The sequence below is a fragment of the Cibotium barometz genome, chromosome 52, assembly GCF_041138505.1.
Source record: "Cibotium barometz isolate CiBa-2024 chromosome 52, ASM4113850v1, whole genome shotgun sequence".
NCBI lineage: Eukaryota > Viridiplantae > Streptophyta > Polypodiopsida > Cyatheales > Cibotiaceae > Cibotium > Cibotium barometz.
The window spans coordinates 36904892-37049070 of record NC_141097.1 but is presented as its reverse complement, the minus strand read 5'-3'; positions in this window follow the sequence as shown (position 1 = coordinate 37049070).

Below are 144179 nucleotides of genomic sequence, written 5' to 3'. Positions count from 1 at the left end.
GGCCATTGTTGCCTCGCTCGCGAAAACCTTACACAATGACCTAGCATGGCAAAGAGGAATGACTACAATTGCCACCAACCAGGTCACCGACATGTTAATGCCCTCTTCTACCCAAGGCTGTTAACCTTTCAAAATTACCTCCTCTAAACTTTCCCAAGAACCCACAAATTGATCCTAGGAGAAGATCTGCTTCCATTCAACAACCCGGTCAAGTAAGAAATGGAGTCCACAGCCCCAAAGGTGGGTATCATTGAAGAGGTTGTGGAAGAGGAAGAGTTGCTATGATCCAAGCTAAAGAAAAAACCCTTGAAGATGAAGAGGAGGATAGAGCCTAGGTTCATGTTGAAAGAGCACCAAGGTGAAAATAAACAATTTTCAGTGATCCAGACACCAGCATCATATCATGGTAAACATTTTAAATTGTTGATTGATTATAGAAGTACTCATTCATTTCCTTCACCAAAGTGCATCAGACAATTAGGTCTTAATAAAAACCATCCAAGAAAATGGCATCGAGCTAGCTAGTGGCAAGGAAGTAATTTACCAATATACCATAGGAGATCTAGAGTTTGATAAAACCCATCCATGAAAATGGCATCGAGCTAGATAATGACAAGGAAGTACTTTCCCAATATACCATAGGAGATATAGAGTTTGATCTTATTGGCAAACTAACGAGTTGCTATTTCCATATGATGCCCCTGGATATTCATTTCTTGGAATGGATTGGCTAAAAGAATAAAAGCCCACCATCAACTGTGAGAATGGAGAAATCTCATTTAAGGATGCCAAAAATGAAGAAGTAGTGGCTTCAGGGAGGACTGGTAGACCCAGCTTACAGCTAGTCAAGGGCAGTAAGTTACTAATGGGTATCAGGAAGAATCAAAGGATGTTTGTTGTAAAACTCAACAAGGTAGAGAAAGATACTATAGGGAGTAAACCTGACTGGATATAAGACTACAAAGATCTCTTCCCAAAGGAACTTACCTAGATGCCCACAAAGGGAAATTTACCATGAGATTGAGCTTATTCACGGAGCACAACCTGTGGCAAAAAGGGTATATAAAATGTTAGTTCCAGAGTCAATAGAACTCAAGGAATAACTTTGACCGATGTTAGAGAAAACGTTCATCAAATCAAGTGTATTGCCTTGGGGAGCTTCGGTCCTATTTCAAAAGAAGAAGGATGGAACCTTACGATTATGCATTGACTATAGGGGTCTAAATTAACTCACTCTAAAAAATAAGTATTCAATCCCTAAGATTGTCAAACTTTTAGATCGATTTCACGAAGACCAAGTCTTCACCAAGATTGATTTAAAGTCTGGTTATTATCAGATTAGATTCAAGGAGGAGGGAAGACACCCCAAAGATAACATTCAACTCCATATATGGGCATTGTGAATACACCGTGATGATGACATTTGGGTTGACTAATTCCCCAGCAACTTGCAATAGGCTCATGCAAGATATATTCAAGAAGCAGCTAGATAAATTACCTTGGTGTTCTTTGACTCACAAAATTTTGGTCTCAGAGTACTAGGAAGGGCATATCTTGTATACATGCTCCAAATACCTAGAGTCTCATAACCTCTGTGCTGGAAAAAAGGAAGGCCCAAAGATAATTCGCTACATTGGCATTGCCTAGGAAATCTATAGACACCTGCACTAGCTTGATATTGTCAAGGGATTTGACCAACCCTTGCATTGGCACAACAATTGGAGCACGGATCCCTATCCTTCTGAGTTGGGTCAGGACTCAAAGGATTGTAATGACGCAACAACCTTTAGATTAGGTCTAGGACCATGGTCATGGGATCAGGTATAAAAGGGGCTCATGGGTTGTCATTTGTACCTTTTATGAACTTTTATGATCTTTGGACATTATCTCTCTTGGACATTTGTATGTCCTTGGAGCCTTTGGCTAGCATAGGCTTATAGAAGGATATTTCCATCCTCTCGCTGCTGCTGAGAGGTTAACTCACTTAGGCATCATGGCTCTTTGTATGAGATTATCTCCTTAATCTTGCATTAATTAATGTGGTGATTATCCCATATCTCAGCTTTATTATCACTTCATTCCAATCGGTACTAGAGCTCTTGGCTCGATTTGAGCAAATTTCTATAGAATGCAAGAGTTCTTGATTTTCTTGAAAACTTTGTTACATGAATGAAGTGCTTCAAGCTGATTATACATGGATTAGTGGTGGGCATGAAGATCATGGAGCTTGGCCACAAGATTTGATGTCATTTTGGGAGAAATTGCATCAATTTTGGAGAAATTTTGATGACCGAGCACATTTTGGATCAAAATTTGATTAGGACAGGCAAAGTTTCGAGGTGTGGACTTGCAAAAAAAAAAACATCTTTCTCCCCCTCACTTATAAATGGAAGATTGGTGTAGATGGAGACTTGGAGCAACCATGAAGTTGTTGAAATATACAAGTGAATAGGGTGTGTGTGGGAACAAGCTCTTGGATAGAGGCTGTAAAAGAGGAGATGTAATTGTGAAAGCACCTGTGAAAAGGTGAGAAGAATCTACTGGGAGAGAATAATGGGTAGCATGAGGGAATTTAGGAGTGTGGAGATATTCTGGGAGATAATCAGGGAAAAGAGAAGAGGTGGAGAGAATCAGGCAAAAGGTGGAGATATTCAGGGAGTGAATCATGGAGAAATCAAGGGGATTTGATGCTTGATGTAAACTCTATAAATTGAGGCATAGCCCTAATGAGAATTTGCTGGTTTTTGAGTATCCATGCCTACATTAATCTATCTGCTAATTATTCACTAATTATGTCTTAATCATTTCTTAATCACTTTGTTAATCATGTTGATTCTAGTGTTTGATCCACCATAGCTCATCATTATGCTCAAATTTCAACATGGTATCAGAGCCATGCCTAGAATCAACCAGATTTATGAGCCCATTAGTGAATTAATTAGGATTAGTAAAATAATTAGCAAAAAAATCAGTTTTTAGTAAGCTTTCACTCTTCCCCTTCACCCCCAGCCAGTGGAGGGTCTCTAGCATCTAGCACACATCAAATTAGGGCAAAAGCTTCTAGCCATAGCTAGCTAAGCTCCTTAGCTTCAAGCCTATGCAAAAAACGTAGCAAACTGCCAGCGCGTTTGGGAGAATTCGCCGTTTCTGCAGGCGCCGTTTTTCTGAGGTATTTTTGCCATTGCTACTTGCTCCAAACAAATTACTTCAATTCCCTTTAGCACAAGGGGTAATCAAGCATGCTCTACAAGCTGGTGAAGTCAGAATTGAGTTTCATCAAGTCTACAGTGAGATCCAAGCTCTTCATCAAATCTGCAGGTGACTTTGGTAAAACAGAGATTAAGCTTTCATTATTTGGTCAAATCTTGTGTTTCTTGGCTTAATCCTCTACTAGACTCATTGCTATTGATGCCTTTGAAAGCATTTGAGCTCATTTGAAGTGGAAGGCACCAGATCTGGACTCCCCACATACTCTGTTTTCTGCACATAAAACATAGCATTAATTTGCTAATCAGTGATTAATCAGTGCTAATCACTGTACTTTGGTGCAATTGAGGGTTCAAATTAACCATTAGGTATCTTATACAGATCCCTATAACTTCAGATTGAAAATCGGAGTTGGTTTGATACTCCAACCATCCCGTACAAATTGGTTACCCTTAATTTAGTGTAATTTCTGGAAAAATTGTGCTGATAAAATTGTGAAAATCATCATTTTGTATTTAACCCTTGGTTAATGCCTGTAAATCTCACTCAAATTCACGATTATTCACAGCCAGAATTGCATTTGGAATGTGCATGAGAATGAATGCTATACGCATTATGTATTGGGCACATTTTATCAGTGTAAAAATGGGAACAGACATTGCCCTTGTCCAGATTAAGGCAAGAGGTAAGACCTCCCGCATAAATTTGGGTTTGCATTGCATAATGATACAAAATAAACATAAAAAGCCCAAAGGAATTGTCAGCAAAACATTGAAACATGTTGCTCACATGGAGCAAAATGACCTGACGGACAAGCTCATGGCCCCAGCCATGAAAGAAGAAGAATATCTCTTCCCAAGAAGAGGATCCACACCGAGAAGAAGACCTGAAGGAAGACATGGACACGAGAAGAGAAGCTGCCACAAGAAGAGAAGCTGCCCCGAGAAGAGAAGCTGCCCCGAGAAGACTGAAAGAAGAGACGGACGCGTGGAGAGATGCTGCCACGACAAGAAGACTGAAGAGAAGAGAAGATGTGAGGCTCCAAAGAGTGAGGAGCCATGTGAAAATCTCTGAGAGAGAGAGAGAGAGAGAGCCCACAACCCAATGTAACCTGCCCCAATAAAGTAAAACCACCTCTGAGCCACCGATGATGTAGGCCACGTGGTAGTTGTATGTGTGAGCACTTTAGTCAAGGTCGCGGGCACTTATAGTAGCCTTGGACACATAGAGAGAGAGAGAGTGTCAAGGACTATGGAGTTTAGGGACTTGAGGCACTGATCGCGGACTGTCAAGTAAGAAAGAAACTTGATACAGGGTCTAGGTGTGCTGAGATAACTTGAGGGGAGGAGTAGACACTGGTCGCGGACTGCCGAGTAATGGGTGGCAAACTTGGTATAGGGTCTAGGTGTGCTAGGATTATTCACTTGAGGGGAGGTGTTGAAATATACAAGTGAATAGGGTGTGTGTGGGAACAAGCTCTTGGATAGAGGCTGTAAAAGAGGAGATGTAATTGTGAAAGCACCTGTGAAAAGGTGAGAAGAATCTACTGGGAGAGAATAATGGGTAGCATGAGGGAATTTAGGAGTGTGGAGATATTCTGGGAGATAATCAGGGAAAAGAGAAGAGGTGGAGAGAATCAGGCAAAAGGTGGAGATATTCAGGGAGTGAATCATGGAGAAATCAAGGGGATTTGATGCTTGATGTAAACTCTATAAATTGAGGCATAGCCCTAATGAGAATTTGCTGGTTTTTGAGTATCCATGCCTACATTAATCTATCTGCTAATTATTCACTAATTACGTCTTAATCATTTCTTAATCACTTTGTTAATCATGTTGATTCTAGTGTTTGATCCACCATAGCTCATCATTATGCTCAAATTTCAACATGGTATCAGAGCCATGCCTAGAATCAACCAGATTTATGAGCCCATTAGTGAATTAATTAGGATTAGTAAAATAATTAGCAAAAAAATCAGTTTTTAGTAAGCTTTCACTCTTCCCCTTCACCCCCAGCCAGTGGAGGGTCTCTAGCATCTAGCACACATCAAATTAGGGCAAAAGCTTCTAGCCATAGCTAGCTAAGCTCCTTAGCTTCAAGCCTATGCAAAAAACGTAGCAAACTGCCAGCGCGTTTGGGAGAATTCGCCGTTTCTACAGGCGCCGTTTTTCTGAGGTATTTTTGCCATTGCTACTTGCTCCAAACAAATTACTTCAATTCCCTTTAGCACAAGGGGTAATCAAGCATGCTCTACAAGCTGGTGAAGTCAGAATTGAGTTTCATCAAGTCTACAGTGAGATCCAAGCTCTTCATCAAATCTGCAGGTGACTTTGGTAAAACAGAGATTAAGCTTTCATTATTTGGTCAAATCTTGTGTTTCTTGGCTTAATCCTCTACTAGACTCATTGCTATTGATGCCTTTGAAAGCATTTGAGCTCATTTGAAGTGGAAGGCACCAGATCTGGACTCCCCACATACTCTGTTTTCTGCACATAAAACAGAGCATTAATTTGCTAATCAGTGATTAATCAGTGCTAATCACTGTACTTTGGTGCAATTGAGGGTTCAAATTAACCATTAGGTATCTGATACAGATCCCTATAACTTCAGATTGAAAATCGGAGTTGGTTTGATACTCCAACCATCCCGTACAAATTGGTTACCCTTAATTTAGTGTAATTTCTGGAAAAATTGTGCTGATAAAATTGTGAAAATCATCATTTTGTATTTAACCCTTGGTTAATGCCTGTAAATCTCACTCAAATTCACGATTATTCACAGCCAGAATTGCATTTGGAATGTGCATGAGAATGAATGCTATACGCATTATGTATTGGGCACATTTTATCAGTGTAAAAATGGGAACAGACACTGCCCTTGTCCAGATTAAGGCAAGAGGTAAGACCTCCCGCATAAATTTGGGTTTGCATTGCATAATGATACAAAATAAACATAAAAAGCCCAAAGGAATTGTCAGCAAAACATTGAAACATGTTGCTCACATGGAGCAAAATGACCTGACGGACAAGCTCATGGCCCCAGCCATGAAAGAAGAAGAATATCTCTTCCCAAGAAGAGGATCCACACCGAGAAGAAGACCTGAAGGAAGACATGGACACGAGAAGAGAAGCTGCCACAAGAAGAGAAGCTGCCCCGAGAAGAGAAGCTGCCCCGAGAAGACTGAAAGAAGAGACGGACGCGTGGAGAGATGCTGCCACGACAAGAAGACTGAAGAGAAGAGAAGATGTGAGGCTCCAAAGAGTGAGGAGCCATGTGAAAATCTCTGAGAGAGAGAGAGAGAGAGAGCCCACAACCCAATGTAACCTGCCCCAATAAAGTAAAACCACCTCTGAGCCACCGATGATGTAGGCCACGTGGTAGTTGTATGTGTGAGCACTTTAGTCAAGGTCGCGGGCACTTATAGTAGCCTTGGACACATAGAGAGAGAGAGAGTGTCAAGGACTATGGAGTTTAGGGACTTGAGGCTATGATCGCGGACTGTCAAGTAAGAAAGAAACTTGATACAGGGTCTAGGTGTGCTGAGATAACTTGAGGGGAGGAGTAGACACTGGTCGCAGACTGCCGAGTAATGGGTGGCAAACTTGGTATAGGGTCTAGGTGTGCTAGGATTATTCACTTGAGGGGAGGTGTTGAAATATACAAGTGAATAGGGTGTGTGTGGGAACAAGCTCTTGGATAGAGGCTGTAAAAGAGGAGATGTAATTGTGAAAGCACCTGTGAAAAGGTGAGAAGAATCTACTGGGAGAGAATAATGGGTAGCATGAGGGAATTTAGGAGTGTGGAGATATTCTGGGAGATAATCAGGGAAAAGAGAAGAGGTGGAGAGAATCAGGCAAAAGGTGGAGATATTCAGGGAGTGAATCATGGAGAAATCAAGGGGATTTGATGCTTGATGTAAACTCTATAAATTGAGGCATAGCCCTAATGAGAATTTGCTGGTTTTTGAGTATCCATGCCTACATTAATCTATCTGCTAATTATTCACTAATTACGTCTTAATCATTTCTTAATCACTTTGTTAATCATGTTGATTCTAGTGTTTGATCCACCATAGCTCATCATTATGCTCAAATTTCAACAGAAGTAACATGGTGGTTAAATAAGCATTGGGAGACTTAGCAGGTTGTAGAAGGCACAACTGAGAGGATAACGAAGATAAATCTGTGTGAATGGGATCTGCTAGCCATTGTCACCTATTAATGGAGGCATTTGCAAACCCTAAACCAACTCTCTGTTAGCATTAAGCATTTGGGAGGGAAATTATACTATGGATCTTCACAAGAGAAGGGTGAACGGTTGATGCTAACAAGAGATTGAAGCTCAAAAACGACCGTCGGCTTTGGTGTTTTCTCCAACCCTAATCACGATTTTTTTTTTTGCATTAACCATTTCATCATACCTTCTTGAGCTTGAATTTTGCTTATCTCATGCTTTCTTACAAGATTTGAGAAATTTCTTGAGATCTAGGATTTCTCACCAAATTAGGGTTTTTGGGGGATTTTTGCCAAAATTGATTCCATAATCTTCTTCCTTATGCTTCCTCCTACTCACTCATGCATTGGTTAACTCTCAAACCATGGGATTAGGGTTTCTTGACCTTTTTTTTCCAATTTGGGGGTTTTTCCAAAATTAGGGTTTGCTCTTACAATTTCATAAGATTGGCATTGTTTTGCCCCTTGTGTAGTGTTCTCTTGTCTTACGTGCTCTCTTGAAGATCGTTTCTACCATGTGTGGGTGGAACAATAGAGAGCAGATGGAAGGGAACATGGGTACGTCAAAGAGTAGTGACAAGCACAACATACCCTGTGTAGTGTTCTCTTGTCCTACGTGCTCTCTTGAAGATTGTTTCTACCATGTGTGGGTGGAACCATAGAGAGAAGATGGAAGGGAACATGAGCACTTGAGAGGGTAGTGTGAGTTGGTGGCCGAAATGCCTACAAACTATTGGTGGCCGTAATGCCTATAAACTATGTGTAGCAGAAATGCTTATGGAACACCAGGCTATCTATGCCTGCGCGAGTGATTGTTTTATCTTGTTACTTGAGCCCACCTCTCATCCAAAGTGTGTGGTCAGAGTACCAACACGGAGTGCAAGTGGTAAAGTGGACATGATACCTGGTTGGCAAGGGACTTATGTGTACGCCAAGGGTCATGTGGATTGGCATTAATTTGGGATTTCTTACCAAAATTAGAGTCTCCACCTAAAATTTTTGAGGTCCAAGGTGTAACTTCTTTTCCCCACGTTCTCCTCTATCCATACATGCCACCCTTGCTACATTCTTGAAGGGAAATTAGGGTTTCTTGGAAACTTTGTTGTTTTTGGGAAATTTTTGCAAATCAGGGTTTATGGCATTCATTTTCTAAAATTTATCATTGCCAATAGCCTTCTACACTATCTCAATACCCCATTCTACTAGCGCATAAGCAAACTTTGAAGATCTTGAAACTTTGTTTCTTCATAAAGCATGTGTTTTAAGCTCCTATGAACCCTTTCCCTCCCTTATGTTCAAGAATTTCAATCCATTTCATGGGGAAATAAAGGTTTTATCAAAATTAAGGTTTTGGAATGATTGGGATTGAACTCTCTTCATAAGTGTGTCAATCATGCTTTCTCATACCATAATTCACCCTTATATCCACAAACTTCATTGTATCACACACTAATTAGGGTTTCTCAAAAATCAAGGTTTCTTGAGTGCATTCGGTGCTGCATTGATTCCTTGCATTACACTCTCACCCTAATGTGGCGATTGAGTTTGGTGGTGTGTGGCAATATGGGAGATTGATCTTGTGGAAAGAATACTGTAAATCGTCACTTGGCATGAGTCATGCTGAGATTTGGACTGTAAGCTCCTGTACATTGCTCTCTTTACATTTCTAGCATTTCCATTATGCAGTCTCAATTCAAATAAGCACTAGTATATCTAGCATGTGGAGCGGGTACCCTTGGCATTGGTTGAGAGGCCAAGGGGGAGCATGCTTGAACTCTCCTTGTCCTAAGTGCTTTTGGAAAAGTAGCACAAGGAGGGAGATTATGTACATGGTGATCAAGACATGGCCTCAACCCTTGCCATTGGATTCCAAACTTTGGTAAGGGGGTGAGAAAGCTTGGCTAGGAAACTGGCAAAGTAAAATCTCTTCATTGACTTGCTACATCAAATCAAATCAGCAATAGTTATATGTATACAAGTGGGAATGAATTGAAATGCAATTGACAAATCAATGGGGTTTTATAAGGAGGCATAGTTGGCACTATTGGGCACATTGATATTAGATATAGTGATTGAGATTGGCTCATAAATGCACTAAGGTCATGCCAAAATTTTTCCAAAGTCTAGTCAAAATGCCTTGGATGGATGCGATTTGGATGCATTATGATGCTTTAGATATGCCGGGATGCATACATGCAGTGGTTTGCAAGTTGGTTGCTTACATGTTAACAATTTGACATAATCTATAGTTTTTAGAAAAGTGTGATTCGATCTAGGAGATTTTGGACTAAACCTGAATTGAATATTAGGATTTATTCCACACCATTAAGGATTCCCATAGAGCCCTCAACTACCCCGTTTTGTTTTCAAGTTAATGAGCTATGCCCGTTTCTCTACCGCATACCATGTTTGGACAAAATTTGAGCCAAGTCTCAGATCATAAATTTGACTTCACCATTGCGTTCTCCACTAGCCAAATACCTTAACCACCAAGATTTAACTCATTTGGAGCATTGGAGTACAAGCGGTGCACCAAGCTATCACTATTTGACTGTAGGAAAAAGTCAAAACAATGTCATTTAGAGGGTTGATTAAACCAAAATTAACATCATACCCCTTATCCTAACACCTTCCCATAGAGTCCTAGAACACCGAAATCTGACATCCTATCACAAAATTGCCAGAACAACCTATTATGGCTGCCGATATAAAGCCAAAAGGTAGACCTAGAAAGCTATCATTAGCAATGGTGGAGGATATGGAAGGGGAGGAATTGATGGAACACGACACTATGGACACAATGGAAGAGCTTGAAGAGCAAATTCTTTGGGAATCACTCTAAAAATTCCTCTTAATCCATGGGTCAAACTTCAAAGGGAGTTGAAGAGGATGCTAAGGTGGGTAGTGCCCATAAGAGCACCTCTATAAGTTCGCAAGCCATTTCAAATGACAATTGCTCGTGAGTAAACTTGATTTTAAGCCACTCATGGTAGATAGATTGGATATCATTAACCAAACCTTGACTTCAAAGTTTGAATCTATGACTACCAAGATGGAAGCTATTGAAGATCAATCAGTTGGGTCAATCCATGAATCAACACAATGAAGAAGCTATTGAGGGTAGAATTGGTGGGATTCAAATCTATGCCTTAGATCTTACCAACCAACCTCCCGAGTTTTTCCTAGGGATAAACAATCTCTGAGAAAGTATTATAAATAAGCATATGCAATCTTGTTCACAAAATGTAAAAAAAGTGAACATTATCTTTTGCACCTCTTTAGTTTTCCTCAAATTTGGCGCTAATGCATGCTCTCGTTTTTTTTTTCATGGCAACAAGATGACGAAGCTGAAAGGAAATTCCTACTTAAGCAGTTGAAACCCTCTTCCTTCTCAAGAGAAGGAAAATATGTTGTTAAATATGCACAGAGACATGTATAGAGTCCATGACCGACGATTTCTCTCTTGTTTGGTGCTAATAAAGCCAACCAATCTATGGTGGCGTGTTTTTGACTAATCGATGATGCTAAGCTATGGTGGAAGGAGTGGTGTAGAGAAAAGGATGTCCAAGAAAGCTCTATCACCTATAGGAACAAAGCAAGGGAGCTATTAAGGAGAGGTACTTGCCTTTAGACTTTAAACCCTAAAAAGATAAATGAGTTTTATAGCCTGACCCCAAAGAACTCCTCAGTGGATGCTTACTACTCCCAATTTGTTAGGCCCAAGAAGTATGCTCCAACTATGACCTTGGCTCAATCCATTAGCCAATTTGTACAAGGTTTTAACCCCTCTCCTCAACCATCGTCTAGAATCCATGCAGTCGACTAGCTTTTAGGATGTGATTTCTTGAGCTAGACTTTTAGAAGATGAGTTGAAGGATAGAAATAGCAACAACTTTAGGAAAAGACCTTACCTTGAATCGTCCAATGCAGGGTGACCTTCTGGATTGCCCTTCAATCAACTGTCGTTTAGTGGTCAAATTTCATGGCCATTGTTGCCTCGCTCGCGAAAACCTTACACAATGACCTAGCATGGCAAAGAGGAATGACTACAATTGCCACCAACCAGGTCACCGACATGTTAATGCCCTCTTCTACCCAAGGCTGTTAACCTTTCAAAATTACCTCCTCTAAACTTTCCCAAGAACCCACAAATTGATCCTAGGAGAAGATCTGCTTCCATTCAACAACCCGGTCAAGTAAGAAATGGAGTCCACAGCCCCAAAGGTGGGTATCATTGAAGAGGTTGTGGAAGAGGAAGAGTTGCTATGATCCAAGCTAAAGAAAAAACCCTTGAAGATGAAGAGGAGGATAGAGCCTAGGTTCATGTTGAAAGAGCACCAAGGTGAAAATAAACAATTTTCAGTGATCCAGACACCAGCATCATATCATGGTAAACATTTTAAATTGTTGATTGATTATAGAAGTACTCATTCATTTCCTTCACCAAAGTGCATCAGACAATTAGGTCTTAATAAAAACCATCCAAGAAAATGGCATCGAGCTAGCTAGTGGCAAGGAAGTAATTTACCAATATACCATAGGAGATCTAGAGTTTGATAAAACCCATCCATGAAAATGGCATCGAGCTAGATAATGACAAGGAAGTACTTTCCCAATATACCATAGGAGATATAGAGTTTGATCTTATTGGCAAACTAACGAGTTGCTATTTCCATATGATGCCCCTGGATATTCATTTCTTGGAATGGATTGGCTAAAAGAATAAAAGCCCACCATCAACTGTGAGAATGGAGAAATCTCATTTAAGGATGCCAAAAATGAAGAAGTAGTGGCTTCAGGGAGGACTGGTAGACCCAGCTTACAGCTAGTCAAGGGCAGTAAGTTACTAATGGGTATCAGGAAGAATCAAAGGATGTTTGTTGTAAAACTCAACAAGGTAGAGAAAGATACTATAGGGAGTAAACCTGACTGGATATAAGACTACAAAGATCTCTTCCCAAAGGAACTTACCTAGATGCCCACAAAGGGAAATTTACCATGAGATTGAGCTTATTCACGGAGCACAACCTGTGGCAAAAAGGGTATATAAAATGTTAGTTCCAGAGTCAATAGAACTCAAGGAATAACTTTGACCGATGTTAGAGAAAACGTTCATCAAATCAAGTGTATTGCCTTGGGGAGCTTCGGTCCTATTTCAAAAGAAGAAGGATGGAACCTTACGATTATGCATTGACTATAGGGGTCTAAATTAACTCACTCTAAAAAATAAGTATTCAATCCCTAAGATTGTCAAACTTTTAGATCGATTTCACGAAGACCAAGTCTTCACCAAGATTGATTTAAAGTCTGGTTATTATCAGATTAGATTCAAGGAGGAGGGAAGACACCCCAAAGATAACATTCAACTCCATATATGGGCATTGTGAATACACCGTGATGATGACATTTGGGTTGACTAATTCCCCAGCAACTTGCAATAGGCTCATGCAAGATATATTCAAGAAGCAGCTAGATAAATTACCTTGGTGTTCTTTGACTCACAAAATTTTGGTCTCAGAGTACTAGGAAGGGCATATCTTGTATACATGCTCCAAATACCTAGAGTCTCATAACCTCTGTGCTGGAAAAAAGGAAGGCCCAAAGATAATTCGCTACATTGGCATTGCCTAGGAAATCTATAGACACCTGCACTAGCTTGATATTGTCAAGGGATTTGACCAACCCTTGCATTGGCACAACAATTGGAGCACGGATCCCTATCCTTCTGAGTTGGGTCAGGACTCAAAGGATTGTAATGACGCAACAACCTTTAGATTAGGTCTAGGACCATGGTCATGGGATCAGGTATAAAAGGGGCTCATGGGTTGTCATTTGTACCTTTTATGAACTTTTATGATCTTTGGACATTATCTCTCTTGGACATTTGTATGTCCTTGGAGCCTTTGGCTAGCATAGGCTTATAGAAGGATATTTCCATCCTCTCGCTGCTGCTGAGAGGTTAACTCACTTAGGCATCATGGCTCTTTGTATGAGATTATCTCCTTAATCTTGCATTAATTAATGTGGTGATTATCCCATATCTCAGCTTTATTATCACTTCATTCCAATCGGTACTAGAGCTCTTGGCTCGATTTGAGCAAATTTCTATAGAATGCAAGAGTTCTTGATTTTCTTGAAAACTTTGTTACATGAATGAAGTGCTTCAAGCTGATTATACATGGATTAGTGGTGGGCATGAAGATCATGGAGCTTGGCCACAAGATTTGATGTCATTTTGGGAGAAATTGCATCAATTTTGGAGAAATTTTGATGACCGAGCACATTTTGGATCAAAATTTGATTAGGACAGGCAAAGTTTCGAGGTGTGGACTTGCAAAAAAAAAAACATCTTTCTCCCCCTCACTTATAAATGGAAGATTGGTGTAGATGGAGACTTGGAGCAACCATGAAGTTGTTGAAATATACAAGTGAATAGGGTGTGTGTGGGAACAAGCTCTTGGATAGAGGCTGTAAAAGAGGAGATGTAATTGTGAAAGCACCTGTGAAAAGGTGAGAAGAATCTACTGGGAGAGAATAATGGGTAGCATGAGGGAATTTAGGAGTGTGGAGATATTCTGGGAGATAATCAGGGAAAAGAGAAGAGGTGGAGAGAATCAGGCAAAAGGTGGAGATATTCAGGGAGTGAATCATGGAGAAATCAAGGGGATTTGATGCTTGATGTAAACTCTATAAATTGAGGCATAGCCCTAATGAGAATTTGCTGGTTTTTGAGTATCCATGCCTACATTAATCTATCTGCTAATTATTCACTAATTATGTCTTAATCATTTCTTAATCACTTTGTTAATCATGTTGATTCTAGTGTTTGATCCACCATAGCTCATCATTATGCTCAAATTTCAACATGGTATCAGAGCCATGCCTAGAATCAACCAGATTTATGAGCCCATTAGTGAATTAATTAGGATTAGTAAAATAATTAGCAAAAAAATCAGTTTTTAGTAAGCTTTCACTCTTCCCCTTCACCCCCAGCCAGTGGAGGGTCTCTAGCATCTAGCACACATCAAATTAGGGCAAAAGCTTCTAGCCATAGCTAGCTAAGCTCCTTAGCTTCAAGCCTATGCAAAAAACGTAGCAAACTGCCAGCGCGTTTGGGAGAATTCGCCGTTTCTGCAGGCGCCGTTTTTCTGAGGTATTTTTGCCATTGCTACTTGCTCCAAACAAATTACTTCAATTCCCTTTAGCACAAGGGGTAATCAAGCATGCTCTACAAGCTGGTGAAGTCAGAATTGAGTTTCATCAAGTCTACAGTGAGATCCAAGCTCTTCATCAAATCTGCAGGTGACTTTGGTAAAACAGAGATTAAGCTTTCATTATTTGGTCAAATCTTGTGTTTCTTGGCTTAATCCTCTACTAGACTCATTGCTATTGATGCCTTTGAAAGCATTTGAGCTCATTTGAAGTGGAAGGCACCAGATCTGGACTCCCCACATACTCTGTTTTCTGCACATAAAACATAGCATTAATTTGCTAATCAGTGATTAATCAGTGCTAATCACTGTACTTTGGTGCAATTGAGGGTTCAAATTAACCATTAGGTATCTTATACAGATCCCTATAACTTCAGATTGAAAATCGGAGTTGGTTTGATACTCCAACCATCCCGTACAAATTGGTTACCCTTAATTTAGTGTAATTTCTGGAAAAATTGTGCTGATAAAATTGTGAAAATCATCATTTTGTATTTAACCCTTGGTTAATGCCTGTAAATCTCACTCAAATTCACGATTATTCACAGCCAGAATTGCATTTGGAATGTGCATGAGAATGAATGCTATACGCATTATGTATTGGGCACATTTTATCAGTGTAAAAATGGGAACAGACATTGCCCTTGTCCAGATTAAGGCAAGAGGTAAGACCTCCCGCATAAATTTGGGTTTGCATTGCATAATGATACAAAATAAACATAAAAAGCCCAAAGGAATTGTCAGCAAAACATTGAAACATGTTGCTCACATGGAGCAAAATGACCTGACGGACAAGCTCATGGCCCCAGCCATGAAAGAAGAAGAATATCTCTTCCCAAGAAGAGGATCCACACCGAGAAGAAGACCTGAAGGAAGACATGGACACGAGAAGAGAAGCTGCCACAAGAAGAGAAGCTGCCCCGAGAAGAGAAGCTGCCCCGAGAAGACTGAAAGAAGAGACGGACGCGTGGAGAGATGCTGCCACGACAAGAAGACTGAAGAGAAGAGAAGATGTGAGGCTCCAAAGAGTGAGGAGCCATGTGAAAATCTCTGAGAGAGAGAGAGAGAGAGAGCCCACAACCCAATGTAACCTGCCCCAATAAAGTAAAACCACCTCTGAGCCACCGATGATGTAGGCCACGTGGTAGTTGTATGTGTGAGCACTTTAGTCAAGGTCGCGGGCACTTATAGTAGCCTTGGACACATAGAGAGAGAGAGAGTGTCAAGGACTATGGAGTTTAGGGACTTGAGGCACTGATCGCGGACTGTCAAGTAAGAAAGAAACTTGATACAGGGTCTAGGTGTGCTGAGATAACTTGAGGGGAGGAGTAGACACTGGTCGCGGACTGCCGAGTAATGGGTGGCAAACTTGGTATAGGGTCTAGGTGTGCTAGGATTATTCACTTGAGGGGAGGTGTTGAAATATACAAGTGAATAGGGTGTGTGTGGGAACAAGCTCTTGGATAGAGGCTGTAAAAGAGGAGATGTAATTGTGAAAGCACCTGTGAAAAGGTGAGAAGAATCTACTGGGAGAGAATAATGGGTAGCATGAGGGAATTTAGGAGTGTGGAGATATTCTGGGAGATAATCAGGGAAAAGAGAAGAGGTGGAGAGAATCAGGCAAAAGGTGGAGATATTCAGGGAGTGAATCATGGAGAAATCAAGGGGATTTGATGCTTGATGTAAACTCTATAAATTGAGGCATAGCCCTAATGAGAATTTGCTGGTTTTTGAGTATCCATGCCTACATTAATCTATCTGCTAATTATTCACTAATTACATCTTAATCATTTCTTAATCACTTTGTTAATCATGTTGATTCTAGTGTTTGATCCACCATAGCTCATCATTATGCTCAAATTTCAACAGAAGTAACATGGTGGTTAAATAAGCATTGGGAGACTTAGCAGGTTGTAGAAGGCACAACTGAGAGGATAACGAAGATAAATCTGTGTGAATGGGATCTGCTAGCCATTGTCACCTATTAATGGAGGCATTTGCAAACCCTAAACCAACTCTCTGTTAGCATTAAGCATTTGGGAGGGAAATTATACTATGGATCTTCGCAAGAGAAGGGTGAACGGTTGATGCTAACAAGAGATTGAAGCTCAAAAACGACCGTCGGCTTTGGTGTTTTCTCCAACCCTAATCACGATTTTTTTTTTTGCATTAACCATTTCATCATACCTTCTTGAGCTTGAATTTTGCTTATCTCATGCTTTCTTACGAGATTTGAGAAATTTCTTGAGATCTAGGATTTCTCACCAAATTAGGGTTTTTGGGGGATTTTTGCCAAAATTGATTCCATAATCTTCTTCCTTATGCTTCCTCCTACTCACTCATGCATTGGTTAACTCTCAAACCATGGGATTAGGGTTTCTTGACCTTTTTTTTCCAATTTGGGGGTTTTTCCAAAATTAGGGTTTGCTCTTACAATTTCATAAGATTGGCATTGTTTTGCCCCTTGTGTAGTGTTCTCTTGTCTTACGTGCTCTCTTGAAGATCGTTTCTACCATGTGTGGGTGGAACAATAGAGAGCAGATGGAAGGGAACATGGGTACGTCAAAGAGTAGTGACAAGCACAACATACCCTGTGTAGTGTTCTCTTGTCCTACGTGCTCTCTTGAAGATTGTTTCTACCATGTGTGGGTGGAACCATAGAGAGAAGATGGAAGGGAACATGAGCACTTGAGAGGGTAGTGTGAGTTGGTGGCCGAAATGCCTACAAACTATTGGTGGCCGAAATGCCTATAAACTATGTGTAGCAGAAATGCTTATGGAACACCAGGCTATCTATGCCTGCGCGAGTGATTGTTTTATCTTGTTACTTGAGCCCACCTCTCATCCAAAGTGTGTGGTCAGAGTACCAACACGGAGTGCAAGTGGTAAAGTGGACATGATACCTGGTTGGCAAGGGACTTATGTGTACGCCAAGGGTCATGTGGATTGGCATTAATTTGGGATTTCTTACCAAAATTAGAGTCTCCACCTAAAATTTTTGAGGTCCAAGGTGTAACTTCTTTTCCCCACGTTCTCCTCTATCCATACATGCCACCCTTGCTACATTCTTGAAGGGAAATTAGGGTTTCTTGGAAACTTTGTTGTTTTTGGGAAATTTTTGCAAATCAGGGTTTATGGCATTCATTTTCTAAAATTTATCATTGCCAATAGCCTTCTACACTATCTCAATACCCCATTCTACTAGCGCATAAGCAAACTTTGAAGATCTTGAAACTTTGTTTCTTCATAAAGCATGTGTTTTAAGCTCCTATGAACCCTTTCCCTCCCTTATGTTCAAGAATTTCAATCCATTTCATGGGGAAATAAAGGTTTTATCAAAATTAAGGTTTTGGAATGATTGGGATTGAACTCTCTTCATAAGTGTGTCAATCATGCTTTCTCATACCATAATTCACCCTTATATCCACAAACTTCATTGTATCACACACTAATTAGGGTTTCTCAAAAATCAAGGTTTCTTGAGTGCATTCGGTGCTGCATTGATTCCTTGCATTACACTCTCACCCTAATGTGGCGATTGAGTTTGGTGGTGTGTGGCAATATGGGAGATTGATCTTGTGGAAAGAATACTGTAAATCGTCACTTGGCATGAGTCATGCTAAGATTTGGACTGTAAGCTCCTATACATTACTCTCTTTACATTTCTAGCATTTCCATTGTGCAGTCTCAATTCAAATAAGCACTAGTATATCTAGCATGTGGAGCGGGTACCCTTGGCATTGGTTGAGAGGCCAAGGGGGAGCATGCTTGAACTCTCCTTGTCCTAAGTGCTTTTGGAAAAGTAGCACAAGGAGGGAGATTATGTACATGGTGATCAAGACATGGCCTCAACCCTTGCCATTGGATTCCAAACTTTGGTAAGGGGGTGAGAAAGCTTGGCTAGGAAACTGGCAAAGTAAAATCTCTTCATTGACTTGCTACATCAAATCAAATCAGCAATAGTTATATGTATACAAGTGGGAATGAATTGAAATGCAATTGACAAATCAATGGGGTTTCAAATGACAATTGCTCGTGAGTAAACTTGATTTTAAGCCACTCATGGTAGATAGATTGGATATCATTAACCAAACCTTGACTTCAAAGTTTGAATCTATGACTACCAAGATGGAAGCTATTGAAGATCAATCAGTTGGGTCAATCCATGAATCAACACAATGAAGAAGCTATTGAGGGTAGAATTGGTGGGATTCAAATCTATGCCTTAGATCTTACCAACCAACCTCCCGAGTTTTTCCTAGGGATAAACAATCTCTGAGAAAGTATTATAAATAAGCATATGCAATCTTGTTCACAAAATGTAAAAAAAGTGAACATTATCTTTTGCACCTCTTTAGTTTTCCTCAAATTTGGCGCTAATGCATGCTCTCGTTTTTTTTTCATGGCAACAAGATGACGAAGCTGAAAGGAAATTCCTACTTAAGCAGTTGAAACCCTCTTCCTTCTCAAGAGAAGGAAAATATGTTGTTAAATATGCACAGAGGCATGTATAGAGTCCATGACCGACGATTTCTCTCTTGTTTGGTGCTAATAAAGCCAACCAATCTATGGTGGCGTGTTTTTGACTAATCGATGATGCTAAGCTATGGTGGAAGGAGTGGTGTAGAGAAAAGGATGTCCAAGAAAGCTCTATCACCTATAGGAACAAAGCAAGGGAGCTATTAAGGAGAGGTACTTGCCTTTAGACTTTAAACCCTAAAAAGATAAATGAGTTTTATAGCCTGACCCCAAAGAACTCCTCAGTGGATGCTTACTACTCCCAATTTGTTAGGCCCAAGAAGTATGCTCCAACTATGACCTTGGCTCAATCCATTAGCCAATTTGTACAAGGTTTTAACCCCTCTCCTCAACCATCGTCTAGAATCCATGCAGTCGACTAGCTTTTAGGATGTGATTTCTTGAGCTAGACTTTTAGAAGATGAGTTGAAGGATAGAAATAGCAACAACTTTAGGAAAAGACCTTACCTTGAATCGTCCAATGCAGGGTGACCTTCTGGATTGCCCTTCAATCAACTGCCGTTTAGTGGTCAAATTTCATGGCCATTGTTGCCTTGCTCGCGAAAACCTTACACAATGACCTAGCATGGCAAAGAGGAATGACTACAATTGCCACCAACCAGGTCACCGACATGTTAATGCCCTCTTCTACCCAAGGCTGTTAACCTTTCAAAATTACCTCCTCTAAACTTTCCCAAGAACCCACAAACTGATCCTAGGAGAAGATCTGCTTCCATTCAACAACCCGGTCAAGTAAGAAATGGAGTCCACAGCCCCAAAGGTGGGTATCATTGAAGAGGTTGTGGAAGAGGAAGAGTTTCTATGATCCAAGCTAAAGAAAAAACCCTTGAAGATGAAGAGGAGGATAGAGCCTAGGTTCATGTTGAAAGAGCACCAAGGTGAAAATAAACAATTTTCAGTGATCCAGACACCAGCATCATATCATGGTAAACATTTTAAATTGTTGATTGATTATAGAAGTACTCATTCATTTCCTTCACCAAAGTGCATCAGACAATTAGGTCTTAATAAAAACCATCCAAGAAAATGGCATCGAGCTAGCTAGTGGCAAGGAAGTAATTTACCAATATACCATAGGAGATCTAGAGTTTGATAAAACCCATCCATGAAAATGGCATCGAGCTAGATAATGACAAGGAAGTACTTTCCCAATATACCATAGGAGATATAGAGTTTGATCTTATTGGCAAACTAACGAGTTGCTATTTCCATATGATGCCCCTGGATATTCATTTCTTGGAATGGATTGGCTAAAAGAATAAAAGCCCACCATCAACTGTGAGAGTGGAGAAATCTCATTTAAGGATGCCAAAAATGAAGAAGTAGTGGCTTCAGGGAGGACTGGTAGACCCAGCTTACAGCTAGTCAAGGGCAGTAAGTTACTAATGGGTATCAGGAAGAATCAAAGGATGTTTGTTGTAAAACTCAACAAGGTAGAGAAAGATACTATAGGGAGTAAACCTGACTGGATATAAGACTACAAAGATCTCTTCCCAAAGGAACTTACCTAGATGCCCACAAAGGGAAATTTACCATGAGATTGAGCTTATTCACGGAGCACAACCTGTGGCAAAAAGGGTATATAAAATGTTAGTTCCAGAGTCAATAGAACTCAAGGAATAACTTTGACCGATGTTAGAGAAAACGTTCATCAAATCAAGTGTATTGCCTTGGGGAGCTTCGGTCCTATTTCAAAAGAAGAAGGATGGAACCTTACGATTATGCATTGACTATAGGGGTCTAAATTAACTCACTCTAAAAAATAAGTATTCAATCCCTAAGATTGTCAAACTTTTAGATCGATTTCACGAAGACCAAGTCTTCACCAAGATTGATTTAAAGTCTGGTTATTATCAGATTAGATTCAAGGAGGAGGGAAGACACCCCAAAGATAACATTCAACTCCATATATGGGCATTGTGAATACACCGTGATGATGACATTTGGGTTGACTAATTCCCCAGCAACTTGCAATAGGCTCATGCAAGATATATTCAAGAAGCAGCTAGATAAATTACCTTGGTGTTCTTTGACTCACAAAATTTTGGTCTCAGAGTACTAGGAAGGGCATATCTTGTATACATGCTCCAAATACCTAGAGTCTCATAACCTCTGTGCTGGAAAAAAGGAAGGCCCAAAGATAATTCTCTACATTGGCATTGCCTAGGAAATCTATAGACACCTGCACTAGCTTGATATTGTCAAGGGATTTGACCAACCCTTGCATTGGCACAACAATTGGAGCACGGATCCCTATCCTTCTGAGTTGGGTCAGGACTCAAAGGATTGTAATGACGCAACAACCTTTAGATTAGGTCTAGGACCATGGTCATGGGATCAGGTATAAAAGGGGCTCATGGGTTGTCATTTGTACCTTTTATGAACTTTTATGATCTTTGGACATTATCTCTCTTGGACATTTGTATGTCCTTGGAGCCTTTGGCTAGCATAGGCTTATAGAAGGATATTTCCATCCTCTCGCTGCTGCTGAGAGGTTAACTCACTTAGGCATCATGGCTCTTTGTATGAGATTATCTCCTTAATCTTGCATTAATTAATGTGGTGATTATCCCATATCTCAGCTTTATTATCACTTCATTCCAATCGGTACTAGAGCTCTTGGCTCGATTTGAGCAAATTTCTATAGAATGCAAGAGTTCTTGATTTTCTTGAAAACTTTGTTACATGAATGAAGTGCTTCAAGCTGATTATACATGGATTAGTGGTGGGCATGAAGATCATGGAGCTTGGCCACAAGATTTGATGTCATTTTGGGAGAAATTGCATCAATTTTGGAGAAATTTTGATGACCGAGCACATTTTGGATCAAAATTTGATTAGGACAGGCAAAGTTTCGAGGTGTGGACTTGCAAAAAAAAAAACATCTTTCTCCCCCTCACTTATAAATGGAAGATTGGTGTAGATGGAGACTTGGAGCAACCATGAAGTTGTTGAAATATACAAGTGAATAGGGTGTGTGTGGGAACAAGCTCTTGGATAGAGGCTGTAAAAGAGGAGATGTAATTGTGAAAGCACCTGTGAAAAGGTGAGAAGAATCTACTGGGAGAGAATAATGGGTAGCATGAGGGAATTTAGGAGTGTGGAGATATTCTGGGAGATAATCAGGGAAAAGAGAAGAGGTGGAGAGAATCAGGCAAAAGGTGGAGATATTCAGGGAGTGAATCATGGAGAAATCAAGGGGATTTGATGCTTGATGTAAACTCTATAAATTGAGGCATAGCCCTAATGAGAATTTGCTGGTTTTTGAGTATCCATGCCTACATTAATCTATCTGCTAATTATTCACTAATTACGTCTTAATCATTTCTTAATCACTTTGTTAATCATGTTGATTCTAGTGTTTGATCCACCATAGCTCATCATTATGCTCAAATTTCAACATGGTATCAGAGCCATGCCTAGAATCAACCAGATTTATGAGCCCATTAGTGAATTAATCAGGATTAGTAAAATAATTAGCAAAAAAATCAGTTTTTAGTAAGCTTTCACTCTTCCCCTTCACCCCCAGCCAGTGGAGGGTCTCTAGCATCTAGCACACATCAAATTAGGGCAAAAGCTTCTAGCCATAGCTAGCTAAGCTCCTTAGCTTCAAGCCTATGCAAAAAACGTAGCAAACTGCCAGCGCGTTTGGGAGAATTCGCCGTTTCTGCAGGCGCCGTTTTTCTGAGGTATTTTTGCCATTGCTACTTGCTCCAAACAAATTACTTCAATTCCCTTTAGCACAAGGGGTAATCAAGCATGCTCTACAAGCTGGTGAAGTCAGAATTGAGTTTCATCAAGTCTACAGTGAGATCCAAGCTCTTCATCAAATCTGCAGGTGACTTTGGTAAAACAGAGATTAAGCTTTCATTATTTGGTCAAATCTTGTGTTTCTTGGCTTAATCCTCTACTAGACTCATTGCTATTGATGCCTTTGAAAGCATTTGAGCTCATTTGAAGTGGAAGGCACCAGATCTGGACTCCCCACATACTCTGTTTTCTGCACATAAAACAGAGCATTAATTTGCTAATCAGTGATTAATCAGTGCTAATCACTGTACTTTGGTGCAATTGAGGGTTCAAATTAACCATTAGGTATCTTATACAGATCCCTATAACTTCAGATTGAAAATCGGAGTTGGTTTGATACTCCAACCATCCCGTACAAATTGGTTACCCTTAATTTAGTGTAATTTCTGGAAAAATTGTGCTGATAAAATTGTGAAAATCATCATTTTGTATTTAACCCTTGGTTAATGCCTGTAAATCTCACTCAAATTCACGATTATTCACAGCCAGAATTGCATTTGGAATGTGCATGAGAATGAATGCTATACGCATTATGTATTGGGCACATTTTATCAGTGTAAAAATGGGAACAGACACTGCCCTTGTCCAGATTAAGGCAAGAGGTAAGACCTCCCGCATAAATTTGGGTTTGCATTGCATAATGATACAAAATAAACATAAAAAGCCCAAAGGAATTGTCAGCAAAACATTGAAACATGTTGCTCACATGGAGCAAAATGACCTGACGGACAAGCTCATGGCCCCAGCCATGAAAGAAGAAGAATATCTCTTCCCAAGAAGAGGATCCACACCGAGAAGAAGACCTGAAGGAAGACATGGACACGAGAAGAGAAGCTGCCACAAGAAGAGAAGCTGCCCCGAGAAGAGAAGCTGCCCCGAGAAGACTGAAAGAAGAGACGGACGCGTGGAGAGATGCTGCCACGACAAGAAGACTGAAGAGAAGAGAAGATGTGAGGCTCCAAAGAGTGAGGAGCCATGTGAAAATCTCTGAGAGAGAGAGAGAGAGAGAGCCCACAACCCAATGTAACCTGCCCCAATAAAGTAAAACCACCTCTGAGCCACCGATGATGTAGGCCACGTGGTAGTTGTATGTGTGAGCACTTTAGTCAAGGTCGCGGGCACTTATAGTAGCCTTGGACACATAGAGAGAGAGAGAGTGTCAAGGACTATGGAGTTTAGGGACTTGAGGCACTGATCGCGGACTGTCAAGTAAGAAAGAAACTTGATACAGGGTCTAGGTGTGCTGAGATAACTTGAGGGGAGGAGTAGACACTGGTCGCGGACTGCCGAGTAATGGGTGGCAAACTTGGTATAGGGTCTAGGTGTGCTAGGATTATTCACTTGAGGGGAGGTGTTGAAATATACAAGTGAATAGGGTGTGTGTGGGAACAAGCTCTTGGATAGAGGCTGTAAAAGAGGAGATGTAATTGTGAAAGCACCTGTGAAAAGGTGAGAAGAATCTACTGGGAGAGAATAATGGGTAGCATGAGGGAATTTAGGAGTGTGGAGATATTCTGGGAGATAATCAGGGAAAAGAGAAGAGGTGGAGAGAATCAGGCAAAAGGTGGAGATATTCAGGGAGTGAATCATGGAGAAATCAAGGGGATTTGATGCTTGATGTAAACTCTATAAATTGAGGCATAGCCCTAATGAGAATTTGCTGGTTTTTGAGTATCCATGCCTACATTAATCTATCTGCTAATTATTCACTAATTACATCTTAATCATTTCTTAATCACTTTGTTAATCATGTTGATTCTAGTGTTTGATCCACCATAGCTCATCATTATGCTCAAATTTCAACAGAAGTAACATGGTGGTTAAATAAGCATTGGGAGACTTAGCAGGTTGTAGAAGGCACAACTGAGAGGATAACGAAGATAAATCTGTGTGAATGGGATCTGCTAGCCATTGTCACCTATTAATGGAGGCATTTGCAAACCCTAAACCAACTCTCTGTTAGCATTAAGCATTTGGGAGGGAAATTATACTATGGATCTTCGCAAGAGAAGGGTGAACGGTTGATGCTAACAAGAGATTGAAGCTCAAAAACGACCGTCGGCTTTGGTGTTTTCTCCAACCCTAATCACGATTTTTTTTTTTGCATTAACCATTTCATCATACCTTCTTGAGCTTGAATTTTGCTTATCTCATGCTTTCTTACGAGATTTGAGAAATTTCTTGAGATCTAGGATTTCTCACCAAATTAGGGTTTTTGGGGGATTTTTGCCAAAATTGATTCCATAATCTTCTTCCTTATGCTTCCTCCTACTCACTCATGCATTGGTTAACTCTCAAACCATGGGATTAGGGTTTCTTGACCTTTTTTTTCCAATTTGGGGGTTTTTCCAAAATTAGGGTTTGCTCTTACAATTTCATAAGATTGGCATTGTTTTGCCCCTTGTGTAGTGTTCTCTTGTCTTACGTGCTCTCTTGAAGATCGTTTCTACCATGTGTGGGTGGAACAATAGAGAGCAGATGGAAGGGAACATGGGTACGTCAAAGAGTAGTGACAAGCACAACATACCCTGTGTAGTGTTCTCTTGTCCTACGTGCTCTCTTGAAGATTGTTTCTACCATGTGTGGGTGGAACCATAGAGAGAAGATGGAAGGGAACATGAGCACTTGAGAGGGTAGTGTGAGTTGGTGGCCGAAATGCCTACAAACTATTGGTGGCCGAAATGCCTATAAACTATGTGTAGCAGAAATGCTTATGGAACACCAGGCTATCTATGCCTGCGCGAGTGATTGTTTTATCTTGTTACTTGAGCCCACCTCTCATCCAAAGTGTGTGGTCAGAGTACCAACACGGAGTGCAAGTGGTAAAGTGGACATGATACCTGGTTGGCAAGGGACTTATGTGTACGCCAAGGGTCATGTGGATTGGCATTAATTTGGGATTTCTTACCAAAATTAGAGTCTCCACCTAAAATTTTTGAGGTCCAAGGTGTAACTTCTTTTCCCCACGTTCTCCTCTATCCATACATGCCACCCTTGCTACATTCTTGAAGGGAAATTAGGGTTTCTTGGAAACTTTGTTGTTTTTGGGAAATTTTTGCAAATCAGGGTTTATGGCATTCATTTTCTAAAATTTATCATTGCCAATAGCCTTCTACACTATCTCAATACCCCATTCTACTAGCGCATAAGCAAACTTTGAAGATCTTGAAACTTTGTTTCTTCATAAAGCATGTGTTTTAAGCTCCTATGAACCCTTTCCCTCCCTTATGTTCAAGAATTTCAATCCATTTCATGGGGAAATAAAGGTTTTATCAAAATTAAGGTTTTGGAATGATTGGGATTGAACTCTCTTCATAAGTGTGTCAATCATGCTTTCTCATACCATAATTCACCCTTATATCCACAAACTTCATTGTATCACACACTAATTAGGGTTTCTCAAAAATCAAGGTTTCTTGAGTGCATTCGGTGCTGCATTGATTCCTTGCATTACACTCTCACCCTAATGTGGCGATTGAGTTTGGTGGTGTGTGGCAATATGGGAGATTGATCTTGTGGAAAGAATACTGTAAATCGTCACTTGGCATGAGTCATGCTAAGATTTGGACTGTAAGCTCCTATACATTACTCTCTTTACATTTCTAGCATTTCCATTGTGCAGTCTCAATTCAAATAAGCACTAGTATATCTAGCATGTGGAGCGGGTACCCTTGGCATTGGTTGAGAGGCCAAGGGGGAGCATGCTTGAACTCTCCTTGTCCTAAGTGCTTTTGGAAAAGTAGCACAAGGAGGGAGATTATGTACATGGTGATCAAGACATGGCCTCAACCCTTGCCATTGGATTCCAAACTTTGGTAAGGGGGTGAGAAAGCTTGGCTAGGAAACTGGCAAAGTAAAATCTCTTCATTGACTTGCTACATCAAATCAAATCAGCAATAGTTATATGTATACAAGTGGGAATGAATTGAAATGCAATTGACAAATCAATGGGGTTTCAAATGACAATTGCTCGTGAGTAAACTTGATTTTAAGCCACTCATGGTAGATAGATTGGATATCATTAACCAAACCTTGACTTCAAAGTTTGAATCTATGACTACCAAGATGGAAGCTATTGAAGATCAATCAGTTGGGTCAATCCATGAATCAACACAATGAAGAAGCTATTGAGGGTAGAATTGGTGGGATTCAAATCTATGCCTTAGATCTTACCAACCAACCTCCCGAGTTTTTCCTAGGGATAAACAATCTCTGAGAAAGTATTATAAATAAGCATATGCAATCTTGTTCACAAAATGTAAAAAAAGTGAACATTATCTTTTGCACCTCTTTAGTTTTCCTCAAATTTGGCGCTAATGCATGCTCTCGTTTTTTTTTCATGGCAACAAGATGACGAAGCTGAAAGGAAATTCCTACTTAAGCAGTTGAAACCCTCTTCCTTCTCAAGAGAAGGAAAATATGTTGTTAAATATGCACAGAGGCATGTATAGAGTCCATGACCGACGATTTCTCTCTTGTTTGGTGCTAATAAAGCCAACCAATCTATGGTGGCGTGTTTTTGACTAATCGATGATGCTAAGCTATGGTGGAAGGAGTGGTGTAGAGAAAAGGATGTCCAAGAAAGCTCTATCACCTATAGGAACAAAGCAAGGGAGCTATTAAGGAGAGGTACTTGCCTTTAGACTTTAAACCCTAAAAAGATAAATGAGTTTTATAGCCTGACCCCAAAGAACTCCTCAGTGGATGCTTACTACTCCCAATTTGTTAGGCCCAAGAAGTATGCTCCAACTATGACCTTGGCTCAATCCATTAGCCAATTTGTACAAGGTTTTAACCCCTCTCCTCAACCATCGTCTAGAATCCATGCAGTCGACTAGCTTTTAGGATGTGATTTCTTGAGCTAGACTTTTAGAAGATGAGTTGAAGGATAGAAATAGCAACAACTTTAGGAAAAGACCTTACCTTGAATCGTCCAATGCAGGGTGACCTTCTGGATTGCCCTTCAATCAACTGCCGTTTAGTGGTCAAATTTCATGGCCATTGTTGCCTCGCTCGCGAAAACCTTACACAATGACCTAGCATGGCAAAGAGGAATGACTACAATTGCCACCAACCAGGTCACCGACATGTTAATGCCCTCTTCTACCCAAGGCTGTTAACCTTTCAAAATTACCTCCTCTAAACTTTCCCAAGAACCCACAAACTGATCCTAGGAGAAGATCTGCTTCCATTCAACAACCCGGTCAAGTAAGAAATGGAGTCCACAGCCCCAAAGGTGGGTATCATTGAAGAGGTTGTGGAAGAGGAAGAGTTTCTATGATCCAAGCTAAAGAAAAAACCCTTGAAGATGAAGAGGAGGATAGAGCCTAGGTTCATGTTGAAAGAGCACCAAGGTGAAAATAAACAATTTTCAGTGATCCAGACACCAGCATCATATCATGGTAAACATTTTAAATTGTTGATTGATTATAGAAGTACTCATTCATTTCCTTCACCAAAGTGCATCAGACAATTAGGTCTTAATAAAAACCATCCAAGAAAATGGCATCGAGCTAGCTAGTGGCAAGGAAGTAATTTACCAATATACCATAGGAGATCTAGAGTTTGATAAAACCCATCCATGAAAATGGCATCGAGCTAGATAATGACAAGGAAGTACTTTCCCAATATACCATAGGAGATATAGAGTTTGATCTTATTGGCAAACTAACGAGTTGCTATTTCCATATGATGCCCCTGGATATTCATTTCTTGGAATGGATTGGCTAAAAGAATAAAAGCCCACCATCAACTGTGAGAGTGGAGAAATCTCATTTAAGGATGCCAAAAATGAAGAAGTAGTGGCTTCAGGGAGGACTGGTAGACCCAGCTTACAGCTAGTCAAGGGCAGTAAGTTACTAATGGGTATCAGGAAGAATCAAAGGATGTTTGTTGTAAAACTCAACAAGGTAGAGAAAGATACTATAGGGAGTAAACCTGACTGGATATAAGACTACAAAGATCTCTTCCCAAAGGAACTTACCTAGATGCCCACAAAGGGAAATTTACCATGAGATTGAGCTTATTCACGGAGCACAACCTGTGGCAAAAAGGGTATATAAAATGTTAGTTCCAGAGTCAATAGAACTCAAGGAATAACTTTGACCGATGTTAGAGAAAACGTTCATCAAATCAAGTGTATTGCCTTGGGGAGCTTCGGTCCTATTTCAAAAGAAGAAGGATGGAACCTTACGATTATGCATTGACTATAGGGGTCTAAATTAACTCACTCTAAAAAATAAGTATTCAATCCCTAAGATTGTCAAACTTTTAGATCGATTTCACGAAGACCAAGTCTTCACCAAGATTGATTTAAAGTCTGGTTATTATCAGATTAGATTCAAGGAGGAGGGAAGACACCCCAAAGATAACATTCAACTCCATATATGGGCATTGTGAATACACCGTGATGATGACATTTGGGTTGACTAATTCCCCAGCAACTTGCAATAGGCTCATGCAAGATATATTCAAGAAGCAGCTAGATAAATTACCTTGGTGTTCTTTGACTCACAAAATTTTGGTCTCAGAGTACTAGGAAGGGCATATCTTGTATACATGCTCCAAATACCTAGAGTCTCATAACCTCTGTGCTGGAAAAAAGGAAGGCCCAAAGATAATTCTCTACATTGGCATTGCCTAGGAAATCTATAGACACCTGCACTAGCTTGATATTGTCAAGGGATTTGACCAACCCTTGCATTGGCACAACAATTGGAGCACGGATCCCTATCCTTCTGAGTTGGGTCAGGACTCAAAGGATTGTAATGACGCAACAACCTTTAGATTAGGTCTAGGACCATGGTCATGGGATCAGGTATAAAAGGGGCTCATGGGTTGTCATTTGTACCTTTTATGAACTTTTATGATCTTTGGACATTATCTCTCTTGGACATTTGTATGTCCTTGGAGCCTTTGGCTAGCATAGGCTTATAGAAGGATATTTCCATCCTCTCGCTGCTGCTGAGAGGTTAACTCACTTAGGCATCATGGCTCTTTGTATGAGATTATCTCCTTAATCTTGCATTAATTAATGTGGTGATTATCCCATATCTCAGCTTTATTATCACTTCATTCCAATCGGTACTAGAGCTCTTGGCTCGATTTGAGCAAATTTCTATAGAATGCAAGAGTTCTTGATTTTCTTGAAAACTTTGTTACATGAATGAAGTGCTTCAAGCTGATTATACATGGATTAGTGGTGGGCATGAAGATCATGGAGCTTGGCCACAAGATTTGATGTCATTTTGGGAGAAATTGCATCAATTTTGGAGAAATTTTGATGACCGAGCACATTTTGGATCAAAATTTGATTAGGACAGGCAAAGTTTCGAGGTGTGGACTTGCAAAAAAAAAAACATCTTTCTCCCCCTCACTTATAAATGGAAGATTGGTGTAGATGGAGACTTGGAGCAACCATGAAGTTGTTGAAATATACAAGTGAATAGGGTGTGTGTGGGAACAAGCTCTTGGATAGAGGCTGTAAAAGAGGAGATGTAATTGTGAAAGCACCTGTGAAAAGGTGAGAAGAATCTACTGGGAGAGAATAATGGGTAGCATGAGGGAATTTAGGAGTGTGGAGATATTCTGGGAGATAATCAGGGAAAAGAGAAGAGGTGGAGAGAATCAGGCAAAAGGTGGAGATATTCAGGGAGTGAATCATGGAGAAATCAAGGGGATTTGATGCTTGATGTAAACTCTATAAATTGAGGCATAGCCCTAATGAGAATTTGCTGGTTTTTGAGTATCCATGCCTACATTAATCTATCTGCTAATTATTCACTAATTACGTCTTAATCATTTCTTAATCACTTTGTTAATCATGTTGATTCTAGTGTTTGATCCACCATAGCTCATCATTATGCTCAAATTTCAACATGGTATCAGAGCCATGCCTAGAATCAACCAGATTTATGAGCCCATTAGTGAATTAATTAGGATTAGTAAAATAATTAGCAAAAAAATCAGTTTTTAGTAAGCTTTCACTCTTCCCCTTCACCCCCAGCCAGTGGAGGGTCTCTAGCATCTAGCACACATCAAATTAGGGCAAAAGCTTCTAGCCATAGCTAGCTAAGCTCCTTAGCTTCAAGCCTATGCAAAAAACGTAGCAAACTGCCAGCGCGTTTGGGAGAATTCGCCGTTTCTGCAGGCGCCGTTTTTCTGAGGTATTTTTGCCATTGCTACTTGCTCCAAACAAATTACTTCAATTCCCTTTAGCACAAGGGGTAATCAAGCATGCTCTACAAGCTGGTGAAGTCAGAATTGAGTTTCATCAAGTCTACAGTGAGATCCAAGCTCTTCATCAAATCTGCAGGTGACTTTGGTAAAACAGAGATTAAGCTTTCATTATTTGGTCAAATCTTGTGTTTCTTGGCTTAATCCTCTACTAGACTCATTGCTATTGATGCCTTTGAAAGCATTTGAGCTCATTTGAAGTGGAAGGCACCAGATCTGGACTCCCCACATACTCTGTTTTCTGCACATAAAACAGAGCATTAATTTGCTAATCAGTGATTAATCAGTGCTAATCACTGTACTTTGGTGCAATTGAGGGTTCAAATTAACCATTAGGTATCTGATACAGATCCCTATAACTTCAGATTGAAAATCGGAGTTGGTTTGATACTCCAACCATCCCGTACAAATTGGTTACCCTTAATTTAGTGTAATTTCTGGAAAAATTGTGCTGATAAAATTGTGAAAATCATCATTTTGTATTTAACCCTTGGTTAATGCCTGTAAATCTCACTCAAATTCACGATTATTCACAGCCAGAATTGCATTTGGAATGTGCATGAGAATGAATGCTATACGCATTATGTATTGGGCACATTTTATCAGTGTAAAAATGGGAACAGACACTGCCCTTGTCCAGATTAAGGCAAGAGGTAAGACCTCCCGCATAAATTTGGGTTTGCATTGCATAATGATACAAAATAAACATAAAAAGCCCAAAGGAATTGTCAGCAAAACATTGAAACATGTTGCTCACATGGAGCAAAATGACCTGACGGACAAGCTCATGGCCCCAGCCATGAAAGAAGAAGAATATCTCTTCCCAAGAAGAGGATCCACACCGAGAAGAAGACCTGAAGGAAGACATGGACACGAGAAGAGAAGCTGCCACAAGAAGAGAAGCTGCCCCGAGAAGAGAAGCTGCCCCGAGAAGACTGAAAGAAGAGACGGACGCGTGGAGAGATGCTGCCACGACAAGAAGACTGAAGAGAAGAGAAGATGTGAGGCTCCAAAGAGTGAGGAGCCATGTGAAAATCTCTGAGAGAGAGAGAGAGAGAGAGCCCACAACCCAATGTAACCTGCCCCAATAAAGTAAAACCACCTCTGAGCCACCGATGATGTAGGCCACGTGGTAGTTGTATGTGTGAGCACTTTAGTCAAGGTCGCGGGCACTTATAGTAGCCTTGGACACATAGAGAGAGAGAGAGTGTCAAGGACTATGGAGTTTAGGGACTTGAGGCTATGATCGCGGACTGTCAAGTAAGAAAGAAACTTGATACAGGGTCTAGGTGTGCTGAGATAACTTGAGGGGAGGAGTAGACACTGGTCGCAGACTGCCGAGTAATGGGTGGCAAACTTGGTATAGGGTCTAGGTGTGCTAGGATTATTCACTTGAGGGGAGGTGTTGAAATATACAAGTGAATAGGGTGTGTGTGGGAACAAGCTCTTGGATAGAGGCTGTAAAAGAGGAGATGTAATTGTGAAAGCACCTGTGAAAAGGTGAGAAGAATCTACTGGGAGAGAATAATGGGTAGCATGAGGGAATTTAGGAGTGTGGAGATATTCTGGGAGATAATCAGGGAAAAGAGAAGAGGTGGAGAGAATCAGGCAAAAGGTGGAGATATTCAGGGAGTGAATCATGGAGAAATCAAGGGGATTTGATGCTTGATGTAAACTCTATAAATTGAGGCATAGCCCTAATGAGAATTTGCTGGTTTTTGAGTATCCATGCCTACATTAATCTATCTGCTAATTATTCACTAATTACATCTTAATCATTTCTTAATCACTTTGTTAATCATGTTGATTCTAGTGTTTGATCCACCATAGCTCATCATTATGCTCAAATTTCAACAGAAGTAACATGGTGGTTAAATAAGCATTGGGAGACTTAGCAGGTTGTAGAAGGCACAACTGAGAGGATAACGAAGATAAATCTGTGTGAATGGGATCTGCTAGCCATTGTCACCTATTAATGGAGGCATTTGCAAACCCTAAACCAACTCTCTGTTAGCATTAAGCATTTGGGAGGGAAATTATACTATGGATCTTCGCAAGAGAAGGGTGAACGGTTGATGCTAACAAGAGATTGAAGCTCAAAAACGACCGTCGGCTTTGGTGTTTTCTCCAACCCTAATCACGATTTTTTTTTTTGCATTAACCATTTCATCATACCTTCTTGAGCTTGAATTTTGCTTATCTCATGCTTTCTTACGAGATTTGAGAAATTTCTTGAGATCTAGGATTTCTCACCAAATTAGGGTTTTTGGGGGATTTTTGCCAAAATTGATTCCATAATCTTCTTCCTTATGCTTCCTCCTACTCACTCATGCATTGGTTAACTCTCAAACCATGGGATTAGGGTTTCTTGACCTTTTTTTTCCAATTTGGGGGTTTTTCCAAAATTAGGGTTTGCTCTTACAATTTCATAAGATTGGCATTGTTTTGCCCCTTGTGTAGTGTTCTCTTGTCTTACGTGCTCTCTTGAAGATCGTTTCTACCATGTGTGGGTGGAACAATAGAGAGCAGATGGAAGGGAACATGGGTACGTCAAAGAGTAGTGACAAGCACAACATACCCTGTGTAGTGTTCTCTTGTCCTACGTGCTCTCTTGAAGATTGTTTCTACCATGTGTGGGTGGAACCATAGAGAGAAGATGGAAGGGAACATGAGCACTTGAGAGGGTAGTGTGAGTTGGTGGCCGAAATGCCTACAAACTATTGGTGGCCGAAATGCCTATAAACTATGTGTAGCAGAAATGCTTATGGAACACCAGGCTATCTATGCCTGCGCGAGTGATTGTTTTATCTTGTTACTTGAGCCCACCTCTCATCCAAAGTGTGTGGTCAGAGTACCAACACGGAGTGCAAGTGGTAAAGTGGACATGATACCTGGTTGGCAAGGGACTTATGTGTACGCCAAGGGTCATGTGGATTGGCATTAATTTGGGATTTCTTACCAAAATTAGAGTCTCCACCTAAAATTTTTGAGGTCCAAGGTGTAACTTCTTTTCCCCACGTTCTCCTCTATCCATACATGCCACCCTTGCTACATTCTTGAAGGGAAATTAGGGTTTCTTGGAAACTTTGTTGTTTTTGGGAAATTTTTGCAAATCAGGGTTTATGGCATTCATTTTCTAAAATTTATCATTGCCAATAGCCTTCTACACTATCTCAATACCCCATTCTACTAGCGCATAAGCAAACTTTGAAGATCTTGAAACTTTGTTTCTTCATAAAGCATGTGTTTTAAGCTCCTATGAACCCTTTCCCTCCCTTATGTTCAAGAATTTCAATCCATTTCATGGGGAAATAAAGGTTTTATCAAAATTAAGGTTTTGGAATGATTGGGATTGAACTCTCTTCATAAGTGTGTCAATCATGCTTTCTCATACCATAATTCACCCTTATATCCACAAACTTCATTGTATCACACACTAATTAGGGTTTCTCAAAAATCAAGGTTTCTTGAGTGCATTCGGTGCTGCATTGATTCCTTGCATTACACTCTCACCCTAATGTGGCGATTGAGTTTGGTGGTGTGTGGCAATATGGGAGATTGATCTTGTGGAAAGAATACTGTAAATCGTCACTTGGCATGAGTCATGCTAAGATTTGGACTGTAAGCTCCTATACATTACTCTCTTTACATTTCTAGCATTTCCATTGTGCAGTCTCAATTCAAATAAGCACTAGTATATCTAGCATGTGGAGCGGGTACCCTTGGCATTGGTTGAGAGGCCAAGGGGGAGCATGCTTGAACTCTCCTTGTCCTAAGTGCTTTTGGAAAAGTAGCACAAGGAGGGAGATTATGTACATGGTGATCAAGACATGGCCTCAACCCTTGCCATTGGATTCCAAACTTTGGTAAGGGGGTGAGAAAGCTTGGCTAGGAAACTGGCAAAGTAAAATCTCTTCATTGACTTGCTACATCAAATCAAATCAGCAATAGTTATATGTATACAAGTGGGAATGAATTGAAATGCAATTGACAAATCAATGGGGTTTCAAATGACAATTGCTCGTGAGTAAACTTGATTTTAAGCCACTCATGGTAGATAGATTGGATATCATTAACCAAACCTTGACTTCAAAGTTTGAATCTATGACTACCAAGATGGAAGCTATTGAAGATCAATCAGTTGGGTCAATCCATGAATCAACACAATGAAGAAGCTATTGAGGGTAGAATTGGTGGGATTCAAATCTATGCCTTAGATCTTACCAACCAACCTCCCGAGTTTTTCCTAGGGATAAACAATCTCTGAGAAAGTATTATAAATAAGCATATGCAATCTTGTTCACAAAATGTAAAAAAAGTGAACATTATCTTTTGCACCTCTTTAGTTTTCCTCAAATTTGGCGCTAATGCATGCTCTCGTTTTTTTTTCATGGCAACAAGATGACGAAGCTGAAAGGAAATTCCTACTTAAGCAGTTGAAACCCTCTTCCTTCTCAAGAGAAGGAAAATATGTTGTTAAATATGCACAGAGGCATGTATAGAGTCCATGACCGACGATTTCTCTCTTGTTTGGTGCTAATAAAGCCAACCAATCTATGGTGGCGTGTTTTTGACTAATCGATGATGCTAAGCTATGGTGGAAGGAGTGGTGTAGAGAAAAGGATGTCCAAGAAAGCTCTATCACCTATAGGAACAAAGCAAGGGAGCTATTAAGGAGAGGTACTTGCCTTTAGACTTTAAACCCTAAAAAGATAAATGAGTTTTATAGCCTGACCCCAAAGAACTCCTCAGTGGATGCTTACTACTCCCAATTTGTTAGGCCCAAGAAGTATGCTCCAACTATGACCTTGGCTCAATCCATTAGCCAATTTGTACAAGGTTTTAACCCCTCTCCTCAACCATCGTCTAGAATCCATGCAGTCGACTAGCTTTTAGGATGTGATTTCTTGAGCTAGACTTTTAGAAGATGAGTTGAAGGATAGAAATAGCAACAACTTTAGGAAAAGACCTTACCTTGAATCGTCCAATGCAGGGTGACCTTCTGGATTGCCCTTCAATCAACTGCCGTTTAGTGGTCAAATTTCATGGCCATTGTTGCCTCGCTCGCGAAAACCTTACACAATGACCTAGCATGGCAAAGAGGAATGACTACAATTGCCACCAACCAGGTCACCGACATGTTAATGCCCTCTTCTACCCAAGGCTGTTAACCTTTCAAAATTACCTCCTCTAAACTTTCCCAAGAACCCACAAACTGATCCTAGGAAAAGATCTGCTTCCATTCAACAACCCGATCAAGTAAGAAATGGAGTCCACAGCCCCAAAGGTGGGTATCATTGAAGAGGTTGTGGAAGAGGAAGAGTTGCTATGATCCAAGCTAAAGAAAAAACCCTTGAAGATGAAGAGGAGGATAGAGCCTAGGTTCATGTTGAAAGAGTACCAAGGTGAAAATAAACAATTTTCAGTGATCCAGACACCAGCATCATATCATGGTAAACATTTTAAATTGTTGATTGATTATAGAAGTACTCATTCATTTCCTTCACCAAAGTGCATCAGACAATTAGGTCTTAATAAAAACCATCCAAGAAAATGGCATCGAGCTAGCTAGTGGCAAGGAAGTAATTTACCAATATACCATAGGAGATCTAGAGTTTGATAAAACCCATCCATGAAAATGGCATCGAGCTAGATAATGACAAGGAAGTACTTTCCCAATATACCATAGGAGATATAGAGTTTGATCTTATTGGCAAACTAACGAGTTGCTATTTCCATATGATGCCCCTGGATATTCATTTCTTGGAATGGATTGGCTAAAAGAATAAAAGCCCACCATCAACTATGAGAATGGAGAAATCTCATTTAAGGATGCCAAAAATGAAGAAGTAGTGGCTTCAGGGAGGACTGGTAGACCCAGCTTACAGCTAGTCAAGGGCAGTAAGTTACTAATGGGTATCAGGAAGAATCAAAGGATGTTTGTTGTAAAACTCAACAAGGTAGAGAAAGATACTATAGGGAGTAAACCTGACTGGATATAAGACTACAAAGATCTCTTCCCAAAGGAACTTACCTAGATGCCCACAAAGGGAAATTTACCATGAGATTGAGCTTATTCACGGAGCACAACCTGTGGCAAAAAGGGTATATAAAATGTTAGTTCCAGAGTCAATAGAACTCAAGGAATAACTTTGACCGATGTTAGAGAAAACGTTCATCAAATCAAGTGTATTGCCTTGGGGAGCTTCGGTCCTATTTCAAAAGAAGAAGGATGGAACCTTACGATTATGCATTGACTATAGGGGTCTAAATTAACTCACTCTAAAAAATAAGTATTCAATCCCTAAGATTGACAAACTTTTAGATCGATTTCACGAAGACCAAGTCTTCACCAAGATTGATTTAAAGTCTGGTTATTATCAGATTAGATTCAAGGAGGAGGGAAGACACCCCAAAGATAACATTCAACTCCATATATGGGCATTGTGAATACACCGTGATGATGACATTTGGGTTGACTAATTCCCCAGCAACTTGCAATAGGCTCGTGCAAGATATATTCAAGAAGCAGCTAGATAAATTACCTTGGTGTTCTTTGACTCACAAAATTTTGGTCTCAGATTACTAGGAAGGGCATATCTTGTATACATGCTCCAAATACCTAGAGTCTCATAACCTCTGTGCTGGAAAAAAGGAAGGCCCAAAGATAATTCTCTACATTGGCATTGCCTAGGAAATCTATAGACACCTGCACTAGCTTGATATTGTCAAGGGATTTGACCAACCCTTGCATTGGCACAACAATTGGAGCACGGATCCCTATCCTTCTGAGTTGGGTCAGGACTCAAAGGATTGTAATGACGCAACAACCTTTAGATTAGGTCTAGGACCATGGTCATGGGATCAGGTATAAAAGGGGCTCATGGGTTGTCATTTGTACCTTTTATGAACTTTTATGATCTTTGGACATTATCTCTCTTGGACATTTGTATGTCCTTGGAGCCTTTGGCTAGCATAGGCTTATAGAAGGATATTTCCATCCTCTCGCTGCTGCTGAGAGGTTAACTCACTTAGGCATCATGGCTCTTTGTATGAGATTATCTCCTTAATCTTGCATTAATTAATGTGGTGATTATCCCATATCTCAGCTTTATTATCACTTCATTCCAATCGGTACTAGAGCTCTTGGCTCGATTTGAGCAAATTTCTATAGAATGCAAGAGTTCTTGATTTTCTTGAAAACTTTGTTACATGAATGAAGTGCTTCAAGCTGATTATACATGGATTAGTGGTGGGCATGAAGATCATGGAGCTTGGCCACAAGATTTGATGTCATTTTGGGAGAAATTGCATCAATTTTGGAGAAATTTTGATGACCGAGCACATTTTGGATCAAAATTTGATTAGGACAGGCAAAGTTTCGAGGTGTGGACTTGCAAAAAAAAAAACATCTTTCTCCCCCTCACTTATAAATGGAAGATTGGTGTAGATGGAGACTTGGAGCAACCATGAAGTTGTTGAAATATACAAGTGAATAGGGTGTGTGTGGGAACAAGCTCTTGGATAGAGGCTGTAAAAGAGGAGATGTAGTTGTGAAAGCACCTGTGAAAAGGTGAGAAGAATCTACTGGGAGAGAATAATGGGTAGCATGAGGGAATTTAGGAGTGTGGAGATATTCTGGGAGATAATCAGGGAAAAGAGAAGAGGTGGAGAGAATCAGGCAAAAGGTGGAGATATTCAGGGAGTGAATCATGGAGAAATCAAGGGGATTTGATGCTTGATGTAAACTCTATAAATTGAGGCATAGCCCTAATGAGAATTTGCTGGTTTTTGAGTATCCATGCCTACATTAATCTATCTGCTAATTATTCACTAATTATGTCTTAATCATTTCTTAATCACTTTGTTAATCATGTTGATTCTAGTGTTTGATCCACCATAGCTCATCATTATGCTCAAATTTCAACATGATATCAGAGCCATGCCTAGAATCAACCAGATTTATGAGCCCATTAGTGAATTAATCAGGATTAGTAAAATAATTAGCAAAAAAATCAGTTTTTAGTAAGCTTTCACTCTTCCCCTTCACCCCCAGCCAGTGGAGGGTCTCTAGCATCTAGCACACATCAAATTAGGGCAAAAGCTTCTAGCCATAGCTAGCTAAGCTCCTTAGCTTCAAGCCTATGCAAAAAACGTAGCAAACCGCCAGCGCGTTTGGGAGAATTCGCCGTTTCTGCAGGCGCCGTTTTTCTGAGGTATTTTTGCCATTGCTACTTGCTCCAAACAAATTACTTCAATTCCCTTTAGCACAAGGGGTAATCAAGCATGCTCTACAAGCTGGTGAAGTCAGAATTGAGTTTCATCAAGTCTACAGTGAGATCCAAGCTCTTCATCAAATCTGCAGGTGACTTTGGTAAAACAGAGATTAGCTTTCATTATTTGGTCAAATCTTGTGTTTCTTGGCTTAATCCTCTACTAGACTCATTGCTATTGATGCCTTTGAAAGCATTTGAGCTCATTTGAAGTGGAAGGCACCAGATCTGGACTCCCCACATACTCTGTTTTCTGCACATAAAACAGAGCATTAATTTGCTAATCAGTGATTAATCAGTGCTAATCACTGTACTTTGGTGCAATTGAGGGTTCAAATTAACCATTAGGTATCTGATACAGATCCCTATAACTTCAGATTGAAAATCGGAGTTGGTTTGATACTCCAACCATCCCGTACAAATTGGTTACCCTTAATTTAGTGTAATTTCTGGAAAAATTGTGTTGATAAAATTGTGAAAATCATCATTTTGTATTTAACCCTTGGTTAATGCCTGTAAATCTCACTCAAATTCACGATTATTCACAGCCAGAATTGCATTTGGAATGTGCATGAGAATGAATGCTATACGCATTATGTATTGGGCACATTTTATCAGTGTAAAAATGGGAACAGACACTGCCCTTGTCCAGATTAAGGCAAGAGGTAAGACCTCCCGCATAAATTTGGGTTTGCATTGCATAATGATACAAAATAAACATAAAAAGCCCAAAGGAATTGTCAGCAAAACATTGAAACATGTTGCTCACATGGAGCAAAATGACCTGACGGACAAGCTCATGGCCCCAGCCATGAAAGAAGAAGAATATCTCTTCCCAAGAAGAGGATCCACACCGAGAAGAAGACCTGAAGGAAGACATGGACACGAGAAGAGAAGCTGCCACAAGAAGAGAAGCTGCCCCGAGAAGAGAAGCTGCCCCGAGAAGACTGAAAGAAGAGACGGACGCGTGGAGAGATGCTGCCACGACAAGAAGACTGAAGAGAAGAGAAGATGTGAGGCTCCAAAGAGTGAGGAGCCATGTGAAAATCTCTGAGAGAGAGAGAGAGAGAGAGCCCACAACCCAATGTAACCTGCCCCAATAAAGTAAAACCACCTCTGAGCCACCGATGATGTAGGCCACGTGGTAGTTGTATGTGTGAGCACTTTAGTCAAGGTCGCGGGCACTTATAGTAGCCTTGGACACATAGAGAGAGAGAGAGTGTCAAGGACTATGGAGTTTAGGGACTTGAGGCACTGATCGCGGACTGTCAAGTAAGAAAGAAACTTGATACAGGGTCTAGGTGTGCTGAGATAACTTGAGGGGAGGAGTAGACACTGGTCGCGGACTGCCGAGTAATGGGTGGCAAACTTGGTATAGGGTCTAGGTGTGCTAGGATTATTCACTTGAGGGGAGGTGTTGAAATATACAAGTGAATAGGGTGTGTGTGGGAACAAGCTCTTGGATAGAGGCTGTAAAAGAGGAGATGTAATTGTGAAAGCACCTGTGAAAAGGTGAGAAGAATCTACTGGGAGAGAATAATGGGTAGCATGAGGGAATTTAGGAGTGTGGAGATATTCTGGGAGATAATCAGGGAAAAGAGAAGAGGTGGAGAGAATCAGGCAAAAGGTGGAGATATTCAGGGAGTGAATCATGGAGAAATCAAGGGGATTTGATGCTTGATGTAAACTCTATAAATTGAGGCATAGCCCTAATGAGAATTTGCTGGTTTTTGAGTATCCATGCCTACATTAATCTATCTGCTAATTATTCACTAATTACGTCTTAATCATTTCTTAATCACTTTGTTAATCATGTTGATTCTAGTGTTTGATCCACCATAGCTCATCATTATGCTCAAATTTCAACAGAAGTAACATGGTGGTTAAATAAGCATTGGGAGACTTAGCAGGTTGTAGAAGGCACAACTGAGAGGATAACGAAGATAAATCTGTGTGAATGGGATCTGCTAGCCATTGTCACCTATTAATGGAGGCATTTGCAAACCCTAAACCAACTCTCTGTTAGCATTAAGCATTTGGGAGGGAAATTATACTATGGATCTTCGCAAGAGAAGGGTGAACGGTTGATGCTAACAAGAAATTGAAGCTCAAAAACGACCGTCGGCTTTGGTGTTTTCTCCAACCCTAATCACGATTTTTTTTTTTGCATTAACCATTTCATCATACCTTCTTGAGCTTGAATTTTGCTTATCTCATGCTTTCTTACGAGATTTGAGAAATTTCTTGAGATCTAGGATTTCTCACCAAATTAGGGTTTTTGGGGGATTTTTGCCAAAATTGATTCCATAATCTTCTTCCTTATGCTTCCTCCTACTCACTCATGCATTGGTTAACTCTCAAACCATGGGATTAGGGTTTCTTGACCTTTTTTTTCCAATTTGGGGGTTTTTCCAAAATTAGGGTTTGCTCTTACAATTTCATAAGATTGGCATTGTTTTGCCCCTTGTGTAGTGTTCTCTTGTCTTACGTGCTCTCTTGAAGATCGTTTCTACCATGTGTGGGTGGAACAATAGAGAGCAGATGGAAGGGAACATGGGTACGTCAAAGAGTAGTGACAAGCACAACATACCCTGTGTAGTGTTCTCTTGTCCTACGTGCTCTCTTGAAGATTGTTTCTACCATGTGTGGGTGGAACCATAGAGAGAAGATGGAAGGGAACATGAGCACTTGAGAGGGTAGTGTGAGTTGGTGGCCGAAATGCCTACAAACTATTGGTGGCCGAAATGCCTATAAACTATGTGTAGCAGAAATGCTTATGGAACACCAGGCTATCTATGCCTGCGCGAGTGATTGTTTTATCTTGTTACTTGAGCCCACCTCTCATCCAAAGTGTGTGGTCAGAGTACCAACACGGAGTGCAAGTGGTAAAGTGGACATGATACCTGGTTGGCAAGGGACTTATGTGTACGCCAAGGGTCATGTGGATTGGCATTAATTTGGGATTTCTTACCAAAATTAGAGTCTCCACCTAAAATTTTTGAGGTCCAAGGTGTAACTTCTTTTCCCCACGTTCTCCTCTATCCATACATGCCACCCTTGCTACATTCTTGAAGGGAAATTAGGGTTTCTTGGAAACTTTGTTGTTTTTGGGAAATTTTTGCAAATCAGGGTTTATGGCATTCATTTTCTAAAATTTATCATTGCCAATAGCCTTCTACACTATCTCAATACCCCATTCTACTAGCGCATAAGCAAACTTTGAAGATCTTGAAACTTTGTTTCTTCATAAAGCATGTGTTTTAAGCTCCTATGAACCCTTTCCCTCCCTTATGTTCAAGAATTTCAATCCATTTCATGGGGAAATAAAGGTTTTATCAAAATTAAGGTTTTGGAATGATTGGGATGAACTCTCTTCATAAGTGTGTCAATCATGCTTTCTCATACCATAATTCACCCTTATATCCACAAACTTCATTGTATCACACACTAATTAGGGTTTCTCAAAAATCAAGGTTTCTTGAGTGCATTCGGTGCTGCATTGATTCCTTGCATTACACTCTCACCCTAATGTGGCGATTGAGTTTGGTGGTGTGTGGCAATATGGGAGATTGATCTTGTGGAAAGAATACTGTAAATCGTCACTTGGCATGAGTCATGCTAAGATTTGGACTGTAAGCTCCTGTACATTACTCTCTTTACATTTCTAGCATTTCCATTGTGCAGTCTCAATTCAAATAAGCACTAGTATATCTAGCATGTGGAGCGGGTACCCTTGGCATTGGTTGAGAGGCCAAGGGGGAGCATGCTTGAACTCTCCTTGTCCTAAGTGCTTTTGGAAAAGTAGCACAAGGAGGGAGATTATGTACATGGTGATCAAGACATGGCCTCAACCCTTGCCATTGGATTCCAAACTTTGGTAAGGGGGTGAGAAAGCTTGGCTAGGAAACTGGCAAAGTAAAATCTCTTCATTGACTTGCTACATCAAATCAAATCAGCAATAGTTATATGTATACAAGTGGGAATGAATTGAAATGCAATTGACAAATCAATGGGGTTTCAAATGACAATTGCTCGTGAGTAAACTTGATTTTAAGCCACTCATGGTAGATAGATTGGATATCATTAACCAAACCTTGACTTCAAAGTTTGAATCTATGACTACCAAGATGGAAGCTATTGAAGATCAATCAGTTGGGTCAATCCATGAATCAACACAATGAAGAAGCTATTGAGGGTAGAATTGGTGGGATTCAAATCTATGCCTTAGATCTTACCAACCAACCTCCCGAGTTTTTCCTAGGGATAAACAATCTCTGAGAAAGTATTATAAATAAGCATATGCAATCTTGTTCACAAAATGTAAAAAAAGTGAACATTATCTTTTGCACCTCTTTAGTTTTCCTCAAATTTGGCGCTAATGCATGCTCTCGTTTTTTTTTCATGGCAACAAGATGACGAAGCTGAAAGGAAATTCCTACTTAAGCAGTTGAAACCCTCTTCCTTCTCAAGAGAAGGAAAATATGTTGTTAAATATGCACAGAGGCATGTATAGAGTCCATGACCGACGATTTCTCTCTTGTTTGGTGCTAATAAAGCCAACCAATCTATGGTGGCGTGTTTTTGACTAATCGATGATGCTAAGCTATGGTGGAAGGAGTGGTGTAGAGAAAAGGATGTCCAAGAAAGCTCTATCACCTATAGGAACAAAGCAAGGGAGCTATTAAGGAGAGGTACTTGCCTTTAGACTTTAAACCCTAAAAAGATAAATGAGTTTTATAGCCTGACCCCAAAGAACTCCTCAGTGGATGCTTACTACTCCCAATTTGTTAGGCCCAAGAAGTATGCTCCAACTATGACCTTGGCTCAATCCATTAGCCAATTTGTACAAGGTTTTAACCCCTCTCCTCAACCATCGTCTAGAATCCATGCAGTCGACTAGCTTTTAGGATGTGATTTCTTGAGCTAGACTTTTAGAAGATGAGTTGAAGGATAGAAATAGCAACAACTTTAGGAAAAGACCTTACCTTGAATCGTCCAATGCAGGGTGACCTTCTGGATTGCCCTTCAATCAACTGCCGTTTAGTGGTCAAATTTCATGGCCATTGTTGCCTCGCTCGCGAAAACCTTACACAATGACCTAGCATGGCAAAGAGGAATGACTACAATTGCCACCAACCAGGTCACCGACATGTTAATGCCCTCTTCTACCCAAGGCTGTTAACCTTTCAAAATTACCTCCTCTAAACTTTCCCAAGAACCCACAAACTGATCCTAGGAGAAGATCTGCTTCCATTCAACAACCCGGTCAAGTAAGAAATGGAGTCCACAGCCCCAAAGGTGGGTATCATTGAAGAGGTTGTGGAAGAGGAAGAGTTGCTATGATCCAAGCTAAAGAAAAAACCCTTGAAGATGAAGAGGAGGATAGAGCCTAGGTTCATGTTGAAAGAGCACCAAGGTGAAAATAAACAATTTTCAGTGATCCAGACACCAGCATCATATCATGGTAAACATTTTAAATTGTTGATTGATTATAGAAGTACTCATTCATTTCCTTCACCAAAGTGCATCAGACAATTAGGTCTTAATAAAAACCATCCAAGAAAATGGCATCGAGCTAGCTAGTGGCAAGGAAGTAATTTACCAATATACCATAGGAGATCTAGAGTTTGATAAAACCCATCCATGAAAATGGCATCGAGCTAGATAATGACAAGGAAGTACTTTCCCAATATACCATAGGAGATATAGAGTTTGATCTTATTGGCAAACTAACGAGTTGCTATTTCCATATGATGCCCCTGGATATTCATTTCTTGGAATGGATTGGCTAAAAGAATAAAAGCCCACCATCAACTATGAGAATGGAGAAATCTCATTTAAGGATGCCAAAAATGAAGAAGTAGTGGCTTCAGGGAGGACTGGTAGACCCAGCTTACAGCTAGTCAAGGGCAGTAAGTTACTAATGGGTATCAGGAAGAATCAAAGGATGTTTGTTGTAAAACTCAACAAGGTAGAGAAAGATACTATAGGGAGTAAACCTGACTGGATATAAGACTACAAAGATCTCTTCCCAAAGGAACTTACCTAGATGCCCACAAAGGGAAATTTACCATGAGATTGAGCTTATTCACGGAGCACAACCTGTGGCAAAAAGGGTATATAAAATGTTAGTTCTAGAGTCAATAGAACTCAAGGAATAACTTTGACCGATGTTAGAGAAAACGTTCATCAAATCAAGTGTATTGCCTTGGGGAGCTTCGGTCCTATTTCAAAAGAAGAAGGATGGAACCTTACGATTATGCATTGACTATAGGGGTCTAAATTAACTCACTCTAAAAAATAAGTATTCAATCCCTAAGATTGTCAAACTTTTAGATCGATTTCACGAAGACCAAGTCTTCACCAAGATTGATTTAAAGTCTGGTTATTATCAGATTAGATTCAAGGAGGAGGGAAGACACCCCAAAGATAACATTCAACTCCATATATGGGCATTGTGAATACACCGTGATGATGACATTTGGGTTGACTAATTCCCCAGCAACTTGCAATAGGCTCGTGCAAGATATATTCAAGAAGCAGCTAGATAAATTACCTTGGTGTTCTTTGACTCACAAAATTTTGGTCTCAGATTACTAGGAAGGGCATATCTTGTATACATGCTCCAAATACCTAGAGTCTCATAACCTCTGTGCTGGAAAAAAGGAAGGCCCAAAGATAATTCTCTACATTGGCATTGCCTAGGAAATCTATAGACACCTGCACTAGCTTGATATTGTCAAGGGATTTGACCAACCCTTGCATTGGCACAACAATTGGAGCACGGATCCCTATCCTTCTGAGTTGGGTCAGGACTCAAAGGATTGTAATGACGCAACAACCTTTAGATTAGGTCTAGGACCATGGTCATGGGATCAGGTATAAAAGGGGCTCATGGGTTGTCATTTGTACCTTTTATGAACTTTTATGATCTTTGGACATTATCTCTCTTGGACATTTGTATGTCCTTGGAGCCTTTGGCTAGCATAGGCTTATAGAAGGATATTTCCATCCTCTCGCTGCTGCTGAGAGGTTAACTCACTTAGGCATCATGGCTCTTTGTATGAGATTATCTCCTTAATCTTGCATTAATTAATGTGGTGATTATCCCATATCTCAGCTTTATTATCACTTCATTCCAATCGGTACTAGAGCTCTTGGCTCGATTTGAGCAAATTTCTATAGAATGCAAGAGTTCTTGATTTTCTTGAAAACTTTGTTACATGAATGAAGTGCTTCAAGCTGATTATACATGGATTAGTGGTGGGCATGAAGATCATGGAGCTTGGCCACAAGATTTGATGTCATTTTGGGAGAAATTGCATCAATTTTGGAGAAATTTTGATGACCGAGCACATTTTGGATCAAAATTTGATTAGGACAGGCAAAGTTTCGAGGTGTGGACTTGCAAAAAAAAAAACATCTTTCTCCCCCTCACTTATAAATGGAAGATTGGTGTAGATGGAGACTTGGAGCAACCATGAAGTTGTTGAAATATACAAGTGAATAGGGTGTGTGTGGGAACAAGCTCTTGGATAGAGGCTGTAAAAGAGGAGATGTAGTTGTGAAAGCACCTGTGAAAAGGTGAGAAGAATCTACTGGGAGAGAATAATGGGTAGCATGAGGGAATTTAGGAGTGTGGAGATATTCTGGGAGATAATCAGGGAAAAGAGAAGAGGTGGAGAGAATCAGGCAAAAGGTGGAGATATTCAGGGAGTGAATCATGGAGAAATCAAGGGGATTTGATGCTTGATGTAAACTCTATAAATTGAGGCATAGCCCTAATGAGAATTTGCTGGTTTTTGAGTATCCATGCCTACATTAATCTATCTGCTAATTATTCACTAATTATGTCTTAATCATTTCTTAATCACTTTGTTAATCATGTTGATTCTAGTGTTTGATCCACCATAGCTCATCATTATGCTCAAATTTCAACATGGTATCAGAGCCATGCCTAGAATCAACCAGATTTATGAGCCCATTAGTGAATTAATCAGGATTAGTAAAATAATTAGCAAAAAAATCAGTTTTTAGTAAGCTTTCACTCTTCCCCTTCACCCCCAGCCAGTGGAGGGTCTCTAGCATCTAGCACACATCAAATTAGGGCAAAAGCTTCTAGCCATAGCTAGCTAAGCTCCTTAGCTTCAAGCCTATGCAAAAAACGTAGCAAACCGCCAGCGCGTTTGGGAGAATTCGCCGTTTCTGCAGGCGCCGTTTTTCTGAGGTATTTTTGCCATTGCTACTTGCTCCAAACAAATTACTTCAATTCCCTTTAGCACAAGGGGTAATCAAGCATGCTCTACAAGCTGGTGAAGTCAGAATTGAGTTTCATCAAGTCTACAGTGAGATCCAAGCTCTTCATCAAATCTGCAGGTGACTTTGGTAAAACAGAGATTAGCTTTCATTATTTGGTCAAATCTTGTGTTTCTTGGCTTAATCCTCTACTAGACTCATTGCTATTGATGCCTTTGAAAGCATTTGAGCTCATTTGAAGTGGAAGGCACCAGATCTGGACTCCCCACATACTCTGTTTTTTGCACATAAAACAGAGCATTAATTTGCTAACCAGTGATTAATCAGTGCTAATCACTGTACTTTGGTGCAATTGAGGGTTCAAATTAACCATTAGGTATCTGATACAGATCCCTATAACTTCAGATTGAAAATCGGAGTTGGTTTGATACTCCAACCATCCCGTACAAATTGGTTACCCTTAATTTAGTGTAATTTCTGGAAAAATTGTGCTGATAAAATTGTGAAAATCATCATTTTGTATTTAACCCTTGGTTAATGCCTGTAAATCTCACTCAAATTCACGATTATTCACAGCCAGAATTGCATTTGGAATGTGCATGAGAATGAATGCTATACGCATTATGTATTGGGCACATTTTATCAGTGTAAAAATGGGAACAGACACTGCCCTTGTCCAGATTAAGGCAAGAGGTAAGACCTCCCGCATAAATTTGGGTTTGCATTGCATAATGATACAAAATAAACATAAAAAGCCCAAAGGAATTGTCAGCAAAACATTGAAACATGTTGCTCACATGGAGCAAAATGACCTGACGGACAAGCTCATGGCCCCAGCCATGAAAGAAGAAGAATATCTCTTCCCAAGAAGAGGATCCACACCGAGAAGAAGACCTGAAGGAAGACATGGACACGAGAAGAGAAGCTGCCACAAGAAGAGAAGCTGCCCCGAGAAGAGAAGCTGCCCCGAGAAGACTGAAAGAAGAGACGGACGCGTGGAGAGATGCTGCCACGACAAGAAGACTGAAGAGAAGAGAAGATGTGAGGCTCCAAAGAGTGAGGAGCCATGTGAAAATCTCTGAGAGAGAGAGAGAGAGAGAGCCCACAACCCAATGTAACCTGCCCCAATAAAGTAAAACCACCTCTGAGCCACCGATGATGTAGGCCACGTGGTAGTTGTATGTGTGAGCACTTTAGTCAAGGTCGCGGGCACTTATAGTAGCCTTGGACACATAGAGAGAGAGAGAGTGTCAAGGACTATGGAGTTTAGGGACTTGAGGCACTGATCGCGGACTGTCAAGTAAGAAAGAAACTTGATACAGGGTCTAGGTGTGCTGAGATAACTTGAGGGGAGGAGTAGACACTGGTCGCGGACTGCCGAGTAATGGGTGGCAAACTTGGTATAGGGTCTAGGTGTGCTAGGATTATTCACTTGAGGGGAGGTGTTGAAATATACAAGTGAATAGGGTGTGTGTGGGAACAAGCTCTTGGATAGAGGCTGTAAAAGAGGAGATGTAATTGTGAAAGCACCTGTGAAAAGGTGAGAAGAATCTACTGGGAGAGAATAATGGGTAGCATGAGGGAATTTAGGAGTGTGGAGATATTCTGGGAGATAATCAGGGAAAAGAGAAGAGGTGGAGAGAATCAGGCAAAAGGTGGAGATATTCAGGGAGTGAATCATGGAGAAATCAAGGGGATTTGATGCTTGATGTAAACTCTATAAATTGAGGCATAGCCCTAATGAGAATTTGCTGGTTTTTGAGTATCCATGCCTACATTAATCTATCTGCTAATTATTCACTAATTACATCTTAATCATTTCTTAATCACTTTGTTAATCATGTTGATTCTAGTGTTTGATCCACCATAGCTCATCATTATGCTCAAATTTCAACAGAAGTAACATGGTGGTTAAATAAGCATTGGGAGACTTAGCAGGTTGTAGAAGGCACAACTAAGAGGATAACGAAGATAAATCTGTGTGAATGGGATCTGCTAGCCATTGTCACCTATTAATGGAGGCATTTGCAAACCCTAAACCAACTCTCTGTTAGCATTAAGCATTTGGGAGGGAAATTATACTATGGATCTTCGCAAGAGAAGGGTGAACGGTTGATGCTAACAAGAAATTGAAGCTCAAAAACGACCGTCGGCTTTGGTGTTTTCTCCAACCCTAATCACGATTTTTTTTTTGCATTAACCATTTCATCATACCTTCTTGAGCTTGAATTTTGCTTATCTCATGCTTTCTTACAAGATTTGAGAAATTTCTTGAGATCTAGGATTTCTCACCAAATTAGGGTTTTTGGGAGATTTTTGCCAAAATTGATTCCATAATCTTCTTCCTTATGCTTCCTCCTACTCACTCATGCATTGTTTAACTCTCAAACCATGGGATTAGGGTTTCTTGACCTTTTTTTTCCAATTTGGAGGTTTTTCCAAAATTAGGGTTTGCTCTTACAATTTCATAAGATTGGCATTGTTTTGCCCCTTGTGTAGTGTTCTCTTGTCTTACGTGCTCTCTTGAAGATCGTTTCTACCATGTGTGGGTGGAACAATAGAGAGCAGATGGAAGGGAACATGGGTACGTCAAAGAGTAGTGACAAGCACAACATACCCTGTGTAGTGTTCTCTTGTCCTACGTGCTCTCTTGAAGATTGTTTCTACCATGTGTGGGTGGAACCATAGAGAGAAGATGGAAGGGAACATGAGCACTTGAGAGGGTAGTGTGAGTTGGTGGCCGAAATGCCTACAAACTATTGGTGGCCGAAATGCCTATAAACTATGTGTAGCAGAAATGCTTATGGAACACCAGGCTATCTATGCCTGCGCGAGTGATTGTTTTATCTTGTTACTTGAGCCCACCTCTCATCCAAAGTGTGTGGTCAGAGTACCAACACGGAGTGCAAGTGGTAAAGTGGACATGATACCTGGTTGGCAAGGGACTTATGTGTACGCCAAGGGTCATGTGGATTGGCATTAATTTGGGATTTCTTACCAAAATTAGAGTCTCCACCTAAAATTTTTGAGGTCCAAGGTGTAACTTCTTTTCCCCACGTTCTCCTCTATCCATACATGCCACCCTTGCTACATTCTTGAAGGGAAATTAGGGTTTCTTGGAAACTTTGTTGTTTTTGGGAAATTTTTGCAAATCAGGGTTTATGGCATTCATTTTCTAAAATTTATCATTGCCAATAGCCTTCTACACTATCTCAATACCCCATTCTACTAGCGCATAAGCAAACTTTGAAGATCTTGAAACTTTGTTTCTTCATAAAGCATGTGTTTTAAGCTCCTATGAACCCTTTCCCTCCCTTATGTTCAAGAATTTCAATCCATTTCATGGGGAAATAAAGGTTTTATCAAAATTAAGGTTTTGGAATGATTGGGATTGAACTCTCTTCATAAGTGTGTCAATCATGCTTTCTCATACCATAATTCACCCTTATATCCACAAACTTCATTGTATCACACACTAATTAGGGTTTCTCAAAAATCAAGGTTTCTTGAGTGCATTCGGTGCTGCATTGATTCCTTGCATTACACTCTCACCCTAATGTGGCGATTGAGTTTGGTGGTGTGTGGCAATATGGGAGATTGATCTTGTGGAAAGAATACTGTAAATCGTCACTTGGCATGAGTCATGCTAAGATTTGGACTGTAAGCTCCTGTACATTACTCTCTTTACATTTCTAGCATTTCCATTGTGCAGTCTCAATTCAAATAAGCACTAGTATATCTAGCATGTGGAGCGGGTACCCTTGGCATTGGTTGAGAGGCCAAGGGGGAGCATGCTTGAACTCTCCTTGTCCTAAGTGCTTTTGGAAAAGTAGCACAAGGAGGGAGATTATGTACATGGTGATCAAGACATGGCCTCAACCCTTGCCATTGGATTCCAAACTTTGGTAAGGGGGTGAGAAAGCTTGGCTAAGAAACTGGCAAAGTAAAATCTCTTCATTGACTTGCTACATCGAATCAAATCAGCAATAGTTATATGTATACAAGTGGGAATGAATTGAAATGCAATTGACAAATCAATGAGGTTTTATAAGGAGGCATAGTTGGCACTATTGGGCACATTGATATTAGATATAGTGATTGAGATTGGCTCATAAATGCACTAAGGTCATGCCAAAATTTTTCCAAAGTCTAGTCAAAATGCCTTGGATGGATGCGATTTGGATGCATTATGATGCTTTAGATATGCCGGGATGCATACATGCAGTGGTTTGCAAGTTGGTTGCTTACATGTTAACAATTTGACATAATCTATAGTTTTTAGAAAAGTGTGATTCGATCTAGGAGATTTTGGACTAAACCTGAATTGAATATTAGGATTTATTCCACACCATTAAGGATTCCCATAGAGCCCTCAACTACCCCGTTTTGTTTTCAAGTTAATGAGCTATGCCCGTTTCTCTACCGCATACCATGTTTGGACAAAATTTGAGCCAAGTCTCAGATCATAAATTTGACTTCACCATTGCGTTCTCCACTAGCCAAATACCTTAACCACCAAGCTTTAACTCATTTGGAGCATTGGAGTACAAGCGGTGCACCAAGCTATCACTATTTGACTGTAGGAAAAAGTCAAAACAATGTCATTTAGAGGGTTGATTAAACCAAAATTAACATCATACCCCTTATCCTAACACCTTCCCATAGAGTCCTAGAACACCGAAATCTGACATCCTATCACAAAATTGCCAGAACAACCTATTATGGCTGCCGATATAAAGCCAAAAGGTAGACCTAGAAAGCTATCATTAGCAATGGTGGAGGATATGGAAGGGGAGGAATTGATGGAACACGACACTATGGACACAATGGAAGAGCTTGAAGAGCAAATTCTTTGGGAATCACTCTAAAAATTCCTCTTAATCCATGGGTCAAACTTCAAAGGGAGTTGAAGAGGATGCTAAGGTGGGTAGTGCCCATAAGAGCACCTCTATAAGTTCGCAAGCCATTTCAAATGACAATTGCTCGTGAGTAAACTTGATTTTAAGCCACTCATGGTAGATAGATTGGATATCATTAACCAAACCTTGACTTCAAAGTTTGAATCTATGACTACCAAGATGGAAGCTATTGAAGATCAATCAGTTGGGTCAATCCATGAATCAACACAATGAAGAAGCTATTGAGGGTAGAATTGGTGGGATTCAAATCTATGCCTTAGATCTTACCAACCAACCTCCCGAGTTTTTCCTAGGGATAAACAATCTCTGAGAAAGTATTATAAATAAGCATATGCAATCTTGTTCACAAAATGTAAAAAAAGTGAACATTATCTTTTGCACCTCTTTAGTTTTCCTCAAATTTGGCGCTAATGCATGCTCTCGTTTTTTTTTCATGGCAACAAGATGACGAAGCTGAAAGGAAATTCCTACTTAAGCAGTTGAAACCCTCTTCCTTCTCAAGAGAAGGAAAATATGTTGTTAAATATGCACAGAGGCATGTATAGAGTCCATGACCGACGATTTCTCTCTTGTTTGGTGCTAATAAAGCCAACCAATCTATGGTGGCGTGTTTTTGACTAATCGATGATGCTAAGCTATGGTGGAAGGAGTGGTGTAGAGAAAAGGATGTCCAAGAAAGCTCTATCACCTATAGGAACAAAGCAAGGGAGCTATTAAGGAGAGGTACTTGCCTTTAGACTTTAAACCCTAAAAAGATAAATGAGTTTTATAGCCTGACCCCAAAGAACTCCTCAGTGGATGCTTACTACTCCCAATTTGTTAGGCCCAAGAAGTATGCTCCAACTATGACCTTGGCTCAATCCATTAGCCAATTTGTACAAGGTTTTAACCCCTCTCCTCAACCATCGTCTAGAATCCATGCAGTCGACTAGCTTTTAGGATGTGATTTCTTGAGCTAGACTTTTAGAAGATGAGTTGAAGGATAGAAATAGCAACAACTTTAGGAAAAGACCTTACCTTGAATCGTCCAATGCAGGGTGACCTTCTGGATTGCCCTTCAATCAACTGCCGTTTAGTGGTCAAATTTCATGGCCATTGTTGCCTCGCTCGCGAAAACCTTACACAATGACCTAGCATGGCAAAGAGGAATGACTACAATTGCCACCAACCAGGTCACCGACATGTTAATGCCCTCTTCTACCCAAGGCTGTTAACCTTTCAAAATTACCTCCTCTAAACTTTCCCAAGAACCCACAAACTGATCCTAGGAGAAGATCTGCTTCCATTCAACAACCCGGTCAAGTAAGAAATGGAGTCCACAGCCCCAAAGGTGGGTATCATTGAAGAGGTTGTGGAAGAGGAAGAGTTGCTATGATCCAAGCTAAAGAAAAAACCCTTGAAGATGAAGAGGAGGATAGAGCCTAGGTTCATGTTGAAAGAGCACCAAGGTGAAAATAAACAATTTTCAGTGATCCAGACACCAGCATCATATCATGGTAAACATTTTAAATTGTTGATTGATTATAGAAGTACTCATTCATTTCCTTCACCAAAGTGCATCAGACAATTAGGTCTTAATAAAAACCATCCAAGAAAATGGCATCGAGCTAGCTAGTGGCAAGGAAGTAATTTACCAATATACCATAGGAGATCTAGAGTTTGATAAAACCCATCCATGAAAATGGCATCGAGCTAGATAATGACAAGGAAGTACTTTCCCAATATACCATAGGAGATATAGAGTTTGATCTTATTGGCAAACTAACGAGTTGCTATTTCCATATGATGCCCCTGGATATTCATTTCTTGGAATGGATTGGCTAAAAGAATAAAAGCCCACCATCAACTGTGAGAATGGAGAAATCTCATTTAAGGATGCCAAAAATGAAGAAGTAGTGGCTTCAGGGAGGACTGGTAGACCCAGCTTACAGCTAGTCAAGGGCAGTAAGTTACTAATGGGTATCAGGAAGAATCAAAGGATGTTTGTTGTAAAACTCAACAAGGTAGAGAAAGATACTATAGGGAGTAAACCTGACTGGATATAAGACTACAAAGATCTCTTCCCAAAGGAACTTACCTAGATGCCCACAAAGGGAAATTTACCATGAGATTGAGCTTATTCACGGAGCACAACCTGTGGCAAAAAGGGTATATAAAATGTTAGTTCCAGAGTCAATAGAACTCAAGGAATAACTTTGACCGATGTTAGAGAAAACGTTCATCAAATCAAGTGTATTGCCTTGGGGAGCTTCGGTCCTATTTCAAAAGAAGAAGGATGGAACCTTACGATTATGCATTGACTATAGGGGTCTAAATTAACTCACTCTAAAAAATAAGTATTCAATCCCTAAGATTGTCAAACTTTTAGATCGATTTCACGAAGACCAAGTCTTCACCAAGATTGATTTAAAGTCTGGTTATTATCAGATTAGATTCAAGGAGGAGGGAAGACACCCCAAAGATAACATTCAACTCCATATATGGGCATTGTGAATACACCGTGATGATGACATTTGGGTTGACTAATTCCCCAGCAACTTGCAATAGGCTCATGCAAGATATATTCAAGAAGCAGCTAGATAAATTACCTTGGTGTTCTTTGACTCACAAAATTTTGGTCTCAGATTACTAGGAAGGGCATATCTTGTATACATGCTCCAAATACCTAGAGTCTCATAACCTTTGTGCTGGAAAAAAGGAAGGCCCAAAGATAATTCTCTACATTGGCATTGCCTAGGAAATCTATAGACACCTGCACTAGCTTGATATTGTCAAGGGATTTGACCAACCCTTGCATTGGCACAACAATTGGAGCACGGATCCCTATCCTTCTGAGTTGGGTCAGGACTCAAAGGATTGTAATGACGCAACAACCTTTAGATTAGGTCTAGGACCATGGTCATGGGATCAGGTATAAAAGGGGCTCATGGGTTGTCATTTATACCTTTTATGAACTTTTATGATCTTTGGACATTATCTCTCTTGGACATTTGTATGTCCTTGGAGCCTTTGGCTAGCATAGGCTTATAGAAGGATATTTCCATCCTCTCGCTGCTGCTGAGAGGTTAACTCACTTAGGCATCATGGCTCTTTGTATGAGATTATCTCCTTAATCTTGCATTAATTAATGTGGTGATTATCCCATATCTCAGCTTTATTATCACTTCATTCCAATCGGTACTAGAGCTCTTGGCTCGATTTGAGCAAATTTCTATAGAATGCAAGAGTTCTTGATTTTCTTGAAAACTTTGTTACATGAATGAAGTGCTTCAAGCTGATTATACATGGATTAGTGGTGGGCATGAAGATCATGGAGCTTGGCCACAAGATTTGATGTCATTTTGGGAGAAATTGCATCAATTTTGGAGAAATTTTGATGACCGAGCACATTTTGGATCAAAATTTGATTAGGACAGGCAAAGTTTCGAGGTGTGGACTTGCAAAAAAAAAAACATCTTTCTCCCCCTCACTTATAAATGGAAGATTGGTGTAGATGGAGACTTGGAGCAACCATGAAGTTGTTGAAATATACAAGTGAATAGGGTGTGTGTGGGAACAAGCTCTTGGATAGAGGCTGTAAAAGAGGAGATGTAATTGTGAAAGCACCTGTGAAAAGGTGAGAAGAATCTACTGGGAGAGAATAATGGGTAGCATGAGGGAATTTAGGAGTGTGGAGATATTCTGGGAGATAATCAGGGAAAAGAGAAGAGGTGGAGAGAATCAGGCAAAAGGTGGAGATATTCAGGGAGTGAATCATGGAGAAATCAAGGGGATTTGATGCTTGATGTAAACTCTATAAATTGAGGCATAGCCCTAATGAGAATTTGCTGGTTTTTGAGTATCCATGCCTACATTAATCTATCTGCTAATTATTCACTAATTATGTCTTAATCATTTCTTAATCACTTTGTTAATCATGTTGATTCTAGTGTTTGATCCACCATAGCTCATCATTATGCTCAAATTTCAACATGATATCAGAGCCATGCCTAGAATCAACCAGATTTATGAGCCCATTAGTGAATTAATCAGGATTAGTAAAATAATTAGCAAAAAAATCAGTTTTTAGTAAGCTTTCACTCTTCCCCTTCACCCCCAGCCAGTGGAGGGTCTCTAGCATCTAGCACACATCAAATTAGGGCAAAAGCTTCTAGCCATAGCTAGCTAAGCTCCTTAGCTTCAAGCCTATGCAAAAAACGTAGCAAACCGCCAGCGCGTTTGGGAGAATTCGCCGTTTCTGCAGGCGCCGTTTTTCTGAGGTATTTTTGCCATTGCTACTTGCTCCAAACAAATTACTTCAATTCCCTTTAGCACAAGGGGTAATCAAGCATGCTCTACAAGCTGGTGAAGTCAGAATTGAGTTTCATCAAGTCTACAGTGAGATCCAAGCTCTTCATCAAATCTGCAGGTGACTTTGGTAAAACAGAGATTAGCTTTCATTATTTGGTCAAATCTTGTGTTTCTTGGCTTAATCCTCTACTAGACTCATTGCTATTGATGCCTTCGAAAGCATTTGAGCTCATTTGAAGTGGAAGGCACCAGATCTGGACTCCCCACATACTCTGTTTTCTGCACATAAAACAGAGCATTAATTTGCTAATCAGTGATTAATCAGTGCTAATCACTGTACTTTGGTGCAATTGAGGGTTCAAATTAACCATTAGGTATCTGATACAGATCCCTATAACTTCAGATTGAAAATCGGAGTTGGTTTGATACTCCAACCATCCCGTACAAATTGGTTACCCTTAATTTAGTGTAATTTCTGGAAAAATTGTGTTGATAAAATTGTGAAAATCATCATTTTGTATTTAACCCTTGGTTAATGCCTGTAAATCTCACTCAAATTCACGATTATTCACAGCCAGAATTGCATTTGGAATGTGCATGAGAATGAATGCTATACGCATTATGTATTGGGCACATTTTATCAGTGTAAAAATGGGAACAGACACTGCCCTTGTCCAGATTAAGGCAAGAGGTAAGACCTCCCGCATAAATTTGGGTTTGCATTGCATAATGATACAAAATAAACATAAAAAGCCCAAAGGAATTGTCAGCAAAACATTGAAACATGTTGCTCACATGGAGCAAAATGACCTGACGGACAAGCTCATGGCCCCAGCCATGAAAGAAGAAGAATATCTCTTCCCAAGAAGAGGATCCACACCGAGAAGAAGACCTGAAGGAAGACATGGACACGAGAAGAGAAGCTGCCACAAGAAGAGAAGCTGCCCCGAGAAGAGAAGCTGCCCCGAGAAGACTGAAAGAAGAGACGGACGCGTGGAGAGATGCTGCCACGACAAGAAGACTGAAGAGAAGAGAAGATGTGAGGCTCCAAAGAGTGAGGAGCCATGTGAAAATCTCTGAGAGAGAGAGAGAGAGAGAGCCCACAACCCAATGTAACCTGCCCCAATAAAGTAAAACCACCTCTGAGCCACCGATGATGTAGGCCACGTGGTAGTTGTATGTGTGAGCACTTTAGTCAAGGTCGCGGGCACTTATAGTAGCCTTGGACACATAGAGAGAGAGAGAGTGTCAAGGACTATGGAGTTTAGGGACTTGAGGCACTGATCGCGGACTGTCAAGTAAGAAAGAAACTTGATACAGGGTCTAGGTGTGCTGAGATAACTTGAGGGGAGGAGTAGACACTGGTCGCGGACTGCCGAGTAATGGGTGGCAAACTTGGTATAGGGTCTAGGTGTGCTAGGATTATTCACTTGAGGGGAGGTGTTGAAATATACAAGTGAATAGGGTGTGTGTGGGAACAAGCTCTTGGATAGAGGCTGTAAAAGAGGAGATGTAATTGTGAAAGCACCTGTGAAAAGGTGAGAAGAATCTACTGGGAGAGAATAATGGGTAGCATGAGGGAATTTAGGAGTGTGGAGATATTCTGGGAGATAATCAGGGAAAAGAGAAGAGGTGGAGAGAATCAGGCAAAAGGTGGAGATATTCACGGAGTGAATCATGGAGAAATCAAGGGGATTTGATGCTTGATGTAAACTCTATAAATTGAGGCATAGCCCTAATGAGAATTTGCTGGTTTTTGAGTATCCATGCCTACATTAATCTATCTGCTAATTATTCACTAATTACGTCTTAATCATTTCTTAATCACTTTGTTAATCATGTTGATTCTAGTGTTTGATCCACCATAGCTCATCATTATGCTCAAATTTCAACAGAAGTAACATGGTGGTTAAATAAGCATTGGGAGACTTAGCAGGTTGTAGAAGGCACAACTGAGAGGATAACGAAGATAAATCTGTGTGAATGGGATCTGCTAGCCATTGTCACCTATTAATGGAGGCATTTGCAAACCCTAAACCAACTCTCTGTTAGCATTAAGCATTTGGGAGGGAAATTATACTATGGATCTTCGCAAGAGAAGGGTGAACGGTTGATGCTAACAAGAGATTGAAGCTCAAAAACGACCGTCGGCTTTGGTGTTTTCTCCAACCCTAATCACGATTTTTTTTTTTGCATTAACCATTTCATCATACCTTCTTGAGCTTGAATTTTGCTTATCTCATGCTTTCTTACAAGATTTGAGAAATTTCTTGAGATCTAGGATTTCTCACCAAATTAGGGTTTTTGGGGGATTTTTGCCAAAATTGATTCCATAATCTTCTTCCTTATGCTTCCTCCTACTCACTCATGCATTGGTTAACTCTCAAACCATGGGATTAGGGTTTCTTGACCTTTTTTTTCCAATTTGGGGGTTTTTCCAAAATTAGGGTTTGCTCTTACAATTTCATAAGATTGGCATTGTTTTGCCCCTTGTGTAGTGTTCTCTTGTCTTACGTGCTCTCTTGAAGATCGTTTCTACCATGTGTGGGTGGAACAATAGAGAGCAGATGGAAGGGAACATGGGTACGTCAAAGAGTAGTGACAAGCACAACATACCCTGTGTAGTGTTCTCTTGTCCTACGTGCTCTCTTGAAGATTGTTTCTACCATGTGTGGGTGGAACCATAGAGAGAAGATGGAAGGGAACATGAGCACTTGAGAGGGTAGTGTGAGTTGGTGGCCGAAATGCCTACAAACTATTGGTGGCCGTAATGCCTATAAACTATGTGTAGCAGAAATGCTTATGGAACACCAGGCTATCTATGCCTGCGCGAGTGATTGTTTTATCTTGTTACTTGAGCCCACCTCTCATCCAAAGTGTGTGGTCAGAGTACCAACACGGAGTGCAAGTGGTAAAGTGGACATGATACCTGGTTGGCAAGGGACTTATGTGTACGCCAAGGGTCATGTGGATTGGCATTAATTTGGGATTTCTTACCAAAATTAGAGTCTCCACCTAAAATTTTTGAGGTCCAAGGTGTAACTTCTTTTCCCCACGTTCTCCTCTATCCATACATGCCACCCTTGCTACATTCTTGAAGGGAAATTAGGGTTTCTTGGAAACTTTGTTGTTTTTGGGAAATTTTTGCAAATCAGGGTTTATGGCATTCATTTTCTAAAATTTATCATTGCCAATAGCCTTCTACACTATCTCAATACCCCATTCTACTAGCGCATAAGCAAACTTTGAAGATCTTGAAACTTTGTTTCTTCATAAAGCATGTGTTTTAAGCTCCTATGAACCCTTTCCCTCCCTTATGTTCAAGAATTTCAATCCATTTCATGGGGAAATAAAGGTTTTATCAAAATTAAGGTTTTGGAATGATTGGGATTGAACTCTCTTCATAAGTGTGTCAATCATGCTTTCTCATACCATAATTCACCCTTATATCCACAAACTTCATTGTATCACACACTAATTAGGGTTTCTCAAAAATCAAGGTTTCTTGAGTGCATTCGGTGCTGCATTGATTCCTTGCATTACACTCTCACCCTAATGTGGCGATTGAGTTTGGTGGTGTGTGGCAATATGGGAGATTGATCTTGTGGAAAGAATACTGTAAATCGTCACTTGGCATGAGTCATGCTAAGATTTGGACTGTAAGCTCCTGTACATTACTCTCTTTACATTTCTAGCATTTCCATTGTGCAGTCTCAATTCAAATAAGCACTAGTATATCTAGCATGTGGAGCGGGTACCCTTGGCATTGGTTGAGAGGCCAAGGGGGAGCATGCTTGAACTCTCCTTGTCCTAAGTGCTTTTGGAAAAGTAGCACAAGGAGGGAGATTATGTACATGGTGATCAAGACATGGCCTCAACCCTTGCCATTGGATTCCAAACTTTGGTAAGGGGGTGAGAAAGCTTGGCTAGGAAACTGGCAAAGTAAAATCTCTTCATTGACTTGCTACATCGAATCAAATCAGCAATAGTTATATGTATACAAGTGGGAATGAATTGAAATGCAATTGACAAATCAATGAGGTTTTATAAGGAGGCATAGTTGGCACTATTGGGCACATTGATATTAGATATAGTGATTGAGATTGGCTCATAAATGCACTAAGGTCATGCCAAAATTTTTCCAAAGTCTAGTCAAAATGCCTTGGATGGATGCGATTTGGATGCATTATGATGCTTTAGATATGCCGGGATGCATACATGCAGTGGTTTGCAAGTTGGTTGCTTACATGTTAACAATTTGACATAATCTATAGTTTTTAGAAAAGTGTGATTCGATCTAGGAGATTTTGGACTAAACCTGAATTGAATATTAGGATTTATTCCACACCATTAAGGATTCCCATAGAGCCCTCAACTACCCCGTTTTGTTTTCAAGTTAATGAGCTATGCCCGTTTCTCTACCGCATACCATGTTTGGACAAAATTTGAGCCAAGTCTCAGATCATAAATTTGACTTCACCATTGCGTTCTCCACTAGCCAAATACCTTAACCACCAAGCTTTAACTCATTTGGAGCATTGGAGTACAAGCGGTGCACCAAGCTATCACTATTTGACTGTAGGAAAAAGTCAAAACAATGTCATTTAGAGGGTTGATTAAACCAAAATTAACATCATACCCCTTATCCTAACACCTTCCCATAGAGTCCTAGAACACCGAAATCTGACATCCTATCACAAAATTGCCAGAACAACCTATTATGGCTGCCGATATAAAGCCAAAAGGTAGACCTAGAAAGCTATCATTAGCAATGGTGGAGGATATGGAAGGGGAGGAATTGATGGAACACGACACTATGGACACAATGGAAGAGCTTGAAGAGCAAATTCTTTGGGAATCACTCTAAAAATTCCTCTTAATCCATGGGTCAAACTTCAAAGGGAGTTGAAGAGGATGCTAAGGTGGGTAGTGCCCATAAGAGCACCTCTATAAGTTCGCAAGCCATTTCAAATGACAATTGCTCGTGAGTAAACTTGATTTTAAGCCACTCATGGTAGATAGATTGGATATCATTAACCAAACCTTGACTTCAAAGTTTGAATCTATGACTACCAAGATGGAAGCTATTGAAGATCAATCAGTTGGGTCAATCCATGAATCAACACAATGAAGAAGCTATTGAGGGTAGAATTGGTGGGATTCAAATCTATGCCTTAGATCTTACCAACCAACCTCCCGAGTTTTTCCTAGGGATAAACAATCTCTGAGAAAGTATTATAAATAAGCATATGCAATCTTGTTCACAAAATGTAAAAAAAGTGAACATTATCTTTTGCACCTCTTTAGTTTTCCTCAAATTTGGCGCTAATGCATGCTCTCGTTTTTTTTTCATGGCAACAAGATGACGAAGCTGAAAGGAAATTCCTACTTAAGCAGTTGAAACCCTCTTCCTTCTCAAGAGAAGGAAAATATGTTGTTAAATATGCACAGAGGCATGTATAGAGTCCATGACCGACGATTTCTCTCTTGTTTGGTGCTAATAAAGCCAACCAATCTATGGTGGCGTGTTTTTGACTAATCGATGATGCTAAGCTATGGTGGAAGGAGTGGTGTAGAGAAAAGGATGTCCAAGAAAGCTCTATCACCTATAGGAACAAAGCAAGGGAGCTATTAAGGAGAGGTACTTGCCTTTAGACTTTAAACCCTAAAAAGATAAATGAGTTTTATAGCCTGACCCCAAAGAACTCCTCAGTGGATGCTTACTACTCCCAATTTGTTAGGCCCAAGAAGTATGCTCCAACTATGACCTTGGCTCAATCCATTAGCCAATTTGTACAAGGTTTTAACCCCTCTCCTCAACCATCGTCTAGAATCCATGCAGTCGACTAGCTTTTAGGATGTGATTTCTTGAGCTAGACTTTTAGAAGATGAGTTGAAGGATAGAAATAGCAACAACTTTAGGAAAAGACCTTACCTTGAATCGTCCAATGCAGGGTGACCTTCTGGATTGCCCTTCAATCAACTGCCGTTTAGTGGTCAAATTTCATGGCCATTGTTGCCTCGCTCGCGAAAACCTTACACAATGACCTAGCATGGCAAAGAGGAATGACTACAATTGCCACCAACCAGGTCACCGACATGTTAATGCCCTCTTCTACCCAAGGCTGTTAACCTTTCAAAATTACCTCCTCTAAACTTTCCCAAGAACCCACAAACTGATCCTAGGAGAAGATCTGCTTCCATTCAACAACCCGGTCAAGTAAGAAATGGAGTCCACAGCCCCAAAGGTGGGTATCATTGAAGAGGTTGTGGAAGAGGAAGAGTTGCTATGATCCAAGCTAAAGAAAAAACCCTTGAAGATGAAGAGGAGGATAGAGCCTAGGTTCATGTTGAAAGAGCACCAAGGTGAAAATAAACAATTTTCAGTGATCCAGACACCAGCATCATATCATGGTAAACATTTTAAATTGTTGATTGATTATAGAAGTACTCATTCATTTCCTTCACCAAAGTGCATCAGACAATTAGGTCTTAATAAAAACCATCCAAGAAAATGGCATCGAGCTAGCTAGTGGCAAGGAAGTAATTTACCAATATACCATAGGAGATCTAGAGTTTGATAAAACCCATCCATGAAAATGGCATCGAGCTAGATAATGACAAGGAAGTACTTTCCCAATATACCATAGGAGATATAGAGTTTTATCTTATTGGCAAACTAACGAGTTGCTATTTCCATATGATGCCCCTGGATATTCATTTCTTGGAATGGATTGGCTAAAAGAATAAAAGCCCACCATCAACTGTGAGAATGGAGAAATCTCATTTAAGGATGCCAAAAATGAAGAAGTAGTGGCTTCAGGGAGGACTGGTAGACCCAGCTTACAGCTAGTCAAGGGCAGTAAGTTACTAATGGGTATCAGGAAGAATCAAAGGATGTTTGTTGTAAAACTCAACAAGGTAGAGAAAGATACTATAGGGAGTAAACCTGACTGGATATAAGACTACAAAGATCTCTTCCCAAAGGAACTTACCTAGATGCCCACAAAGGGAAATTTACCATGAGATTGAGCTTATTCACGGAGCACAACCTGTGGCAAAAAGGGTATATAAAATGTTAGTTCCAGAGTCAATAGAACTCAAGGAATAACTTTGACCGATGTTAGAGAAAACGTTCATCAAATCAAGTGTATTGCCTTGGGGAGCTTCGGTCCTATTTCAAAAGAAGAAGGATGGAACCTTACGATTATGCATTGACTATAGGGGTCTAAATTAACTCACTCTAAAAAATAAGTATTCAATCCCTAAGATTGTCAAACTTTTAGATCGATTTCACGAAGACCAAGTCTTCACCAAGATTGATTTAAAGTCTGGTTATTATCAGATTAGATTCAAGGAGGAGGGAAGACACCCCAAAGATAACATTCAACTCCATATATGGGCATTGTGAATACACCGTGATGATGACATTTGGGTTGACTAATTCCCCAGCAACTTGCAATAGGCTCATGCAAGATATATTCAAGAAGCAGCTAGATAAATTACCTTGGTGTTCTTTGACTCACAAAATTTTGGTCTCAGATTACTAGGAAGGGCATATCTTGTATACATGCTCCAAATACCTAGAGTCTCATAACCTTTGTGCTGGAAAAAAGGAAGGCCCAAAGATAATTCTCTACATTGGCATTGCCTAGGAAATCTATAGACACCTGCACTAGCTTGATATTGTCAAGGGATTTGACCAACCCTTGCATTGGCACAACAATTGGAGCACGGATCCCTATCCTTCTGAGTTGGGTCAGGACTCAAAGGATTGTAATGACGCAACAACCTTTAGATTAGGTCTAGGACCATGGTCATGGGATCAGGTATAAAAGGGGCTCATGGGTTGTCATTTGTACCTTTTATGAACTTTTATGATCTTTGGACATTATCTCTCTTGGACATTTGTATGTCCTTGGAGCCTTTGGCTAGCATAGGCTTATAGAAGGATATTTCCATCCTCTCGCTGCTGCTGAGAGGTTAACTCACTTAGGCATCATGGCTCTTTGTATGAGATTATCTCCTTAATCTTGCATTAATTAATGTGGTGATTATCCCATATCTCAGCTTTATTATCACTTCATTCCAATCGGTACTAGAGCTCTTGGCTCGATTTGAGCAAATTTCTATAGAATGCAAGAGTTCTTGATTTTCTTGAAAACTTTGTTACATGAATGAAGTGCTTCAAGCTGATTATACATGGATTAGTGGTGGGCATGAAGATCATGGAGCTTGGCCACAAGATTTGATGTCATTTTGGGAGAAATTGCATCAATTTTGGAGAAATTTTGATGACCGAGCACATTTTGGATCAAAATTTGATTAGGACAGGCAAAGTTTCGAGGTGTGGACTTGCAAAAAAAAAAACATCTTTCTCCCCCTCACTTATAAATGGAAGATTGGTGTAGATGGAGACTTGGAGCAACCATGAAGTTGTTGAAATATACAAGTGAATAGGGTGTGTGTGGGAACAAGCTCTTGGATAGAGGCTGTAAAAGAGGAGATGTAATTGTGAAAGCACCTGTGAAAAGGTGAGAAGAATCTACTGGGAGAGAATAATGGGTAGCATGAGGGAATTTAGGAGTGTGGAGATATTCTGGGAGATAATCAGGGAAAAGAGAAGAGGTGGAGAGAATCAGGCAAAAGGTGGAGATATTCAGGGAGTGAATCATGGAGAAATCAAGGGGATTTGATGCTTGATGTAAACTCTATAAATTGAGGCATAGCCCTAATGAGAATTTGCTGGTTTTTGAGTATCCATGCCTACATTAATCTATCTGCTAATTATTCACTAATTATGTCTTAATCATTTCTTAATCACTTTGTTAATCATGTTGATTCTAGTGTTTGATCCACCATAGCTCATCATTATGCTCAAATTTCAACATGATATCAGAGCCATGCCTAGAATCAACCAGATTTATGAGCCCATTAGTGAATTAATCAGGATTAGTAAAATAATTAGCAAAAAAATCAGTTTTTAGTAAGCTTTCACTCTTCCCCTTCACCCCCAGCCAGTGGAGGGTCTCTAGCATCTAGCACACATCAAATTAGGGCAAAAGCTTCTAGCCATAGCTAGCTAAGCTCCTTAGCTTCAAGCCTATGCAAAAAACGTAGCAAACCGCCAGCGCGTTTGGGAGAATTCGCCGTTTCTGTAGGCGCCGTTTTTCTGAGGTATTTTTGCCATTGCTACTTGCTCCAAACAAATTACTTCAATTCCCTTTAGCACAAGGGGTAATCAAGCATGCTCTACAAGCTGGTGAAGTCAGAATTGAGTTTCATCAAGTCTACAGTGAGATCCAAGCTCTTCATCAAATCTGCAGGTGACTTTGGTAAAACAGAGATTAGCTTTCATTATTTGGTCAAATCTTGTGTTTCTTGGCTTAATCCTCTACTAGACTCATTGCTATTGATGCCTTTGAAAGCATTTGAGCTCATTTGAAGTGGAAGGCACCAGATCTGGACTCCCCACATACTCTGTTTTCTGCACATAAAACAGAGCATTAATTTGCTAATCAGTGATTAATCAGTGCTAATCACTGTACTTTGGTGCAATTGAGGGTTCAAATTAACCATTAGGTATCTGATACAGATCCCTATAACTTCAGATTGAAAATCGGAGTTGGTTTGATACTCCAACCATCCCGTACAAATTGGTTACCCTTAATTTAGTGTAATTTCTGGAAAAATTGTGTTGATAAAATTGTGAAAATCATCATTTTGTATTTAACCCTTGGTTAATGCCTGTAAATCTCACTCAAATTCACGATTATTCACAGCCAGAATTGCATTTGGAATGTGCATGAGAATGAATGCTATACGCATTATGTATTGGGCACATTTTATCAGTGTAAAAATGGGAACAGACACTGCCCTTGTCCAGATTAAGGCAAGAGGTAAGACCTCCCGCATAAATTTGGGTTTGCATTGCATAATGATACAAAATAAACATAAAAAGCCCAAAGGAATTGTCAGCAAAACATTGAAACATGTTGCTCACATGGAGCAAAATGACCTGACGGACAAGCTCATGGCCCCAGCCATGAAAGAAGAAGAATATCTCTTCCCAAGAAGAGGATCCACACCGAGAAGAAGACCTGAAGGAAGACATGGACACGAGAAGAGAAGCTGCCACAAGAAGAGAAGCTGCCCCGAGAAGAGAAGCTGCCCCGAGAAGACTGAAAGAAGAGACGGACGCGTGGAGAGATGCTGCCACGACAAGAAGACTGAAGAGAAGAGAAGATGTGAGGCTCCAAAGAGTGAGGAGCCATGTGAAAATCTCTGAGAGAGAGAGAGAGAGAGAGCCCACAACCCAATGTAACCTGCCCCAATAAAGTAAAACCACCTCTGAGCCACCGATGATGTAGGCCACGTGGTAGTTGTATGTGTGAGCACTTTAGTCAAGGTCGCGGGCACTTATAGTAGCCTTGGACACATAGAGAGAGAGAGAGTGTCAAGGACTATGGAGTTTAGGGACTTGAGGCACTGATCGCGGACTGTCAAGTAAGAAAGAAACTTGATACAGGGTCTAGGTGTGCTGAGATAACTTGAGGGGAGGAGTAGACACTGGTCGCGGACTGCCGAGTAATGGGTGGCAAACTTGGTATAGGGTCTAGGTGTGCTAGGATTATTCACTTGAGGGGAGGTGTTGAAATATACAAGTGAATAGGGTGTGTGTGGGAACAAGCTCTTGGATAGAGGCTGTAAAAGAGGAGATGTAATTGTGAAAGCACCTGTGAAAAGGTGAGAAGAATCTACTGGGAGAGAATAATGGGTAGCATGAGGGAATTTAGGAGTGTGGAGATATTCTGGGAGATAATCAAGGAAAAGAGAAGAGGTGGAGAGAATCAGGCAAAAGGTGGAGATATTCAGGGAGTGAATCATGGAGAAATCAAGGGGATTTGATGCTTGATGTAAACTCTATAAATTGAGGCATAGCCCTAATGAGAATTTGCTGGTTTTTGAGTATCCATGCCTACATTAATCTATCTGCTAATTATTCACTAATTACGTCTTAATCATTTCTTAATCACTTTGTTAATCATGTTGATTCTAGTGTTTGATCCACCATAGCTCATCATTATGCTCAAATTTCAACAGAAGTAACATGGTGGTTAAATAAGCATTGGGAGACTTAGCAGGTTGTAGAAGGCACAACTGAGAGGATAACGAAGATAAATCTGTGTGAATGGGATCTGCTAGCCATTGTCACCTATTAATGGAGGCATTTGCAAACCCTAAACCAACTCTCTGTTAGCATTAAGCATTTGGGAGGGAAATTATACTATGGATCTTCGCAAGAGAAGGGTGAACGGTTGATGCTAACAAGAGATTGAAGCTCAAAAACGACCGTCGGCTTTGGTGTTTTCTCCAACCCCAATCACGATTTTTTTTTTTGCATTAACCATTTCATCATACCTTCTTGAGCTTGAATTTTGCTTATCTCATGCTTTCTTACAAGATTTGAGAAATTTCTTGAGATCTAGGATTTCTCACCAAATTAGGGTTTTTGGGGGATTTTTGCCAAAATTGATTCCATAATCTTCTTCCTTATGCTTCCTCCTACTCACTCATGCATTGGTTAACTCTCAAACCATGGGATTAGGGTTTCTTGACCTTTTTTTTCCAATTTGGGGGTTTTTCCAAAATTAGGGTTTGCTCTTACAATTTCATAAGATTGGCATTGTTTTGCCCCTTGTGTAGTGTTCTCTTGTCTTACGTGCTCTCTTGAAGATCGTTTCTACCATGTGTGGGTGGAACAATAGAGAGCAGATGGAAGGGAACATGGGTACGTCAAAGAGTAGTGACAAGCACAACATACCCTGTGTAGTGTTCTCTTGTCCTACGTGCTCTCTTGAAGATTGTTTCTACCATGTGTGGGTGGAACCATAGAGAGAAGATGGAAGGGAACATGAGCACTTGAGAGGGTAGTGTGAGTTGGTGGCCGAAATGCCTACAAACTATTGGTGGCCGAAATGCCTATAAACTATGTGTAGCAGAAATGCTTATGGAACACCAGGCTATCTATGCCTGCGCGAGTGATTGTTTTATCTTGTTACTTGAGCCCACCTCTCATCCAAAGTGTGTGGTCAGAGTACCAACACGGAGTGCAAGTGGTAAAGTGGACATGATACCTGGTTGGCAAGGGACTTATGTGTACGCCAAGGGTCATGTGGATTGGCATTAATTTGGGATTTCTTACCAAAATTAGAGTCTCCACCTAAAATTTTTGAGGTCCAAGGTGTAACTTCTTTTCCCCACGTTCTCCTCTATCCATACATGCCACCCTTGCTACATTCTTGAAGGGAAATTAGGGTTTCTTGGAAACTTTGTTGTTTTTGGGAAATTTTTGCAAATCAGGGTTTATGGCATTCATTTTCTAAAATTTATCATTGCCAATAGCCTTCTACACTATCTCAATACCCCATTCTACTAGCGCATAAGCAAACTTTGAAGATCTTGAAACTTTGTTTCTTCATAAAGCATGTGTTTTAAGCTCCTATGAACCCTTTCCCTCCCTTATGTTCAAGAATTTCAATCCATTTCATGGGGAAATAAAGGTTTTATCAAAATTAAGGTTTTGGAATGATTGGGATTGAACTCTCTTCATAAGTGTGTCAATCATGCTTTCTCATACCATAATTCACCCTTATATCCACAAACTTCATTGTATCACACACTAATTAGGGTTTCTCAAAAATCAAGGTTTCTTGAGTGCATTCGGTGCTGCATTGATTCCTTGCATTACACTCTCACCCTAATGTGGCGATTGAGTTTGGTGGTGTGTGGCAATATGGGAGATTGATCTTGTGGAAAGAATACTGTAAATCGTCACTTGGCATGAGTCATGCTAAGATTTGGACTGTAAGCTCCTGTACATTACTCTCTTTACATTTCTAGCATTTCCATTGTGCAGTCTCAATTCAAATAAGCACTAGTATATCTAGCATGTGGAGCGGGTACCCTTGGCATTGGTTGAGAGGCCAAGGGGGAGCATGCTTGAACTCTCCTTGTCCTAAGTGCTTTTGGAAAAGTAGCACAAGGAGGGAGATTATGTACATGGTGATCAAGACATGGCCTCAACCCTTGCCATTGGATTCCAAACTTTGGTAAGGGGGTGAGAAAGCTTGGCTAGGAAACTGGCAAAGTAAAATCTCTTCATTGACTTGCTACATCGAATCAAATCAGCAATAGTTATATGTATACAAGTGGGAATGAATTGAAATGCAATTGACAAATCAATGAGGTTTTATAAGGAGGCATAGTTGGCACTATTGGGCACATTGATATTAGATATAGTGATTGAGATTGGCTCATAAATGCACTAAGGTCATGCCAAAATTTTTCCAAAGTCTAGTCAAAATGCCTTGGATGGATGCGATTTGGATGCATTATGATGCTTTAGATATGCCGGGATGCATACATGCAGTGGTTTGCAAGTTGGTTGCTTACATGTTAACAATTTGACATAATCTATAGTTTTTAGAAAAGTGTGATTCGATCTAGGAGATTTTGGACTAAACCTGAATTGAATATTAGGATTTATTCCACACCATTAAGGATTCCCATAGAGCCCTCAACTACCCCGTTTTGTTTTCAAGTTAATGAGCTATGCCCGTTTCTCTACCGCATACCATGTTTGGACAAAATTTGAGCCAAGTCTCAGATCATAAATTTGACTTCACCATTGCGTTCTCCACTAGCCAAATACCTTAACCACCAAGCTTTAACTCATTTGGAGCATTGGAGTACAAGCGGTGCACCAAGCTATCACTATTTGACTGTAGGAAAAAGTCAAAACAATGTCATTTAGAGGGTTGATTAAACCAAAATTAACATCATACCCCTTATCCTAACACCTTCCCATAGAGTCCTAGAACACCGAAATCTGACATCCTATCACAAAATTGCCAGAACAACCTATTATGGCTGCCGATATAAAGCCAAAAGGTAGACCTAGAAAGCTATCATTAGCAATGGTGGAGGATATGGAAGGGGAGGAATTGATGGAACACGACACTATGGACACAATGGAAGAGCTTGAAGAGCAAATTCTTTGGGAATCACTCTAAAAATTCCTCTTAATCCATGGGTCAAACTTCAAAGGGAGTTGAAGAGGATGCTAAGGTGGGTAGTGCCCATAAGAGCACCTCTATAAGTTCGCAAGCCATTTCAAATGACAATTGCTCGTGAGTAAACTTGATTTTAAGCCACTCATGGTAGATAGATTGGATATCATTAACCAAACCTTGACTTCAAAGTTTGAATCTATGACTACCAAGATGGAAGCTATTGAAGATCAATCAGTTGGGTCAATCCATGAATCAACACAATGAAGAAGCTATTGAGGGTAGAATTGGTGGGATTCAAATCTATGCCTTAGATCTTACCAACCAACCTCCCGAGTTTTTCCTAGGGATAAACAATCTCTGAGAAAGTATTATAAATAAGCATATGCAATCTTGTTCACAAAATGTAAAAAAAGTGAACATTATCTTTTGCACCTCTTTAGTTTTCCTCAAATTTGGCGCTAATGCATGCTCTCGTTTTTTTTTCATGGCAACAAGATGACGAAGCTGAAAGGAAATTCCTACTTAAGCAGTTGAAACCCTCTTCCTTCTCAAGAGAAGGAAAATATGTTGTTAAATATGCACAGAGGCATGTATAGAGTCCATGACCGACGATTTCTCTCTTGTTTGGTGCTAATAAAGCCAACCAATCTATGGTGGCGTGTTTTTGACTAATCGATGATGCTAAGCTATGGTGGAAGGAGTGGTGTAGAGAAAAGGATGTCCAAGAAAGCTCTATCACCTATAGGAACAAAGCAAGGGAGCTATTAAGGAGAGGTACTTGCCTTTAGACTTTAAACCCTAAAAAGATAAATGAGTTTTATAGCCTGACCCCAAAGAACTCCTCAGTGGATGCTTACTACTCCCAATTTGTTAGGCCCAAGAAGTATGCTCCAACTATGACCTTGGCTCAATCCATTAGCCAATTTGTACAAGGTTTTAACCCCTCTCCTCAACCATCGTCTAGAATCCATGCAGTCGACTAGCTTTTAGGATGTGATTTCTTGAGCTAGACTTTTAGAAGATGAGTTGAAGGATAGAAATAGCAACAACTTTAGGAAAAGACCTTACCTTGAATCGTCCAATGCAGGGTGACCTTCTGGATTGCCCTTCAATCAACTGCCGTTTAGTGGTCAAATTTCATGGCCATTGTTGCCTCGCTCGCGAAAACCTTACACAATGACCTAGCATGGCAAAGAGGAATGACTACAATTGCCACCAACCAGGTCACCGACATGTTAATGCCCTCTTCTACCCAAGGCTGTTAACCTTTCAAAATTACCTCCTCTAAACTTTCCCAAGAACCCACAAACTGATCCTAGGAGAAGATCTGCTTCCATTCAACAACCCGGTCAAGTAAGAAATGGAGTCCACAGCCCCAAAGGTGGGTATCATTGAAGAGGTTGTGGAAGAGGAAGAGTTGCTATGATCCAAGCTAAAGAAAAAACCCTTGAAGATGAAGAGGAGGATAGAGCCTAGGTTCATGTTGAAAGAGCACCAAGGTGAAAATAAACAATTTTCAGTGATCCAGACACCAGCATCATATCATGGTAAACATTTTAAATTGTTGATTGATTATAGAAGTACTCATTCATTTCCTTCACCAAAGTGCATCAGACAATTAGGTCTTAATAAAAACCATCCAAGAAAATGGCATCGAGCTAGCTAGTGGCAAGGAAGTAATTTACCAATATACCATAGGAGATCTAGAGTTTGATAAAACCCATCCATGAAAATGGCATCGAGCTAGATAATGACAAGGAAGTACTTTCCCAATATACCATAGGAGATATAGAGTTTTATCTTATTGGCAAACTAACGAGTTGCTATTTCCATATGATGCCCCTGGATATTCATTTCTTGGAATGGATTGGCTAAAAGAATAAAAGCCCACCATCAACTGTGAGAATGGAGAAATCTCATTTAAGGATGCCAAAAATGAAGAAGTAGTGGCTTCAGGGAGGACTGGTAGACCCAGCTTACAGCTAGTCAAGGGCAGTAAGTTACTAATGGGTATCAGGAAGAATCAAAGGATGTTTGTTGTAAAACTCAACAAGGTAGAGAAAGATACTATAGGGAGTAAACCTGACTGGATATAAGACTACAAAGATCTCTTCCCAAAGGAACTTACCTAGATGCCCACAAAGGGAAATTTACCATGAGATTGAGCTTATTCACGGAGCACAACCTGTGGCAAAAAGGGTATATAAAATGTTAGTTCCAGAGTCAATAGAACTCAAGGAATAACTTTAACCGATGTTAGAGAAAACGTTCATCAAATCAAGTGTATTGCCTTGGGGAGCTTCGGTCCTATTTCAAAAGAAGAAGGATGGAACCTTACGATTATGCATTGACTATAGGGGTCTAAATTAACTCACTCTAAAAAATAAGTATTCAATCCCTAAGATTGTCAAACTTTTAGATCGATTTCACGAAGACCAAGTCTTCACCAAGATTGATTTAAAGTCTGGTTATTATCAGATTAGATTCAAGGAGGAGGGAAGACACCCCAAAGATAACATTCAACTCCATATATGGGCATTGTGAATACACCGTGATGATGACATTTGGGTTGACTAATTCCCCAGCAACTTGCAATAGGCTCATGCAAGATATATTCAAGAAGCAGCTAGATAAATTACCTTGGTGTTCTTTGACTCACAAAATTTTGGTCTCAGATTACTAGGAAGGGCATATCTTGTATACATGCTCCAAATACCTAGAGTCTCATAACCTTTGTGCTGGAAAAAAGGAAGGCCCAAAGATAATTCTCTACATTGGCATTGCCTAGGAAATCTATAGACACCTGCACTAGCTTGATATTGTCAAGGGATTTGACCAACCCTTGCATTGGCACAACAATTGGAGCACGGATCCCTATCCTTCTGAGTTGGGTCAGGACTCAAAGGATTGTAATGACGCAACAACCTTTAGATTAGGTCTAGGACCATGGTCATGGGATCAGGTATAAAAGGGGCTCATGGGTTGTCATTTGTACCTTTTATGAACTTTTATGATCTTTGGACATTATCTCTCTTGGACATTTGTATGTCCTTGGAGCCTTTGGCTAGCATAGGCTTATAGAAGGATATTTCCATCCTCTCGCTGCTGCTGAGAGGTTAACTCACTTAGGCATCATGGCTCTTTGTATGAGATTATCTCCTTAATCTTGCATTAATTAATGTGGTGATTATCCCATATCTCAGCTTTATTATCACTTCATTCCAATCGGTACTAGAGCTCTTGGCTCGATTTGAGCAAATTTCTATAGAATGCAAGAGTTCTTGATTTTCTTGAAAACTTTGTTACATGAATGAAGTGCTTCAAGCTGATTATACATGGATTAGTGGTGGGCATGAAGATCATGGAGCTTGGCCACAAGATTTGATGTCATTTTGGGAGAAATTGCATCAATTTTGGAGAAATTTTGATGACCGAGCACATTTTGGATCAAAATTTGATTAGGACAGGCAAAGTTTCGAGGTGTGGACTTGCAAAAAAAAAAACATCTTTCTCCCCCTCACTTATAAATGGAAGATTGGTGTAGATGGAGACTTGGAGCAACCATGAAGTTGTTGAAATATACAAGTGAATAGGGTGTGTGTGGGAACAAGCTCTTGGATAGAGGCTGTAAAAGAGGAGATGTAATTGTGAAAGCACCTGTGAAAAGGTGAGAAGAATCTACTGGGAGAGAATAATGGGTAGCATGAGGGAATTTAGGAGTGTGGAGATATTCTGGGAGATAATCAGGGAAAAGAGAAGAGGTGGAGAGAATCAGGCAAAAGGTGGAGATATTCAGGGAGTGAATCATGGAGAAATCAAGGGGATTTGATGCTTGATGTAAACTCTATAAATTGAGGCATAGCCCTAATGAGAATTTGCTGGTTTTTGAGTATCCATGCCTACATTAATCTATCTGCTAATTATTCACTAATTATGTCTTAATCATTTCTTAATCACTTTGTTAATCATGTTGATTCTAGTGTTTGATCCACCATAGCTCATCATTATGCTCAAATTTCAACATGATATCAGAGCCATGCCTAGAATCAACCAGATTTATGAGCCCATTAGTGAATTAATCAGGATTAGTAAAATAATTAGCAAAAAAATCAGTTTTTAGTAAGCTTTCACTCTTCCCCTTCACCCCCAGCCAGTGGAGGGTCTCTAGCATCTAGCACACATCAAATTAGGGCAAAAGCTTCTAGCCATAGCTAGCTAAGCTCCTTAGCTTCAAGCCTATGCAAAAAACGTAGCAAACCGCCAGCGCGTTTGGGAGAATTCGCCGTTTCTGCAGGCGCCGTTTTTCTGAGGTATTTTTGCCATTGCTACTTGCTCCAAACAAATTACTTCAATTCCCTTTAGCACAAGGGGTAATCAAGCATGCTCTACAAGCTGGTGAAGTCAGAATTGAGTTTCATCAAGTCTACAGTGAGATCCAAGCTCTTCATCAAATCTGCAGGTGACTTTGGTAAAACAGAGATTAGCTTTCATTATTTGGTCAAATCTTGTGTTTCTTGGCTTAATCCTCTACTAGACTCATTGCTATTGATGCCTTTGAAAGCATTTGAGCTCATTTGAAGTGGAAGGCACCAGATCTGGACTCCCCACATACTCTGTTTTCTGCACATAAAACAGAGCATTAATTTGCTAATCAGTGATTAATCAGTGCTAATCACTGTACTTTGGTGCAATTGAGGGTTCAAATTAACCATTAGGTATCTGATACAGATCCCTATAACTTCAGATTGAAAATCGGAGTTGGTTTGATACTCCAACCATCCCGTACAAATTGGTTACCCTTAATTTAGTGTAATTTCTGGAAAAATTGTGTTGATAAAATTGTGAAAATCATCATTTTGTATTTAACCCTTGGTTAATGCCTGTAAATCTCACTCAAATTCACGATTATTCACAGCCAGAATTGCATTTGGAATGTGCATGAGAATGAATGCTATACGCATTATGTATTGGGCACATTTTATCAGTGTAAAAATGGGAACAGACACTGCCCTTGTCCAGATTAAGGCAAGAGGTAAGACCTCCCGCATAAATTTGGGTTTGCATTGCATAATGATACAAAATAAACATAAAAAGCCCAAAGGAATTGTCAGCAAAACATTGAAACATGTTGCTCACATGGAGCAAAATGACCTGACGGACAAGCTCATGGCCCCAGCCATGAAAGAAGAAGAATATCTCTTCCCAAGAAGAGGATCCACACCGAGAAGAAGACCTGAAGGAAGACATGGACACGAGAAGAGAAGCTGCCACAAGAAGAGAAGCTGCCCCGAGAAGAGAAGCTGCCCCGAGAAGACTGAAAGAAGAGACGGACGCGTGGAGAGATGCTGCCACGACAAGAAGACTGAAGAGAAGAGAAGATGTGAGGCTCCAAAGAGTGAGGAGCCATGTGAAAATCTCTGAGAGAGAGAGAGAGAGAGAGCCCACAACCCAATGTAACCTGCCCCAATAAAGTAAAACCACCTCTGAGCCACCGATGATGTAGGCCACGTGGTAGTTGTATGTGTGAGCACTTTAGTCAAGGTCGCGGGCACTTATAGTAGCCTTGGACACATAGAGAGAGAGAGAGTGTCAAGGACTATGGAGTTTAGGGACTTGAGGCACTGATCGCGGACTGTCAAGTAAGAAAGAAACTTGATACAGGGTCTAGGTGTGCTGAGATAACTTGAGGGGAGGAGTAGACACTGGTCGCGGACTGCCGAGTAATGGGTGGCAAACTTGGTATAGGGTCTAGGTGTGCTAGGATTATTCACTTGAGGGGAGGTGTTGAAATATACAAGTGAATAGGGTGTGTGTGGGAACAAGCTCTTGGATAGAGGCTGTAAAAGAGGAGATGTAATTGTGAAAGCACCTGTGAAAAGGTGAGAAGAATCTACTGGGAGAGAATAATGGGTAGCATGAGGGAATTTAGGAGTGTGGAGATATTCTGGGAGATAATCAAGGAAAAGAGAAGAGGTGGAGAGAATCAGGCAAAAGGTGGAGATATTCAGGGAGTGAATCATGGAGAAATCAAGGGGATTTGATGCTTGATGTAAACTCTATAAATTGAGGCATAGCCCTAATGAGAATTTGCTGGTTTTTGAGTATCCATGCCTACATTAATCTATCTGCTAATTATTCACTAATTACGTCTTAATCATTTCTTAATCACTTTGTTAATCATGTTGATTCTAGTGTTTGATCCACCATAGCTCATCATTATGCTCAAATTTCAACAGAAGTAACATGGTGGTTAAATAAGCATTGGGAGACTTAGCAGGTTGTAGAAGGCACAACTGAGAGGATAACGAAGATAAATCTGTGTGAATGGGATCTGCTAGCCATTGTCACCTATTAATGGAGGCATTTGCAAACCCTAAACCAACTCTCTGTTAGCATTAAGCATTTGGGAGGGAAATTATACTATGGATCTTCGCAAGAGAAGGGTGAACGGTTGATGCTAACAAGAGATTGAAGCTCAAAAACGACCGTCGGCTTTGGTGTTTTCTCCAACCCCAATCACGATTTTTTTTTTTGCATTAACCATTTCATCATACCTTCTTGAGCTTGAATTTTGCTTATCTCATGCTTTCTTACAAGATTTGAGAAATTTCTTGAGATCTAGGATTTCTCACCAAATTAGGGTTTTTGGGGGATTTTTGCCAAAATTGATTCCATAATCTTCTTCCTTATGCTTCCTCCTACTCACTCATGCATTGGTTAACTCTCAAACCATGGGATTAGGGTTTCTTGACCTTTTTTTTCCAATTTGGGGGTTTTTCCAAAATTAGGGTTTGCTCTTACAATTTCATAAGATTGGCATTGTTTTGCCCCTTGTGTAGTGTTCTCTTGTCTTACGTGCTCTCTTGAAGATCGTTTCTACCATGTGTGGGTGGAACAATAGAGAGCAGATGGAAGGGAACATGGGTACGTCAAAGAGTAGTGACAAGCACAACATACCCTGTGTAGTGTTCTCTTGTCCTACGTGCTCTCTTGAAGATTGTTTCTACCATGTGTGGGTGGAACCATAGAGAGAAGATGGAAGGGAACATGAGCACTTGAGAGGGTAGTGTGAGTTGGTGGCCGAAATGCCTACAAACTATTGGTGGCCGAAATGCCTATAAACTATGTGTAGCAGAAATGCTTATGGAACACCAGGCTATCTATGCCTGCGCGAGTGATTGTTTTATCTTGTTACTTGAGCCCACCTCTCATCCAAAGTGTGTGGTCAGAGTACCAACACGGAGTGCAAGTGGTAAAGTGGACATGATACCTGGTTGGCAAGGGACTTATGTGTACGCCAAGGGTCATGTGGATTGGCATTAATTTGGGATTTCTTACCAAAATTAGAGTCTCCACCTAAAATTTTTGAGGTCCAAGGTGTAACTTCTTTTCCCCACGTTCTCCTCTATCCATACATGCCACCCTTGCTACATTCTTGAAGGGAAATTAGGGTTTCTTGGAAACTTTGTTGTTTTTGGGAAATTTTTGCAAATCAGGGTTTATGGCATTCATTTTCTAAAATTTATCATTGCCAATAGCCTTCTACACTATCTCAATACCCCATTCTACTAGCGCATAAGCAAACTTTGAAGATCTTGAAACTTTGTTTCTTCATAAAGCATGTGTTTTAAGCTCCTATGAACCCTTTCCCTCCCTTATGTTCAAGAATTTCAATCCATTTCATGGGGAAATAAAGGTTTTATCAAAATTAAGGTTTTGGAATGATTGGGATTGAACTCTCTTCATAAGTGTGTCAATCATGCTTTCTCATACCATAATTCACCCTTATATCCACAAACTTCATTGTATCACACACTAATTAGGGTTTCTCAAAAATCAAGGTTTCTTGAGTGCATTCGGTGCTGCATTGATTCCTTGCATTACACTCTCACCCTAATGTGGCGATTGAGTTTGGTGGTGTGTGGCAATATGGGAGATTGATCTTGTGGAAAGAATACTGTAAATCGTCACTTGGCATGAGTCATGCTAAGATTTGGACTGTAAGCTCCTGTACATTACTCTCTTTACATTTCTAGCATTTCCATTGTGCAGTCTCAATTCAAATAAGCACTAGTATATCTAGCATGTGGAGCGGGTACCCTTGGCATTGGTTGAGAGGCCAAGGGGGAGCATGCTTGAACTCTCCTTGTCCTAAGTGCTTTTGGAAAAGTAGCACAAGGAGGGAGATTATGTACATGGTGATCAAGACATGGCCTCAACCCTTGCCATTGGATTCCAAACTTTGGTAAGGGGGTGAGAAAGCTTGGCTAGGAAACTGGCAAAGTAAAATCTCTTCATTGACTTGCTACATCGAATCAAATCAGCAATAGTTATATGTATACAAGTGGGAATGAATTGAAATGCAATTGACAAATCAATGAGGTTTTATAAGGAGGCATAGTTGGCACTATTGGGCACATTGATATTAGATATAGTGATTGAGATTGGCTCATAAATGCACTAAGGTCATGCCAAAATTTTTCCAAAGTCTAGTCAAAATGCCTTGGATGGATGCGATTTGGATGCATTATGATGCTTTAGATATGCCGGGATGCATACATGCAGTGGTTTGCAAGTTGGTTGCTTACATGTTAACAATTTGACATAATCTATAGTTTTTAGAAAAGTGTGATTCGATCTAGGAGATTTTGGACTAAACCTGAATTGAATATTAGGATTTATTCCACACCATTAAGGATTCCCATAGAGCCCTCAACTACCCCGTTTTGTTTTCAAGTTAATGAGCTATGCCCGTTTCTCTACCGCATACCATGTTTGGACAAAATTTGAGCCAAGTCTCAGATCATAAATTTGACTTCACCATTGCGTTCTCCACTAGCCAAATACCTTAACCACCAAGCTTTAACTCATTTGGAGCATTGGAGTACAAGCGGTGCACCAAGCTATCACTATTTGACTGTAGGAAAAAGTCAAAACAATGTCATTTAGAGGGTTGATTAAACCAAAATTAACATCATACCCCTTATCCTAACACCTTCCCATAGAGTCCTAGAACACCGAAATCTGACATCCTATCACAAAATTGCCAGAACAACCTATTATGGCTGCCGATATAAAGCCAAAAGGTAGACCTAGAAAGCTATCATTAGCAATGGTGGAGGATATGGAAGGGGAGGAATTGATGGAACACGACACTATGGACACAATGGAAGAGCTTGAAGAGCAAATTCTTTGGGAATCACTCTAAAAATTCCTCTTAATCCATGGGTCAAACTTCAAAGGGAGTTGAAGAGGATGCTAAGGTGGGTAGTGCCCATAAGAGCACCTCTATAAGTTCGCAAGCCATTTCAAATGACAATTGCTCGTGAGTAAACTTGATTTTAAGCCACTCATGGTAGATAGATTGGATATCATTAACCAAACCTTGACTTCAAAGTTTGAATCTATGACTACCAAGATGGAAGCTATTGAAGATCAATCAGTTGGGTCAATCCATGAATCAACACAATGAAGAAGCTATTGAGGGTAGAATTGGTGGGATTCAAATCTATGCCTTAGATCTTACCAACCAACCTCCCGAGTTTTTCCTAGGGATAAACAATCTCTGAGAAAGTATTATAAATAAGCATATGCAATCTTGTTCACAAAATGTAAAAAAAGTGAACATTATCTTTTGCACCTCTTTAGTTTTCCTCAAATTTGGCGCTAATGCATGCTCTCGTTTTTTTTTCATGGCAACAAGATGACGAAGCTGAAAGGAAATTCCTACTTAAGCAGTTGAAACCCTCTTCCTTCTCAAGAGAAGGAAAATATGTTGTTAAATATGCACAGAGGCATGTATAGAGTCCATGACCGACGATTTCTCTCTTGTTTGGTGCTAATAAAGCCAACCAATCTATGGTGGCGTGTTTTTGACTAATCGATGATGCTAAGCTATGGTGGAAGGAGTGGTGTAGAGAAAAGGATGTCCAAGAAAGCTCTATCACCTATAGGAACAAAGCAAGGGAGCTATTAAGGAGAGGTACTTGCCTTTAGACTTTAAACCCTAAAAAGATAAATGAGTTTTATAGCCTGACCCCAAAGAACTCCTCAGTGGATGCTTACTACTCCCAATTTGTTAGGCCCAAGAAGTATGCTCCAACTATGACCTTGGCTCAATCCATTAGCAAATTTGTACAAGGTTTTAACCCCTCTCCTCAACCATCGTCTAGAATCCATGCAGTCGACTAGCTTTTAGGATGTGATTTCTTGAGCTAGACTTTTAGAAGATGAGTTGAAGGATAGAAATAGCAACAACTTTAGGAAAAGACCTTACCTTGAATCGTCCAATGCAGGGTGACCTTCTGGATTGCCCTTCAATCAACTGCCGTTTAGTGGTCAAATTTCATGGCCATTGTTGCCTCGCTCGCGAAAACCTTACACAATGACCTAGCATGGCAAAGAGGAATGACTACAATTGCCACCAACCAGGTCACCGACATGTTAATGCCCTCTTCTACCCAAGGCTGTTAACCTTTCAAAATTACCTCCTCTAAACTTTCCCAAGAACCCACAAACTGATCCTAGGAGAAGATCTGCTTCCATTCAACAACCCGGTCAAGTAAGAAATGGAGTCCACAGCCCCAAAGGTGGGTATCATTGAAGAGGTTGTGGAAGAGGAAGAGTTGCTATGATCCAAGCTAAAGAAAAAACCCTTGAAGATGAAGAGGAGGATAGAGCCTAGGTTCATGTTGAAAGAGCACCAAGGTGAAAATAAACAATTTTCAGTGATCCAGACACCAGCATCATATCATGGTAAACATTTTAAATTGTTGATTGATTATAGAAGTACTCATTCATTTCCTTCACCAAAGTGCATCAGACAATTAGGTCTTAATAAAAACCATCCAAGAAAATGGCATCGAGCTAGCTAGTGGCAAGGAAGTAATTTACCAATATACCATAGGAGATCTAGAGTTTGATAAAACCCATCCATGAAAATGGCATCGAGCTAGATAATGACAAGGAAGTACTTTCCCAATATACCATAGGAGATATAGAGTTTGATCTTATTGGCAAACTAACGAGTTGCTATTTCCATATGATGCCCCTGGATATTCATTTCTTGGAATGGATTGGCTAAAAGAATAAAAGCCCACCATCAACTGTGAGAATGGAGAAATCTCATTTAAGGATGCCAAAAATGAAGAAGTAGTGGCTTCAGGGAGGACTGGTAGACCCAGCTTACAGCTAGTCAAGGGCAGTAAGTTACTAATGGGTATCAGGAAGAATCAAAGGATGTTTGTTGTAAAACTCAACAAGGTAGAGAAAGATACTATAGGGAGTAAACCTGACTGGATATAAGACTACAAAGATCTCTTCCCAAAGGAACTTACCTAGATGCCCACAAAGGGAAATTTACCATGAGATTGAGCTTATTCACGGAGCACAACCTGTGGCAAAAAGGGTATATAAAATGTTAGTTCCAGAGTCAATAGAACTCAAGGAATAACTTTGACCGATGTTAGAGAAAACGTTCATCAAATCAAGTGTATTGCCTTGGGGAGCTTCGGTCCTATTTCAAAAGAAGAAGGATGGAACCTTACGATTATGCATTGACTATAGGGGTCTAAATTAACTCACTCTAAAAAATAAGTATTCAATCCCTAAGATTGTCAAACTTTTAGATCGATTTCACGAAGACCAAGTCTTCACCAAGATTGATTTAAAGTCTGGTTATTATCAGATTAGATTCAAGGAGGAGGGAAGACACCCCAAAGATAACATTCAACTCCATATATGGGCATTGTGAATACACCGTGATGATGACATTTGGGTTGACTAATTCCCCAGCAACTTGCAATAGGCTCATGCAAGATATATTCAAGAAGCAGCTAGATAAATTACCTTGGTGTTCTTTGACTCACAAAATTTTGGTCTCAGAGTACTAGGAAGGGCATATCTTGTATACATGCTCCAAATACCTAGAGTCTCATAACCTCTGTGCTGGAAAAAAGGAAGGCCCAAAGATAATTCTCTACATTGGCATTGCCTAGGAAATCTATAGACACCTGCACTAGCTTGATATTGTCAAGGGATTTGACCAACCCTTGCATTGGCACAACAATTGGAGCACGGATCCCTATCCTTCTGAGTTGGGTCAGGACTCAAAGGATTGTAATGACGCAACAACCTTTAGATTAGGTCTAGGACCATGGTCATGGGATCAGGTATAAAAGGGGCTCATGGGTTGTCATTTGTACCTTTTATGAACTTTTATGATCTTTGGACATTTGTATGTCCTTGGAGCCTTTGGCTAGCATAGGCTTATAGAAGGATATTTCCATCCTCTCGCTGCTGCTGAGAGGTTAACTCACTTAGGCATCATGGCTCTTTGTATGAGATTATCTCCTTAATCTTGCATTAATTAATGTGGTGATTATCCCATATCTCAGCTTTATTATCACTTCATTCCAATCGGTACTAGAGCTCTTGGCTCGATTTGAGCAAATTTCTATAGAATGCAAGAGTTCTTGATTTTCTTGAAAACTTTGTTACATGAATGAAGTGCTTCAAGCTGATTATACATGGATTAGTGGTGGCCATGAAGATCATGGAGCTTGGCCACAAGATTTGATGTCATTTTGGGAGAAATTGCATCAATTTTGGAGAAATTTTGATGACCGAGCACATTTTGGATCAAAATTTGATTAGGACAGGCAAAGTTTCGAGGTGTGGACTTGCAAAAAAAAAACATCTTTCTCCCCCTCACTTATAAATGGAAGATTGGTGTAGATGGAGACTTGGAGCAACCATGAAGTTGTTGAAATATACAAGTGAATAGGGTGTGTGTGGGAACAAGCTCTTGGATAGAGGCTGTAAAAGAGGAGATGTAATTGTGAAAGCACCTGTGAAAAGGTGAGAAGAATCTACTGGGAGAGAATAATGGGTAGCATGAGGGAATTTAGGAGTGTGGAGATATTCTGGGAGATAATCAGGGAAAAGAGAAGAGGTGGAGAGAATCAGGCAAAAGGTGGAGATATTCAGGGAGTGAATCATGGAGAAATCAAGGGGATTTGATGCTTGATGTAAACTCTATAAATTGAGGCATAGCCCTAATGAGAATTTGCTGGTTTTTGAGTATCCATGCCTACATTAATCTATCTGCTAATTATTCACTAATTATGTCTTAATCATTTCTTAATCACTTTGTTAATCATGTTGATTCTAGTGTTTGATCCACCATAGCTCATCATTATGCTCAAATTTCAACATGATATCAGAGCCATGCCTAGAATCAACCAGATTTATGAGCCCATTAGTGAATTAATCAGGATTAGTAAAATAATTAGCAAAAAAATCAGTTTTTAGTAAGCTTTCACTCTTCCCCTTCACCCCCAGCCAGTGGAGGGTCTCTAGCATCTAGCACACATCAAATTAGGGCAAAAGCTTCTAGCCATAGCTAGCTAAGCTCCTTAGCTTCAAGCCTATGCAAAAAATGTAGCAAACCGCCAGCGCGTTTGGGAGAATTCGCCGTTTCTGCAGGCGCCATTTTTCTGAGGTATTTTTGCCATTGCTACTTGCTCCAAACAAATTACTTCAATTCCCTTTAGCACAAGGGGTAATCAAGCATGCTCTACAAGCTGGTGAAGTCAGAATTGAGTTTCATCAAGTCTACAGTGAGATCCAAGCTCTTCATCAAATCTGCAGGTGACTTTGGTAAAACAGAGATTAAGCTTTCATTATTTGGTCAAATCTTGTGTTTCTTGGCTTAATCCTCTACTAGACTCATTGCTATTGATGCCTTTGAAAGCATTTGAGCTCATTTGAAGTGGAAGGCACCAGATCTGGACTCCCCACATACTCTGTTTTCTGCACATAAAACAGAGCATTAATTTGCTAATCAGTGATTAATCAGTGCTAATCACTATACTTTGGTACAATTGAGGGTTCAAATTAACCATTAGGTATCTGATACAGATCCCTATAACTTTAGATTGAAAATCGGAGTTGGTTTGATACTCCAACCATCCCGTACAAATTGGTTACCCTTAATTTAGTGTAATTTCTGGAAAAATTGTGCTGATAAAATTGTGAAAATCATCATTTTGTATTTAACCCTTGGTTAATGCCTGTAAATCTCACTCAAATTCACGATTATTCACAGCCAGAATTGCATTTGGAATGTGCATGAGAATGAATGCTATACGCATTATGTATTGGGCACATTTTATCAGTGTAAAAATGGGAACAGACACTGCCCTTGTCCAGATTAAGGCAAGAGGTAAGACCTCCCGCATAAATTTGGGTTTGCATTGCATAATGATACAAAATAAACATAAAAAGCCCAAAGGAATTGTCAGCAAAACATTGAAACATGTTGCTCACATGGAGCAAAATGACCTGACGGACAAGCTCATGGCCCCAGCCATGAAAGAAGAAGAATATCTCTTCCCAAGAAGAGGATCCACACCGAGAAGAAGACCTGAAGGAAGACATGGACACGAGAAGAGAAGCTGCCACAAGAAGAGAAGCTGCCCCGAGAAGACTGAAAGAAGAGACGGACGCGTGGAGAGATGCTGCCACGACAAGAAGACTGAAGAGAAGAGAAGATGTGAGGCTCCAAAGAGTGAGGAGCCATGTGAAAATCTCTGAGAGAGAGAGAGAGAGAGAGCCCACAACCCAATGTAACCTGCCCCAATAAAGTAAAACCACCTCTGAGCCACCGATGATGTAGGCCACGTGGTAGTTGTATGTGTGAGCACTTTAGTCAAGGTCGCGGGCACTTATAGTAGCCTTGGACACATAGAGAGAGAGAGAGTGTCAAGGACTATGGAGTTTAGGGACTTGAGGCACTGATCGCGGACTGTCAAGTAAGAAAGAAACTTGATACAGGGTCTAGGTGTGCTGAGATAACTTGAGGGGAGGAGTAGACACTGGTCGCGGACTGCCGAGTAATGGGTGGCAAACTTGGTATAGGGTCTAGGTGTGCTAGGATTATTCACTTGAGGGGAGGTGTTGAAATATACAAGTGAATAGGGTGTGTGTGGGAACAAGCTCTTGGATAGAGGCTGTAAAAGAGGAGATGTAATTGTGAAAGCACCTGTGAAAAGGTGAGAAGAATCTACTGGGAGAGAATAATGGGTAGCATGAGGGAATTTAGGAGTGTGGAGATATTCTGGGAGATAATCAGGGAAAAGAGAAGAGGTGGAGAGAATCAGGCAAAAGGTGGAGATATTCAGGGAGTGAATCATGGAGAAATCAAGGGGATTTGATGCTTGATGTAAACTCTATAAATTGAGTTATAGCCCTAATGAGAATTTGCTGGTTTTTGAGTATCCATGCCTACATTAATCTATCTGCTAATTATTCACTAATTACATCTTAATCATTTCTTAATCACTTTGTTAATCATGTTGATTCTAGTGTTTGATCCACCATAGCTCATCATTATGCTCAAATTTCAACAGAAGTAACATGGTGGTTAAATAAGCATTGGGAGACTTAGCAGGTTGTAGAAGGCACAACTGAGAGGATAACGAAGATAAATCTGTGTGAATGGGATCTGCTAGCCATTGTCACCTATTAATGGAGGCATTTGCAAACCCTAAACCAACTCTCTGTTAGCATTAAGCATTTGGGAGGGAAATTATACTATGGATCTTCGCAAGAGAAGGGTGAACTGTTGATGCTAACAAGAGATTGAAGCTCAAAAACGACCGTCGGCTTTGGTGTTTTCTCCAACCCTAATCACGATTTTTTTTTTTGCATTAACCATTTCATCATACCTTCTTGAGCTTGAATTTTGCTTATCTCATGCTTTCTTACAAGATTTGAGAAATTTCTTGAGATCTAGGATTTCTCACCAAATTAGGGTTTTTGGGGGATTTTTGCCAAAATTGATTCCATAATCTTCTTCCTTATGCTTCCTCCTACTCACTCATGCATTGGTTAACTCTCAAACCATGGGATTAGGGTTTCTTGACCTTTTTTTTCCAATTTGGAGGCTTTTCCAAAATTAGGGTTTGCTCTTACAATTTCATAAGATTGGCATTGTTTTGCCCCTTGTGTAGTGTTCTCTTGTCTTACGTGCTCTCTTGAAGATCGTTTCTACCATGTGTGGGTGGAACAATAGAGAGCAGATGGAAGGGAACATGGGTACGTCAAAGAGTAGTGACAAGCACAACATACCCTGTGTAGTGTTCTCTTGTCCTACGTGCTCTCTTGAAGATTGTTTCTACCATGTGTGGGTGGAACCATAGAGAGAAGATGGAAGGGAACATGAGCACTTGAGAGGGTAGTGTGAGTTGGTGGCCGAAATGCCTACAAACTATTGGTGGCCGTAATGCCTATAAACTATGTGTAGCAGAAATGCTTATGGAACACCAGGCTATCTATGCCTGCGCGAGTGATTGTTTTATCTTGTTACTTGAGCCCACCTCTCATCCAAAGTGTGTGGTCAGAGTACCAACACGGAGTGCAAGTGGTAAAGTGGACATGATACCTGGTTGGCAAGGGACTTATGTGTACGCCAAGGGTCATGTGGATTGGCATTAATTTGGGATTTCTTACCAAAATTAGAGTCTCCACCTAAAATTTTTGAGGTCCAAGGTGTAACTTCTTTTCCCCACGTTCTCCTCTATCCATACATGCCACCCTTGCTACATTCTTGAAGGGAAATTAGGGTTTCTTGGAAACTTTGTTGTTTTTGGGAAATTTTTGCAAATCAGGGTTTATGGCATTCATTTTCTAAAATTTATCATTGCCAATAGCCTTCTACACTATCTCAATACCCCATTCTACTAGCGCATAAGCAAACTTTGAAGATCTTGAAACTTTGTTTCTTCATAAAGCATGTGTTTTAAGCTCCTATGAACCCTTTCCCTCCCTTATGTTCAAGAATTTCAATCCATTTCATGGGGAAATAAAGGTTTTATCAAAATTAAGGTTTTGGAATGATTGGGATTGAACTCTCTTCATAAGTGTGTCAATCATGCTTTCTCATACCATAATTCACCCTTATATCCACAAACTTCATTGTATCACACACTAATTAGGGTTTCTCAAAAATCAAGGTTTCTTGAGTGCATTCGGTGCTGCATTGATTCCTTGCATTACACTCTCACCCTAATGTGGCGATTGAGTTTGGTGGTGTGTGGCAATATGGGAGATTGATCTTGTGGAAAGAATACTGTAAATCGTCACTTGGCATGAGTCATGCTAAGATTTGGACTGTAAGCTCCTGTACATTACTCTCTTTACATTACTAGCATTTCCATTGTGCAGTCTCAATTCAAATAAGCACTAGTATATCTAGCATGTGGAGCGGGTACCCTTGGCATTGGTTGAGAGGCCAAGGGGGAGCATGCTTGAACTCTCCTTGTCCTAAGTGCTTTTGGAAAAGTAGCACAAGGAGGGAGATTATGTACATGGTGATCAAGACATGGCCTCAACCCTTGCCATTGGATTCCAAACTTTGGTAAGGGGGTGAGAAAGCTTGGCTAGGAAACTGGCAAAGTAAAATCTCTTCATTGACTTGCTACATCGAATCAAATCAGCAATAGTTATATGTATACAAGTGGGAATGAATTGAAATGCAATTGACAAATCAATGAGGTTTTATAAGGAGGCATAGTTGGCACTATTGGGCACATTGATATTAGATATAGTGATTGAGATTGGCTCATAAATGCACTAAGGTCATGCCAAAATTTTTCCAAAGTCTAGTCAAAATGCCTTGGATGGATGCGATTTGGATGCATTATGATGCTTTAGATATGCCGGGATGCATACATGCAGTGGTTTGCAAGTTGGTTGCTTACATGTTAACAATTTGACATAATCTATAGTTTTTAGAAAAGTGTGATTCGATCTAGGAGATTTTGGACTAAACCTGAATTGAATATTAGGATTTATTCCACACCATTAAGGATTCCCATAGAGCCCTCAACTACCCCGTTTTGTTTTCAAGTTAATGAGCTAGGCCCGTTTCTCTACCGCATACCATGTTTGGACAAAATTTGAGCCAAGTCTCAGATCATAAATTTGACTTCACCATTGCGTTCTCCACTAGCCAAATACCTTAACCACCAAGCTTTAACTCATTTGGAGCATTGGAGTACAAGCGGTGCACCAAGCTATCACTATTTGACTGTAGGAAAAAGTCAAAACAATGTCATTTAGAGGGTTGATTAAACCAAAATTAACATCATACCCCTTATCCTAACACCTTCCCATAGAGTCCTAGAACACCGAAATCTGACATCCTATCACAAAATTGCCAGAACAACCTATTATGGCTGCCGATATAAAGCCAAAAGGTAGACCTAGAAAGCTATCATTAGCAATGGTGGAGGATATGGAAGGGGAGGAATTGATGGAACACGACACTATGGACACAATGGAAGAGCTTGAAGAGCAAATTCTTTGGGAATCACTCTAAAAATTCCTCTTAATCCATGGGTCAAACTTCAAAGGGAGTTGAAGAGGATGCTAAGGTGGGTAGTGCCCATAAGAGCACCTCTATAAGTTCGCAAGCCATTTCAAATGACAATTGCTCGTGAGTAAACTTGATTTTAAGCCACTCATGGTAGATAGATTGGATATCATTAACCAAACCTTGACTTCAAAGTTTGAATCTATGACTACCAAGATGGAAGCTATTGAAGATCAATCAGTTGGGTCAATCCATGAATCAACACAATGAAGAAGCTATTGAGGGTAGAATTGATGGGATTCAAATCTATGCCTTAGATCTTACCAACCAACCTCCCGAGTTTTTCCTAGGGATAAACAATCTCTGAGAAAGTATTATAAATAAGCATATGCAATCTTGTTCACAAAATGTAAAAAAAGTGAACATTATCTTTTGCACCTCTTTAGTTTTCCTCAAATTTGGCGCTAATGCATGCTCTCGTTTTTTTTTCATGGCAACAAGATGACGAAGCTGAAAGGAAATTCCTACTTAAGCAGTTGAAACCCTCTTCCTTCTCAAGAGAAGGAAAATATGTTGTTAAATATGCACAGAGGCATGTATAGAGTCCATGACCGACGATTTCTCTCTTGTTTGGTGCTAATAAAGCCAACCAATCTATGGTGGCGTGTTTTTGACTAATCGATGATGCTAAGCTATGGTGGAAGGAGTGGTGTAGAGAAAAGGATGTCCAAGAAAGCTCTATCACCTATAGGAACAAAGCAAGGGAGCTATTAAGGAGACGTACTTGCCTTTAGACTTTAAACCCTAAAAAGATAAATGAGTTTTATAGCCTGACCCCAAAGAACTCCTCAGTGGATGCTTACTACTCCCAATTTGTTAGGCCCAAGAAGTATGCTCCAACTATGACCTTGGCTCAATCCATTAGCCAATTTGTACAAGGTTTTAACCCCTCTCCTCAACCATCGTCTAGAATCCATGCAGTCGACTAGCTTTTAGGATGTGATTTCTTGAGCTAGACTTTTAGAAGATGAGTTGAAGGATAGAAATAGCAACAACTTTAGGAAAAGACCTTACCTTGAATCGTCCAATGCAGGGTGACCTTCTGGATTGCCCTTCAATCAACTGCCGTTTAGTGGTCAAATTTCATGGCCATTGTTGCCTCGCTCGCGAAAACCTTACACAATGACCTAGCATGGCAAAGAGGAATGACTACAATTGCCACCAACCAGGTCACCGACATGTTAATGCCCTCTTCTACCCAAGGCTGTTAACCTTTCAAAATTACCTCCTCTAAACTTTCCCAAGAACCCACAAACTGATCCTAGGAGAAGATCTGCTTCCATTCAACAACCCGGTCAAGTAAGAAATGGAGTCCACAGCCCCAAAGGTGGGTATCATTGAAGAGGTTGTGGAAGAGGAAGAGTTGCTATGATCCAAGCTAAAGAAAAAACCCTTGAAGATGAAGAGGAGGATAGAGCCTAGGTTCATGTTGAAAGAGCACCAAGGTGAAAATAAACAATTTTCAGTGATCCAGACACCAGCATCATATCATGGTAAACATTTTAAATTGTTGATTGATTATAGAAGTACTCATTCATTTCCTTCACCAAAGTGCATCAGACAATTAGGTCTTAATAAAAACCATCCAAGAAAATGGCATCGAGCTAGCTAGTGGCAAGGAAGTAATTTACCAATATACCATAGGAGATCTAGAGTTTGATAAAACCCATCCATGAAAATGGCATCGAGCTAGATAATGACAAGGAAGTACTTTCCCAATATACCATAGGAGATATAGAGTTTGATCTTATTGGCAAACTAACGAGTTGCTATTTCCATATGATGCCCCTGGATATTCATTTCTTGGAATGGATTGGCTAAAAGAATAAAAGCCCACCATCAACTGTGAGAATGGAGAAATCTCATTTAAGGATGCCAAAAATGAAGAAGTAGTGGCTTCAGGGAGGACTGGTAGACCCAGCTTACAGCTAGTCAAGGGCAGTAAGTTACTAATGGGTATCAGGAAGAATCAAAGGATGTTTGTTGTAAAACTCAACAAGGTAGAGAAAGATACTATAGGGAGTAAACCTGACTGGATATAAGACTACAAAGATCTCTTCCCAAAGGAACTTACCTAGATGCCCACAAAGGTAAATTTACCATGAGATTGAGCTTATTCACGGAGCACAACCTGTGGCAAAAAGGGTATATAAAATGTTAGTTCCAGAGTCAATAGAACTCAAGGAATAACTTTGATCGATGTTAGAGAAAACGTTCATCAAATCAAGTGTATTGCCTTGGGGAGCTTCGATCCTATTTCAAAAGAAGAAGGATGGAACCTTACGATTATGCATTGACTATAGGGGTCTAAATTAACTCACTCTAAAAAATAAGTATTCAATCCCTAAGATTGTCAAACTTTTAGATCGATTTCACGAAGACCAAGTCTTCACCAAGATTGATTTAAAGTCTGGTTATTATCAGATTAGATTCAAGGAGGAGGGAAGACACCCCAAAGATAACATTCAACTCCATATATGGGCATTGTGAATACACCGTGATGATGACATTTGGGTTGACTAATTCCCCAGCAACTTGCAATAGGCTCATGCAAGATATATTCAAGAAGCAGCTAGATAAATTACCTTGGTGTTCTTTGACTCACAAAATTTTGGTCTCAGATTACTAGGAAGGGCATATCTTGTATACATGCTCCAAATACCTAGAGTCTCATAACCTCTGTGCTGGAAAAAAGGAAGGCCCAAAGATAATTCTCTACATTGGCATTGCCTAGGAAATCTATAGACACCTGCACTAGCTTGATATTGTCAAGGGATTTGACCAACCCTTGCATTGGCACAACAATTGGAGCACGGATCCCTATCCTTCTGAGTTGGGTCAGGACTCAAAGGATTGTAATGACGCAACAACCTTTAGATTAGGTCTAGGACCATGGTCATGGGATCAGGTATAAAAGGGGCTCATGGGTTGTCATTTGTACCTAAGCATTTCTGCTACACATAGTTTATAGGCATTACGGCCACCAATAGTTTGTAGGCATTTCGGCCACCAACTCACACTACCCTCTCAAGTGCTCATGTTCCCTTCCATCTTCTCTCTATGGTTCCACCCACACATGGTAGAAACAATCTTCAAGAGAGCACGTAGGACAAGAGAACACTACACAGGGTATGTTGTGCTTGTCACTACTCTTTGACGTACCCATGTTCCCTTCCATCTGCTCTCTATTGTTCCACCCACACATGGTAGAAACGATCTTCAAGAGAGCACGTAAGACAAGAGAACACTACACAAGGGGCAAAACAATGCCAATCTTATGAAATTGTAAGAGCAAACCCTAATTTTGGAAAAACCCCCAAATTGGAAAAAAAAGGTCAAGAAACCCTAATCCCATGGTTTGAGAGTTAACCAATGCATGAGTGAGTAGGAGGAAGCATAAGGAAGAAGATTATGGAATCAATTTTGGCAAAAATCCCCCAAAAACCCTAATTTGGTGAGAAATCCTAGATCTCAAGAAATTTCTCAAATCTTGTAAGAAAGCATGAGATAAGCAAAATTCAAGCTCAAGAAGGTATGATGAAATGGTTAATGCAAAAAAAAAAAATCGTGATTAGGGTTGGAGAAAACACCAAAGCCGACGGTCGTTTTTGAGCTTCAATCTCTTGTTAGCATCAACCGTTCACCCTTATCTTGCGAAGATCCATAGTATAATTTCCCTCCCAAATGCTTAATGCTAACAGAGAGTTGGTTTAGGGTTTGCAAATGCCTCCATTAATAGGTGACAATGGCTAGCAGATCCCATTCACACAGATTTATCTTCGTTATCCTCTCAGTTGTTCCTTCTACAACCTGCTAAGTCTCCCAATGCTTATTTAACCACCATGTTACTTCTGTTGAAATTTGAGCATAATGATGAGCTATGGTGGATCAAACACTAGAATCAACATGATTAACAAAGTGATTAAGAAATGATTAAGACGTAATTAGTGAATAATTAGCAGATAGATTAATGTAGGCATGGATACTCAAAAACCAGCAAATTCTCATTAGGGCTATGCCTCAATTTATAGAGTTTACATCAAGCATCAAATCCCCTTGATTTCTCCATGATTCACTCCCTGAATATCTCCACCTTTTGCCTGATTCTCTCCACCTCTTCTCTTTTCCCTGATTATCTCCCAGAATATCTCCACACTCCTAAATTCCCTCATGCTACCCATTATTCTCTCCCAGTAGATTCTTCTCACCTTTTCACAGGTGCTTTCACAATTACATCTCCTCTTTTACAGCCTCTATCCAAGAGCTTGTTCCCACACACACCCTATTCACTTGTATATTTCAACACCTCCCCTCAAGTGAATAGGGTGAGAAAGAGGGTAGTGTGAGTTGGTGGCCGAAATGCCTACAAACTATTGGTGGCCGTAATGCCGGGATGCATACATGCAGTGGTTTGCAAGTTGGTTGCTTACATGTTAACAATTTGACATAATCTATAGTTTTTAGAAAAGTGTGATTCGATCTGGGAGATTTTGGACTAAACCTGAATTGAATATTAGGATTTATTCCACACCATTAAGGATTCCCATAGAGCCCTCAACTACCCCGTTTTGTTTTCAAGTTAATGAGCTATGCCCGTTTCTATAATACCGCATACCATGTTTGGACAAAATTTGAGCCAAGTCTCAAATCATAAATTTGACTTCACCATTGCGTTCTCCACTAGGCAAATACCTTAACCACCAAGCTTTAACTCATTTGGAGCATTGGAGTACAAGCGGTGCACCAGGCTATCACTATTTGACTGTAGGAAAAATTCAAAACAATGTCATTTAGAGGGTTGATCAAACCAAAATTAACATCATACCCCTTATCCTAACACCTTCCCATAGAGTCCTAGAACACCGAAATCTGACATCCTATCACAAAATTGCCAGAACAACCTATTATGGCTGTCGATATAAAGCCAAAAGGTAGACCTAGAAAGCTATCATTAGCAATGGTGGAGGATATGGAAGGGGAGGAATTGATGGAACACGACACTATGGACACAATGGAAGAGCTTGAAGAGCAAATTCTTTGGGAATCACTCTAAAAATTCCTCTTAATCCATGGGTCAAACTTCAAAGGGAGTTGAAGAGGATGCTAAGGTGGGTAGTGCCCATAAGAGCACCTCTATAAGTTCGCAAGCCATTTCAAATGACTATTGCTTGTGAGTAAACTTGATTTTAAGCCACTCATGGTAGATACATGGAGTGGTGTAGAGAAAAGGATGTCCAAGAAAGCTCTATCACCTATAGGAACAAATCAAGGGAGCTATTAAGGAGAGGTACTTGCCTTTAGACTTTAAACCCTAAAAAGATCAATGAGCTTTATAGCCTGACCCAAAAGAACTCCTCAGTGGATGCTTACTACTCCCAATTTGTTAGGCCCAAGAAGTATGCTCCAACTATGACCTTGGCTCAATCCATTAGCCAATTTGTACAAGTTTTTAACCCCTCTCCTCAACCATCGTCTAGACTCCATGCAGTCGACTAGCTTTTAGGATGTGATTTTTTGAGCTAGATGTTTAGAAGATGAGTTGAAGGATAGAAATAGCAACAACTTTAGGAAAAGACCTTACCTTGAATCGTCCAATGCAGGGTGACCTTCTGGATTGCCCTTCAATCATTAGTGGTCAAATTTCATGGCCATTGTTGCCTCGCTCGCGAAAACCTTACACAATGACCTAGCATGGCAAAGAGGAATGACTACAATTGCCACCTACCAGGTCACCGACATGTTAATGCCCTCTTCTACCCAAGGCTGAACCTTTCAAAATTACCTCCTCTAAACTTTCCCAAGAACCCACAAACTGATCCTAGGAGAAGATCTGCTTCCATTCAACAACCCGGTCAAGTAAGAAATGGAGTTCACAGCCCCAAAGGTGGGTATCATTCAAGAGGTTGTGGAAGAGGAAGAGTTGCTATGATCCAAGCTAACGAAAAAACCCTTGAAGATGAAGAGGAGGATAGAGCCTAGGTTCATGTTGAAAGAGCACCAAGGTGAAAATAAACAATTTTCAGTGATCCAGACACCAGCATCATATCATGGTAAACATTTTAAATTGTTGATTGATTATAGAAGTACTCATTCATTTCCTTCACCAAAGTGCATCAGACAATTAGGTCTTAATAAAAACCATCCAAGAAAATGGCATCGAGCTAGCTAGTGGCAAGGAAGTAATTTACCAATATACCATAGGAGATCTAGAGTTTGATAAAACCCATCCATGAAAATGGCATCGAGCTAGATAATGACAAGGAAGTACTTTCCCAATATACCATAGGAGATATAGAGTTTGATCTTATTGGCAAACTAACGAGTTGCTATTTCCATATGATGCCCCTGGATATTCATTTCTTGGAATGGATTGGCTAAAAGAATAAAAGCCCACCATCCACTGTGAGAATGGAGAAATCTCATTTAAGGATGCCAAAAATGAAGAAGTAGTGGCTTCAGGGAGGACTGGTAGACCCAGCTTACAGCTAGTCAAGGGCAGTAAGTTACTAATGGGTATCAGGAAGAATTAAAGGATGTTTGTTGTAAAACTCAACAAGGTAGAGAAAGATACTATAGGGAGTAAACCTGACTGGATATAAGACTACAAAGATCTCTTTCCAAAGGAACTTACCTAGATGCCCACAAAGGTAAATTTACCATGAGATGGAGCTTATTCACGGAGCACAACCTGTGGCAAAAAGGGTATATAAAATGTTAGTTCCAGAGTCAATAGAACTCAAGGAATAACTTTGACCGATGTTAGAGAAAACGTTCATCAAACCAAGTGTATTGCCTTGGGGAGCTTCAGTCCTATTTCAAAAGAAGAAGGATGGAACCTTACGATTATGCATTGACTATAGGGGTCTAAATTAACTCACTCTAAAAAATAAGTATTCAATCCCTAAGATTGTCAAACTTTTAGATCGATTTCACGAAGACCAAGTCTTCACCAAGATTGATTTAAAGTCTGGTTATTATCAGATTAGATTCAAGGAGGAGGGAAGACACCCCAAAGATAACATTCAACTCCATATATGGGCATTGTGAATACACCGTGATGATGACATTTGGGTTGACTAATTCCCCAGCAACTTGCAATAGGCTCATGCAAGATATATTCAAGAAGCAGCTAGATAAATTACCTTGGTGTTCTTTGACTCACAAAATTTTGGTCTCAGATTACTAGGAAGGGCATATCTTGTATACATGCTCCAAATACCTAGAGTCTCATAACCTCTGTGCTGGAAAAAAGGAAGGCCCAAAGATAATTCTCTACATTGGCATTGCCTAGGAAATCTATAGACACCTGCACTAGCTTGATATTGTCAAGGGATTTGACCAACCCTTGCATATTGATTGGCACAACAATTGGAGCACGGACAGGACTCAAAGGATTGTAATGACGCAACAACCTTTAGATTAGGTCTAGGACCATGGTCATGGGATCAGGTATAAAAGGGGCTCATGGGTTGTCATTTGTACCTTTTATGAACTTTTATGATCTTTGGACATTTGTATGTCCTTGGAGCCTTTGGCTAGCATAGGCTTATAGAAGGATATTTCCATCCTCTCGCTGCTGCTGAGAGGTTAACTCACTTAGGCATCATGGCTCTTTGTATGAGATTATCTCCTTAATCTTGCATTAATTAATGTGGTGATTATCCCATATCTCAGCTTTATTATCACTTCATTCCAATCGGTACTAGAGCTCTTGGCTCGATTTGAGCAAATTTCTATAGAATGCAAGAGTTCTTGATTTTCTTGAAAACTTTGTTACATGAATGAAGTGCTTCAAGCTGATTATACATGGATTAGTGGTGGCCATGAAGATCATGGAGCTTGGCCACAAGATTTGATGTCATTTTGGGAGAAATTGCATCAATTTTGGAGAAATTTTGATGACCGAGCACATTTTGGATCAAAATTTGATTAGGACAGGCAAAGTTTCGAGGTGTGGACTTGCAAAAAAAAAAACATCTTTCTCCCCCTCACTTATAAATGGAAGATTGGTGGAGATGGAGACTTGGAGCAACCATGAAGTAACATGGTGGCTAAATAAGCATTGGGAGACTTAGCAGGTTGTAGAAGGCACAACCGAGAGGATAACGAAGATAAATCTGTGTGAATGGGATCTGCTAGCCATTGTCACCTATTAATGGAGGCATTTGCAAACCCTAAACCAACTCTCTGTTAACATTAAGCAGTTGGGAGGGACATTATACTATGGATCTTCGCAAGAGAAGGGTGAACGGTTGAAGCTAACAAGAGATTGAAGCTCAAAAACGACCGTCGGCTTTGGTGTTTTCTCCAACCCTAATCACGATTTTTTTTTTTGCATTCACCATTTCATCATACCTTCTTGAGCTTGAATTTTGCTTATCTCATGCTTTCTTACAAGATTTGAGAAATTTCTTGAGATCTAGGATTTCTCACCAAATTAGGGTTTTTGGGGGAGTTTTGCCAAAATTGATTCCATAATCTTCTTCCTTATGCTTCCTCCTACTCACTCATGCATTGGTTAACTCTCAAGCCATGGGATTAGGGTTTCTTGACCTTTTTTTTCCAATTTGGGGATTTTTCCAAAATTAGGGTTTGCTCTTACAATTTCATAAGATTGGCATTGTTTTGCCCCTTGTGTAGTGTTCTCTTGTCTTACGTGCTCTCTTGAAGATCGTTTCTACCATGTGTGGGTGGAACAATAGAGAGCAGATGGAAGGGAACATGGGCACTTCAAAGAGTAGTGACAAGCACAACATACCCTGTGTAGTGTTCTCTTGTCCTACGTGCTCTCTTGAAGATTGTTTCTACCATGTGTGGGTGGAACCATAGAGAGAAGATGGAAGGGAACATGAGCACTTGAGAGGGTAGTGTGAGTTGGTGGCCGAAATGCCTACAAACTATTGGTGGCCGAAATGCCTATAAACTATGTGTAGCAGAAATGCTTATGGAACACTAGGCTATCTATGCCTGCGCGAGTGAATGTTTTATCTTGTTACTTGAGCCCACCTCTCATCCAAAGTGTGTGGTCAGAGTACCAACACGGAGTGCAAGTGGTAAAGTGGACATGATACCTGGTTGGCAAGGGACTTATGTGTACGCCAAGGGTCATGTGGATTGGCATTAATTTGGGATTTCTTACCAAAATTAGAGTCTCCACCTAAAATTTTTGAGGTCCAAGGTGTAACTTCTTTTCCCCACGTTCTCCTCTATCCATACATGCCACCCTTGCTACATTCTTGAAGGGAAATTAGGGTTTCTTGGAAACTTTGTTGTTTTTGGGAAATTTTTGCAAATCAGGGTTTATGGCAGTCATTTTCTAAAATTTATCATTGCCAATAGCCTTCTACACTATCTCAATACCCCATTCTACTAGCGCATAAGCAAACTTTGAAGATCTTGAAACTTTGTTTCTTCATAAAGCATGTGTTTTAAGCTCCTATGAACCCTTTCCCTCCCTTATGTTCAAGAATTTCAATCCATTTCATGGGGAAATAAAGGTTTTATCAAAATTAAGGTTTTGGAATGATTGGGATTGAACTCTCTTCATAAGTGTGTCAATCATGCTTTCTCATACCATAATTCACCCTTATATCCACAAACTTCATTGTATCACACACTAATTAGGGTTTCTCAAAAATCAAGGTTTCTTGAGTGCATTCGGTGCTGCATTGATTCCTTGCATTACACTCTCACCCTAATGTGGCGATTGAGTTTGGTGGTGTGTGGCAATATGGGAGATTGATCTTGTGGAAAGAATACTGTAAATCGTCACTTGGCATGAGTCATGCTAAGATTTGGACTGTAAGCTCCTATACATTACTCTCTTTACATTTCTAGCATTTCCATTGTGCAGTCTCAATTCAAATAAGCACTAGTATATCTAGCATGTGGAGAGGGTACCCTTGGCATTGGTGGTTGAGAGGCCAAGGGGGAGCATGCTTGAACTCTCCTTGTCCTAAGTGCTTTTGGAAAAGTAGCACAAGGAGGGAGATTATGTACATGGTGATCAAGACATGGCCTCAATCCTTGCCATTGGATTCCAAACTTTGGTAAGGGGGTGAGAAAGTTTGGCTAGGAAACTGGCAAAGTAAAATCTCTTCATTGACTTGCTACATCGAATCAAATTAGCAATAGTTATATGTATACAAGTGGGAATGAATTGAAATGCAATTGACAAATCAATGGGGTTTTATAAGGAGGCATAGTTGGCATTATTGGGCACATTGATATTAGATATAGTGATTGAGATTGGCTCATAAATGCACTAAGGTCATGCCAAAATTTTTCCAAAGTCTAGTCAAAATGCCTTGGATGGATGCGATTTGGATGCATTATGATGCTTTAGATATGCCGGGATGCATACATGCAGTGGTTTGCAAGTTGGTTGCTTACATGTTAACAATTTGACATAATCTATAGTTTTTAGAAAAGTGTGATTCGATCTGGGAGATTTTGGACTAAACCTGAATTGAATATTAGGATTTATTCCACACCATTAAGGATTCCCATAGAGCCCTCAACTACCTTTTGTTTTCAAGTTAATGAGCTATGCCCGTTTCTATAATACCGCATACCATGTTTGGATAAAATTTGAGCCAAGTCTCAAATCATAAATTTGACTTCACCATTGCGTTCTCCACTAGGCAAATACCTTAACCACCAAGCTTTAACTCATTTGGAGCATTGGAGTACAAGCGGTGCACCAGGCTATCACTATTTGACTGTAGGAAAAAGTCAAAACAATGTCATTTAGAGGGTTGATCAAACCAAAATTAACATCATACCCCTTATCCTAACACCTTCCCATAGAGTCCTAGAACACCGAAATCTAACATCCTATCACAAAATTGCCAGAACAACCTATTATGGCTGCCGATATAAAGCCAAAAGGTAGACCTAGAAAGCTATCATTAGCAATGGTGGAGGATATGGAAGGGGAGGAATTGATGGAACACGACACTATGGACACAATGGAAGAGCTTGAAGAGCAAATTCTTTGGGAATCACTCTAAAAATTCCTCTTAATACATGGGTCAAACTTCAAAGGGAGTTGAAGAGGATGCTAAGGTGGGTAGTGCCCATAAGAGCACCTCTATAAGTTCGCAAGCCATTTCAAATGACTATTGCTTGTGAGTAAACTTGATTTTAAGCCACTCATGGTAGATACATGGAGTGGTGTAGAGAAAAGGATGTCCAAGAAAGCTCTATCACCTATAGGAACAAATCAAGGGAGCTATTAAGGAGAGGTACTTGCCTTTAGACTTTAAACCCTAAAAAGATCAATGAGCTTTATAGCCTGACCCAAAAGAACTCCTGAGTGGATGCTTACTACTCCCAATTTGTTAGGCCCAAGAAGTATGCTCCAACTATGACCTTGGCTCAATCCATTAGCCAATTTGTACAAGTTTTTAACCCCTCTCCTCAACCATCGTCTAGACTCCATGCAGTCGACTAGCTTTTAGGATGTGATTTTTTGAGCTAGATGTTTAGAAGATGAGTTGAAGGATAGAAATAGCAACAACTTTAGGAAAAGACCTTACCTTGAATCGTCCAATGCAGGGTGACCTTCTGGATTGCCCTTCAATCATTAGTGGTCAAATTTCATGGCCATTGTTGCCTCGCTCGCGAAAACCTTACACAATGACCTAGCATGGCAAAGAGGAATGACTACAATTGCCACCTACCAGGTCACCGACATGTTAATGCCCTCTTCTACCCAAGGCTGAACCTTTCAAAATTACCTCCTCTAAACTTTTCCAAGAACCCACAAACTGATCCTAGGAGAAGATCTGCTTCCATTCAACAACCCGGTCAAGTAAGAAATGGAGTTCACAGCCCCAAAGGTGGGTATCATTCAAGAGGTTGTGGAAGAGGAAGAGTTGCTATGATCCAAGCTAACGAAAAAACCCTTGAAGATGAAGAGGAGGATAGAGCCTAGGTTCATGTTGAAAGAGCACCAAGGTGAAAATAAACAATTTTCAGTGATCCAGACACCAGCATCATATCATGGTAAACATTTTAAATTGTTGATTGATTATAGAAGTACTCATTCATTTCCTTCACCAAAGTGCATCAGACAATTAGGTCTTAATAAAAACCATCCAAGAAAATGGCATCGAGCTAGCTAGTGGCAAGGAAGTAATTTACCAATATACCATAGGAGATCTAGAGTTTGATAAAACCCATCCATGAAAATGGCATCGAGCTAGATAATGACAAGGAAGTACTTTCCCAATATACCATAGGAGATATAGAGTTTGATCTTATTGGCAAACTAACGAGTTGCTATTTCCATATGATGCCCCTGGATATTCATTTCTTGGAATGGATTGGCTAAAAGAATAAAAGCCCACCATCCACTGTGAGAATGGAGAAATCTCATTTAAGGATGCCAAAAATGAAGAAGTAGTGGCTTCAGGGAGGACTGGTAGACCCAGCTTACAGCTAGTCAAGGGCAGTAAGTTACTAATGGGTATCAGGAAGAATTAAAGGATGTTTGTTGTAAAACTCAACAAGGTAGAGAAAGATACTATAGGGAGTAAACCTGACTGGATATAAGACTACAAAGATCTCTTTCCAAAGGAACTTACCTAGATGCCCACAAAGGTAAATTTACCATGAGATTGAGCTTATTCACGGAGCACAACCTGTGGTGGCAAAAAGGGTATATAAAATGTTAGTTCCAGAGTCAATAGAACTCAAGGAATAACTTTGACCGATGTTAGAGAAAACGTTCATCAAACCAAGTGTATTGCCTTGGGGAGCTTCAGTCCTATTTCAAAAGAAGAAGGATGGAACCTTACGATTATGCATTGACTATAGGGGTCTAAATTAACTCACTCTAAAAAATAAGTATTCAATCCCTAAGATTGTCAAACTTTTAGATCGATTTCACGAAGACCAAGTCTTCACCAAGATTGATTTAAAGTCTGGTTATTATCAGATTAGATTCAAGGAGGAGGGAAGACACCCCAAAGATAACATTCAACTCCATATATGGGCATTGTGAATACACCGTGATGATGACATTTGGGTTGACTAATTCCCCAGCAACTTGCAATAGGCTCATGCAAGATATATTCAAGAAGCAGCTAGATAAATTACCTTGGTGTTCTTTGACTCACAAAATTTTGGTCTCAGATTACTAGGAAGGGCATATCTTGTATACATGCTCCAAATACCTAGAGTCTCATAACCTCTGTGCTGGAAAAAAGGAAGGCCCAAAGATAATTCTCTACATTGGCATTGCCTAGGAAATCTATAGACACCTGCACTAGCTTGATATTGTCAAGGGATTTGACCAACCCTTGCATATTGATTGGCACAACAATTGGAGCACGGACAGGACTCAAAGGATTGTAATGACGCAACAACCTTTAGATTAGGTCTAGGACCATGGTCATGGGATCAGGTATAAAAGGGGCTCATGGGTTGTCATTTATACCTTTTATGAACTTTTATGATCTTTGGACATTTGTATGTCCTTGGAGCCTTTGGCTAGCATAGGCTTATAGAAGGATATTTCCATCCTCTCGCTGCTGCTGAGAGGTTAACTCACTTAGGCATCATGGCTCTTTGTATGAGATTATCTCCTTAATCTTGCATTAATTAATGTGGTGATTATCCCATATCTCAGCTTTATTATCACTTCATTCCAATCGGTACTAGAGCTCTTGGCTCGATTTGAGCAAATTTCTATAGAATGCAAGAGTTCTTGATTTTCTTGAAAACTTTGTTACATGAATGAAGTGCTTCAAGCTGATTATACATGGATTAGTGGTGGCCATGAAGATCATGGAGCTTGGCCACAAGATTTGATGTCATTTTGGGAGAAATTGCATCAATTTTGGAGAAATTTTGATGACCGAGCACATTTTGGATCAAAATTTGATTAGGACAGGCAAAGTTTCGAGGTGTGGACTTGCAAAAAAAAAAAACATCTTTCTCCCCCTCACTTATAAATGGAAGATTGGTGGAGATGGAGACTTGGAGCAACCATGAAGTAACATGGTGGCTAAATAAGCATTGGGAGACTTAGCAGGTTGTAGAAGGCACAACCGAGAGGATAACGAAGATAAATCTGTGTGAATGGGATCTGCTAGCCATTGTCACCTATTAATGGAGGCATTTGCAAACCCTAAACCAACTCTCTGTTAACATTAAGCATTTGGGAGGGACATTATACTATGGATCTTCGCAAGAGAAGGGTGAACGGTTGAAGCTAACAAGAGATTGAAGCTCAAAAACGACCGTCAGCTTTGGTGTTTTCTCCAACCCTAATCACGATTTTTTTTTTTGTATTCACAATTTCATCATACCTTCTTGAGCTTGAATTTTGCTTATCTCATGCTTTCTTACAAGATTTGAGAAATTTCTTGAGATCTAGGATTTCTCACCAAATTAGGGTTTTTGGGGGAGTTTTGCCAAAATTGATTCCATAATCTTCTTCCTTATGCTTCCTCCTACTCACTCATGCATTGGTTAACTCTCAAGCCATGGGATTAGGGTTTCTTGACCTTTTTTTTCCAATTTGGGGATTTTTCCAAAATTAGGGTTTGCTCTTACAATTTCATAAGATTGGCATTGTTTTGCCCCTTGTGTAGTGTTCTCTTGTCTTACGTGCTCTCTTGAAGATCGTTTCTACCATGTGTGGGTGGAACAATAGAGAGCAGATGGAAGGGAACATGGGCACTTCAAAGAGTAGTGACAAGCACAACATACCCTGTGTAGTGTTCTCTTGTCCTACGTGCTCTCTTGAAGATTGTTTCTACCATGTGTGGGTGGAACCATAGAGAGAAGATGGAAGGGAACATGAGCACTTGAGAGGGTAGTGTGAGTTGGTGGCCGAAATGCCTACAAACTATTGGTGGCCGAAATGCCTATAAACTATGTGTAGCAGAAATGCTTATGGAACACCAGGCTATCTATGCCTGCGCGAGTGATTGTTTTATCTTGTTACTTGAGCCCACCTCTCATCCAAAGTGTGTGGTCAGAGTACCAACACGGAGTGCAAGTGGTAAAGTGGACATGATACCTGGTTGGCAAGGGACTTATGTGTACGCCAAGGGTCATGTGGATTGGCATTAATTTGGGATTTCTTACCAAAATTAGAGTCTCCACCTAAAATTTTTGAGGTCCAAGGTGTAACTTCTTTTCCCCACGTTCTCCTCTATCCATACATGCCACCCTTGCTACATTCTTGAAGGGAAATTAGGGTTTCTTGGAAACTTTGTTGTTTTTGGGAAATTTTTGCAAATCAGGGTTTATGGCAGTCATTTTCTAAAATTTATCATTGCCAATAGCCTTCTACACTATCTCAATATCCCATTCTACTAGCGCATAAGCAAACTTTGAAGATCTTGAAACTTTGTTTCTTCATAAAGCATGTGTTTTAAGCTCCTATGAACCCTTTCCCTCCCTTATGTTCAAGAATTTCAATCCATTTCATGGGGAAATAAAGGTTTTATCAAAATTAAGGTTTTGGAATGATTGGGATTGAACTCTCTTCATAAGTGTGTCAATCATGCTTTCTCATACCATAATTCACCCTTATATCCACAAACTTCATTGTATCACACACTAATTAGGGTTTCTCAAAAATCAACGTTTCTTGAGTGCATTCGGTGCTGCATTGATTCCTTGCATTACACTCTCACCCTAATGTGGCGATTGAGTTTGGTGGTGTGTGGCAATATGGGAGATTGATCTTGTGGAAAGAATACTGTAAATCGTCACTTGGCATGAGTCATGCTAAGATTTGGACTGTAAGCTCCTATACATTACTCTCTTTACATTTCTAGCATTTCCATTGTGCAGTCTCAATTCAAATAAGCACTAGTATATCTAGCATGTGGAGAGGGTACCCTTGGCATTGGTGGTTGAGAGGCCAAGGGGGAGCATGCTTGAACTCTCCTTGTCCTAAGTGCTTTTGGAAAAGTAGCACAAGGAGGGAGATTATGTACATGGTGATCAAGACATGGCCTCAATCCTTGCCATTGGATTCCAAACTTTGGTAAGGGGGTGAGAAAGCTTGGCTAGGAAACTGGCAAAGTAAAATCTCTTCATTGACTTGCTACATCGAATCAAATTAGCAATAGTTATATGTATACAAGTGGGAATGAATTGAAATGCAATTGACAAATCAATGGGGTTTTATAAGGAGGCATAGTTGGCATTATTGGGCACATTGATATTAGATATAGTGATTGAGATTGGCTCATAAATGCACTAAGGTCATGCCAAAATTTTTCCAAAGTCTAGTCAAAATGCCTTGGATGGATGCGATTTGGATGCATTATGATGCTTTAGATATGCCGGGATGCATACATGCAGTGGTTTGCAAGTTGGTTGCTTACATGTTAACAATTTGACATAATCTATAGTTTTTAGAAAAGTGTGATTCGATCTGGGAGATTTTGGACTAAACCTGAATTGAATATTAGGATTTATTCCACACCATTAAGGATTCCCATAGAGCCCTCAACTACCTTTTGTTTTCAAGTTAATGAGCTATGCCCGTTTCTATAATACCGCATACCATGTTTGGATAAAATTTGAGCCAAGTCTCAAATCATAAATTTGACTTCACCATTGCGTTCTCCACTAGGCAAATACCTTAACCACCAAGCTTTAACTCATTTGGAGCATTGGAGTACAAGCGGTGCACCAGGCTATCACTATTTGACTGTAGGAAAAAGTCAAAACAATGTCATTTAGAGGGTTGATCAAACCAAAATTAACATCATACCCCTTATCCTAACACCTTCCCATAGAGTCCTAGAACACCGAAATCTAACATCCTATCACAAAATTGCCAGAACAACCTATTATGGCTGCCGATATAAAGCCAAAAGGTAGACCTAGAAAGCTATCATTAGCAATGGTGGAGGATATGGAAGGGGAGGAATTGATGGAACACGACACTATGGACACAATGGAAGAGCTTGAAGAGCAAATTCTTTGGGAATCACTCTAAAAATTCCTCTTAATACATGGGTCAAACTTCAAAGGGAGTTGAAGAGGATGCTAAGGTGGGTAGTGCCCATAAGAGCACCTCTATAAGTTCGCAAGCCATTTCAAATGACTATTGCTTGTGAGTAAACTTGATTTTAAGCCACTCATGGTAGATACATGGAGTGGTGTAGAGAAAAGGATGTCCAAGAAAGCTCTATCACCTATAGGAACAAATCAAGGGAGCTATTAAGGAGAGGTACTTGCCTTTAGACTTTAAACCCTAAAAAGATCAATGAGTTTTATAGCCTGACCCAAAAGAACTCCTGAGTGGATGCTTACTACTCCCAATTTGTTAGGCCCAAGAAGTATGCTCCACCTATGACCTTGGCTCAATCCATTAGCCAATTTGTACAAGTTTTTAACCCCTCTCCTCAACCATCGTCTAGACTCCATGCAGTCGACTAGCTTTTAGGATGTGATTTTTTGAGCTAGATGTTTAGAAGATGAGTTGAAGGATAGAAATAGCAACAACTTTAGGAAAAGACCTTACCTTGAATCGTCCAATGCAGGGTGACCTTCTGGATTGCCCTTCAATCATTAGTGGTCAAATTTCATGGCCATTGTTGCCTCGCTCGCGAAAACCTTACACAATGACCTAGCATGGCAAAGAGGAATGACTACAATTGCCACCTACCAGGTCACCGACATGTTAATGCCCTCTTCTACCCAAGGCTGAACCTTTCAAAATTACCTCCTCTAAACTTTCCCAAGAACCCACAAACTGATCCTAGGAGAAGATCTGCTTCCATTCAACAACCCGGTCAAGTAAGAAATGGAGTTCACAGCCCCAAAGGTGGGTATCATTCAAGAGGTTGTGGAAGAGGAAGAGTTGCTATGATCCAAGCTAACGAAAAAACCCTTGAAGATGAAGAGGAGGATAGAGCCTAGGTTCATGTTGAAAGAGCACCAAGGTGAAAATAAACAATTTTCAGTGATCCAGACACCAGCATCATATCATGGTAAACATTTTAAATTGTTGATTGATTATAGAAGTACTCATTCATTTCCTTCACCAAAGTGCATCAGACAATTAGGTCTTAATAAAAACCATCCAAGAAAATGGCATCGAGCTAGCTAGTGGCAAGGAAGTAATTTACCAATATACCATAGGAGATCTAGAGTTTGATAAAACCCATCCATGAAAATGGCATCGAGCTAGATAATGACAAGGAAGTACTTTCCCAATATACCATAGGAGATATAGAGTTTGATCTTATTGGCAAACTAACGAGTTGCTATTTCCATATGATGCCCTTGGATATTCATTTCTTGGAATGGATTGGCTAAAAGAATAAAAGCCCACCATCCACTGTGAGAATGGAGAAATCTCATTTAAGGATGCCAAAAATGAAGAAGTAGTGGCTTCAGGGAGGATTGGTAGACCCAGCTTACAGCTAGTCAAGGGCAGTAAGTTACTAATGGGTATCAGGAAGAATTAAAGGATGTTTGTTGTAAAACTCAACAAGGTAGAGAAAGATACTATAGGGAGTAAACCTGACTGGATATAAGACTACAAAGATCTCTTTCCAAAGGAACTTACCTAGATGCCCACAAAGGTAAATTTACCATGAGATTGAGCTTATTCACGGAGCACAACCTGTGGCAAAAAGGGTATATAAAATGTTAGTTCCAGAGTCAATAGAACTCAAGGAATAACTTTGACCGATGTTAGAGAAAACGTTCATCAAACCAAGTGTATTGCCTTGGGGAGCTTCAGTCCTATTTCAAAAGAAGAAGGATGGAACCTTACGATTATGCATTGACTATAGGGGTCTAAATTAACTCACTCTAAAAAATAAGTATTCAATCCCTAAGATTGTCAAACTTTTAGATCGATTTCACGAAGACCAAGTCTTCACCAAGATTGATTTAAAGTCTGGTTATTATCAGATTAGATTCAAGGAGGAGGGAAGACACCCCAAAGATAACATTCAACTCCATATATGGGCATTGTGAATACACCGTGATGATGACATTTGGGTTGACTAATTCCCCAGCAACTTGCAATAGGCTCATGCAAGATATATTCAAGAAGCAGCTAGATAAATTACCTTGGTGTTCTTTGACTCACAAAATTTTGGTCTCAGATTACTAGGAAGGGCATATCTTGTATACATGCTCCAAATACCTAGAGTCTCATAACCTCTGTGCTGGAAAAAAGGAAGGCCCAAAGATAATTCTCTACATTGGCATTGCCTAGGAAATCTATAGACACCTGCACTAGCTTGATATTGTCAAGGGATTTGACCAACCCTTGCATATTGATTGGCACAACAATTGGAGCACGGACAGGACTCAAAGGATTGTAATGACGCAACAACCTTTAGATTAGGTCTAGGACCATGGTCATGGGATCAGGTATAAAAGGGGCTCATGGGTTGTCATTTGTACCTTTTATGAACTTTTATGATCTTTGGACATTTGTATGTCCTTGGAGCCTTTGGCTAGCATAGGCTTATAGAAGGATATTTCCATCCTCTCGCTGCTGCTGAGAGGTTAACTCACTTAGGCATCATGGCTCTTTGTATGAGATTATCTCCTTAATCTTGCATTAATTAATGTGGTGATTATCCCATATCTCAGCTTTATTATCACTTCATTCCAATCGGTACTAGAGCTCTTGGCTCAATTTGAGCAAATTTCTATAGAATGCAAGAGTTCTTGATTTTCTTGAAAACTTTGTTACATGAATGAAGTGCTTCAAGCTGATTATACATGGATTAGTGGTGGGCATGAAGATCATGGAGCTTGGCCACAAGATTTGATGTCATTTTGGGAGAAATTGCATCAATTTTGGAGAAATTTTGATGACCGAGCACATTTTGGATCAAAATTTGATTAGGACAGGCAAAGTTTCGAGGTGTGGACTTGCAAAAAAAAAAACATCTTTCTCCCCCTCACTTATAAATGGAAGATTGGTGGAGATGGAGACTTGGAGCAACCATGAAGTAACATGGTGGCTAAATAAGCATTGGGAGACTTAGCAGGTTGTAGAAGGCACAACCGAGAGGATAACGAAGATAAATCTGTGTGAATGGGATCTGCTAGCCATTGTCACCTATTAATGGAGGCATTTGTAAACCCTAAACCAACTCTCTGTTAACATTAAGCATTTGGGAGGGACATTATACTATGGATCTTCGCAAGAGAAGGGTGAACGGTTGAAGCTAACAAGAGATTGAAGCTCAAAAACGACCGTCGGCTTTGGTGTTTTCTCCAACCCTAATCACGATTTTTTTTTTTTGCATTCACCATTTCATCATACCTTCTTGAGCTTGAATTTTGCTTATCTCATGCTTTCTTACAAGATTTGAGAAATTTCTTGAGATCTAGGATTTCTCACCAAATTAGGGTTTTTGGGAGAGTTTTGCCAAAATTGATTCCATAATCTTCTTCCTTATGCTTCCTCCTACTCACTCATGCATTGGTTAACTCTCAAGCCATGGGATTAGGGTTTCTTGACCTTTTTTTTCCAATTTGGGGATTTTTCCAAAATTAGGGTTTGCTCTTACAATTTCATAAGATTGGCATTGTTTTGCCCCTTGTGTAGTGTTCTCTTGTCTTACGTGCTCTCTTGAAGATCGTTTCTACCATGTGTGGGTGGAACAATAGAGAGCAGATGGAAGGGAACATGGGCACTTCAAAGAGTAGTGACAAGCACAACATACCCTGTGTAGTGTTCTCTTGTCCTACGTGCTCTCTTGAAGATTGTTTCTACCATGTGTGGGTGGAACCATAGAGAGAAGATGGAAGGGAACATGAGCACTTGAGAGGGTAGTGTGAGTTGGTGGCCGAAATGCCTACAAACTATTGGTGGCCGAAATGCCTATAAACTATGTGTAGCAGAAATGCTTATGGAACACCAGGCTATCTATGCCTGCGCGAGTGATTGTTTTATCTTGTTACTTGAGCCCACCTCTCATCCAAAGTGTGTGGTCAGAGTACCAACACGGAGTGCAAGTGGTAAAGTGGACATGATACCTGGTTGGCAAGGGACTTATGTGTACGCCAAGGGTCATGTGGATTGGCATTAATTTGGGATTTCTTACCAAAATTAGAGTCTCCACCTAAAATTTTTGAGGTCCAAGGTGTAACTTCTTTTCCCCACGTTCTCCTCTATCCATACATGCCACCCTTGCTACATTCTTGAAGGGAAATTAGGGTTTCTTGGAAACTTTGTTGTTTTTGGGAAATTTTTGCAAATCAGGGTTTATGGCAGTCATTTTCTAAAATTTATCATTGCCAATAGCCTTCTACACTATCTCAATATCCCATTCTACTAGCGCATAAGCAAACTTTGAAGATCTTGAAACTTTGTTTCTTCATAAAGCATGTGTTTTAAGCTCCTATGAACCCTTTCCCTCCCTTATGTTCAAGAATTTCAATCCATTTCATGGGGAAATAAAGGTTTTATCAAAATTAAGGTTTTGGAATGATTGGGATTGAACTCTCTTCATAAGTGTGTCAATCATGCTTTCTCATACCATAATTCACCCTTATATCCACAAACTTCATTGTATCACACACTAATTAGGGTTTCTCAAAAATCAACGTTTCTTGAGTGCATTCGGTGCTGCATTGATTCCTTGCATTACACTCTCACCCTAATGTGGCGATTGAGTTTGGTGGTGTGTGGCAATATGGGAGATTGATCTTGTGGAAAGAATACTGTAAATCGTCACTTGGCATGAGTCATGCTAAGATTTGGACTGTAAGCTCCTATACATTACTCTCTTTACATTTCTAGCATTTCCATTGTGCAGTCTCAATTCAAATAAGCACTAGTATATCTAGCATGTGGAGAGGGTACCCTTGGCATTGGTGGTTGAGAGGCCAAGGGGGAGCATGCTTGAACTCTCCTTGTCCTAAGTGCTTTTGGAAAAGTAGCACAAGGAGGGAGATTATGTACATGGTGATCAAGACATGGCCTCAATCCTTGCCATTGGATTCCAAACTTTGGTAAGGGGGTGAGAAAGTTTGGCTAGGAAACTGGCAAAGTAAAATCTCTTCATTGACTTGCTACATCGAATCAAATTAGCAATAGTTATATGTATACAAGTGGGAATGAATTGAAATGCAATTGACAAATCAATGGGGTTTTATAAGGAGGCATAGTTGGCATTATTGGGCACATTGATATTAGATATAGTGATTGAGATTGGCTCATAAATGCACTAAGGTCATGCCAAAATTTTTCCAAAGTCTAGTCAAAATGCCTTGGATGGATGCGATTTGGATGCATTATGATGCTTTAGATATGCCGGGATGCATACATGCAGTGGTTTGCAAGTTGGTTGCTTACATGTTAACAATTTGACATAATCTATAGTTTTTAGAAAAGTGTGATTCGATCTGGGAGATTTTGGACTAAACCTGAATTGAATATTAGGATTTATTCCACACCATTAAGGATTCCCATAGAGCCCTCAACTACCTTTTGTTTTCAAGTTAATGAGCTATGCCCGTTTCTATAATACCGCATACCATGTTTGGATAAAATTTGAGCCAAGTCTCAAATCATAAATTTGACTTCACCATTGCGTTCTCCACTAGGCAAATACCTTAACCACCAAGCTTTAACTCATTTGGAGCATTGGAGTACAAGCGGTGCACCAGGCTATCACTATTTGACTGTAGGAAAAAGTCAAAACAATGTCATTTAGAGGGTTGATCAAACCAAAATTAACATCATACCCCTTATCCTAACACCTTCCCATAGAGTCCTAGAACACCGAAATCTAACATCCTATCACAAAATTGCCAGAACAACCTATTATGGCTGCCGATATAAAGCCAAAAGGTAGACCTAGAAAGCTATCATTAGCAATGGTGGAGGATATGGAAGGGGAGGAATTGATGGAACACGACACTATGGACACAATGGAAGAGCTTGAAGAGCAAATTCTTTGGGAATCACTCTAAAAATTCCTCTTAATACATGGGTCAAACTTCAAAGGGAGTTGAAGAGGATGCTAAGGTGGGTAGTGCCCATAAGAGCACCTCTATAAGTTCGCAAGCCATTTCAAATGACTATTGCTTGTGAGTAAACTTGATTTTAAGCCACTCATGGTAGATACATGGAGTGGTGTAGAGAAAAGGATGTCCAAGAAAGCTCTATCACCTATAGGAACAAATCAAGGGAGCTATTAAGGAGAGGTACTTGCCTTTAGACTTTAAACCCTAAAAAGATCAATGAGCTTTATAGCCTGACCCAAAAGAACTCCTCAGTGGATGCTTACTACTCCCAATTTGTTAGGCCCAAGAAGTATGCTCCAACTATGACCTTGGCTCAATCCATTAGCCAATTTGTACAAGTTTTTAACCCCTCTCCTCAACCATCGTCTAGACTCCATGCAGTCGACTAGCTTTTAGGATGTGATTTTTTGAGCTAGATGTTTAGAAGATGAGTTGAAGGATAGAAATAGCAACAACTTTAGGAAAAGACCTTACCTTGAATCGTCCAATGCAGGGTGACCTTCTGGATTGCCCTTCAATCATTAGTGGTCAAATTTCATGGCCATTGTTGCCTCGCTCGCGAAAACCTTACACAATGACCTAGCATGGCAAAGAGGAATGACTACAATTGCCACCTACCAGGTCACCGACATGTTAATGCCCTCTTCTACCCAAGGCTGAACCTTTCAAAATTACCTCCTCTAAACTTTCCCAAGAACCCACAAACTGATCCTAGGAGAAGATCTGCTTCCATTCAACAACCCGGTCAAGTAAGAAATGGAGTTCACAGCCCCAAAGGTGGGTATCATTCAAGAGGTTGTGGAAGAGGAAGAGTTGCTATGATCCAAGCTAACGAAAAAACCCTTGAAGATGAAGAGGAGGATAGAGCCTAGGTTCATGTTGAAAGAGCACCAAGGTGAAAATAAACAATTTTCAGTGATCCAGACACCAGCATCATATCATGGTAAACATTTTAAATTGTTGATTGATTATAGAAGTACTCATTCATTTCCTTCACCAAAGTGCATCAGACAATTAGGTCTTAATAAAAACCATCCAAGAAAATGGCATCGAGCTAGCTAGTGGCAAGGAAGTAATTTACCAATATACCATAGGAGATCTAGAGTTTGATAAAACCCATCCATGAAAATGGCATCGAGCTAGATAATGACAAGGAAGTACTTTCCCAATATACCATAGGAGATATAGAGTTTGATCTTATTGGCAAACTAACGAGTTGCTATTTCCATATGATGCCCCTGGATATTCATTTCTTGGAATGGATTGGCTAAAAGAATAAAAGCCCACCATCCACTGTGAGAATGGAGAAATCTCATTTAAGGATGCCAAAAATGAAGAAGTAGTGGCTTCAGGGAGGACTGGTAGACCCAGCTTACAGCTAGTCAAGGGCAGTAAGTTACTAATGGGTATCAGGAAGAATTAAAGGATGTTTGTTGTAAAACTCAACAAGGTAGAGAAAGATACTATAGGGAGTAAACCTGACTGGATATAAGACTACAAAGATCTCTTTCCAAAGGAACTTACCTAGATGCCCACAAAGGTAAATTTACCATGAGATTGAGCTTATTCACGGAGCACAACCTGTGGTGGCAAAAAGGGTATATAAAATGTTAGTTCCAGAGTCAATAGAACTCAAGGAATAACTTTGACCGATGTTAGAGAAAACGTTCATCAAACCAAGTGTATTGCCTTGGGGAGCTTCAGTCCTATTTCAAAAGAAGAAGGATGGAACCTTACGATTATGCATTGACTATAGGGGTCTAAATTAACTCACTCTAAAAAATAAGTATTCAATCCCTAAGATTGTCAAACTTTTAGATCGATTTCACGAAGACCAAGTCTTCACCAAGATTGATTTAAAGTCTGGTTATTATCAGATTAGATTCAAGGAGGAGGGAAGACACCCCAAAGATAACATTCAACTCCATATATGGGCATTGTGAATACACCGTGATGATGACATTTGGGTTGACTAATTCCCCAGCAACTTGCAATAGGCTCATGCAAGATATATTCAAGAAGCAGCTAGATAAATTACCTTGGTGTTCTTTGACTCACAAAATTTTGGTCTCAGATTACTAGGAAGGGCATATCTTGTATACATGCTCCAAATACCTAGAGTCTCATAACCTCTGTGCTGGAAAAAAGGAAGGCCCAAAGATAATTCTCTACATTGGCATTGCCTAGGAAATCTATAGACACCTGCACTAGCTTGATATTGTCAAGGGATTTGACCAACCCTTGCATATTGATTGGCACAACAATTGGAGCACGGACAGGACTCAAAGGATTGTAATGACGCAACAACCTTTAGATTAGGTCTAGGACCATGGTCATGGGATCAGGTATAAAAGGGGCTCATGGGTTGTCATTTATACCTTTTATGAACTTTTATGATCTTTGGACATTTGTATGTCCTTGGAGCCTTTGGCTAGCATAGGCTTATAGAAGGATATTTCCATCCTCTCGCTGCTGCTGAGAGGTTAACTCACTTAGGCATCATGGCTCTTTGTATGAGATTATCTCCTTAATCTTGCATTAATTAATGTGGTGATTATCCCATATCTCAGCTTTATTATCACTTCATTCCAATCGGTACTAGAGCTCTTGGCTCGATTTGAGCAAATTTCTATAGAATGCAAGAGTTCTTGATTTTCTTGAAAACTTTGTTACATGAATGAAGTGCTTCAAGCTGATTATACATGGATTAGTGGTGGCCATGAAGATCATGGAGCTTGGCCACAAGATTTGATGTCATTTTGGGAGAAATTGCATCAATTTTGGAGAAATTTTGATGACCGAGCACATTTTGGATCAAAATTTGATTAGGACAGGCAAAGTTTCGAGGTGTGGACTTGCAAAAAAAAAAAACATCTTTCTCCCCCTCACTTATAAATGGAAGATTGGTGGAGATGGAGACTTGGAGCAACCATGAAGTAACATGGTGGCTAAATAAGCATTGGGAGACTTAGCAGGTTGTAGAAGGCACAACCGAGAGGATAACGAAGATAAATCTGTGTGAATGGGATCTGCTAGCCATTGTCACCTATTAATGGAGGCATTTGCAAACCCTAAACCAACTCTCTGTTAACATTAAGCATTTGGGAGGGACATTATACTATGGATCTTCGCAAGAGAAGGGTGAACGGTTGAAGCTAACAAGAGATTGAAGCTCAAAAACGACCGTCGGCTTTGGTGTTTTCTCCAACCCTAATCACGATTTTTTTTTTTGTATTCACAATTTCATCATACCTTCTTGAGCTTGAATTTTGCTTATCTCATGCTTTCTTACAAGATTTGAGAAATTTCTTGAGATCTAGGATTTCTCACCAAATTAGGGTTTTTGGGGGAGTTTTGCCAAAATTGATTCCATAATCTTCTTCCTTATGCTTCCTCCTACTCACTCATGCATTGGTTAACTCTCAAGCCATGGGATTAGGGTTTCTTGACCTTTTTTTTCCAATTTGGGAATTTTTCTAAAATTAGGGTTTGCTCTTACAATTTCATAAGATTGGCATTGTTTTGCCCCTTGTGTAGTGTTCTCTTGTCTTACGTGCTCTCTTGAAGATCGTTTCTACCATGTGTGGGTGGAACAATAGAGAGCAGATGGAAGGGAACATGGGCACTTCAAAGAGTAGTGACAAGCACAACATACCCTGTGTAGTGTTCTCTTGTCCTACGTGCTCTCTTGAAGATTGTTTCTACCATGTGTGGGTGGAACCATAGAGAGAAGATGGAAGGGAACATGAGCACTTGAGAGGGTAGTGTGAGTTGGTGGCCGAAATGCCTACAAACTATTGGTGGCCGAAATGCCTATAAACTATGTGTAGCAGAAATGCTTATGGAACACCAGGCTATCTATGCCTGCGCGAGTGATTGTTTTATCTTGTTACTTGAGCCCACCTCTCATCCAAAGTGTGTGGTCAGAGTACCAACACGGAGTGCAAGTGGTAAAGTGGACATGATACCTGGTTGGCAAGGGACTTATGTGTACGCCAAGGGTCATGTGGATTGGCATTAATTTGGGATTTCTTACCAAAATTAGAGTCTCCACCTAAAATTTTTGAGGTCCAAGGTGTAACTTCTTTTCCCCACGTTCTCCTCTATCCATACATGCCACCCTTGCTACATTCTTGAAGGGAAATTAGGGTTTCTTGGAAACTTTGTTGTTTTTGGGAAATTTTTGCAAATCAGGGTTTATGGCAGTCATTTTCTAAAATTTATCATTGCCAATAGCCTTCTACACTATCTCAATATCCCATTCTACTAGCGCATAAGCAAACTTTGAAGATCTTGAAACTTTGTTTCTTCATAAAGCATGTGTTTTAAGCTCCTATGAACCCTTTCCCTCCCTTATGTTCAAGAATTTCAATCCATTTCATGGGGAAATAAAGGTTTTATCAAAATTAAGGTTTTGGAATGATTGGGATTGAACTCTCTTCATAAGTGTGTCAATCATGCTTTCTCATACCATAATTCACCCTTATATCCACAAACTTCATTGTATCACACACTAATTAGGGTTTCTCAAAAATCAACGTTTCTTGAGTGCATTCGGTGCTGCATTGATTCCTTGCATTACACTCTCACCCTAATGTGGCGATTGAGTTTGGTGGTGTGTGGCAATATGGGAGATTGATCTTGTGGAAAGAATACTGTAAATCGTCACTTGGCATGAGTCATGCTAAGATTTGGACTGTAAGCTCCTATACATTACTCTCTTTACATTTCTAGCATTTCCATTGTGCAGTCTCAATTCAAATAAGCACTAGTATATCTAGCATGTGGAGAGGGTACCCTTGGCATTGGTGGTTGAGAGGCCAAGGGGGAGCATGCTTGAACTCTCCTTGTCCTAAGTGCTTTTGGAAAAGTAGCACAAGGAGGGAGATTATGTACATGGTGATCAAGACATGGCCTCAATCCTTGCCATTGGATTCCAAACTTTGGTAAGGGGGTGAGAAAGCTTGGCTAGGAAACTGGCAAAGTAAAATCTCTTCATTGACTTGCTACATCGAATCAAATTAGCAATAGTTATATGTATACAAGTGGGAATGAATTGAAATGCAATTGACAAATCAATGGGGTTTTATAAGGAGGCATAGTTGGCATTATTGGGCACATTGATATTAGATATAGTGATTGAGATTGGCTCATAAATGCACTAAGGTCATGCCAAAATTTTTCCAAAGTCTAGTCAAAATGCCTTGGATGGATGCGATTTGGATGCATTATGATGCTTTAGATATGCCGGGATGCATACATGCAGTGGTTTGCAAGTTGGTTGCTTACATGTTAACAATTTGACATAATCTATAGTTTTTAGAAAAGTGTGATTCGATCTGGGAGATTTTGGACTAAACCTGAATTGAATATTAGGATTTATTCCACACCATTAAGGATTCCCATAGAGCCCTCAACTACCTTTTGTTTTCAAGTTAATGAGCTATGCCCGTTTCTATAATACCGCATACCATGTTTGGATAAAATTTGAGCCAAGTCTCAAATCATAAATTTGACTTCACCATTGCGTTCTCCACTAGGCAAATACCTTAACCACCAAGCTTTAACTCATTTGGAGCATTGGAGTACAAGCGGTGCACCAGGCTATCACTATTTGACTGTAGGAAAAAGTCAAAACAATGTCATTTAGAGGGTTGATCAAACCAAAATTAACATCATACCCCTTATCCTAACACCTTCCCATAGAGTCCTAGAACACCGAAATCTAACATCCTATCACAAAATTGCCAGAACAACCTATTATGGCTGCCGATATAAAGCCAAAAGGTAGACCTAGAAAGCTATCATTAGCAATGGTGGAGGATATGGAAGGGGAGGAATTGATGGAACACGACACTATGGACACAATGGAAGAGCTTGAAGAGCAAATTCTTTGGGAATCACTCTAAAAATTCCTCTTAATACATGGGTCAAACTTCAAAGGGAGTTGAAGAGGATGCTAAGGTGGGTAGTGCCCATAAGAGCACCTCTATAAGTTCGCAAGCCATTTCAAATGACTATTGCTTGTGAGTAAACTTGATTTTAAGCCACTCATGGTAGATACATGGAGTGGTGTAGAGAAAAGGATGTCCAAGAAAGCTCTATCACCTATAGGAACAAATCAAGGGAGCTATTAAGGAGAGGTACTTGCCTTTAGACTTTAAACCCTAAAAAGATCAATGAGTTTTATAGCCTGACCCAAAAGAACTCCTGAGTGGATGCTTACTACTCCCAATTTGTTAGGCCCAAGAAGTATGCTCCACCTATGACCTTGGCTCAATCCATTAGCCAATTTGTACAAGTTTTTAACCCCTCTCCTCAACCATCGTCTAGACTCCATGCAGTCGACTAGCTTTTAGGATGTGATTTTTTGAGCTAGATGTTTAGAAGATGAGTTGAAGGATAGAAATAGCAACAACTTTAGGAAAAGACCTTACCTTGAATCGTCCAATGCAGGGTGACCTTCTGGATTGCCCTTCAATCATTAGTGGTCAAATTTCATGGCCATTGTTGCCTCGCTCGCGAAAACCTTACACAATGACCTAGCATGGCAAAGAGGAATGACTACAATTGCCACCTACCAGGTCACCGACATGTTAATGCCCTCTTCTACCCAAGGCTGAACCTTTCAAAATTACCTCCTCTAAACTTTCCCAAGAACCCACAAACTGATCCTAGGAGAAGATCTGCTTCCATTCAACAACCCGGTCAAGTAAGAAATGGAGTTCACAGCCCCAAAGGTGGGTATCATTCAAGAGGTTGTGGAAGAGGAAGAGTTGCTATGATCCAAGCTAACGAAAAAACCCTTGAAGATGAAGAGGAGGATAGAGCCTAGGTTCATGTTGAAAGAGCACCAAGGTGAAAATAAACAATTTTCAGTGATCCAGACACCAGCATCATATCATGGTAAACATTTTAAATTGTTGATTGATTATAGAAGTACTCATTCATTTCCTTCACCAAAGTGCATCAGACAATTAGGTCTTAATAAAAACCATCCAAGAAAATGGCATCGAGCTAGCTAGTGGCAAGGAAGTAATTTACCAATATACCATAGGAGATCTAGAGTTTGATAAAACCCATCCATGAAAATGGCATCGAGCTAGATAATGACAAGGAAGTACTTTCCCAATATACCATAGGAGATATAGAGTTTGATCTTATTGGCAAACTAACGAGTTGCTATTTCCATATGATGCCCCTGGATATTCATTTCTTGGAATGGATTGGCTAAAAGAATAAAAGCCCACCATCCACTGTGAGAATGGAGAAATCTCATTTAAGGATGCCAAAAATGAAGAAGTAGTGGCTTCAGGGAGGACTGGTCTACCCAGCTTACAGCTAGTCAAGGGCAGTAAGTTACTAATGGGTATCAGGAAGAATTAAAGGATGTTTGTTGTAAAACTCAACAAGGTAGAGAAAGATACTATAGGGAGTAAACCTGACTGGATATAAGACTACAAAGATCTCTTTCCAAAGGAACTTACCTAGATGCCCACAAAGGTAAATTTACCATGAGATTGAGCTTATTCACGGAGCACAACCTGTGGCAAAAAGGGTATATAAAATGTTAGTTCCAGAGTCAATAGAACTCAAGGAATAACTTTGACCGATGTTAGAGAAAACGTTCATCAAACCAAGTGTATTGCCTTGGGGAGCTTCAGTCCTATTTCAAAAGAAGAAGGATGGAACCTTACGATTATGCATTGACTATAGGGGTCTAAATTAACTCACTCTAAAAAATAAGTATTCAATCCCTAAGATTGTCAAACTTTTAGATCGATTTCACGAAGACCAAGTCTTCACCAAGATTGATTTAAAGTCTGGTTATTATCAGATTAGATTCAAGGAGGAGGGAAGACACCCCAAAGATAACATTCAACTCCATATATGGGCATTGTGAATACACCGTGATGATGACATTTGGGTTGACTAATTCCCCAGCAACTTGCAATAGGCTCATGCAAGATATATTCAAGAAGCAGCTAGATAAATTACCTTGGTGTTCTTTGACTCACAAAATTTTGGTCTCAGATTACTAGGAAGGGCATATCTTGTATACATGCTCCAAATACCTAGAGTCTCATAACCTCTGTGCTGGAAAAAAGGAAGGCCCAAAGATAATTCTCTACATTGGCATTGCCTAGGAAATCTATAGACACCTGCACTAGCTTGATATTGTCAAGGGATTTGACCAACCCTTGCATATTGATTGGCACAACAATTGGAGCACGGACAGGACTCAAAGGATTGTAATGACGCAACAACCTTTAGATTAGGTCTAGGACCATGGTCATGGGATCAGGTATAAAAGGGGCTCATGGGTTGTCATTTGTACCTTTTATGAACTTTTATGATCTTTGGACATTTGTATGTCCTTGGAGCCTTTGGCTAGCATAGGCTTATAGAAGGATATTTCCATCCTCTCGCTGCTGCTGAGAGGTTAACTCACTTAGGCATCATGGCTCTTTGTATGAGATTATCTCCTTAATCTTGCATTAATTAATGTGGTGATTATCCCATATCTCAGCTTTATTATCACTTCATTCCAATCGGTACTAGAGCTCTTGGCTCGATTTGAGCAAATTTCTATAGAATGCAAGAGTTCTTGATTTTCTTGAAAACTTTGTTACATGAATGAAGTGCTTCAAGCTGATTATACATGGATTAGTGGTGGCCATGAAGATCATGGAGCTTGGCCACAAGATTTGATGTCATTTTGGGAGAAATTGCATCAATTTTGGAGAAATTTTGATGACCGAGCACATTTTGGATCAAAATTTGATTAGGACAGGCAAAGTTTCGAGGTGTGGACTTGCAAAAAAAAAAACATCTTTCTCCCCCTCACTTATAAATGGAAGATTGGTGGAGATGGAGACTTGGAGCAACCATGAAGTAACATGGTGGCTAAATAAGCATTGGGAGACTTAGCAGGTTGTAGAAGGCACAACCGAGAGGATAACGAAGATAAATCTGTGTGAATGGGATCTGCTAGCCATTGTCACCTATTAATGGAGGCATTTGCAAACCCTAAACCAACTCTCTGTTAACATTAAGCATTTGGGAGGGACATTATACTATGGATCTTCGCAAGAGAAGGGTGAACGGTTGAAGCTAACAAGAGATTGAAGCTCAAAAACGACCGTCGGCTTTGGTGTTTTCTCCAACCCTAATCACGATTTTTTTTTTTGCATTCACCATTTCATCATACCTTCTTGAGCTTGAATTTTGCTTATCTCATGCTTTCTTACAAGATTTGAGAAATTTCTTGAGATCTAGGATTTCTCACCAAATTAGGGTTTTTGGGGGATTTTTGCCAAAATTGATTCCATAATCTTCTTCCTTATGCTTCCTCCTACTCACTCATGCATTGGTTAACTCTCAAACCATGGGATTAGGGTTTCTTGACCTTTTTTTTCCAATTTGGAGGTTTTTCCAAAATTAGGGTTTGCTCTTACAATTTCATAAGATTGGCATTGTTTTGCCCCTTGTGTAGTGTTCTCTTGTCTTACGTGCTCTCTTGAAGATCGTTTCTACCATGTGTGGGTGGAACAATAGAGAGCAAATGGAAGGGAACATGGGTACGTCAAAGAGTAGTGACAAGCACAACATACCCTGTGTAGTGTTCTCTTGTCCTACGTGCTCTCTTGAAGATTGTTTCTACCATGTGTGGGTGGAACCATAGAGAGAAGATGGAAGGGAACATGAGCACTTGAGAGGGTAGTGTGAGTTGGTGGCCGAAATGCCTACAAACTATTGGTGGCCGAAATGCCTATAAACTATGTGTAGCAGAAATGCTTATGGAACACCAGGCTATCTATGCCTGCGCGAGTGATTGTTTTATCTTGTTACTTGAGCCCACCTCTCATCCAAAGTGTGTGGTCAGAGTACCAACACGGAGTGCAAGTGGTAAAGTGGACATGATACCTGGTTGGCAAGGGACTTATGTGTACGCCAAGGGTCATGTGGATTGGCATTAATTTGGGATTTCTTACCAAAATTAGAGTCTCCACCTAAAATTTTTGAGGTCCAAGGTGTAACTTCTTTTCCCCACGTTCTCCTCTATCCATACATGCCACCCTTGCTACATTCTTGAAGGGAAATTAGGGTTTCTTGGAAACTTTGTTGTTTTTGGGAAATTTTTGCAAATCAGGGTTTATGGCAGTCATTTTCTAAAATTTATCATTGCCAATAGCCTTCTACACTATCTCAATACCCCATTCTACTAGCGCATAAGCAAACTTTGAAGATCTTGAAACTTTGTTTCTTCATAAAGCATGTGTTTTAAGCTCCTATGAACCCTCTCCCTCCCTTATGTTCAAGAATTTCAATCCATTTCATGGGGAAATAAAGGTTTTATCAAAATTAAGGTTTTGGAATGATTGGGATTGAACTCTCTTCATAAGTGTGTCAATCATGCTTTCTCATACCATAATTCACCCTTATATCCACAAACTTCATTGTATCACACACTAATTAGGGTTTCTCAAAAATCAAGGTTTCTTGAGTGCATTCGGTGCTGCATTGATTCCTTGCATTACACTCTCACCCTAATGTGGCGATTGAGTTTGGTGGTGTGTGGCAATATGGGAGATTGATCTTGTGGAAAGAATACTGTAAATCGTCACTTGGCATGAGTCATGCTAAGATTTGGACTGTAAGCTCCTATACATTACTCTCTTTACATTTCTAGCATTTCCATTGTGCAGTCTCAATTCAAATAAGCACTAGTATATCTAGCATGTGGAGAGGGTACCCTTGGCATTGGTGGTTGAGAGGCCAAGGGGGAGCATGCTTGAACTCTCCTTGTCCTAAGTGCTTTTGGAAAAGTAGCACAAGGAGGGAGATTATGTACATGGTGATCAAGACATGGCCTCAATCCTTGCCATTGGATTCCAAACTTTGGTAAGGGGGTGAGAAAGCTTGGCTAGGAAACTGGCAAAGTAAAATCTCTTCATTGACTTGCTACATCGAATCAAATTAGCAATAGTTATATGTATACAAGTGGGAATGAATTGAAATGCAATTGACAAATCAATGGGGTTTTATAAGGAGGCATAGTTGGCATTATTGGGCACATTGATATTAGATATAGTGATTGAGATTGGCTCATAAATGCACTAAGGTCATGCCAAAATTTTTCCAAAGTCTAGTCAAAATGCCTTGGATGGATGCGATTTGGATGCATTATGATGCTTTAGATATGCCGGGATGCATACATGCAGTGGTTTGCAAGTTGGTTGCTTACATGTTAACAATTTGACATAATCTATAGTTTTTAGAAAAGTGTGATTCGATCTGGGAGATTTTGGACTAAACCTGAATTGAATATTAGGATTTATTCCACACCATTAAGGATTCCCATAGAGCCCTCAACTACCTTTTGTTTTCAAGTTAATGAGCTATGCCCGTTTCTATAATACCGCATACCATGTTTGGATAAAATTTGAGCCAAGTCTCAAATCATAAATTTGACTTCACCATTGCGTTCTCCACTAGGCAAATACCTTAACCACCAAGCTTTAACTCATTTGGAGCATTGGAGTACAAGCGGTGCACCAGGCTATCACTATTTGACTGTAGGAAAAAGTCAAAACAATGTCATTTAGAGGGTTGATCAAACCAAAATTAACATCATACCCCTTATCCTAACACCTTCCCATAGAGTCCTAGAACACCGAAATCTGACATCCTATCACAGAATTGCCAGAACAACCTATTATGGCTGTCGATATAAAGCCAAAAGGTAGACCTAGAAAGCTATCATTAGCAATGGTGGAGGATATGGAAGGGGAGGAATTGATGGAACACGACACTATGGACACAATGGAAGAGCTTGAAGAGCAAATTCTTTGGGAATCACTCTAAAAATTCCTCTTAATCCATGGGTCAAACTTCAAAGGGAGTTGAAGAGGATGCTAAGGTGGGTAGTGCCCATAAGAGCACCTCTATAAGTTCGCAAGCCATTTCAAATGACTATTGCTTGTGAGTAAACTTGATTTTAAGCCACTCATGGTAGATACATGGAGTGGTGTAGAGAAAAGGATGTCCAAGAAAGCTCTATCACCTATAGGAACAAATCAAGGGAGCTATTAAGGAGAGGTACTTGCCTTTAGACTTTAAACCCTAAAAAGATCAATGAGCTTTATAGCCTGACCCAAAAGAACTCCTCAGTGGATGCTTACTACTCCCAATTTGTTAGGCCCAAGAAGTATGCTCCAACTATGACCTTGGCTCAATCCATTAGCCAATTTGTACAAGTTTTTAACCCCTCTCCTCAACCATCGTCTAGACTCCATGCAGTCGACTAGCTTTTAGGATGTGATTTTTTGAGCTAGATGTTTAGAAGATGAGTTGAAGGATAGAAATAGCAACAACTTTAGGAAAAGACCTTACCTTGAATCGTCCAATGCAGGGTGACCTTCTGGATTGCCCTTCAATCATTAGTGGTCAAATTTCATGGCCATTGTTGCCTCGCTCGCGAAAACCTTACACAATGACCTAGCATGGCAAAGAGGAATGACTACAATTGCCACCTACCAGGTCACCGACATGTTAATGCCCTCTTCTACCCAAGGCTGAACCTTTCAAAATTACCTCCTCTAAACTTTCCCAAGAACCCACAAACTGATCCTAGGAGAAGATCTGCTTCCATTCAACAACCCGATCAAGTAAGAAATGGAGTTCACAGCCCCAAAGGTGGGTATCATTCAAGAGGTTGTGGAAGAGGAAGAGTTGCTATGATCCAAGCTAACGAAAAAACCCTTGAAGATGAAGAGGAGGATAGAGCCTAGGTTCATGTTGAAAGAGCACCAAGGTGAAAATAAACAATTTTCAGTGATCCAGACACCAGCATCATATCATGGTAAACATTTTAAATTGTTGATTGATTATAGAAGTACTCATTCATTTCCTTCACCAAAGTGCATCAGACAATTAGGTCTTAATAAAAACCATCCAAGAAAATGGCATCGAGCTAGCTAGTGGCAAGGAAGTAATTTACCAATATACCATAGGAGATCTAGAGTTTGATAAAACCCATCCATGAAAATGGCATCGAGCTAGATAATGACAAGGAAGTACTTTCCCAATATACCATAGGAGATATAGAGTTTGATCTTATTGGCAAACTAACGAGTTGCTATTTCCATATGATGCCCCTGGATATTCATTTCTTGGAATGGATTGGCTAAAAGAATAAAAGCCCACCATCCACTGTGAGAATGGAGAAATCTCATTTAAGGATGCCAAAAATGAAGAAGTAGTGGCTTCAGGGAGGACTGGTAGACCCAGCTTACAGCTAGTCAAGGGCAGTAAGTTACTAATGGGTATCAGGAAGAATTAAAGGATGTTTGTTGTAAAACTCAACAAGGTAGAGAAAGATACTATAGGGAGTAAACCTGACTGGATATAAGACTACAAAGATCTCTTTCCAAAGGAACTTACCTAGATGCCCACAAAGGTAAATTTACCATGAGATTGAGCTTATTCACGGAGCACAACCTGTGGCAAAAAGGGTATATAAAATGTTAGTTCCAGAGTCAATAGAACTCAAGGAATAACTTTGATCGATGTTAGAGAAAACGTTCATCAAACCAAGTGTATTGCCTTGGGGAGCTTCAGTCCTATTTCAAAAGAAGAAGGATGGAACCTTACGATTATGCATTGACTATAGGGGTCTAAATTAACTCACTCTAAAAAATAAGTATTCAATCCCTAAGATTGTCAAACTTTTAGATCGATTTCACGAAGACCAAGTCTTCACCAAGATTGATTTAAAGTCTGGTTATTATCAGATTAGATTCAAGGAGGAGGGAAGACACCCCAAAGATAACATTCAACTCCATATATGGGCATTGTGAATACACCGTGATGATGACATTTGGGTTGACTAATTCCCCAGCAACTTGCAATAGGCTCATGCAAGATATATTCAAGAAGCAGCTAGATAAATTACCTTGGTGTTCTTTGACTCACAAAATTTTGGTCTCAGATTACTAGGAAGGGCATATCTTGTATACATGCTCCAAATACCTAGAGTCTCATAACCTCTGTGCTGGAAAAAAGGAAGGCCCAAAGATAATTCTCTACATTGGCATTGCCTAGGAAATCTATAGACACCTGCACTAGCTTGATATTGTCAAGGGATTTGACCAACCCTTGCATTGATTGGCACAACAATTGGAGCACGGACAGGACTCAAAGGATTGTAATGACGCAACAACCTTTAGATTAGGTCTAGGACCATGGTCATGGGATCAGGTATAAAAGGGGCTCATGGGTTGTCATTTGTACCTTTTATGAACTTTTATGATCTTTGGACATTTGTATGTCCTTGGAGCCTTTGGCTAGCATAGGCTTATAGAAGGATATTTCCATCCTCTCGCTGCTGCTGAGAGGTTAACTCACTTAGGCATCATGGCTCTTTGTATGAGATTATCTCCTTAATCTTGCATTAATTAATGTGGTGATTATCCCATATCTCATCTTTATTATCACTTCATTCCAATCGGTACTAGAGCTCTTGGCTCGATTTGAGCAAATTTCTATAGAATGCAAGAGTTCTTGATTTTCTTGAAAACTTTGTTACATGAATGAAGTGCTTCAAGCTGATTATACATGGATTAGTGGTGGCCATGAAGATCATGGAGCTTGGCCACAAGATTTGATGTCATTTTGGGAGAAATTGCATCAATTTTGGAGAAATTTTGATGACCGAGCACATTTTGGATCAAAATTTGATTAGGACAGGCAAAGTTTCGAGGTGTGGACTTGCAAAAAAAAAAAAACATCTTTCTCCCCCTCACTTATAAATGGAAGATTGGTGGAGATGGAGACTTGGAGCAACCATGAAGTAACATGGTGGCTAAATAAGCATTGGGAGACTTAGCAGGTTGTAGAAGGCACAACCGAGAGGATAACGAAGATAAATCTGTGTGAATGGGATCTGCTAGCCATTGTCACCTATTAATGGAGGCATTTGTAAACCCTAAACCAACTCTCTGTTAACATTAAGCATTTGGGAGGGACATTATACTATGGATCTTTGCAAGAGAAGGGTGAACGGTTGAAGCTAACAAGAGATTGAAGCTCAAAAACGACCGTCGGCATTGGTGTTTTCTCCAACCCTAATCACGATTTTTTTTTTTTGCATTCACCATTTCATCATACCTTCTTGAGCTTGAATTTTGCTTATCTCATGCTTTCTTACAAGATTTGAGAAATTTCTTGAGATCTAGGATTTCTCACCAAATTAGGGTTTTTGGGGGAGTTTTGCCAAAATTGATTCCATAATCTTCTTCCTTATGCTTCCTCCTACTCACTCATGCATTGGTTAACTCTCAAGCCATGGGATTAGGGTTTCTTGACCTTTTTTTTCCAATTTGGGAATTTTTCCAAAATTAGGGTTTGCTCTTACAATTTCATAAGATTGGCATTGTTTTGCCCCTTGTGTAGTGTTCTCTTGTCTTACATGCTCTCTTGAAGATCGTTTCTACCATGTGTGGGTGGAACAATAGAGAGCAGATGGAAGGGAACATGGGCACTTCAAAGAGTAGTGACAAGCACAACATACCCTGTGTAGTGTTCTCTTGTCCTACGTGCTCTCTTGAAGATTGTTTCTACCATGTGTGGATGGAACCATAGAGAGAAGATGGAAGGGAACATGAGCACTTGAGAGGGTAGTGTGAGTTGGTGGCCGAAATGCCTACAAACTATTGGTGGCCGAAATGCCTATAAACTATGTGTAGCAGAAATGCTTATGGAACACCAAGCTATCTATGCCTGCGCGAGTGATTGTTTTATCTTGTTACTTGAGCCCACCTCTCATCCAAAGTGTGTGGTCAGAGTACCAACACGGAGTGCAAGTGGTAAAGTGGACATGATACCTGGTTGGCAAGGGACTTATGTGTACGCCAAGGGTCATGTGGATTGGCATTAATTTGGGATTTCTTACCAAAATTAGAGTCTCCACCTAAAATTTTTGAGGTCCAAGGTGTAACTTCTTTTCCCCACGTTCTCCTCTATCCATACATGCCACCCTTGCTACATTCTTGAAGGGAAATTAGGGTTTCTTGGAAACTTTGTTGTTTTTGGGAAATTTTTGCAAATCAGGGTTTATGGCATTCATTTTCTAAAATTTATCATTGCCAATAGCCTTCTACACTATCTCAATATCCCATTCTACTAGCGCATAAGCAAACTTTGAAGATCTTGAAACTTTGTTTCTTCATAAAGCATGTGTTTTAAGCTCCTATGAACCCTTTCCCTCCCTTATGTTCAAGAATTTCAATCCATTTCATGGGGAAATAAAGGTTTTATCAAAATTAAGGTTTTGGAATGATTGGGATTGAACTCTCTTCATAAGTGTGTCAATCATGCTTTCTCATACCATAATTCACCCTTATATCCACAAACTTCATTGTATCACACACTAATTAGGGTTTCTCAAAAATCAACGTTTCTTGAGTGCATTCGGTGCTGCATTGATTCCTTGCATTACACTCTCACCCTAATATGGCGATTGAGTTTGGTGGTGTGTGGCAATATGGGAGATTGATCTTGTGGAAAGAATACTGTAAATCGTCACTTGGCATGAGTCATGCTAAGATTTGGACTGTAAGCTCCTATACATTACTCTCTTTACATTTCTAGCATTTCCATTGTGCAGTCTCAATTCAAATAAGCACTAGTATATCTAGCATGTGGAGAGGGTACCCTTGGCATTGGTGGTTGAGAGGCCAAGGGGGAGCATGCTTGAACTCTCCTTGTCCTAAGTGCTTTTGGAAAAGTAGCACAAGGAGGGAGATTATGTACATGGTGATCAAGACATGGCCTCAATCCTTGCCATTGGATTCCAAACTTTGGTAAGGGGGTGAGAAAGCTTGGCTAGGAAACTGGCAAAGTAAAATCTCTTCATTGACTTGCTACATCGAATCAAATTAGCAATAGTTATATGTATACAAGTGGGAATGAATTGAAATGCAATTGACAAATCAATGGGGTTTTATAAGGAGGCATAGTTGGCATTATTGGGCACATTGATATTAGATATAGTGATTGAGATTGGCTCATAAATGCACTAAGGTCATGCCAAAATTTTTCCAAAGTCTAGTCAAAATGCCTTGGATGGATGCGATTTGGATGCATTATGATGCTTTAGATATGCCGGGATGCATACATGCAGTGGTTTGCAAGTTGGTTGCTTACATGTTAACAATTTGACATAATCTATAGTTTTTAGAAAAGTGTGATTCGATCTGGGAGATTTTGGACTAAACCTGAATTGAATATTAGGATTTATTCCACACCATTAAGGATTCCCATAGAGCCCTCAACTACCTTTTGTTTTCAAGTTAATGAGCTATGCCCGTTTCTATAATACCGCATACCATGTTTGGATAAAATTTGAGCCAAGTCTCAAATCATAAATTTGACTTCACCATTGCGTTCTCCACTAGGCAAATACCTTAACCACCAAGCTTTAACTCATTTGGAGCATTGGAGTACAAGCGGTGCACCAGGCTATCACTATTTGACTGTAGGAAAAAGTCAAAACAATGTCATTTAGAGGGTTGATCAAACCAAAATTAACATCATACCCCTTATCCTAACACCTTCCCATAGAGTCCTAGAACACCGAAATCTGACATCCTATCACAGAATTGCCAGAACAACCTATTATGGCTGTCGATATAAAGCCAAAAGGTAGACCTAGAAAGCTATCATTAGCAATGGTGGAGGATATGGAAGGGGAGGAATTGATGGAACACGACACTATGGACACAATGGAAGAGCTTGAAGAGCAAATTCTTTGGGAATCACTCTAAAAATTCCTCTTAATCCATGGGTCAAACTTCAAAGGGAGTTGAAGAGGATGCTAAGGTGGGTAGTGCCCATAAGAGCACCTCTATAAGTTCGCAAGCCATTTCAAATGACTATTGCTTGTGAGTAAACTTGATTTTAAGCCACTCATGGTAGATACATGGAGTGGTGTAGAGAAAAGGATGTCCAAGAAAGCTCTATCACCTATAGGAACAAATCAAGGGAGCTATTAAGGAGAGGTACTTGCCTTTAGACTTTAAACCCTAAAAAGATCAATGAGCTTTATAGCCTGACCCAAAAGAACTCCTCAGTGGATGCTTACTACTCCCAATTTGTTAGGCCCAAGAAGTATGCTCCAACTATGACCTTGGCTCAATCCATTAGCCAATTTGTACAAGTTTTTAACCCCTCTCCTCAACCATCGTCTAGACTCCATGCAGTCGACTAGCTTTTAGGATGTGATTTTTTGAGCTAGATGTTTAGAAGATGAGTTGAAGGATAGAAATAGCAACAACTTTAGGAAAAGACCTTACCTTGAATCGTCCAATGCAGGGTGACCTTCTGGATTGCCCTTCAATCATTAGTGGTCAAATTTCATGGCCATTGTTGCCTCGCTCGCGAAAACCTTACACAATGACCTAGCATGGCAAAGAGGAATGACTACAATTGCCACCTACCAGGTCACCGACATGTTAATGCCCTCTTCTACCCAAGGCTGAACCTTTCAAAATTACCTCCTCTAAACTTTCCCAAGAACCCACAAACTGATCCTAGGAGAAGATCTGCTTCCATTCAACAACCCGGTCAAGTAAGAAATGGAGTTCACAGCCCCAAAGGTGGGTATCATTCAAGAGGTTGTGGAAGAGGAAGAGTTGCTATGATCCAAGCTAACGAAAAAACCCTTGAAGATGAAGAGGAGGATAGAGCCTAGGTTCATGTTGAAAGAGCACCAAGGTGAAAATAAACAATTTTCAGTGATCCAGACACCAGCATCATATCATGGTAAACATTTTAAATTGTTGATTGATTATAGAAGTACTCATTCATTTCCTTCACCAAAGTGCATCAGACAATTAGGTCTTAATAAAAACCATCCAAGAAAATGGCATCGAGCTAGCTAGTGGCAAGGAAGTAATTTACCAATATACCATAGGAGATCTAGAGTTTGATAAAACCCATCCATGAAAATGGCATCGAGCTAGATAATGACAAGGAAGTACTTTCCCAATATACCATAGGAGATATAGAGTTTGATCTTATTGGCAAACTAACGAGTTGCTATTTCCATATGATGCCCCTGGATATTCATTTCTTGGAATGGATTGGCTAAAAGAATAAAAGCCCACCATCCACTGTGAGAATGGAGAAATCTCATTTAAGGATGCCAAAAATGAAGAAGTAGTGGCTTCAGGGAGGACTGGTAGACCCAGCTTACAGCTAGTCAAGGGCAGTAAGTTACTAATGGGTATCAGGAAGAATTAAAGGATGTTTGTTGTAAAACTCAACAAGGTAGAGAAAGATACTATAGGGAGTAAACCTGACTGGATATAAGACTACAAAGATCTCTTTCCAAAGGAACTTACCTAGATGCCCACAAAGGTAAATTTACCATGAGATTGAGCTTATTCACGGAGCACAACCTGTGGCAAAAAGGGTATATAAAATGTTAGTTCCAGAGTCAATAGAACTCAAGGAATAACTTTGATCGATGTTAGAGAAAACGTTCATCAAACCAAGTGTATTGCCTTGGGGAGCTTCAGTCCTATTTCAAAAGAAGAAGGATGGAACCTTACGATTATGCATTGACTATAGGGGTCTAAATTAACTCACTCTAAAAAATAAGTATTCAATCCCTAAGATTGTCAAACTTTTAGATCGATTTCACGAAGACCAAGTCTTCACCAAGATTGATTTAAAGTCTGGTTATTATCAGATTAGATTCAAGGAGGAGGGAAGACACCCCAAAGATAACATTCAACTCCATATATGGGCATTGTGAATACACCGTGATGATGACATTTGGGTTGACTAATTCCCCAGCAACTTGCAATAGGCTCATGCAAGATATATTCAAGAAGCAGCTAGATAAATTACCTTGGTGTTCTTTGACTCACAAAATTTTGGTCTCAAATTACTAGGAAGGGCATATCTTGTATACATGCTCCAAATACCTAGAGTCTCATAACCTCTGTGCTGGAAAAAAGGAAGGCCCAAAGATAATTCTCTACATTGGCATTGCCTAGGAAATCTATAGACACCTGCACTAGCTTGATATTGTCAAGGGATTTGACCAACCCTTGCATTGATTGGCACAACAATTGGAGCACGGACAGGACTCAAAGGATTGTAATGACGCAACAACCTTTAGATTAGGTCTAGGACCATGGTCATGGGATCAGGTATAAAAGGGGCTCATGGGTTGTCATTTGTACCTTTTATGAACTTTCATGATCTTTGGACATTTGTATGTCCTTGGAGCCTTTGGCTAGCATAGGCTTATAGAAGGATATTTCCATCCTCTCGCTGCTGCTGAGAGGTTAACTCACTTAGGCATCATGGCTCTTTGTATGAGATTATCTCCTTAATCTTGCATTAATTAATGTGGTGATTATCCCATATCTCAGCTTTATTATCACTTCATTCCAATCGGTACTAGAGCTCTTGGCTCGATTTGAGCAAATTTCTATAGAATGCAAGAGTTCTTGATTTTCTTGAAAACTTTGTTACATGAATGAAGTGCTTCAAGCTGATTATACATGGATTAGTGGTGGCCATGAAGATCATGGAGCTTGGCCACAAGATTTGATGTCATTTTGGGAGAAATTGCATCAATTTTGGAGAAATTTTGATGACCGAGCACATTTTGGATCAAAATTTGATTAGGACAGGCAAAGTTTCGAGGTGTGGACTTGCAAAAAAAAAAACATCTTTCTCCCCCTCACTTATAAATGGAAGATTGGTGGAGATGGAGACTTGGAGCAACCATGAAGTAACATGGTGGCTAAATAAGCATTGGGAGACTTAGCAGGTTGTAGAAGGCACAACCGAGAGGATAACGAAGATAAATCTGTGTGAATGGGATCTGCTAGCCATTGTCACCTATTAATGGAGGTATTTGCAAACCCTAAACCAACTCTCTGTTAACATTAAGCATTTGGGAGGGACATTATACTATGGATCTTCGCAAGAGAAGGGTGAACGGTTGAAGCTAACAAGAGATTGAAGCTCAAAAACGACCGTCGGCTTTGGTGTTTTCTCCAACCCTAATCACGATTTTTTTTTTTGCATTCACCATTTCATCATACCTTCTTGAGCTTGAATTTTGCTTATCTCATGCTTTCTTACAAGATTTGAGAAATTTCTTGAGATCTAGGATTTCTCACCAAATTAGGGTTTTTGGGGGATTTTTGCCAAAATTGATTCCATAATCTTCTTCCTTATGCTTCCTCCTACTCACTCATGCATTGGTTAACTCTCAAACCATGGGATTAGGGTTTCTTGACCTTTTTTTTCCAATTTGGAGGTTTTTCCAAAATTAGGGTTTGCTCTTACAATTTCATAAGATTGGCATTGTTTTGCCCCTTGTGTAGTGTTCTCTTGTCTTACGTGCTCTCTTGAAGATCGTTTCTACCATGTGTGGGTGGAACAATAGAGAGCAAATGGAAGGGAACATGGGTACGTCAAAGAGTAGTGACAAGCACAACATACCCTGTGTAGTGTTCTCTTGTCCTACGTGCTCTCTTGAAGATTGTTTCTACCATGTGTGGGTGGAACCATAGAGAGAAGATGGAAGGGAACATGAGCACTTGAGAGGGTAGTGTGAGTTGGTGGCCGAAATGCCTACAAACTATTGGTGGCCGAAATGCCTATAAACTATGTGTAGCAGAAATGCTTATGGAACACCAGGCTATCTATGCCTGCGCGAGTGATTGTTTTATCTTGTTACTTGAGCCCACCTCTCATCCAAAGTGTGTGGTCAGAGTACCAACACGGAGTGCAAGTGGTAAAGTGGACATGATACCTGGTTGGCAAGGGACTTATGTGTACGCCAAGGGCCATGTGGATTGGCATTAATTTGGGATTTCTTACCAAAATTAGAGTCTCCACCTAAAATTTTTGAGGTCCAAGGTGTAACTTCTTTTCCCCACGTTCTCCTCTATCCATACATGCCACCCTTGCTACATTCTTGAAGGGAAATTAGGGTTTCTTGGAAACTTTGTTGTTTTTGGGAAATTTTTGCAAATCAGGGTTTATGGCAGTCATTTTCTAAAATTTATCATTGCCAATAGCCTTCTACACTATCTCAATACCCCATTCTACTAGCGCATAAGCAAACTTTGAAGATCTTGAAACTTTGTTTCTTCATAAAGCATGTGTTTTAAGCTCCTATGAACCCTCTCCCTCCCTTATGTTCAAGAATTTCAATCCATTTCATGGGGAAATAAAGGTTTTATCAAAATTAAGGTTTTGGAATGATTGGGATTGAACTCTCTTCATAAGTGTGTCAATCATGCTTTCTCATACCATAATTCACCCTTATATCCACAAACTTCATTGTATCACACACTAATTAGGGTTTCTCAAAAATCAAGGTTTCTTGAGTGCATTCGGTGCTGCATTGATTCCTTGCATTACACTCTCACCCTAATGTGGCGATTGAGTTTGGTGGTGTGTGGCAATATGGGAGATTGATCTTGTGGAAAGAATACTGTAAATCGTCACTTGGCATGAGTCATGCTAAGATTTGGACTGTAAGCTCCTATACATTACTCTCTTTACATTTCTAGCATTTCCATTGTGCAGTCTCAATTCAAATAAGCACTAGTATATCTAGCATGTGGAGAGGGTACCCTTGGCATTGGTGGTTGAGAGGCCAAGGGGGAGCATGCTTGAACTCTCCTTGTCCTAAGTGCTTTTGGAAAAGTAGCACAAGGAGGGAGATTATGTACATGGTGATCAAGACATGGCCTCAATCCTTGCCATTGGATTCCAAACTTTGGTAAGGGGGTGAGAAAGCTTGGCTAGGAAACTGGCAAAGTAAAATCTCTTCATTGACTTGCTACATCGAATCAAATTAGCAATAGTTATATGTATACAAGTGGGAATGAATTGAAATGCAATTGACAAATCAATGGGGTTTTATAAGGAGGCATAGTTGGCATTATTGGGCACATTGATATTAGATATAGTGATTGAGATTGGCTCATAAATGCACTAAGGTCATGCCAAAATTTTTCCAAAGTCTAGTCAAAATGCCTTGGATGGATGCGATTTGGATGCATTATGATGCTTTAGATATGCCGGGATGCATACATGCAGTGGTTTGCAAGTTGGTTGCTTACATGTTAACAATTTGACATAATCTATAGTTTTTAGAAAAGTGTGATTCGATCTGGGAGATTTTGGACTAAACCTGAATTGAATATTAGGATTTATTCCACACCATTAAGGATTCCCATAGAGCCCTCAACTACCTTTTGTTTTCAAGTTAATGAGCTATGCTCGTTTCTATAATACCGCATACCATGTTTGGACAAAATTTGAGCCAAGTCTCAGATCATAAATTTGACTTCACCATTGCGTTCTCCACTAGGCAAATACCTTAACCACCAAGCTTTAACTCATTTGGAGCATTGGAGTACAAGCGGTGCACCAGGCTATCACTATTTGACTGTAGGAAAAAGTCAAAACAATGTCATTTAGAGGGTTGATCAAACCAAAATTAACATCATACCCCTTATCCTAACACCTTCCCATAGAGTCCTAGAACACCGAAATCTGACATCCTATCACAGAATTGCCAGAACAACCTATTATGGCTGCCGATATAAAGCCAAAAGGTAGACCTAGAAAGCTATCATTAGCAATGGTGGAGGATATGGAAGGGGAGGAATTGATGGAACACGACACTATGGACACAATGGAAGAGCTTGAAGAGCAAATTCTTTGGGAATCACTCTAAAAATTCCTCTTAATCCATGGGTCAAACTTCAAAGGGAGTTGAAGAGGATGCTAAGGTGGGTAGTGCCCATAAGAGCACCTCTATAAGTTCGCAAGCCATTTCAAATGACTATTGCTTGTGAGTAAACTTGATTTTAAGCCACTCATGGTAGATACATGGAGTGGTGTAGAGAAAAGGATGTCCAAGAAAGCTCTATCACCTATAGGAACAAATCAAGGGAGCTATTAAGGAGAGGTACTTGCCTTTAGACTTTAAACCCTAAAAAGATCAATGAGCTTTATAGCCTGACCCAAAAGAACTCCTCAGTGGATGCTTACTACTCCCAATTTGTTAGGCCCAAGAAGTATGCTCCAACTATGACCTTGGCTCAATCCATTAGCCAATTTGTACAAGTTTTTAACCCCTCTCCTCAACCATCGTCTAGACTCCATGCAGTCGACTAGCTTTTAGGATGTGATTTTTTGAGCTAGATGTTTAGAAGATGAGTTGAAGGATAGAAATAGCAACAACTTTAGGAAAAGACCTTACCTTGAATCGTCCAATGCAGGGTGACCTTCTGGATTGCCCTTCAATCATTAGTGGTCAAATTTCATGGCCATTGTTGCCTCGCTCGCGAAAACCTTACACAATGACCTAGCATGGCAAAGAGGAATGACTACAATTGCCACCTACCAGGTCACCGACATGTTAATGCCCTCTTCTACCCAAGGCTGAATCTTTCAAAATTACCTCCTCTAAACTTTCCCAAGAACCCACAAACTGATCCTAGGAGAAGATCTGCTTCCATTCAACAACCCGGTCAAGTAAGAAATGGAGTTCACAGCCCCAAAGGTGGGTATCATTCAAGAGGTTGTGGAAGAGGAAGAGTTGCTATGATCCAAGCTAACGAAAAAACCCTTGAAGATGAAGAGGAGGATAGAGCCTAGGTTCATGTTGAAAGAGCACCAAGGTGAAAATAAACAATTTTCAGTGATCCAGACACCAGCATCATATCATGGTAAACATTTTAAATTGTTGATTGATTATAGAAGTACTCATTCATTTCCTTCACCAAAGTGCATCAGACAATTAGGTCTTAATAAAAACCATCCAAGAAAATGGCATCGAGCTAGCTAGTGGCAAGGAAGTAATTTACCAATATACCATAGGAGATCTAGAGTTTGATAAAACCCATCCATGAAAATGGCATCGAGCTAGATAATGACAAGGAAGTACTTTCCCAATATACCATAGGAGATATAGAGTTTGATCTTATTGGCAAACTAACGAGTTGCTATTTCCATATGATGCCCCTGGATATTCATTTCTTGGAATGGATTGGCTAAAAGAATAAAAGCCCACCATCCACTGTGAGAATGGAGAAATCTCATTTAAGGATGCCAAAAATGAAGAAGTAGTGGCTTCAGGGAGGACTGGTAGACCCAGCTTACAGCTAGTCAAGGGCAGTAAGTTACTAATGGGTATCAGGAAGAATTAAAGGATGTTTGTTGTAAAACTCAACAAGGTAGAGAAAGATACTATAGGGAGTAAACCTGACTGGATATAAGACTACAAAGATCTCTTTCCAAAGGAACTTACCTAGATGCCCACAAAGGTAAATTTACCATGAGATTGAGCTTATTCACGGAGCACAACCTGTGGCAAAAAGGGTATATAAAATGTTAGTTCCAGAGTCAATAGAACTCAAGGAATAACTTTGACCGATGTTAGAGAAAACGTTCATCAAACCAAGTGTATTGCCTTGGGGAGCTTCAGTCCTATTTCAAAAGAAGAAGGATGGAACCTTACGATTATGCATTGACTATAGGGGTCTAAATTAACTCACTCTAAAAAATAAGTATTCAATCCCTAAGATTGTCAAACTTTTAGATCGATTTCACGAAGACCAAGTCTTCACCAAGATTGATTTAAAGTCTGGTTATTATCAGATTAGATTCAAGGAGGAGGGAAGACACCCCAAAGATAACATTCAACTCCATATATGGGCATTGTGAATACACCGTGATGATGACATTTGGGTTGACTAATTCCCCAGCAACTTGCAATAGGCTCATGCAAGATATATTCAAGAAGCAGCTAGATAAATTACCTTGGTGTTCTTTGACTCACAAAATTTTGGTCTCAGATTACTAGGAAGGGCATATCTTGTATACATGCTCCAAATACCTAGAGTCTCATAACCTCTGTGCTGGAAAAAAGGAAGGCCCAAAGATAATTCTCTACATTGGCATTGCCTAGGAAATCTATAGACACCTGCACTAGCTTGATATTGTCAAGGGATTTGACCAACCCTTGCATTGATTGGCACAACAATTGGAGCACGGACAGGACTCAAAGGATTGTAATGACGCAACAACCTTTAGATTAGGTCTAGGACCATGGTCATGGGATCAGGTATAAAAGGGGCTCATGGGTTGTCATTTGTACCTTTTATGAACTTTTATGATCTTTGGACATTTGTATGTCCTTGGAGCCTTTGGCTAGCATAGGCTTATAGAAGGATATTTCCATCCTCTCGCTGCTGCTGAGAGGTTAACTCACTTAGGCATCATGGCTCTTTGTATGAGATTATCTCCTTAATCTTGCATTAATTAATGTGGTGATTATCCCATATCTCATCTTTATTATCACTTCATTCCAATCGGTACTAGAGCTCTTGGCTCGATTTGAGCAAATTTCTATAGAATGCAAGAGTTCTTGATTTTCTTGAAAACTTTGTTACATGAATGAAGTGCTTCAAGCTGATTATACATGGATTAGTGGTGGCCATGAAGATCATGGAGCTTGGCCACAAGATTTGATGTCATTTTGGGAGAAATTGCATCAATTTTGGAGAAATTTTGATGACCGAGCACATTTTGGATCAAAATTTGATTAGGACAGGCAAAGTTTCGAGGTGTGGACTTGCAAAAAAAAAAAACATCTTTCTCCCCCTCACTTATAAATGGAAGATTGGTGGAGATGGAGACTTGGAGCAACCATGAAGTAACATGGTGGCTAAATAAGCATTGGGAGACTTAGCAGGTTGTAGAAGGCACAACCGAGAGGATAACGAAGATAAATCTGTGTGAATGGGATCTGCTAGCCATTGTCACCTATTAATGGAGGCATTTGTAAACCCTAAACCAACTCTCTGTTAACATTAAGCATTTGGGAGGGACATTATACTATGGATCTTTGCAAGAGAAGGGTGAACGGTTGAAGTTAACAAGAGATTGAAGCTCAAAAACGACCGTCGGCTTTGGTGTTTTCTCCAACCCTAATCACGATTTTTTTTTTTTGCATTCACCATTTCATCATACCTTCTTGAGCTTGAATTTTGCTTATCTCATGCTTTCTTACAAGATTTGAGAAATTTCTTGAGATCTAGGATTTCTCACCAAATTAGGGTTTTTGGGGGAGTTTTGCCAAAATTGATTCCATAATCTTCTTCCTTATGCTTCCTCCTACTCACTCATGCATTGGTTAACTCTCAAGCCATGGGATTAGGGTTTCTTGACCTTTTTTTTTCCAATTTGGGAATTTTTCCAAAATTAGGGTTTGCTCTTACAATTTCATAAGATTGGCATTGTTTTGCCCCTTGTGTAGTGTTCTCTTGTCTTACATGCTCTCTTGAAGATCGTTTCTACCATGTGTGGGTGGAACAATAGAGAGCAGATGGAAGGGAACATGGGCACTTCAAAGAGTAGTGACAAGCACAACATACCCTGTGTAGTGTTCTCTTGTCCTACGTGCTCTCTTGAAGATTGTTTCTACCATGTGTGGATGGAACCATAGAGAGAAGATGGAAGGGAACATGAGCACTTGAGAGGGTAGTGTGAGTTGGTGGCCGAAATGCCTACAAACTATTGGTGGCCGAAATGCCTATAAACTATGTGTAGCAGAAATGCTTATGGAACACCAAGCTATCTATGCCTGCGCGAGTGATTGTTTTATCTTGTTACTTGAGCCCACCTCTCATCCAAAGTGTGTGGTCAGAGTACCAACACGGAGTGCAAGTGGTAAAGTGGACATGATACCTGGTTGGCAAGGGACTTATGTGTACGCCAAGGGTCATGTGGATTGGCATTAATTTGGGATTTCTTACCAAAATTAGAGTCTCCACCTAAAATTTTTGAGGTCCAAGGTGTAACTTCTTTTCCCCACGTTCTCCTCTATCCATACATGCCACCCTTGCTACATTCTTGAAGGGAAATTAGGGTTTCTTGGAAACTTTGTTGTTTTTGGGAAATTTTTGCAAATCAGGGTTTATGGCATTCATTTTCTAAAATTTATCATTGCCAATAGCCTTCTACACTATCTCAATATCCCATTCTACTAGCGCATAAGCAAACTTTGAAGATCTTGAAACTTTGTTTCTTCATAAAGCATGTGTTTTAAGCTCCTATGAACCCTTTCCCTCCCTTATGTTCAAGAATTTCAATCCATTTCATGGGGAAATAAAGGTTTTATCAAAATTAAGGTTTTGGAATGATTGGGATTGAACTCTCTTCATAAGTGTGTCAATCATGCTTTCTCATACCATAATTCACCCTTATATCCACAAACTTCATTGTATCACACACTAATTAGGGTTTCTCAAAAATCAACGTTTCTTGAGTGCATTCGGTGCTGCATTGATTCCTTGCATTACACTCTCACCCTAATATGGCGATTGAGTTTGGTGGTGTGTGGCAATATGGGAGATTGATCTTGTGGAAAGAATACTGTAAATCGTCACTTGGCATGAGTCATGCTAAGATTTGGACTGTAAGCTCCTATACATTACTCTCTTTACATTTCTAGCATTTCCATTGTGCAGTCTCAATTCAAATAAGCACTAGTATATCTAGCATGTGGAGAGGGTACCCTTGGCATTGGTGGTTGAGAGGCCAAGGGGGAGCATGCTTGAACTCTCCTTGTCCTAAGTGCTTTTGGAAAAGTAGCACAAGGAGGGAGATTATGTACATGGTGATCAAGACATGGCCTCAATCCTTGCCATTGGATTCCAAACTTTGGTAAGGGGGTGAGAAAGCTTGGCTAGGAAACTGGCAAAGTAAAATCTCTTCATTGACTTGCTACATCGAATCAAATTAGCAATAGTTATATGTATACAAGTGGGAATGAATTGAAATGCAATTGACAAATCAATGGGGTTTTATAAGGAGGCATAGTTGGCATTATTGGGCACATTGATATTAGATATAGTGATTGAGATTGGCTCATAAATGCACTAAGGTCATGCCAAAATTTTTCCAAAGTCTAGTCAAAATGCCTTGGATGGATGCGATTTGGATGCATTATGATGCTTTAGATATGCCGGGATGCATACATGCAGTGGTTTGCAAGTTGGTTGCTTACATGTTAACAATTTGACATAATCTATAGTTTTTAGAAAAGTGTGATTCGATCTGGGAGATTTTGGACTAAACCTGAATTGAATATTAGGATTTATTCCACACCATTAAGGATTCCCATAGAGCCCTCAACTACCTTTTGTTTTCAAGTTAATGAGCTATGCCCGTTTCTATAATACCGCATACCATGTTTGGATAAAATTTGAGCCAAGTCTCAAATCATAAATTTGACTTCACCATTGCGTTCTCCACTAGGCAAATACCTTAACCACCAAGCTTTAACTCATTTGGAGCATTGGAGTACAAGCGGTGCACCAGGCTATCACTATTTGACTGTAGGAAAAAGTCAAAACAATGTCATTTAGAGGGTTGATCAAACCAAAATTAACATCATACCCCTTATCCTAACACCTTCCCATAGAGTCCTAGAACACCGAAATCTGACATCCTATCACAGAATTGCCAGAACAACCTATTATGGCTGTCGATATAAAGCCAAAAGGTAGACCTAGAAAGCTATCATTAGCAATGGTGGAGGATATGGAAGGGGAGGAATTGATGGAACACGACACTATGGACACAATGGAAGAGCTTGAAGAGCAAATTCTTTGGGAATCACTCTAAAAATTCCTCTTAATCCATGGGTCAAACTTCAAAGGGAGTTGAAGAGGATGCTAAGGTGGGTAGTGCCCATAAGAGCACCTCTATAAGTTCGCAAGCCATTTCAAATGACTATTGCTTGTGAGTAAACTTGATTTTAAGCCACTCATGGTAGATACATGGAGTGGTGTAGAGAAAAGGATGTCCAAGAAAGCTCTATCACCTATAGGAACAAATCAAGGGAGCTATTAAGGAGAGGTACTTGCCTTTAGACTTTAAACCCTAAAAAGATCAATGAGCTTTATAGCCTGACCCAAAAGAACTCCTCAGTGGATGCTTACTACTCCCAATTTGTTAGGCCCAAGAAGTATGCTCCAACTATGACCTTGGCTCAATCCATTAGCCAATTTGTACAAGTTTTTAACCCCTCTCCTCAACCATCGTCTAGACTCCATGCAGTCGACTAGCTTTTAGGATGTGATTTTTTGAGCTAGATGTTTAGAAGATGAGTTGAAGGATAGAAATAGCAACAACTTTAGGAAAAGACCTTACCTTGAATCGTCCAATGCAGGGTGACCTTCTGGATTGCCCTTCAATCATTAGTGGTCAAATTTCATGGCCATTGTTGCCTCGCTCGCGAAAACCTTACACAATGACCTAGCATGGCAAAGAGGAATGACTACAATTGCCACCTACCAGGTCACCGACATGTTAATGCCCTCTTCTACCCAAGGCTGAACCTTTCAAAATTACCTCCTCTAAACTTTCCCAAGAACCCACAAACTGATCCTAGGAGAAGATCTGCTTCCATTCAACAACCCGGTCAAGTAAGAAATGGAGTTCACAGCCCCAAAGGTGGGTATCATTCAAGAGGTTGTGGAAGAGGAAGAGTTGCTATGATCCAAGCTAACGAAAAAACCCTTGAAGATGAAGAGGAGGATAGAGCCTAGGTTCATGTTGAAAGAGCACCAAGGTGAAAATAAACAATTTTCAGTGATCCAGACACCAGCATCATATCATGGTAAACATTTTAAATTGTTGATTGATTATAGAAGTACTCATTCATTTCCTTCACCAAAGTGCATCAGACAATTAGGTCTTAATAAAAACCATCCAAGAAAATGGCATCGAGCTAGCTAGTGGCAAGGAAGTAATTTACCAATATACCATAGGAGATCTAGAGTTTGATAAAACCCATCCATGAAAATGGCATCGAGCTAGATAATGACAAGGAAGTACTTTCCCAATATACCATAGGAGATATAGAGTTTGATCTTATTGGCAAACTAACGAGTTGCTATTTCCATATGATGCCCCTGGATATTCATTTCTTGGAATGGATTGGCTAAAAGAATAAAAGCCCACCATCCACTGTGAGAATGGAGAAATCTCATTTAAGGATGCCAAAAATGAAGAAGTAGTGGCTTCAGGGAGGACTGGTAGACCCAGCTTACAGCTAGTCAAGGGCAGTAAGTTACTAATGGGTATCAGGAAGAATTAAAGGATGTTTGTTGTAAAACTCAACAAGGTAGAGAAAGATACTATAGGGAGTAAACCTGACTGGATATAAGACTACAAAGATCTCTTTCCAAAGGAACTTACCTAGATGCCCACAAAGGTAAATTTACCATGAGATTGAGCTTATTCACGGAGCACAACCTGTGGCAAAAAGGGTATATAAAATGTTAGTTCCAGAGTCAATAGAACTCAAGGAATAACTTTGATCGATGTTAGAGAAAACGTTCATCAAACCAAGTGTATTGCCTTGGGGAGCTTCAGTCCTATTTCAAAAGAAGAAGGATGGAACCTTACGATTATGCATTGACTATAGGGGTCTAAATTAACTCACTCTAAAAAATAAGTATTCAATCCCTAAGATTGTCAAACTTTTAGATCGATTTCACGAAGACCAAGTCTTCACCAAGATTGATTTAAAGTCTGGTTATTATCAGATTAGATTCAAGGAGGAGGGAAGACACCCCAAAG